At 42.6% G+C, this 116,017-nt stretch overlaps 1 protein-coding gene, 1 long non-coding RNA gene and 1 pseudogene across 9 annotated transcripts; 2 read left to right on the top strand and 1 right to left on the bottom strand.

Annotated features, from left to right (window-relative positions):
- Window positions 1-9,397: 9,397 nt before the first annotated feature.
- On the bottom strand, window positions 9,398-96,802 carry SPATA13 (spermatogenesis associated 13). 8 transcript variants are annotated; one of them, XR_015949688.1, is made up of 13 exons: window positions 87,316-87,558; window positions 52,217-54,019; window positions 39,872-40,225; window positions 35,411-35,555; window positions 24,207-24,343; window positions 23,714-23,893; window positions 20,882-21,067; window positions 20,034-20,213; window positions 18,459-18,691; window positions 15,530-15,659; window positions 14,076-14,448; window positions 11,164-11,376; window positions 9,398-10,931 (listed from the first exon to the last, which is right to left on the bottom strand). XR_015949688.1 is itself a non-coding variant. In XM_088668272.1 (13 exons), exons 2-13 carry the CDS (start codon window positions 53,855-53,857, stop codon window positions 10,750-10,752), a joined length of 3,816 nt encoding a protein of 1,271 aa, XP_088524398.1. In that variant the 5' UTR covers window positions 53,858-54,019; window positions 96,689-96,802; the 3' UTR covers window positions 9,398-10,749. The 8 variants fall into 8 exon arrangements, 7 of the variants coding, with proteins under 7 accessions (XP_088524398.1, XP_034970164.3, XP_034970166.3 ...); XM_088668272.1 differs by lacking the exon at window positions 87,316-87,558 and adding an exon at window positions 96,689-96,802 and having other exon boundaries at window positions 11,302-11,376; XM_035114273.3 differs by having other exon boundaries at window positions 11,302-11,376.
- LOC132592012 (cytochrome c oxidase subunit 5B, mitochondrial-like) lies at window positions 47,501-47,978 on the top strand (annotated as a pseudogene).
- Window positions 90,201-93,713, top strand: LOC132591961 (uncharacterized). The gene is made up of 3 exons (XR_009557418.2): window positions 90,201-90,261; window positions 91,006-91,079; window positions 93,654-93,713. It is a non-coding gene; the product is annotated as an uncharacterized LOC132591961 (long non-coding RNA).
- Window positions 96,803-116,017: the final 19,215 nt, after the last annotated feature.

The following is a 116,017-nucleotide window of genomic DNA, read 5'->3' as shown; positions in this document are numbered from 1 at the left end:
TGTACTGGCAGGGGATGGACACCAATGCTTTTTAAAAAAAATTACATTTGTTCAGTTTGACACTGCTCATCTCATTCACATATGACTCAGAGCACCTTTCTTACTGTTCTCAGTTGTTTTTCCATTCAGAGAGCTGGTAGGGCCAGGCTACCTTTGCTCCAGAGGCAGAACTTGGATCCTGTTCTCCAGGTGACCAGAGGGAGCCTTCTCAGTGGTGGCACCCCTGTATAGAAATCCATCCTCAGGGAGGCCTACCTTGTCATGCTTTGGGCATCAGCCAAATACCTTTTTATTTTCAGAAATTTTACTGTCTCTCATTTAATGTGTTGTGGTTATGTCTTAATAGTTTTTTTTACTTGTTTTATACTGAAAACCGCCCTGTGAGGCTCAGATGAAAGCCACACCACTTAGAGCTGGGAAAACCTCCCCCCCCATTTGAAAAGCCACTGCTTAGTCCATAGACAATTCCTGAATTGGGGGGACCAACAGTCTCACTCAGTATAAGACAGCCCCCTTTGTCCCTAACATACATGGCAGATTTTTTTCTAAAAGGAGACTTTATGTTCAACCTCTACATATTTGCTCATCTCCCCAGGCATAGTTTGCATCCAAGTCTTACCTTTTCCGCCACTGCCTATCAGGATATGTTTTTTGGTATCTTGTGCTTAACACTCAGGCACTGTATGTGAAGCTAAAGCAAGGGCAGCTGGGGCGTAGGTTACTAAGTTCTAAAAGCTGTTATCCAGTTTTCAGATACGCTCAATGATTAATATGGAGGCAGGTGCCAAGATATTTATGTGGAATGATTCCAGCACTTAAATATTAATCACCAGTGTACAGTGTTTTGTCAGTTTTCCACTTGAACCCCCAAAGTCCGTCTTTGTTAACTGCACACAGCTTTACCATGGTGTCAACTGCACTATGCATTTAAAGCAGTATTGCATCACTTTAAACAGTCATGACTCCCCCGCCAAAGAATTCTGGGAACTGTAGTATGCTGAGGGTGCTGATAGTTGTTAGGAGACCAGACCACTATTCACCTTAACAGAGCTCCAATTCCCAGAATTTCCTCTGAAGGATTAGTGTTAAACCACTCTGAGAACTGTAGCACTGTGAGGGGAACGGTGTCTTCCAACAACTCTCAGCAGCTTTAATAAACTACGATTCCCAGGATTCTTTGAGGGAAGTTTTTTTTAAAGGATCTTATTTTAAGATTGAAAAATCCCTGCCCCACTTTCAAATAATGCACCCCCTCAACTTTTCCCATTAATAATGTCACCTTACTGTATTTTACTCATCCCATGAATAGTTTGCTTATAACAATGGAACCTTTGTCCAGAAACCTTTGGACAGTAAGCGGTTTAATAATTTTTGGAAGCTTCATAGAATCAGAGGATCGTAGAGTTGGAAGGGACCACAAGGGTCATCTAGTCCAATGGATTTAAAATCTACACCCACACAAAGTACTCTATCTAATCCTCCACGTGGCTTTTACAGATGTGGTCATTGTACTTCCTGTAAATACGCACTGCAGGTAAAAGAATTTACCAACAAAGAAGGTTTTAAGTTTGGTTTACAGGCATTTGCTACATGTGCAACTCCACGTGTAATTTATGTGATTAGATGTCCTTGTGGATTGTTATATGTAGGTCATACTCTTAGACCTATTAATGTAAGAATATCAGAGCATCAGTCTAGGATTTGGAACAATGTAATTGATGCTCCTTTAGTACAGCATTTTATTCAAGCGTCCCATTCGGATGAAGATAATGACATTTTTAGTAATTTGGGTACCGTATATCTTGGTCCTGTAGAATGAACAAAGAAAATTATTATGCAGAAAGAAACTAGATTTATTTTTCTAATTGACTCTTTGCATCCCTCAGGTTTGAATGCTGAAATTGATTATAGTTGCTTCTATGAATCATTACTAATGCTTGTATGTAACACCTGTGTGTGGATAAAGTTAGTTTTACATTTGTTGTTTTAAAGGGGTCACTTTAAGAAGAAAACCTTACAGCTGCAGATTGCTGTCACCTGTAACTAAAATCTATGCCGTGCCTGTCTACATAATCTTACATTGTAACAGTTGTTGTTCACTGCAGAAACTACTATGCTATAAGTTCTATTATCTTGATACTTCATATATGGTATGTACTTCTATAGCACAATTGTTTATATAATTTCAATTTGTTAAAATAGGTTGAATTATGACATTATATTCATTTATATTACTTAGAATATGTACAACATGATGAAGCCCAGGAGGGCGAGTTCCATGACTTTGATATACTACTTATGAACATGTACCACTGATGAATCCCATGAAAGCGAAACAAGGCATTATTCTGGAAATCCTTGTCAACTCTATGAGACTGTAGTAGGCTCCAATTTGGACTTTATGAACATATGTGGAACAGAAACTAGCAGATATTTGGTCTTTATGAATGAACTGATTTATTGGGACTTCAGTCTATATTATTGCACTTTGTGTGTTGTTTATGTGCCAGATAAACATTTGATATTGTGATAAGAATATATAGAAGAGTATTGTTTATGTGAATGCACAGCCAGTGGCTAAAGGCTTCAGGAAGCATCAAATGCCTTTTTGCAATTGGAATAATTTAGGGGATTGAGGCGATTACTTTTAGAATCATAGAATTGTAGAGTTGGAAGAAACCCTAGGGGTCATTAGTCAAACACCTGCCATGCAGGAATCTAAACTAAAGCATCATGACAGATGGCTGTCTAAACTTTGCTTAAAAACCTCTAATGAAGAAGAGATTTGGATATTTATGGTCTGTATCTATTTATGGTCTGACTACAGGGCTGTCAAGAGAATTCTGGTGGAAACAGGAGTGGGAAATGCTGGTGTTCACTGATTTGTCCCACATCCGGAACTGCAATCAAGTCTCACGAATGTGATCAGTATTCACTGTTTTCAGCCCAGAAACTATGAGTAATGGTACATAATTGATCAAGGTTTCCAATTTGCATTGCATTTACTCTTCATTAAAATAATTTGTGTGGGAATAAAGTAATGATTACGCAATTGTGTAACATTTCACCATAGTGGCTGGCAAATTATGTAGTTTTTGTCAGAAGCCAAACTGCAGCAGAGAAGAAGCAGCGACGTAGGTGACCAACACAGATTGGAACAGAAATCAGTGTATTCTTGCATCCCTATCTGTAGACCAAATAAACTGAACTATCGCTATATTGAGGTCATTTTCAGTCTTACAGGGAACTCTGCAAACAAAACTCCCTCCAGCATGAAGTTTCACACAGCATTTCTTGCAGAATGGAATTCTCTTCCAGGTTTGCCTTACTGGCCAGCTCTGGGACAAACTAAATGATACGTTAAATAAATGTTCACATTTGCATTTCTCCAATCTTACACGTTTTTCTATATTAGCCTCGGGTAAGCCCTGATATAGATCAGAACTGCAGCATCAAAACATTTTCCAGGTGACTTAACCTCCCTGCATCCCTGACTGTTATTTGCCCTGGGAGGGAAACTACTATGGACATAAACACTTCATTATGAAGTATGTATGAACTGGGTGTGCGGGTAAAGCTTTTTGGTTAGAAAAATGGCATGGGGACTGCCTGTCCCTTCCATCCATCCATCCGCTCACAATATAATCCTGGTCTTTGGGGGAAGGGGGATGAAATGTTATCATGTTTTTGACTTATATTCTAATATGGACCGTTTATAGTTGCTTTCTTGGAAATTCAAATTTACTTGTTTCTGCAGTACCAAACCCTTCTAGCTATCATAATGCACAGCAAAGTGGGCCATGTGTTCTTTCTGAATGTATCTTTAGCCAGCAGTTGTGTCTACTTACTTTTGCATGAGACATTCAGGCAGCTGTACCCACCTGCAGATAGACATAGGCATGTTTTTGGCTTGTGCACAAACATCTCACACAGTGACTGATAAAGAAGCCAACCTTTCCACCTCTCTCAATTTGCTCTCTCTTACAAAACGAGAAAAAGATGCAATCCTATTTACAGAAGCGGCAGCAGCAACAGCTGTTGGTATCTGTCTTGGGTCCAAATTGATCTTATGTATGTTTAGTTTTTTAAAGCTGTATTTACCAGTTTATTTAAAAAAATTGTTAGATGTGCAATAAATGTTATTGTAAATTTCTTTGGGATAACTCGTGCAAAATGAGAAGTTATGCAAGCTAAATGTTAACTAGATGTTGCGGGGGGAGGGGAGCCTTAGGTTCGTAGAGCAAGATTATAAATAGACAAAATAAACAAAACAGATGATATTTTGCTGTCAGATAATGTTCAAATATTTAAAGCTCACATACAATATTTTATATGCTATGAAAAATCACAAACATTGAAACTGTACAGTTGAAATTATGTAAGACACAGCTGAGAAATGTTAAGTTATGCACATTCTTAATCAAAACATATAAAGTTAGAGCAAGGTACAAGGAATGTACGTTTGTAGAGTCATTCCCAGAAGATATTTTTTAAAAAGATATAAAACATACAGAATGCAAATAAATCTGGCAACAAATGATACAGCAAACAACATATGAAGGTAAAGAGATCCTATACATTATACCTTTAGCTGTCAACAGCCAAGTAATTTTTTTTCTGAAGCCAGGAATTCTGGCTTGAAACATATGTAGCAGCACAGAGCTGTTAAGATGCATAAGAACATATACAGAAGGGGGGAATTGTTAGAGAACACTTGTCAAAATATACAAGCAAGTTGAACAAGCAGGCCTAATATCAACAATGTTAAATCACAGAATCATTCAGAAGGTGTCTTCAATATGCAAATGCCATACACACTGAGAAAGAAAAGGCAGTCAACAGAAATATACCATTAATTATGGCTAAGGTCCTTTGGCTCAAACTCCAAGCTAAAATCTACAATATATTTAAAAAGTAAAAAGAATGCCCCACGCAAAAAATGTTTCAGTTAAGCTCCTTCACTTTTGTATATTGAAATGCAAGCCACTGTAAAACCTAGATATTTATTTGCTAAAAGATGCTAGCAGCAAGCCAGATAATTAAGGAGTTTGGCGCTAGTTTAGTCCAGTAGAAACAAGGAAAAGTGTGCTTTGAGGGTTATTTGCACCAACTCTCTTGCTAAGCTGTGCTTTAGCATTGTGAGGAACCTCATAATCAGTCGAAACAAAATAAAAAGATTCCTTCCAGTAGCACCTTAGAGATCAACTAAGTTTGTCATTGGTATGAGCTTTCGTGTGCATGCACGCTGCTCATACCAATGACAAACTTAGTTGGGCTCTAAGGTGCTACTGGAAGGAATCTTTATTTTGTTTTGACTACGGCAGACCAACACGGCTACCTACCTGTAACTCATAATCAGTGGTCATACGAGAACATGACAAAAAACAACAACTTACAAGCATTGCAGTAGAAATTAACAGCAGTTTGGTTTAGATTGGGGGTGGGGGTGTTATGCAAATTTAAACTCAACAATGTTATTTAAAGGGACATTAATTTGATGAAGCTCAAGGTCAGCTTATGGTGACCTGCAAACACAATACTGCATTATTAAAGCCCACTTCCCTACAGACCCAGGCCACAAACTAAAGGCAATGATGGGGGAGCCTGTGGTCTTCCAAACATTGTTAGACCCCAAGTTCCATCAGCCTCAACTAGCATGGCCAATGGGCAGGGAAGATGGAGAGTTTGGAGTCCAGCAACAGGTGGAGGGTGAGAGATTCCCCACCTCTGATCTATTTTGGTCCTGTATTTCATAAATAGCAGGTCACTAGGGTGAAATTGGAAAAACAACTTTTGACACAGTTGCAGATGTCTCTGCTGTGATAAACCAGTTCTTAAAAGAAATAGTGTAAAAACGGGGGGGGGGGAGCCCACTAGAGTGAGATCAAGCCTTTGGACTGGTCTGAAATGGCTCTTTGGATTTTGGGCTGCACAATTATATAAGGTCTGATTTAGCAAACCCATTCTGCTAGCAGTAGCCAGTGTGAAGACTCCCACTAGCACAATGAGGACTCCCTACTCTCCTTCCCCAAATCTGCTCTGGAGGGTCAGGAAACACCCCTGCCAACAGTGTTGAGCGGGAGGGGATATTGTTCCATTGGGCAAGCAAAGCTGTTTGCTGTGACAGAACAATCTCCTTGGTGCTCCACTGAATTCCACCCACTGAATTTCCAGGATAATTTGAGAACATGTTTAATCACAACCCCAGAGTCGTTCGCAACTGGACTTAATTGTCAGGGGTCCCTTTACCATTACCTTAAGTCCAATCTATTCTTCCAGCCTTCATATTTTTCAAAGTCAAAACATTCTAAACCAAATTATTAATATTAAAGCAGCCCCACAGCCTTAATATGCTGCAACCACTACCACCTTCATGCAAAGCAAAATTTGGCTGCAAAAAGGGGTCAAGGTGAAGAAGTTCATTAAATAAAGCGGCTTTGGTGTGCAAGGTACTGTACATAACATTGTTCCTGAGTAACCTGAAAAATGATAAACATTTCCCTCTCTTTGTAATGTTTTGCGTTTCCTGAAGGGAGTAACATCAGTGCATCTACAAGTAAATCCAAAGCATTCCAGTGGTAAAACAGCAGTGTTCCCTGGGCACAATTCTGCAGGTATCAGGGCACTGAGTGTCAGCTATAGCAGTCCATTCTAATCCTTCTGTCTCCTATCAAGCTGCCATAATGAAGGTACACTCGTCAGCCAGGCAATTTGTGTCAGTGGGAGGGTCAAACGTATCTAGCAACACCTGGAGAATCTCCTGGGCTTCTACTCCCTGTTGTAGAAACTAGGGTGATTCAATGCTGTGAAATAAGGGGAGAGTCAAGTCAGGCAAGAGGAAATGCTTCTTCACAGTGCATTCTCAAGCTGGGGAATTCCCTTCCACCAGCAGTACTGAGGGCCGCCAACATGGATGACTTAAAAAGGGGGATTAGACACATTAGTGGAGGATAAAGCTATCAGTGGCTGCTAGCTGCAATGGCTACAATACATCCAGTATCAGAGGTGGTATGCCTCTGGGAAAGATGGAGGGCACTAGGAGAAGGGGACGACAGAGGATGAGATGGTTGGACAGTGTTCTTGAAGCTACGAACATGAGTCTGACCAAACTGCGGGAGGCAGTGGAAGACAGGAGTGCCTGGCGTGCTCTGGTCCATGGGGTCACGAAGAGTCGGACACGATTAAACGACAACAATGCCTCTGGGCACCAGTTGCTATTGCATTTATGTCCTGCTTGTGAGCTTCCCGTAGTCATCTGGTTGACCATTGTGAAAAGCAAGATGCCTGACTAGCGAATACTTTTAGCCTAGTACAGCAAAGTTCTTTTTATGCTCCATGGACCAGGAAAGGGGGCTTGGGGGCAGTGGGAGAAGCATTGATGCAAATTGCCTGGTTCTGGCAGAGAGCAGACAACATAGCAGCAGCTGGAGCACTTCAACAGGAGCAGAGAATAGACCTTGGCGACCACTGTTTTATTTACCCTGCTTTTTATACCCACAGGGTCACAGGACTACAACACTGATCAATGGTCTGTTAATCATGTAGGACTAGCACATATTCTACAAATTATCACGGCATAGGCACCTAGACTATGACAGACACAGCCATGTGAGTGGGTCCATCCAGCTTTCTCAAGTTTTGTGGTCGTGCAATGATAAATGTGAAAAGGTTTTAAAACTGTAATCAACCCTGGTCCAAGCACAGTGCCCGAAACAGGACCACTGAAAAACTAGAGAGAGGTGGCAGCATGCTTGGGGAGGCTCTGGGGTATGGAGAAGTACCCAAAAGAGATTTTTAAAACTCATAAACCTAAGGGGACAACACGGCTCAGAAACAGCCCATTGAGGACTGAGCAGTAGCTGCAGAGTGCTATCTATCAGTTGGAAAGGAAAAATGGAAAACGAGGTTGGGAGGTAATGGAAGGTCTTGCTGCATGGCTGGCTGGTGAATGCATTGCAATGTTTTGCTGCATGTTCCAGTTGTTGAAAATAATTTTATGCTATGTTTTTAGAGTGAATGGAATAATATAATATAATATAATGATAGTAATAATTTATTATACCCCACCCATCTGGGGAAGGGAGGCTGTGCCTTCAAAAATCAACTTTTGTACTTGCAAAGCAGGTGACTACAAATCAGGTGGGCTATCACAACAGTTGTTTTTGTCTGTTGAAATGATTTTTAAAAATACTTTAACAACTGCTATGACTAAAATGCCAGTCTGTAATTCCATATATCCAGTTCTCAACTATTTCATTTGGGGACAGGAAAAGAATATTATTGAAAAGCAAGCAATGAGGTTCACAGCATGCTGGGCAATCCAGTTTAGCATCAGTGTCTTTTTACAATCATTGCTGAGCTATGTACAGGAGGCATATCTAATACGACAGTCTTCAATGTGCTACTTCCACTTGCCTGTTAATAAAAGATCCATTTTCAAAAAGGTGGAAAATGCAGGTAGAAGAACTTAATTTACCTACTGCCACGCCAAAAATTTATCCAGTATCAAAGGCAGATCTAAGGAAGTATGACTGGTATGGCTGCCCTGGGCACAGAGCTTCTGGACCACTGCAGCAGGTGCAGCAACTCAACTATAAAGTCCATCAGAAGGCAAGAGGCAGGGGGTGCAGGATTTTGGACTCACACAGGGTGCCACTAAAATTTGAGATGCCCAGGTCCGCCTGCCTGACAGTTTCTGTAGTGCTTATCTTACTTTTGAACTAATCAAGGGGTGTTTGCAAGTGCCCTTTCATTCATCCTACAGATCATCCCTCCAATGGTTTGCACTCTGCAGCCCTCCCAGATGCCTGGGCTTCAATTAAACAATCTTTTTTTTAACAACATACACCCTGCTAAACACCTGAGTCTCACTGAAATCAATGTGTGTGTTTTAAGCATTCCCATTGAAATCAATGGGGTTTAAAGGTGACACACTTTTGCCAGAGTCTATATCCTCTCTGTGCTGGTGGCGGGGAGCAAGTGAGAGAAAATCGGAAGTTAATAAATCGCCCACTCCTAACCATATCTACCGAGAGGTAAGGTCAACTGTGATTTACTTTCTAGTAAATATGCTTAGGATGTCAGCCAAAGGCTTTATATTTCACCCTGTAGTTAAATAACCTTGGCTGTAGCCCATTGTCCTTCATATAGTTTAACAGATTTACCCCCTTTCTCCCCCCCCCCAAATAAGTTGTATTCACAGTAAAAATAAATAACTTTTAAAAATCCTGAATCAACCTTCATTATCAGATAAAGTTCTGGACATCAACATAACTGGCAATTGGCTAGACTGGATATCTTTTGGAAAACAAGCTTTGAAATAGAACTGTCCCACTCCACTGTGTTGATAACACTTAGGCTAATGTTGCATTAATATAGAACTACTGAGATAGGGAAATAGTAGTGCGCGCCATAAACTTTAATTCATAACAGCTTTCTCGGGGTAGAATATTCTGTAAATGCTGCATTAAAAACAGCTTCATGTTCACAGAACAAAGCAAAGCAAAACAAGAAAACATCGTTTTAATAAGCCATAAACCGGCCACATTTGACCTGAGTTTTGATCAAAGTTCATTTCTGATGCCACCAAATGTGTGGGATCATTGTGATTGCAAAGAAACAATCCCTGAACAATCCTCTTGGCTTGGCTGATGTAGGCAAGTATAATGAAATCAACAGCCTTCTGGAGATATTCTGAAGGTTTGTCTAGGAGTCACAGAAACCAGCTGGAATGATTCTATATTTACTGCAGGGGTGTGGGAACCTGTGGCCCTCCAGATGTTATTAGACTCCCAACGTCCACCAGCCCCAGCCAGAATGGCCAATGGTCAGGGATTGTGGAAGCTGAAGTCCAGCAACCACTCAAGGACTAGAGATACTTCAGAGAGCACTTCAGCTTCTCATAGTATAAAAAGCAGGCATACTGGAAAGCACAGAGGCAATTTTCACAGGCTAAAACAGCAGCAGGTTACAAAATAAAACGAAACCAGTTTCTTGAAGTGCATTCAATGCATGCAGCAAAGTACCGTTTTTCATAAGGATCCACCCAAGATGCACTGGGCCCTTCCTTCGTCATTTGCAACAGCACGTAAAAATGCATGTTTATCTATTTATGTCACCAAGTGAACGTTTTCTCCCATTTTTGCCAGGAAGATGCTAAGGCCTTGCAGGAAGTCCTACTCCTACTTGGTTAAATTAACAAGAAATAAGGACAGTGAACTAAGACAAATAGGAAGGACGGAGGCTCAGCAGTTCTTGCGGTGGCAAGCTAACCTGATCCCAGAGATCCACACGCCTGCTTGGTGCTCACAGAGAAGATGGTACCTCTTTTTTTCTGCCAACATGCTGTGCCAGTGGGAGGTGTTGGACACTATCCTTCCTATTTCTAAATTTGGCCACGAATTTATTATTAAGACAGGCAAAATGACCTCAGATATTTAAACCATTCCTTTGGTGCAAGTACAACAACCCTGCGCCACCGTTCAAGAGTAGCAGCAATTCTGCCCTTGCGACCAAGTGGTGGGTTTCTCATTCAGCAATGTTTATTGACACAAGTCAACATTTGCTTCAGATCAAGCCGCAGCCTTCTCCACTAAACCGCCGGCAAGTCCTTCTCACTGAAGCAGAGGAAGATCAGGACTCCTTCCCTCCAGAATTCAGAGTTTCCCGGCTGGACCAACCAATTCTTTGACGGCAAGTGGCTCTTCCTTCGCCTTGTACCCTTCTATAGTCCAGGGATCTTCCAGCCACTCATTTCTTGAATGGGGTCAGCTTGTTAAAAGTGTGCCAAAAAATAGAGGGCTTCCGTTTCGGTTCTGCCAGGGCAAAGACCTGCTGTTGTGGGATGCTAGTGGGCACGGTGATGTGACGCTGGTGGATAGGATGTAAACTCTGGTGAGGGGGCGGCATCGGGCACCCACTGTATCCGACACCTGTAGAAAGAAAGTATTGACACCAGGTGTGAGACTTTTGTGGGGACAAAGACTGGGTTGGTGTAAAGTTTGCACAAAGACGTTTGTTTCTGCACTCAAGCTACTGCAAATGTCCACAGTCATACACACAGTCATAAACACAGGTAGATAAATGGTACATGCAGAACGCCACAGTTACAGCCAGCAGCAGCATTGCCATTCCAGGCACAGAAAGCATGGGAACTGCTGTCACCTGAATCTATAATTGTCTGGTCCATGGGCTACCACCTTCCCCACCATGCCCAAGGACAGGCAGGACTCCTCATGAGAAGGAGAAAAGCTTCTTGTGTGAATTAGCCTTTGGTCGGGGTGGGGGTAGCGAAAGAGTCACCTTTCATCTTTCCGTGTCTTGACTTCCGTGCATTTTGCATGGCTTGTTTCTTTTGGTTTTCTGAGATCTCCATTCCTACAATGGAAAAACAAGCCATGTACATTTAAACACATCTCGGGTTTTTGACTGTAGGGAAAATAATTTCCGGTTAAAATGTCACACAGGAACGGCTCAGTTTAATGGTGCAATTCAAAGGAGAACCTCAGTATTACAGCACAGGCTCTGTATAAAGAAGATCCGAAGTTCAACCCCTGCCATCTCCAGGAGGGGCTGGAACAGATACCTGCCTGAAAACTGGGTGAGCCACTGGCAGTCAGCTGAGAGCCAACCTTTCTGACCTTTGGATCCCAAGATGTTGTTAAACTACAATTCCCATTGTCCACTGGCCATGCTGACTGAGGACAATGGGAGTTGTAATCTACCGATTATCTATGTGGCACCAGTTTGGATGTAGAATCGTAGAAGGTGGCTTTAGAGGAATTTTAGAGCCTGAGACAATACTGAGGTAGCCAGACCAATTGTCTGAGTAAGTAAAAGGTCTCTTCCATTCTTCATATGCAGAAGATCTCAGGTTCAATTCCCATCACCAATTTTTAATAAGAGATATGGCAGGATATGGCTGGAAATCACAGTCCGGTTATCTTAGTGTCTGTCCTGGGAAAACTGGTGGGAAATATTGTTGAAATAAAATAACCAAGCATATAGAAGGACAAGCCTTGTTGAAGCAGAACCGGCATGGCTTCTGCAAGGGGAAGTCCTTGTTAGGAGATTCATTCCCCATCTGCACTCATACGGTTATTGTGTATCATATGACTGTATGTGTTTTCATTCCCACAGAGTGGAAGTGACGTAGACAGGATGTTTGTCTTACTGTCCTGTTCCTACGTGGGACTGTTGTTCCTTTGTTCTTTCTCTTTACTGGCTGTGATGCCAGAGAGAGGGAGCCATGATGTAGAGCTCCCAGTTTGTTTATATGTAAATAAAGCAGTTAAGCCTTATTTACTGACTTGTGTGTTGTTCATTACGTTTGTGAGAGCAATCACATATTTGGCCTGTGGGACCAGTCTGACAACTGGCCCCCGGGACGGCCAAATTACTGACAGTCCTTTCTTATTAGCTATTAAGAGGGTTTTTTTTAAAAGAGTGTTAAAAAGCATAAGATAAAGGTGATCCAGCTGATATATTGCATTGGACTTTCAAAAAGCTTTGGACAAAGTGAGTTCCCCGAGACTGCAGTCAGCTTTGTAAGCTGCAGGTTGGATGTGGAGCTTAACCGGAAAACTGAAAATGTACCTTGTAAAAGTATCTCAATGTAAAATAAGACTACTGATATAATAATTCCGTTATACAAATTTATCGTTCAACCACATTCAGAATATTGCAGAGCTGGAAAAGGTGGTGGTAGTGGGTTTTTTCGGGGGGTGGGGGTGGAGGTGGAGGGAGAGCAAGTAGTATTTAGAGTCCAAACTTTTAGTTGGGAATGAGGTTTAATAATAATAATAATAATAATAATAATAATAATAATAATAATAATAATAATTTATTATTTATACCCCGCCCATCTGGCTGGGTTTCCCTAGCCACTCTGGGCGGCTTCCAACAGAAAAATGAAATAAAATAATCTATTAAACATTAAAAGCCTCCATCTTTTATTTAGCCTCCCTACTGCATTGTGACGTATCCAAACCCCACGAATGAGAGACAGGTTAAAAGCTGTGTCATGTGCTCAAAAATCCTATACAAGGTGTGGAATTGTGAATGGCAGCTGCATGCAGAGAATGTTGTAGAAGCAGCCATGACTGTAGGGGGAGGTGCTATTTTTCAGCACACCATCCATCAGTGTGGCTGAAAATGCAAATGACTGTTGGAAAGCAACACCTATTTGCTAATTCATGTGCTGCTTTGTGTTTTTTGTCTACAACAGGCATCCCCAAACTGTGGCCCTCCAGATGTTTTGGCCTACAACTCCCATGATTCCTAGCTAACAGGACCAGTGGTCAGGGATGATGGGAATTGAAGTCCAAAACATCTGGAGGGCCGAAGTTTGGGGATGCCTGGTCTACAACTTCAGAGTTTGTTAAATGGCACTGCTAGTTTGTTAGCTTGTTGAGATAACCCACCAGAACTCAAAAGCTTCTATTTTGCAGAAAATTCCATTTGGGAGGGTGGCAGTTGGTTTTGTGGGACCCACCTCTTTTGCTGAATTTACACTGTTCTGTTTAGAACCATGTTATTCATTCTTGTAACAGTTTTAATGTTGTAACTCATAATGGGACCTTATGCTGAAGGGAGAGTAAGAAATCTTGTACATCAATCAATCCATCCCTACCCACCCCTCACTCCCCCAAGCCAGCTTCCCACTGCTCAGTTCCAATAGTAATTGTTAATCAATAAACTTGCTTATACAGCTAAACCAGGGTTTCCCAAATTTGGGTCTCCAGCTGTTTTTGGACTACAATTCCAATCATCCCTGACCACTGGTCCTGCTAGCTGGGTATGGAGTTGTAGTCCAAAACCAGCTGGAGACCCAAGTTTGGGACACCCTGAGCCAAACCTTCAGTCTGGCATGGTAAACAGGGAATCCAGCTTTAAAATCCTAATCCCAGTCTGCATCTGCCTTTGCTTTTAATTATTTTAATAGTTGAAGGTTTTACTGTGAAATTGTTTCAAAATATTTTATATGGGAAGTGATTTATAACTACAATCAAATAAATGAAAGCCAGGGGACCCACAACACACAAAAATAAGAGAAGTCAACAGAAGACAATACTTGCCCATTTCTTTGTCTTCTTGCACTCGCCTCCTCTCATTTGCAAAGGCCTCCAGCCACCTCTTCTTGTCCCCCGGCTTTTTCCCACAAAATAGATGGACTTCTTCTGTGGCACTATTTACAATTTTGAAAGCATTTTTGACATTGATATTGAAGTCCTTTTCTCTGCCGTCCTCAATGTCCAGCACTTCAAACTCATCCATGTCCACCCGGCCCTTGTAGTACAGCATGTCCCTTCTCAAGAGATCTTTCTTACAGAACACAAGCTGGTGGTCAAAGAGAAAGAAAGTCCTTTGCTGGCTCTTGCCTTGCTTGGAGATTTTGGTCAGCTCTCCTGAGTGGATTAGTTCTGAGCTTCTGCCTAAAATGTCTTGCCCCTGAAAACGTTTGCAGCAAAAAAGAGGAAAAAAAGAAAAAAAAAGAGCAGGCCCAAGATTATTTACTTGCATGACTATCATTAGCTTAGTCAGCAGTATAAACTTTATTTTATTTGCAGGTTTACAAACCATTTCAAAACCAAAAGCTACCAAAGCAGTGTACTGTACAACAAAATAAAATGCAAAAAGTTACAAACTCAATAAACTAAAAGCAACAAAACAATTGCTACAATTGTATAATTAATATTCCATAACATGACTGGGTCACTTCAGGGAAAGCCTTCTTAAAAATGTCCTCAAAAGCCACCTAAATATCAAGAGGCTTACACGATTGTCTAATTTCAGTTGGTAACTAATTGGAGCTTCAACACTAAAAGCCCAGTTTCTAAAGCATATTGCTGGGGTTGTGGTATTTTTCAGCAGGATCACAGTTGCTGGACAGAGATATATTGGCATTTTTTGCATATGGATATCTCAGGACTCTTTGGTCACAACAGAATTAAGCATGCCTATGTTCCCTGACAACTAGGTTTAAGCAAACTCAGATCCAGACCTCATGTCTTCTCAGTTTCGTGCATAGGATTTAATGACTACAAAATAATTGACACCTAACATTATGGAGCAATGTATTTTCAGTAGTTGCCCCATTGATGTAGAATTGCCCTCTCCCTAGAGACTAGTTCAGCCCCATCAAATGTCCCCTTTTGAAGAAATGGTATAGAAAAACTTTTCTATACCACTGGGCATTTTTGATTGTGACAGTTGTGTTCACTGAGATGCTGCTTTGAGAATCCATAAACTGTTGTTCGTTTGTGATTCCTTTTAGTGTGTTGATTGGCCAACTGGGTTTATATGTTATACCTTTTGTTCCTATTAGTTCTGTTTTGTGCTGTAAACCACTTTTTGACCAATTGTTAAAGAGACAAGCATAAAAAACCCCAACATTATCTGGAGGGTCACAGGTTAGCCACCCCTGTCTGTCTTAAGTCCCATTGATTATAATGGATGTATTCTAATCCCAAGACTGGATCTAACCGCCTGTGACTTTTGAGATGAAAACCTCCTGGAAGTGCACCCTTACCTCCCAGTTGACAATGGACACTTGCCAGCGGGCCATCTTGTCTATGCTTTCTAGCCTTCGCTTGCGCTCATTGATCAGGCAGGCTACGTTCTTCATGGCTTCATATGCTGCCTTTATATCATTATAGTCACTGCAAAATGAAGGCAGGCATGGGTCAGTCTTTTCATCCTCTTCGAACTCGGCTTGTGAGAGCCATGCAGCTAGACACCAGCGGAAATGAGAGCGCCAGGCCACAAGGGTTTGGGTACAATTCAGAAAAGCAGTGCTCGTGTCATGATACAGTGAACATTAAGGTGCATGGAATTCAAACCCAGTATAAATAGCATCATTTACTTCTGACTTTTCCCAACCACAGTACAGGCTTATGCTGGCATGGCCCTTAAGCGTAGTTATACTAACCAAAGTTTGCTGATAAACCAGGATTTCAAATGCCATGTGTGCCCTAGCTCTATTTCTCTAAGCCTTAAGAGGATAAAAAACATCTGTTAACCTTTGGGCTTGAGCATACCCCTCGTCTGAGTTAATAATGCAATCATTACCCTAGGTTTAAGCTTTGTATGATATAAAGGTTGAGGCCATAAGAAACTGTCTGACAACATTTCTATTAAATGAAAGTTTACACACAGAGAGAGAGAGGGGGGAGGGAGGGAGAGAAGCATGTGGGGAATGATAGGGGGTGACGAGCAGGAGGGGGGTATACTTTGCATTAACAACTAGGGTTAGTAGGAACTGTAGCACTGGGAGAGCACCAGGCTGGTGAAAGCCTATATATATATATATATATATATATATATATATATATATATATTCAGAGAGTATGCAAATGAACCACTCCATTGGGGGGAGAGAGAGAGAGTGCCCTGGCCTTTTTTCTTCGTGATGCTAGGATCAACCTTTTTGTGGAGATTTCTAAGACATTAATGAATAAATACTGGAGAAGGAGAAGAAGGAGAAAGTTGAGGACGGAAGCAGACAACAAAGGGGCTCCCACCCCCACAGGAGTCCTGTTCAGCTGAATCAGGAGCAGGCTGGGAGGAAAAATAGAGCTAATGAAAGGGATTACTTTACTGAAAGAGAGTGTGGCATCAGCAGTGTGACTTCCTGGACTGATTGCACATAAACCAAAACTTTATGGGATCACATGCTTGATTGCCTCAGTGTCCAGACCCCTCCACGTTAATTTTAGGTTTCAGAGCAGGTTTTTGCTGACCGTCTCCCCTTGCTGGCCACCACACATCAACATCAATTGAAGGCAAATGTGATACACAGTCTTACAGCTGAGGCAGTGCAGTACTCTCACTGGACTTTTATCATATCTGCATGCACAGAGGGTATCATTAGTCTGAAAGTGCTAAAAGCAGTTCTAGCTGTCATGTTAGGTTTCCATATGCAGACAGACAGAGATGTGGAATCTCTCAAGCACACAATCAGCCTCCTGGGTTCCTGGAAGAGGACTGTACCACCTCAGCAAATGTCGTCCTGCACTTACGTTTCAGTTCCACCCACACCCACGCAGTGCACAGATGGGAAAACCACAACATGACCATTACAATCACTATCTGTAAGCCCAGACAACAGCCAACAGACAATGCACAGTTTGCATTTCCCCCTCATTTGTTTCAGAAAGCTAATATGTGCCCAGTCAGATTATTTGGACATCCAGCGCAGTGTTGTCTACTCTGATTGGCAGCCCCACTGAGCTACCGTCACCCCATATATGTAGTGCCTGACCTTTTAAACTCACAAGGGTTCAGCTGTCCTCATATTATCCAGACTCACAGAAGCACTTTTGTTGTGAAAATGTTAAACTAAAAGCACACAAAAATCCTGCCCAAGACAGTGACGAATAAACCCTACCCTAAAGGAAATGCATGCGGATACTGGCCATAAATATGTAACTGAAGGCCATAATTAACTACATGAGTGTTTGTCTACTACATTTAATCTTATGCCCTTGCAATACTGTAAAATCATGTTCCTCTTTATTTGACTACTTATATATTCTTCTACATTAAGAATAGGGGAACTTGTACTAGACATACAGTGCAAAAAACATATCGCAACCGATAAGGTTATGAGTCATAAACTACTTAAAACAGAAAAGTTGCACTTAAAAATAGCCAAATCCATTGACTTCTTGTGGGCTAAGAAAAACTGAAGTGATTTGTGGTTGAAGGATGCTGTGTCAGGGAATTATGTTGAATAAAGTAGACATGGCCAGTTAATATGCTGAAGCTACTCATCAACACAATTTAACCACTTCTGTCCACTCGTCAGGTGCAGAAGCAGTATTGGCCTCCTTCCAATGTCACTGATAGCTCATATTTGAAAAGGATATACAAATCTGAGCTAGCGTTTGTGGAAACAGAGTAACAGAACTGGAAGGAACCTCAAAATTCATCTATTTAGTCCAAGGAAATACAACTATTACATTACTAAAGGTAGCAATAAAGGTAGCTTTAAAAACATCTAATTAAGGAGAGTCTACCACCTAGCAAGGCGGTCTGTTCTTCCCTTGGAACAGCTTGTGTTGGCAGAACTAGTTCTTCCATAGTTTAGCCTAAAGCAGGGACCACCAATGTGGTACACCTTCCAGATGTTGTAGACTACAACTTTCATCATCCTTGACTACTGTATATGCTGCCTGGGGCTGATGGAAGTTGTAGTCCACAACATCTAGGACACCTCATTTGCTATCCCTGATCTAAATCCTTCTTGTAATTTCAGCCCATTGGTTTTGGTCCTCCTCTCTGGAGCAAAAACAACCACCTCAAAATTAGTTCACCATCTATGTGAAAGCCTTTTAATAATCTCTTTTCTAGGCTAAGGAGAATGAGCTAAGCAGAATGAGAGGGCGGTAGTTGCTGTAAGTGAGTTTGGAATTGAGTTTGGGGAGGTCCCCTTGGCAAAAACATAATGTTCGCATTACCTATGTTCCTGAGTGGTGTACTTGAGTAATTCTGCAAGCTGCAGGGGATATTTACAGATTTTCTGAACAGGCGTGAGAAGGAAACCATCAATGGCGATGTCAATCATTTGCTGAAGCAGGCGACAAGCCTCAAAGAAGTGGCGGTACTTGCCCTGCTTCATCAGGTTAGACATCTCAATGCAGGCACTGGGATGATTGTTGCAGTACTCAGAGTAGATAGCAAAACCTTCTTGCTAAAATGGGGTGGGGGGTGGGGGAGAGAATAAAAGCAAAACTGTGGTTAAAATATCAAGGAAGGGACTGGCACACCCACTCCTGTAGCCATCCCCTTTTCCAATTGCTCCCTTCCACATGCCTTGAAACTGCTCAGAGTTGCTTGCATTAAGTGCTGAATTTAAATAGCTGCAAATACAAACCTTATTGCCAAGAAACAATCGAGAGCCCTTGTCTTAGGAGGGCACTCCCAGTTGTTCCTTTGCAACATAATTTACATTCAGTGCAATTCAAATTCAGCACCAAAAGCAAGCCCAGATACAACTGATGTCACATGACAGCAGGTGATTGACAGGCGAGTGGACTCTGTCACCTTGTCAAGAGTGGCCTGCAGAAGGGTAGCCACTTTATGATCCAGCTTGCCAGACAAAAGTGGTTCCACACGCCTGACCTAAACCATCACAAAGATTTCTCAGTGAATGTAGGAACAAGACGGGGCCCATTCTCGTGGTCTTTAGGGCAGATTCAGTGGCAGATTTCTCAGACTTCTGCAGCAACAGTGTCTCCCAAATATGCCACAGAGTGCACCTGCATACCACTGATTCACATTACACATTTCCCAATGCCATCAGGCATCTGGGGTGGTTCATATGAGGATGTGGGAGTGGGGTAGAATAAAAAAAATGGCCAGACCACAAAAAGAGCTGAGAATTTAACATATTTCCATATCACTTATTTGAGGTGATAGGAGGCCGAAAGCCTCATCCGTTTGGTGTTCTCATCCATTTGCCAATCACAGCCCCTTCCTCTGTAAAGATCTTACATGGGAACAGAAAACTAACTTTGAGACTTCTCCTAGCTGCTGCAGAAAGAACTATCATGTGCGATGTTGACATCTGTGACAGTATACCGATATGTGAAGGAATCAACAGTGCCGGTTTGGATGGCAGTATTGTAAAACTGAGGGTCTGCCTCACGGTAGAGGCAGGGAATCTCTCTCTCTGCTATGAAGGGCAACTGTGAATGGAAGGTGATGCAGCTGATGGAGGGTTGATACGGGGTCAGTGGTGGGCATAACCAAAGCATAAAGGGGATGGAGTTTGCAGCACTGCAGGTTTGTAGAATATGTTCTCTCACTCTCTTATGCTACCCTATCTCTCCCCCCACCCCACCCCACCCCACCCCATATCTGTGTGTATAATTGGGCTAAGGGTGCATGCAATCTATGGGCTTTAAAGGATTATCCTAGCATTTAATTCTGTAGTGTTATCACACTGTTAGCTGCCCTGGCTCACATGACTGCATTTCTGGCATAACATTCACTAGCTAATCAACTTAATACATTAGAATTACCCAACTTACATGCTGAAGAAAGCAGGATCCTATTTCACTCAAATGGGGCTCTTCTTTGTTGTATTGCTTCTCTAGATCCTTCAAGAACTTTCTTTGGAATTTGTAAATGTCTTCAATATTTCCAAATATGGTGCTCAGCTGGGCCCCAGTGAACATTCCTGTATGTTTCCGACATTGCCGAATGTACCCCTGTAAAGGACAGAGCAGGACTCTTTGGTTGGTCAAAGATGAAGAGATTGAAAATAAAATGTTGCATCGAATAATCAAGCTCGGTAGTCAACAAAGGAAAGTTTCATCTTAAGGCTTCCTTGTCTCTCCCTTTCAATCCTTATTCATGAGGAGCAATAACCATACAAGTTTTCCAAAAACCCAAGTTGCATGGTCCAAATTCCAGCACATAGTAGAACCAATCTGACAGTGAGACCAGAGCACCCACTCACAGAGAAATCCTATATATAAGCCATAATTTTGCCATTCAGACAAAGCAAATAACAAGTGCCCCAAGAAAGCAGCTAAACAGCAAACAACACCCAGCTGCCAGGGAGCTGCACAAAATTTCCCAGGCCAAGAAAGTGAAGTACTGCAGCAACCCAAGAAATGCAGCATATGCCCACCTTGAGTTTTCTGAAGACAAAGTTTGGCACCATGCCCCAAAGGTAGAGTGTCTGCTTTGCAGAAAGGGTTAGGACAGTTCCCTGCCTGAATCCCTGGACATCCACTGCTAGTCAGAACAGACAATACTGAGCTAGATTGACCAGGAGCCTAGCCCAGTATAAGGTAGCAAACTATGGTGCCTGATAAACACAGGTGTTTCCTCCCCCCCCAAAGGAACTCCTCTCCAGCATTTTCCAGCTTACATCACAGATGTCCTTGAGATGTTTGATATAGATCCGCTCCGTGTTCATTATTTCCTGAATCACATTTGTTCTCATCTGATCCTTGTTTTCAGCAATTTTTTGGCGGTGCTTCACAGGGTCTGCATTTGGTTCTTCGTCTTGGAGGCTGCCACCGTTTTCTGCAAGTTCTTCCTGGTTGACCCGCAGCTGGAATTGTAAGAGAGGAGAAAGCAACTGAGTTGAGGAAGCACAGCTTAGTTGAAGAGCAATCCAGAAGGTTGTGGGACCTCCAGAACAGATGCTGTGGATGGGGGTGGGCACCCAGCCCTCCTGGCACAACCCTGGAGATAACCCTTTGTGCCTATGTTACATCGTATGGTTCAAAGTTCCATACAGTTGGAGAGGGGCCACAGTTCAGTGGCAGAGTCCATGCTGTGCATGAAGAAGGTCATAGAATCATAGAGTTGGAAGAGACCACAAGGGCCATCCAGTCCAACCCCCTGCCGAGCAGGAAACACCATCAAAGCATTCTTGACATATGCCTGTCAAACCTCTGCTTAAAGACCTCCAAAGAAGGAGACTCCACCACACTCCTTGGTAGCAAATTCCACTGCCGAACAGCTCTTACTGTCAGGAAGTTCTTCCTAATGTTTAGGCAAGCTCCCTGGCATTCTGCTTTTAAAAAGACAGCAGGTGATAGAAATATTCCTGATATTCTGCAGACCAACCACTGCCTCTCAGGTGAGACAATATCAGGCTAGATGGGCAAATAATCTGATCTGGCACAAGGCAGCCACCTATATATTCTGCGGAAAAGCCCCACTGAAATTAACTGGGATTTCTCAGCGTTCAGCTTGCCCATAATATGTAGTCAAGTGAGTCCTAAGAACCAATTTAGAAGAGTCTTATGCAACACAGATTAACTTGGCGAGTTACCGTTTACAAGCCTGGCTCTGCTCAGCTTGGTGTAGTTGTTATTACAGTGAACAGGGTCCCCTGAGAAGAATTCCATCATTTAAACCAGTGGAGGAAATAAGGCTCTCCAGATGTTCCAGGACTATAACTCCCGTCAGTTCCTGATCCTTGGCCATGCTGGCTGGGGATGACGGGAGTTGGAATCCTACCACATCTGGAGGGACACATGTTTCCCCTCCCTGGTGTAAGCTCCAGGCAAGGAAGTCCTTTATTTTATGTGCAGCACACTCCTCTTATAGCAAATGCATCGGATTGGACTTCCTCCAGTGTAATAGGAGGGGAAATAGGTAGAGGTTTTTAATCACAGCCATCTAAAAACGAGCATTAAGAGGTTGCGTGGGAATGGGCAATATCAAACAAATGATCCAAAGAGCGGTTTCCAATTAATATCAACCTATCATTTATAGAGAAACCCTTTCAACCTTTATACCAACTCTGCTGGTCTTTACAATAGGCTTTTTAAAGTGATAAATTATTTATGCCTTAAGTTAAAAAGGAAATAGCCCCAAGAATAGGAAGCGTGGAATGCTGAGTGGCTGCGTATTGAGCTGGCACAGAAGAAACTGTGTTGCCCGTTTCAAAAGATTACCCTGGGGGAAGACAGAAGTTTGTTTCGGCCTTTGTCTGATTGAAATCATGGTTAACTCTTACTGCGGTTGTTGTAAGAAGAGAGCGATGCACTCAGGTGTGTGCAAACGTGTAACACTTTGTGGATTTGAACCACATAGTTATCAATACAGAGAGACTGGCGTGTGTTTCTCACACTGGCAAAAACTGGGCAATTCAGTAAAGGTTTTTTTACAGGCCACATGGAGGAAGGGCGATACCAGTCTGAAAACACTGACTCATGGCCCTTTCTTCTTCTTTTACCCATTTATATCATTACAGAAACAGAAGTACAATGCAGGCTCACACATCTCAGTACCAGACATGCAGCCGGATCCCATGCTGCCTTCTAGGGATTTGAAGCATGGTGTTATCAATATGTGGATAACACTCAGCTCCCCCTCTCGCTCCAGTTCATCTGAATCAGGAGAGGCAGTTCAGGTGCTGAACCAGGGTCTGGAGGCAGCAATGGGCAGGATGAAGGCCAATGAACAAAGCTAAATCCTGACAAGACAGAGGTCCAGTGGGTCAATGGTGCTTAGAATCAGGAACTGGGACGTTGGGCCTGTTCTAGACAGGGTAACACTCCCCCTGAGAGAGCAAGTACATAGCTTAGGGGTAATCCTTAATTCTATGCTGTTTCTAGAGGCTCAGGTGGCCTTCTTTTTAATTGAAACTGAATATGTATGTTGCATTTCATTGTAGCAAAGAACACGTGACCTGAAAAGTGGAATATAAATCTCTCCTTAAAACAGGAATCAGATTGTGGCAAGAGTTCCTATATTCTTATAATCACTTTTAAGGACAGAGAAATAAAATGCTCTATGTGAATTTCTTCCTCCAGCTTTTGCTGGATTCACTGAGTTGATTCCTTCTCCTCCACAAAATACTTGGTTGTGGGTGCAAACAACAATGGCAACTAAAGGATAGCCTACTGTAAGAAGCGAGCCTTGCAGATAATGCACCTGCTGGGTCCCCCTGTAGTCACAGTGCAGTTTGTATAGCAAAAGCAATGACTGTAACCTACAAGAAAAAGGAAGGAGAGGAGGAGGGCATTCTGGACAGCAGTGATTCTAACAGTTTGACGTAGATGAAGCCGGAAAATTAGGACTGAAAAGAATCACTGCAATCTACGTGTTGCAGTGGGAAAGGAAGCAGTACTAGTAAACTTGAGCAATGCACCAGCCGCCCAAGACCACAATATTGCGTAAAGAGGTGGTTCAGTAGTTTCCGGAAGAAAACTAAAATAACTTGAGTTCTCGCTTTACTCACCCTGACGAAGCTTGCCGGAAACCAGGCTTCCTTCTCCTCATTTCTGCCCCACCACCAATCCTTGTTGGAAGCCTCAAGGACTTGGATGACGTCCCCAGCTTTGAAGGCCAATTCCTGGTCGTCCATGGTCACGTGATCCCAGAGTGCCTCTGCATAGACCATGCTCCCATCACTTATCAGCTGAAACAGAAACATTTTGTGAAGGGCAAGGATTCGGTGGGGATCGCCAAAGACAAATTTAAGTAACTACGTGTAGATGTGAGCAGCACCTGCAGCAACAGAGATATCAAGCCACTTTTCTGAAGCTTCTAGGTATTATCCATGGAGACGGTTGCTTTTCAAAATGGTGGAAGATAAACAGTTTGTAATTTGGAAGTCCTCCAAAAAGAAGAAAAGCAGGTTATGGGCCCACAGATCTGATTCTTTGTCCAAGAAACGCAAAACAGTGGACCGTCGGAAAAAATTCGTGCACCAAAGTCATTGCCTCATTTACCTCGTTAATGGCTAGCTGCTCCCCTCCGGGCTGCAAGTACCTAGGGCTGGCTTGGCAGAGGTCCTCATAGCTGTAATCCTCCTCGCTACCATTATCATCCACTAAGGCAGAAGATTCAGTACCTCCATCAGTAGCACCTGGCAGGGACAGTGAAATATTGAGAAATTATGTACTGTCAAAGCCCATCTCTGTGACTTTTTAAATAAATAAAAAAATCATACTAATAAAAAGACATGGAGCCTGATTTACAGCTTCTCATATCCACTTGAATAAACCATAAAGTATCATCTGTCTGAAGGGAAATGTTAGAGAAATGTTAGCAGAGAAAAATCTGAACATACGGTAAGAGAAAATCTACGTATTATACAGAGCCAATGAGGCTTGCAGTTGAAAGTCTGGAGTGCTCCTTGTTTAGTGTTCCAGCCAGCCATGCCTTCTGTCATGATACTCCATTCCATTCCATTCCACTTCCCTCTCTGTTTTCCAGTCCTCTCTCCAAACAGCTGGTCAACATCCCATGGCTACTGGGCATACTTAGTCCTCATTGTGCTATTTCTGAATCCCCTTCCCCCTGACTTAGGGTCATGTTCCCCCTCAACCTAAATATTTTTGTACTTCTGCAAACCTTGGGAAGCCTGCTAATACCTCTCTCTTTGTGTGTGGACGGTGCTATTTTACCTATCTACACTTGAATAATGAGTTCTATGTTACTATTGTAGGACAAGCTGGTGGAATTGCCCCTACCTAAAGTGTGATACAGTCCAGAATTTTACCTGCTCTGTCTACCATGTCATTTTTGTACCACTCAGAAACGGCAACTGGGTTGAATCCCTTTATATCATGCAGACTGACAAATAAAAAAACTCCACCATTTCCCCCTCCTAAACAGAAGTGTGTCTCTGTTTAATTTGTGTATTTAAAGCTTTTGTGGATGACTTTTCTACCCAACACAGCACGGAACATTTAGAATGGGCATCAAATGTAACTGACTTGTAAATAGCTCTATGAACTGAAAACAAGAGTTGTTATATTTACCTTTGTTATTCATGAAAACCATTCAAGAAAAGCAATTAAATGTATATGTCTTCCACCTAAAAGCCAACTACAGCTAAAACAATCAGTTATCAAAAGCAGCCATGGCATTATATGAAAAAGCCAAAACTAATGAAACCTGAAAACTAACACCCTTCCAGGGTAATTATTGACAGACACCTGCCCATGCAGGAAGTTGGGAAGATAATATGCTTTGAACCAGACCATTGCCATAGTGCTGTGATAGAGAAGGTAGAACTTGTTTATTTTCATTTATTATTTTATTTATATCCCACTTCTCCTCCAAGGAGCTTAAGGTGGTGATAACCTGGTTCTCCTCATCCCTATTTTTTCCTCACAACAACATTGTGATGTAGGTTAGGCTGAGAGACTTATAACTGTCCAAGGTCAACCCTGAGCTCCGTGGCTGAATGGGGAATTGAACTCTGTCCTCCCAGGTCCTAGTTCAACACTCTAACCACTACACCACACTTGCTTTTGCGGGACCAACAGAGCTGTACAGAGGTGTAAGCACTGTAAAGGCTTCCAGCTGGGAAAGGGTGATGGTTAACTCAACTGTAGAAATACATAGACATACCAAGCAGAGATATGGATATGGGTGACAGCAAGTAGCTTAGAGAACTCTACTCCCTTTTCCTCAAGGGATGGAGGAATGTGACTTTTTAAATCACATTATCATACTATATAGGATTTTGGTAATCCCAATAAGAAGAGTTCTTGCCTTCTACTAGCATGCAATTGTGCAAATCCTAGCAGACAACTGTGCAATGAATGAGTACAATCTGACTTGCTAGATCATGGATGGACACAACCTGTAGCACAGGTACAACAAGAAGCACAGGTAGCTGGACTTCAAGGAAAGCTAAGGCCAGGAGCAGAGGGACTGAGAGCCAGGCCTGTATTACCTGCTTTGCTATAACTATATGGTTGCTGGCTCCCAGACTCAATAGTCTAAGACCAGCCTTTACCAAGCAGTGTCCTCCATATGCTTGGACTACAACTTCCATTGTCCCTGACCATTGGCTGTTCTGGGGCTAATGGGAGTTGTAGTCCATAACATCTGGAGGTTGGCAAAGGCTGGTGTAGAGGCAAAACCACACCAAACCAAAGAAGAGCTTAGTACTGACTATGTTAGAGTGGCAGTTATATGGGTATGCCAAAAAGTTGGCCACTAGGTTCTCATGATGACACAGCATTAGAAAAAAAGGGTGTTCTATGCACCCATATTATCCACATCCTGGTTTTAGAACTTGAAAAATGTGAACTTTTTTTTTTAAGGGAGACCTCTAATTTTTGAAATTAAACAGTGAGCTGATTTACCTTCTAGACCTCATTGCTTAGGAAGGCAAGTCTGTCTATTCTGATCAACACTATTTCTTAATTTCAAACTTTATTTAAAATGCACTATCTAAATCTCCAACTATATCATAACAGCATTCCTAAATTTCCCTTTTAGGAAATATTCCCAAAATACAGTATTGCAGACATAAATGAGTTGAACAACTTATACAAGAATGCACATTTTTACACTGGAAAACCACTCTCATAAATATCTATGAAGAACACACAGCCTAAGGCTGAATTTGGAAAGCTTCATCCCCCACTTTCTTTTTTAAAGCCACAGTAAATTGTGAATACTTATATGCAGATATTTTAAAAGGAAGCACCTATTAAAAACAACCATCAGGGAGTTGAGTCTTCCTTTGCAATATGTAAGCTTGGATTCTGTATAGCTAGTTTATAATCTCTTGTTCTTTGTAGCCATTTCTCTATTGTTTACTGCCTGGAGTAAGCAATGCAGACATGAATGAGCAATTCTTATCTCTCTAATGGAATGTCAAAAATCCAAAAGTCGATGTAGTACTTAATCTTATTCTTCCTGTGCTGGTCCAACTGCTAGTCTTGCTAGTATAAGCATTATTTTATAACCAAGTCAAGCCCCATGATTATAAGAGTTTAAAACATAAAATGCCATAGAAAATAAATGGAGCTTATCTCCTACTCAAACATACCCATCTGAAGGCTCTCCAGGCTCCAAAACCGGGCCATTTCCCCTCTGGCTACCATCCTGCCATCCAAAAAAACAAACAAAAACCATACACAATGCACAGCTTGGTTTTTAATATGTAAGGCTTAGTCCTTAAAAAAGCAAAAACACGGAGGACCAGGGAGAGGCTGCAATCGACTGGAAATGCAGAAACAGCTTATTCATCGCTTTGAGCTTCTGTTTCTGCAGTTCAGGACAGAGAGAGAGCTACTTGGAAACTGACAGCTCATTCCCTGTTCAGCGTAGCTGTGAGTTTGTTGACATCATGGGGTACCCTTAGGGAGGAAGTTATAAAAAAGAGACACCTGCCCCAAGCAGACACACTGCTCTCATGCACAGCCAGCTCAGGACTTAAGTGCTTATAGTGCAGATTTATTCTTGTTATTCTGAATTAGGCTTCTGCTGTGCATTCAAATATAACCCTCCTGCTCTTTGTTTGTTTGTTTTTTAACTCCAAGGTTCCTTTGCAAATTGCTGGAGTCTTCTCTCTCTCCCCCTCCCATGTAAAAATAAATAAAATAAAATGCATCACATGGTGCAAATCGTACAGCCAGAACATTATGTCAGAATGTAAATGGCAAATGCTAAATTCGCAGGTATTCCCTGTAGGTGATTATAGGGCACTGTGCTTGCTCTGTGTGCATGCTCTCTCTCAAGGCTCCAGACCCTTTCCTCTTGCTTCCTTGGGATGCCTGACAAGCTGAGTGCTGTGGGTGAAAGATGTCATCAAATCTGCAGTACCAGCTGGCAGAATATTATCAGCAGACCCCACAGGCCAAACCCTCTCCAGTTTTTTAAGCCCTTTTCTGCTTACTCTCCTGCTCCCTTTTCTGATCCGCTATTTCAATATTCGAGGTTGCTTCCTTATATTGTGGCGTAAGTACAGCAGCTGGGACGTGGGTGGCGCTGTGGGTTAAACCACAGAGCCTAGGGCTTGCTGATCAGAAGGTCGGCAGTTCGAATCCCCGCGACAGGGTGAACTCCCGTTGTTCGGTCCCAGCTCCTGCCAACCTAGCAGTTCGAAACACGTCAAAGTGCAAGTAGATAAATAGGTACCGCTCCGGCAGGAAGGTAAACAGCGTTTCCGTGCGCTGCTCTGGTTCGCCAGAAGCGGCTTTGTCATGCTGGCCACATGACCTGGAAGCTGTACGCCTGCTCCCTCGGCCAGTAAAGCGAGATGAGCGCCGCAACCGCAGAGTCGGTCACGACTGGACCTAATGGTCAGGGGTCCCTTTACCTTTACCTTTAAGTACAGCAGCTAGACATGTACCAGGGAGAAGGCATCTCCCGAGTAGGTCTCCTGGTTAGTCTCCAGGCAGGTCTAGTCAGAGCCAGGCCCAGGAGCTAGAGCTATAATCCAACATGAGCTAAGACCAGATGCTGCAAGCATAGCTACCCCACAAAAGAGAGAAACACCAATTGGGAGGCAGCTTTTGTACCAGCAAAGGTCTCTTCCACCCACCCAGATTATAGACAGATTATCTGATAATAGTGTACTCAGGTCATTTTATTTTTATTTATTTAATAAGATTTATATACCACTTTAAAAAACAACAACCCTATGCTGTTTAGATAAAATAGTATGAAATGAGTGACAAGAACATATTTAGAATATTTAGTGACAAGAACATATATTTAAAAGAGCATATGCATATATATTTATATATAAAACAATCAACACTTTAAAAAAGAAATATACTTAACTAGTGTCATTCAGCCTGTTTAATAAACGGGCGCTAGAACATGCCACTTCGTCGGGGCGCTCCGCTGAGCCCAGCTGGCCAGCGGGTGCCCAGGAGAAGGCCGCGATTCTTCTGAGGACTGCGAGGGAAACGGTAGGCAGAGGGGTGGGGTGGGTGGGGAGAGCACACGTGCGAGTGTGCGTTCCAAGTCTCTGCGTCCAATCCCTGTGTCCGTGGGGCACATGCGCAGTAGCGCAAACCCAGGGACACAGGGAATACTGGACGCAGAGACACTTGCACTTTATTATACTTAATGACATGTCTGAATAGGCTTGCCTAAACTTGTGGTAGTTGTCCAAAACAGTACAATGAAGGCGCCTAATAAGCCACACTAAAATAGACAGCTTGATGGAAATGTCAGAAAAAGAACCATTAAACGGGCGCATATAAAGTAGCAGCTAACACAGCAGCATATGGTATAGTTGGAGATAAGGAAAATTCAGGAGCTGAATAACAGCATTACAGGAGTTTAAAATGTTGGGCAGAAAGTGTTTGCACCAAAATCACGTAGGTAAGCACCAGGCAAGCTCCCTTAGCAGAGAATCCGAAGGCAAGGCACTATAAGGAAGAGGCTTTTTCCACCTTGGCTTACTTCAGATAGCGTTCATCATTCATCTTGTTAAAAAAAACCTTCCCCCTTAAATCAGTTGCATAAGAGAGTTGCATGGCTCCAGGAAGAAACCACAAGAACTGAAGTGCTAAATGAGCCTTGCTGGTTCTTCTGAAAGGAGGAGCTGAGGTTTTCTCAGTTCCAGCTTGAGGGGTGCCAAAAGCCTACAAAACCAATTTAAGCACAGACTACAGCAGGGCAGGTGGGAAACGTGCATATGCTGTGGGCAAGTGGGGCTATAACAAAACCACCTCAACCACTTCAACAATGTTACGTCTGCCATACACCAACAAGCACAGGAAGTAATTCTGCATCCTGTTGACTTACATCTTAGCTACAGCGTAGCTGTTCTGTGGCATACGAGAGATGGGGTCCCAGAGAGAGAAATAGGACTCTATACCACCCCCAGAGCTGAAATGTCAGCTTTCACACAGCTGAATGTGGCACATTTCTGTAAAGAGCTGTTCCTCAGCATGGGGAATAGCAACACCAGTGCAGCATGCAGGGTCTTGACTTGTATCTTTCCAGTGCTTGTACTGTGCCCATCCGGCATAAAAACCTCAGAATGAAGAAGAGCCACAGTTTGTCCTGTTTTCCAAGAAATCAATGCAATTACAGGCAACCATGATATACCCTCCCCCCAACTTGCCCTTCTGAACATGCTACAGCAGAGGGCCTTCTCGGTGGTGGCACCCTCCCATCATATGTCAAGAAAATAAACAAGTATCTGACTTTTAGAAGACATCTGAAGGCAGCCCTGTTTAGGGAAGTTTTTAATGTTTGATCTTTTATTGCTTTTATTATTAATAATAATATTCTGTTGGGAGCCGCCAAGAGTGGCTGGGGAAACCCAGCCAGATGGGTGGGGTATAAATGAATTATTATTATTATTATTATTATTATTATTATTATTATTACCTGTTTCTGGAGGGACCTTGCTGGGGCAGATATCCTATGCTGGTACAATAAGGTTATAAGAAACAGCCCTTTTAGAGAAATTAATGTATAAATTATGGGTTTCTTGAGGTCTGAGTAAAAAGAAGCAGTTCATCTCAGTGTGGTTTAACTTTACAATCATACCTCATGTTACGTCTGCTGCAGGTTGCGTCTTTTCAGGTTACGGACGCACCAAACCCAGAAGTCCCGGGACGGGTTACTTCCAGGCTTGGTGCGTCCGTAACGTGCGCGCATGCGCAGAAGTGCCGCATTGCATCATGCACGTGCGCAGATGCAGCACTTCAGGATGCGGCCTTTTCATGTTGTGAACAGGCCTCTGGAACGGATCCCGTTCGCAACAAAAGGTACCATGTAAACAAGACAGATCATGGTCAAACCCCACCTTCTGCATTTAAATGGATTTCGTTAATACAATAAGACTTGTATATAGTCTTGCTGATCCCTTCCCTAACGCAATAAGGGAACAGTTAAAGCTGACGGTTTTATAATAGTGCACTGGTACACATATAAATTCTCTGTTTATGTAACGGATAATTGTATGATTTATAGATTTGTTCCTACTTTCTCCAACTATTACTGTAGTATTTTCTTAGTCTGTTTTTGTTACAGGCACAGATATGTATAAGTTATGTCTGAGCACATAATCTCTGTAATGTGTTTAAAACAATTTGATGTTTGTGACTATATATTAAAATCCAATAAAAAGCATTTAAAAAGAAGAAGAGTCATAGATCAGTAGTAGAGCATCTGCTTTGCATGCAGAATGTCCCAGGTCCAATCTCCAGGGGGCTGGGAGAGACTCCTGTTTGAAATTCTGGAGAGCTGCTGCCAGTCAGTGCAGACAATACTGAGCTACCGTGTTTCTCCTAAAATAAGACACGTCTTATATTTATTTTTCCTCCAAAAAAACACACCACGGCTTATTTTCGGGGGATGTCTTATTTTTTTGAGCGGGAGCTGGCAACAGCATGCTGCGCCGAGCCCCGACCTGTTGAGAGCTGGTAGCAGCGCACCGCGCGGGACCCGTTGAGAGCCGGGGAGCAGAAAATAAAAATGGCAAGGCTGCCCTTGTAACAAAGCACAATAATACCGTAATACTGCGGAGCTGCGGAGCTCAGCGGGGTTCCAGCCCTCCCATTTGCGTGCTGCTGGGGAGCAGAAGAAACGCCGTGATCCAAGGATCCAAACGCGTCGGCGGAGCAGGAAGCAGCCGCAGAGGCGGCTGTGAGAGAAGCGGCAGCGGAGGAACCGGCAAGAGGCAGCTGCACGGGAGCCGCTTCGGGGAGCGCAGCGCAGCACGAAGAGCCTGGTGAGAGGCAGCTGCGGATGCAGATGAAGCCCGGGATCTGTGTGGGCGACTGGGGCGAGCGCCCTGAGCGCTGTGGCGGTGGCGAAGAGGCGCCCGATCAGCTGAGAAGCGGGCTGATCGGGCGCCTCTTCGCTACCGCCGCAGCGCTCAGGGCACTCATCCCCAGTCGCCCACGCAGATCCCGGGCTTCACCTGCAGCCGCAGCTGCCTCTCACCAGGCTCTTCGCGCTGCGCTGCACTCCCCGAAGCGGCTCCCACCCCCGCAAAACACAGTGAGGCGGCCGCGGGGGAAGTGCCGAGAGCGCCCAGGTGCGCGGCTGCAGCGACAGTAATCCCAGGGGCTGTGGAGGTGGCTGTGGGCGCGCGCCAAGCCCCAAAGCACGGCGGCGGCGCTGGAGACAGCCACTGCGAGTGGCATGAAAAGAAGAAGATCGCCAGCAAGCGCACTGTTGCCTCTTGCCGGCTCTTCCGAAGGCGCTTAAATGCCTTCCTTTCCTTGCCAGACCTGGTCCCCCCCGGCTTATTTTCGGGGGATGTCTTATATTTATTCTACTTTTATGAAAAGCCTGACATGGCTTATTTTTGAGGACCGTCTTATTTTAGGAGAAACACTATAGATGGACCAGTGGTCTGACTCAGTATAAGGCAGCTTCCTATATTCCTAATATGTGTGGCTTGCCCTTTTTATCTTCCTGCATTTGGGATTGCCTATTAAAAAATAAATACCGGTAATATCTGGTACTGAAAGAACGTTCCACTCATCCATAAAGCGCATTCAACACCAGTCTGACGCATTTCTATGACTGGCAAAACTCTGGTCTTGTTTCTTTTTCAGAGACAATGCAGCTTAGTTATGTCGGTCATTTAGCTGAGACATTTCCAGCCTCCACATCCTTACACTATTGACCAGCTCAAAAGACCCAGACCCTGGAGGCCCCTGCTGCACACAAAACAGCACCGAACAGCCACAGAAGTCACGTGGCTTCCTGAAAGCCGCTGGCTGTAACGGAAAACAAGAAGCCAGGCATTAAATGAAAGTCTCTACCTATCCTGCAGACATCATGAGAGAGACCACTTTGTTGTTGTTGTTGTTTAGTCGTTTAGTCGTGTCCGACTCTTCGTGACCCCATGGACCATAGCACGCCAGGCACTCCTGTCTTCCACTGCCTCCCGCAGTTTGGTCAAACTCATGTTCGTAGCTTCGAGAACACTGTCCAACCATCTTGTTCTCTGTCGTCCCCTTCTCCTAGTGCCCTCAATCTTTCCCAACATCAGGGTCTTTTCCAAGGATTCTTCTCTTCTCATGAGGTGGCCAAAGTATTGGAGCCTCAGCTTCACGATCCGTCCTTCCAGGGAGCACTCAGGGCTGATTTCCTTAAGAATTGATAAGTTTGATCTTCTTGCAGTCCATGGGACTCTCAAGAGTCTCCTCCAGCACCATAATTCAAAGGCATCAGTTCTTCGGCGATCAGCCTTCTTTATGGTCCAGCTCTCACTTCCATACATCACTACTGGGAAAACCATAGCTTTAACTATACGGACCTTTGTCGGCAAGGTGATGTCTCTGCTTTTTAAGATGCTGTCTAGGTTTGTCATTGCTTTTCTCCCAAGAAGCAGGCGTCTTTTAATTTCGTGACTGCTGTCACCATCTGCAGTGATCAAGGAGCCCAAGAAAGTAAAATCTCTCACTGCCTCCATTTCTTCCCCTTCTATTTGCCAGGAGGTGATGGGACCAGTGGCCATGATCTTGGTTTTTTTGATGTTGAGCTTCAGACCATATTTTGCGCTCTCCTCTTTCACCCTCATTAAAAGGTTCTTTAATTCCTCCTCGCTTTCTGCCATCAAGGTTGTGTCATTTGCATATCTGAGGTTGTTGATATTTCTTCCGGCAATCTTAATTCCGGCTTGGGATTCATCTAGTCCAGCCTTTCGCATGATGAATTCTGCATATAAGTTAAATAAGCAGGGAGACAATATACAACCTTGTCGTACTCCTTTCCCAATTTTGAACCAATCAGTTGTTCCATATCCAGTTCTAACTGTAGCTTCTTGTCCCACATAGAGATTTCTCAGGAGACAGATGAGGTGATCAGGCACTCCCATTTCTTTAAGAACTTGCCATAGTTTGCTGTGGTCGACACAGTCAAAGGCTTTTGCATAGTCAATGAAGCAGAAGTAGACGTTTTTCTGGAACTCTCTAGCTTTCTCCATAATCCAGCGCATGTTTGCTATTTGGTCTCTGGTTCCTCTGCCCTTTCGAAATCCAGCTTGCACTTCTGGGAGTTCTCGGTCCGCATACTGCCTAAGCCTGCCTTGTAGAATTTTAAGCATAACCTTGCTAGCGTGTGAAATGAGCGCAATTGTGCGGTAGCTGGAGCATTCTTTGGCACTGCCCTTCTTTGGAATTGGGATGTAGACTGATCTTCTCCAATCCTCTGGCCATTGCTGAGTTTTCCAAACTTGCTGATAAGAATCTGCATTTCTCTGTTATTTGAAAGTGGCTGCCCAGCCATGAAGATATCTCCATTTGTCCTTCTGTATCAGCAGACATGAGCACAAAGAAAGAGCCCTGCTGGACCAGACTGGGAATTCACCCAGTATCCTGATCCCAACAGTGGCTAGTCAAATGCCTCTAGGAAGCAGGGAAGAGAGGAAACAGCCCTCTTCAAGTTGCTTGCATCCCCAGAATCTGGTATTCAGAGGGATACTGCTACTGAAATATGTTTCACTTAACTATCATGGCTGTTGAGAAGCTTCTCCGTGAGTTTGTCTAAAAGCAGCCATCCCCAACCCTGTGCCCTCCTGATACTATCAGACTCAGAATATTCATTGGTCCCAACCAGGCAAGGATGATGGGTGATGTGGTACAAAAGCAAGTGGAATACAATACAGTGGTACCTCGGTTTCTGAGTGTCTCGGAAGCCGACATTCTGGTTTTCAAATGCCAAAAACCCGGAAGTAAATGCTTCTGTTTTCGAACATGCCTCGGAAGTCGAACAGCTTCTGCTGCGTCCCCCCCCCCCAATTTTCTCCATTGACTTTGCAGGCCTCCCTTTGCGCCTCAGTTGTCAAACGTTTTGGAAGCTGAATGGTCTTCCAGAATGAATTACATTCAACAACCGAGGTACCACTGTACAGTGGTACCTCTACTTACGAATTTAATGCATTCCAAACGCACATTTATAAGTCAAAAAAATGTGTAAGTTGAATCCCATAGGAATGCATTGGGAGAAAAAATTCGTAAGTCGAAGCAACCCTATCTAAAAATTCGTAAGTAGAAAAAAAATCCTATCCAAACAGCATCCAAGATGGCGGATGGAGCTCCATTCGTAAGTAGAAACATTTGTAAGTCGAGTCATTCGTAAGTAGAGGTACCACTGTACTAGGTTAGGAAAGCCATCCTTATCCCAAGAAAGGGCTTGCTTGCTTGATAAACACAGCTGGAGAACAAAAATCCTATCTTATTCAAACATCTGTGAAACTCACCATTGGATGCTCTCATTTGCCGCTTACATCCAACTCTATCCAGACCGATGGGTGTACTTTGAGAAAAGGTAAAGGGGCGGAATCTGGCTGAGACAGCTTTATAAGGAGGAACCTGATGTGCTGGTACCGGAGGGCGTGCAACTGGCTAAAAAAAGAAAGCGAACAAAGAAAGCTTGTTACCAAAGAAATCTACCTGGAAGTCCAACCAAGCTGTGCAGAAAACACTGTTTAGAAATGAAGTAGTTTACATAGGCAAAAGAAAAGTGTTCCCAGCACTATACTGCAGTAAATCAACATTAGCGTTCCATGTAATTGTAAACGTCCATCATTCCTTCTATTTCTGATGTTTGGAGGGGAGTGTTGTTGCTTATGCAAAGCAGTGGCGGAGGCAATCCAGTCAGATGGGTGGGGTAAAAATAAAATTAATATCATCACCATAATCTGTCTCAGCAGGCTTTGGGGAAACCACAAGGTTTGCAGAAGCAATGCCTTCTCGCCCCTCCGCCCCAGCAAAAAACAACAACCCATTTTAGGGGAAATAAACCTTAAGGGGGTGGAGAAACAGCCCAATGTGTGCTGTTGTTGGGAAGAACAGTTGTTGGGAAGAACAAAAAAACCAGGGGGAAGGCGAATGGAATGGAATGGCGTATTACAGAGGAAGGCATTACAACGGAAAAAGCTCTTTCCCTGGTGACCACCTGGTGAAACTTGAACAAGCTGCCTTTAGAGGTTTAGCAAAGTTGGAAGGAAAAAGGTCTCTGGGTTCTTATTATGGGCCCCTCTATCTTCCTCCTTATATAAAAAAGAACTGATTAGGTTTATAGATGCACTTTTAAGTAACACATTTCTTGCAACTGATTCTCTTAAGTGTTTAATGTAAGCACTTTGATTATTTTCTTATATTATAATATAATAAAATATATACTGTTCTTTGCCTTTCCCCCTTACTTGATTGCATTTTCTAAAGTGTTTGCTCCCAGTCACACTTCGCATTAAAAACCTCCAAACTAAACTCTATTTGCTACTCTCTTCTTCACATTTTCACAGCCTTTCAAGCACATATTCCTTCCCAGAAGGCTATACTAGTTATCAAAACTTAAATGCTGCCTTTCTGGAAACCTTTAGTTGACCCTCTAACACGAAACAAGGATTCTTATAGGACAGAGCATTCCCTGCACCGAATAACCAAGCAAATAAAATATAGATCAACAAGGGCTTTGCTTGGGGTTTTCTGACAGTCTGCTAGAGCTGGAGCTGGTGTGTTTCCTCCTCTGATTTCTCATAAATAAAAATATCATCTTAACAAAAATCTCCCTCAAGCAATTCTTTGATTGCTCTGTTTTATTACAGTATTGTTGTTTAAATGCATCATATATAGTGATTCATAGAATCTCTTTCAATTCTCTTATCTAACCGAACAATTCAATTAAAAAAACAACTAATACCAGTTTTCAGTGGTTCTTACTTTCAAGAAAAAGCTATTTTATTGCTTGTTGTGAATTTGTTTGTACTTAGGATATTAGCAAGTGTTTCACTTCAACTCTTCTTTAAGTAATTAATACATTTGTGCTGAACAAAATCCAAGCCTTGAGAATTGATTCCTGTTCCTAGCATCAGTAATAATAAGAATATACCTACCTTCAAAGTGGTCCAGTACCTTTGAATTTGTCTCCAGAATTTCAGCAAAGTAGAATTTTACAAGAAGAATGAGTTTTAAAATTGCCAGTACAACTGGCAGACTTTCTGAATGCTATCCAATGAGAACAAAATATGGGTGATACTTATATAATAGGGTTTATCCACACTTACCTTTTGCCCCACTCTTTCCAGGCACGGGGGTCCATGCTTTAATACTCTGATTTATTTTACCTTGACCTGCAAAAACCTGCTCTTGAAAGCTGATTCGTAGCAAATGTCAATTCGGGTTTACCAATTGAGCTCCAATTGAGCTTTAAAGGGGGGCGTTGCAGGAAAAGCTCTGGGGTGGGGTGCTCAGATATAGAGCTTTAAATCACTGACCACGCCTGGAAAGAGCAGGGAAAGTTAAGTGTGGATATGCCCAGAGTCAGACTCAGAATAGACTACACTGTCAGGAACAGTAACTCTGGATAGCATCCTATGTGGAGGAGAAATCACAAGTATGAAGAATTTCCCCCTTAAATACACTGCAGAAAATCTGGATTAGGGAGGAAAACAAATATCTCGCCTTGCTGGAAAGCTTATTAAACAAAAAACAAAAAAACAGTGAAACAACATTCCCGGCACATCCATAGTAAGAAGGCTCCATTTCTGGTAACCTTTTCATGACAATCTGGTGATGAGAGTTATTGTAAAGTATGAAGCCAAAGACCCATCACAAGAGAATTAATAAATGCCAAAGTGAAAATTTCTGGATGCCATGCAAAGGCCCTTCCAAAGCAAAACTTTTTTTCATGAAGGAAGAACAAGACAATTTTTTTTTTAAGAATATTTAAAGGCACATCTGAAGCTCTACGCATTTATAAGATGTCTGTTAGAAACCCATTCATTTTCACATAAGAAACAATACAGCTCTCTATCGTGGTTTAAATTAGTGAGATGGCTGTATCTTTGTATGAATGTTTCCTTTTCCCACTGTTAAAGAGCTTCCCAGCAGGAGGCGTTATTCTAAAAGGAAATGGAAATGTCTGTATGTCAGAACACTTGAAAAATAAAAATAGGGAACATTCTTTTTAAAAGTTTTCAGAATGTTAGAAAATGAAATTTCAGTTAATTCTGTTCAAAATTCATTACTGTAATTTACAAATTATACTTTGTATAACTTGAACCAAAGTCAGTACAGCAAAAAAGGCTCCTAGTTAAAGAGTCACAACCCAACTATTTACAGACCATCTTTTAAGAGAAGTATTAAATTCCTAGCTTTAAAAGATGGATCAAAATACACACTTATACTGTGGTAGTGATGGACTATCTATTCATTTTCCAGGAAGAAAGGGCAAATTTAGATGTTGCTTTTTTCCAAGATAGAGGCAGATGTGGGACTTGTGCTTCTGTACAACCTCTAAAAATGTTACAGTATTCAAATTTAGCTAGGTCAATGTCACTTTGATTAGCGTGTAACGTTCTTTGCTGGTATGCAGAGATATAATTGCAGCCATATCTGGCGAGAAATAACCTAGGAGCTCATTCATGTCTCAGGCCCAGTTCACACAACCATCCCAGCCTGTGCATGAAAAAGCTAGCCCACACTGAATTCCTGTCCACTTCTGATTGTGCCATGGGATGAACTTTTTGGCATACTTCTGCAAGCTATCCTAAGTGTTGGTTAGTGATAAGAGTTTGAAAAGCTGAATCAGGACAGAGCTAAGCCCACAATGGTATATGAACACAACTGGACCAGAAGTCAACATGAGTCAAATTTCACATATGTTACCGGTTCTTTCTCCAACATGTCACCTAGTACTAACTCCAGAGACATGTAGTCATGTTAGCTTGCTGTAGCAAAAATAACGAAGGTATTTAAGGTATTTGGCACCTTGAAGATCAATACATTTGTTGTGGCATATGTTTTTATAGAGTCCACTTCATCAGATACATGCATCTTCAGCTGATCGGTCAGGACTCACTAGTGGGTCCTGGCATGATCTAAGGTGGACTCTACAAATATACCATAACAAAATGAAGAAATGGGTCCCTGGGTACATGTATGGTGGATCTGGGTCTGTAAATGTGGATTTGGGTCTGTAAATGTTGAAGTCTGCTACATACAGTAATATTCTTAGGATTGTTTTTTAGATTTTACTATTGTGTTGTCTGTCAGTTTGGTTTTTCTTCTGAATGAATAGCAGGAAAATAAATTAATTGGTAGGTTGTTAGTACTCAGGGGTGATATATGCCTGCATGGTTATAGGATCTTTTTATGTATCATTCTGTTCGCAAAAGTTTATACCATAATAAATGTGTTAAGTCTTTAAGGTGCCACAAGCCTTGTAGTCACTAGTCCTAGATACAAGGCACTATCTCTAACAGTATGGTTTATAGGAGAGTGTCTTAATAACTCTATTGCACATTTCCCTAAGGTTGTTGGGCAAATGCCAGAATTAGTGCCCATAAATATTTCTAAACTAATAAACACTTTCAAAGGCCTAAGAAACACAATTAATACATGTTAATACTGAAATTTATATGCAACAACAACCTGTATTGCTGATTACATAGGTCATATTTAGATATACACAGAGATATAAATATTTCTAAGCCTCAAGTATCAGCATCCAGAAAGGGGGAACGTTAGTGTACACCACAAAGGAACAATCATCCATTGAGAAGTATTAGTCTGATGTCATGCTTTTTAGAAGAATGATGGTGATTTGGGATAAGCAGAAGGAAGGAAAAGGAGGTGTCCACTAATTTCTAACTTGAAGGCTACAGGCAAGGAAGGAGGAGGAGGAGGATCTTTTGATTGTGCATTTTGTGTCTTACTTGTGTAAGGAGGTCTGTTATTTCTTCTGTTTGGTTCTCATAGAAATTGGCCCCACCAATGACAGAGATGGGTCTTCTTTTGCGTGCTCTTTGACTGGCTACCATACAGGTTCCCGGCTCAGCAGAAGGAGATCCGGGCTCAATGTCAGCATCCACACAATCCATTTTCTGAGACTCCATAGCAACGGAATCTTCTGGTATTGAGAAACTCCTAATTGCCAACTGGCCGTAATCTGAGAGGGGCCGAGGGCGGGATCTTTTTCCAGAGCCCCATCTTCTGGGTGTGACCTTTTGAGTGTCTGTTCTTTCTTCATCCTGGTATGGGGCCTTCTTCCAGTGATCATCAGTAACAACCTTATTTAAACAGGTCAAATAAACCAAAAGCACTTAAAAGACGTAATAAGCTACCGTATATCCTTCACATGGCACAACACAGCCTTCCCCAATCTGGTGCCCTCCAGACATTTGGAGCTTATTTATTTGTTCAAGTTATTAGCTGCCCTTCATCCCATACAGTGGCTAGAGCGGGCACCCCCAAACTTGGCCCTCCACATGTTTTGGGACTACTACTCCCATCATCCCTAGCTAAAACGACCAATGGTCAGGGATGATGGGAATTGTAGTCCCAAAACATCTGGAGGGCCACGTTTGGGGATGCCAGGGCTAGAGCAATACATATAATGGAACCACATAAACAACAATTGGAAAGTTAAAATCCTACACAAAGAATTGTTCATAAGCGAGAAACATAGGAATCTGCTGTAAAGCAACTCAGACCATTGGTCTGTCTGTAGTCCACCAGTTTGCACAAAAGACTAAGCCAAACCATGGTTTATTGCAAATAAACAAATATGGGGCTCCCAGACAGATCACAGTTGCTCTGCTCCTCCTCTGTTGCTTTACTGCTGTGAGCTAAGCCATTGTTTGGCTTTGTGTTATGCCCCAACTCATCGTTTATCCCACTCTAGACAAACCATGAACTGTTGCCAAGGGAGCATCACCTGTTGGACAGTGCCTTCAGAGAGTTCCGTCTCCTGGGAAAGGGTGGCTGCCTGCATCTCCATAATGGATGCAGTTGCCAGAGGTGCTATCATTGCTTGCAATAGGCAACAAGGTGGAAGTTAACTCACGACTATGATGCTGTGAGCAGAAAGCAAAGGGCTGCTACGTTGCCCTCTAGTCCAGAACTGCAGCAGAGCTGCCCGCAATGAAACCTAAGCACAAGGTTAAATCTTAAACGGTTTGAAGGTGATTTCCTTCAGAGAAAGAGAGATCAGATACAGCTCCCATTGTTTGTTTCCACAATGAAAGTGGGTCAAACATACACATAAAATTCCAATGTAAATGAAGGCGGAGGCATTACTGTCCAGATCGTGACAAAAGAAAGAAGTGCATACATACAAATGAATCAGTAAATTGATAGAAGTAAAAGTGTTGATGCACCCCAGTGTCTGAAGTTACTATTATTTTGCAATTACTATTTAACACTGACATTTGTCACTTTGAAGGGTGCCATTACAGAAAATGAGAAGTAGACTCCCACTCCTTTCACAGTTTTGCAGATAATTTACTTCTCCTTCACAGAGCATTAAAACCTTGATCTTCCATAACGTCTTCTAATCTATACTATGGAGCCTTTCTCTTTTTTCTTTTTGTACTAACCACACCAGATCCACTGGATTGCAACCCTCAGTATTACCGTAGTTACAAAATAAATAGTTTTTCATGTTATCCTAAAAGTATAGCAATTAAAAAACAGGAAGCTGCTCCTCTCTCAAGACAGCAATGCTTGCAGCAGTCTATATGGCAGAAGCGGGATGGAGGCCAGGAGAAGACAGCTCTCATCTTCACTATATTGGGCAATGGAATAAAAAACCCTGGTACAAGATATCAGGCAACATTCTGACCCTACAGGCTGGCTGGCCCGGCCCCAAAGTACTATACTTTACTTGGCCATTTCATCAAATCTTTATATGCTTATGAACTATCCATTTCTGCAAGGTGTGACATCTTACAACCTCTGTGATGAACAACAATCTCCCTACTTTGTAGCCCTGATATTGGTATGCTAGAAAGATTTGTTAAATTCTGGCTTAATTCACTTTGTCTTATTTTTGACTTGCAACATGCTGGGATTGGAAGACTGAGTAAAACGTGGGAGCCCTATCAATGATCCACAGCTCCCATTCTGTGTTGAAATGAGTTTTAAATTAAGATTCTATACAAACCGTAATGGGAAAAGATTTAATTTTGGTCAATCACCTGAGCTTCCTGCACCTCCCCATAGCATCTTATTATGCCATATATTCCATCAACAATATTTTCATGGACTAAATCGGCCTCACCCAACCTGAGGCTCTCCAAATTTTTCGAACTACAATTTCCATCATCCCTTCCAACTGGCCATGCTGACTGAAGGTGACAGGCATAGTCCAAAAACATCTGGTTATGAAAGAGTGGCATAAATATTTAGAAGATCAGAAACAAAGTGAAACACTCTGCACTAAACAATACAGTAAACAGCGACAGTGAGTAGCCTCACATATAGCAACTAAAGGTGTGTTTTTTTAAATCACAACTACCAAAGCTGCAATCATAAGCACACTTACAAAAGAGTAAGCCCTACTGAATACAGTGGGACGTACTTCTGAGTAAACATATGCTATACGCTGCCTAAGCCTGTGCATGTTTACATAGAAGCAAGCCTATGTTCAATACGGTTTACTCTCAGGTAAGTGTGCACAAAACTGCAGGCAAGCATGATTACTCAGACGTAAGTCCTTCATTCCAGAGTGTTAGATCATTCAAGATAGTGAAAAGCTGACTGGTGACTTTCTTGTACCATCTTTATTTCATTTCATAAAGAAGTCACTCAAACTCAAAATTGTTATCATATAAATCCATATTGCTGTCTAAAATCAGAGTAACCTACTGAATTTAAACAGATTTGCACATTGCTTTACACCAGTTAAGGGCTTGCCATTAGAATTATACACCCAGGCAGGAAAATCATATACGAAACAATCAACTTACTTTCTCATTGGACACAGACATAAGAGCCCCCCCCGCACACACACTGGGACATCAAAGAGTTGACTAAAGTCATTCTTCTGTCATTCCCATTTAATTTCAGAAATGAGCCGGAAAGACAAGCACAACTCGCAGCATAGCTTAGCCAGGCAAAGTGTTAATTTCCATGACCTTGTACCTTAAAACCAGGGAAAGGACACGTCACATGTCCTCTTTTTGTGTGCTATTTATTATTGCCCTGTCTTAAGCAATAAAACTTGGTGAACAATCAGAAGAGATTATGACCTGCCTACTCTGCCCAAATCACAGAAGTAGAGAACAGCTTGTTTTGAGTTGGCTGCACAGAAATCCAGCTTTCTTTGATTTCTGTAGTTTACTTAGAAACATTTGTATATTGCTTAGTGCTGGGACATGGAATCCTGTGCCCTTCAGATATTGTTGGACTACAACTCCCATTGCCATGCTGGCTGGCGCTGATAGAAACTGTAGCCCAGATCTGGACAGCACAAGGGTTCCGTATCCCTGCACTAAACTTAGTGGCTACAAAACTGAGTTAAGAAATAAGGGAACCCCCTGTCTGAATTTTGCCTCTGCCATGAACTCACTAGGTGGTCTCAGGCAAGCCACTCTCAACAGCTGCCAGCCACAATGGTTGTGTTCTACTACCACTGTTGGAGGTGGTATGTCTCTGAATGCCACTCACTGGGAATCACAAGATACTTATTCACGCATGTTGTGTTTTTTTCAAAAGAAGAAAGTGTACATTGGCTAGGACTCCATTTGTGCTAAAGCTCCCCTGACAAAAAGGCCTATAAGATACATTCGCCACCAAAGTCCTACAATATAGGAGAGGAATTGTCTGAGAGCATGTGCAAAGTGCATTTCAATCACTACTAAAAGCTTATCCACCTTTCCCCCAAAATTTACAGCTAAAGAAGCAGACTTACAGGGCATACAGCATGACTCTCACACAGACCTGAATTCTACCACCTCTCTTTATAAGAGATTAAAGACCCACTCAACCTTCTTTGCCAGCCAAAATGTAGAATCAGAGAACATGCCCATGTGCAGAAAAATCCACTTTCGGTTTCTCCACATCTCCTTTCAAGGGGCCCCTCACAAAAGCGCTTCCTCCAGCAGGCAATTTCTTCATTCATTTCCCCCCATCCATTTTCTCCATGTCATTCATAATTTTATAAAATGCTATCATGTCACCCCCTCATTTGCCTTTTCTCTAGAATAAAAAGCTCCAAATGGTGCGACCATTCCTCATCGGGGAGTTGATACGATTCCCTCGATCACTTTGGTTACCATATTCTCAACCTTTCCCCAACTCTACAATAGCTTTATGAAGTGAGCCACCCAGAACCGCACACAGCATTCCAAATGCAGTCGCACCACAGATGTTGGTATTTTGATTACTGTTAGTTTTATTTTCAATTCCTTTCCTAACGATCCCTAGCATGGGTTTTGCCTTTCACAGCTGCCACACCCTGGGTTGACAGCTAAAGGGAGTTGGGAGCCCAGCACATCTGGAGGCCACAGGTTAAGATAAGATGTTGGACTACAATTCCCATCACCCTTGACCACGGGTCTCTGCTAGCTAGGAATGATGGGGACCCAAGGTTGAGAAAGGCTGTCATGGAGGATAAAGCTACCAGTGGCTACTAGTATACTCCACCTGGCAACAGCATTCTGAGGGTATTGCCACCTGAGATACTTTTACGTGGAGATGCCAGGGATTTAAAAATGGACCTTTTGCATGATCTGAGAGAGTTCTATCTGTGGCAATGCCACTGCCAGTTGCTGCAGGCATTTAGCAGTAAACATGTGTTGAGTCAACCAGTCCCGAGTGCTGAACAAGGGAGTGACAGGTATAGATGTGTGATCCAAAGATCCTGCAAGGAGTTTAAAGTTTGAAAGTCCTGAAGAACTGAAAGATAATAGATGTGAAGTGACAGGATGCAGTCTGGCCACAGCTGGCTTTCTAGCTTCTCAGAAGTCACTTAAGACCATCACCAAAAATTGCGCAAGAAAACTTAAAATACCACTTTCCTTTTAATACCTACCCACAAGAGAGAGAGAAAGGAATACTCAGTGTACATGCAGAGTTCTAATGTGTACCATTCATATGTGTACAAAAGCAAATTGGAAAATGAAACACGTCCCTCAATGCTAGATTGCCTAACCTTTCGCATATACTTCCCTCCATTGTGCAAAAAGAACCGGCAACTTACACAGAGCTTCATTTTAAAAGGAAATTCCTGCTGAAAGGGTCCAAAAGTAGAGAAAAAGAACAGCAAGAGGTAGGATATTTGGAAATGATTTTTTTTTAAATAAAGAAATTAAGATTGAATGTATATGCAATTATGCATAACCTGAAAATAACTCTATAGAACCACAGCCTATGATCAAAGCAAACTGGCTCCCACCCACCTTCCCAGTGCCAAGCTTAGGATATTTTCACACCTGAAGTGAAAGAACAAAATTATCCATGCATCTCCCCAACCCATTGTCCACCTGCTGTAGAGCTAATATACACATAGAAAGAGATGAGAATCAGGTAGCAAGAAAATAGCACTCTCCCTATGGAGCCAAAGTCTGCTCCACCTGCTTGAGATTTTATATAACTGCCAAAATTCTGCTTGCCTAAGTAACTAGGAAGAACAAATCAATGAACACTTGCTTAATTCCAGTTATGCACTACCTGCTATGATGAAACAGAATACCATTGCTAATTCTGTGCCTGTAGCTGGTCAAGACAAGAACAATGTTTTGCAGGTATAGCCTACTCTGACATACATCAAAGATATTATTTCTAAGATAAGCCTTACAGACCCATCATCCTTATCTTAAGCAATTCAACCCCACCAGGACCCTTAAATCTTAACTCATCTTATTAGGGAAAATAGTCAACTGACATCTTGTGGCCATTACCTTGACAAGTTTTTGTGGCCAAATCCACTCGGCTCCAACTTCTGCCTCCAAACTATTAATGCTAAATTCTTGCTGCTGGTATTGAGCTGAATTAAAAGTGTTTCATTGTTATACACCAGGACGTAAGTGGCCTCTTCTCCATCTGACTGCGTCTAGGTGGTCATCAGAGTCCTTTAGGTGATTTTCTTCTTAAAGCCAGGATCACATCCACCAGCGTCTTTCACGGCACAGCAATGTGTCAACATATTATGCATTCTTAGAAAAGGCTAAGTCCCAGGCTAGGTCCAAATTACCTGCACATGGCCTCTATAGGCTCTTCCAAAACAGGACTTTTATGCTTTGGGATACTAGCTGCAGGTGGGGAAGAGCTCAGGTCCTGCTTGTGGGCTTCCCACAAGCATCTGGTTGGCCACTGTGGGAACAGAGTGCTGGACTAGATGGGTCTTTGGTCTTTTCCAATTTCAGGGCTCTGCTCTTCTTATGACTTCCCATATCATCATCTCCCTTGATTGGCTACTTCTCTGGGTTCTCCTGCTCAAATAAGCTTGTCACTGACCACTTCCCTTTTCAGCTCGCACTCAATCCAGTTCCCATGCCCATTTCGTTGTCGTTTCTTGGTTGACAGTTGTGCCAAGGAATGCAAAGTTCTTAACATCCAAGCTGGCAAAGGCAGTTTGCGAGAAAAGAACAATGCTATCATTAATGGCCCAAAGAAGGTTTCCCACCCTCCTTTGCTTTGGATACTTCTCTAATCTCCTGAGACTGGAACTCCGTTATTACATCAATGCCTTTAATGTTTCATTTCAGTTTGATGAGAACAAAGAATTGATAGAATGATTCCTAACCCAAGTTGCAGCAGTGGCCTTGCCTCCCAATCTCAAGTTGTTGCTATGAGAACAGTTGCTTATTATGCCTTTAAAAAGGCTTTTTGGATAGCAGGCAAATTATTTGATGATCGCTGTTGAAATCTTTCCCACTTTACTAAAATATTCAAAGCTGTTTCCCCACCCCCACCCCCAGCCAACATAATCTAAGGTTGCAATCTTGAGAACAGGTACTGCGGGATATGAAACCCTTTTTGAAATCAGTCATTTTATTTCTATATGGATATGGTTTTTAGTTTTTAGACTGTTGCTTACAGTAGTGTTAAGTGCTCACACGGGTATGCCAACTACATACAGTGGTGCCTCGCAAGATGAAATTAATTCGTTCCGCGAGACGTTTTGGATTGCGAAAATTTCCTCTTGCGATTTTCCAATGTAAACAAAGCAAAGCAAAAAAAAATGCAAAAAAATTCGTCTTGTGAAGTACGGCCATAGAAAAATTCGTCTTGCGAGTCAACAAAAAGATTGCAAAACGCTTTCGTCTTGCGAGTTTTTCGTTGCGCGAAGCATTCGTCTTGTGAGGTACCACTGTATTGTTCAAAACGTATGATCGGTCTAAAAAAGATACAATTGTCCACATCATGTAACAGCATAGTAACGGGAACAGGAATAGTATAGCAGTTATATAAATACGTTATGTTTCATAAGTTCATAAGCATGACAATTGGGGCAGGGGGCGGAGATTTTCCATCTCCTGGAAACACAGGGGCAACTTTCTGGAAAACATAACTGTTGGGTTTTCTAGTGGTTCAGAAACCAAAATAAATGGAGGGTTGCCATGGCATCAAGGTTACTGCGGGTGTGTGGTGCCCTGCGAAGCCTCAGCGCGGGCTGGAGTTCCCTAGTCGGGGGCTGCAGCACCTGATGGGGGCCGCCCGCTCCATGGGGGCTAGAGGTATCCCCAGTGATGAAGAGCAGGCTACAGGAATGGAGAGGAAAACCATGAAAGCTTTAGAGAAGGGGCTGGATCCTTACAACATGCTACCAGCCAAACGATATGCTGGGACAAAGGAAGACCCCCAATGTAGTCCCTTCAATTACAGACAAGAGGCTTGTGGGCTGCATCTGTGAAGAGGACAACAGCACTGTGATCTGGTTGTAGCTACACAAGGGAAATCCCCAGCGCTGCCCCTCCTGTGGAGCCCATTACAAGTTGGTTGGCTACCAGTTGCCCTGATTTGGCTTCACAGCTTTGCTGAGCTCTCCATTTATGATTTCTGGATACAGAGCTGAGCTACGTAGCTGTTTATGTCATGACGTATCACATTCCTTGAAATCTAATAAAGTCTTTGACTCACTGTGTGGGGAAAAAGAAAAAAGAAAACAAAATAATAAACCCAAATAAGCCAATACGCTATTTGAAATTCTCAAAATGAAATAGGAAGATTCAAGACCTATTCTATTATTTATTTTATTTTAACTATGTATATTGTACCTTTTAGGACAAAGTCCTAGCCAGTTACACATTCATTTACAAATTACATTCTAGAAAGGTAAACGTTTCCTGTGTAAATTTTTACTTCTCTTTTTGTAGACATAAACACCCAATTGTGGGGTGATAAAAAAAACAGAAGCATGGTGGCCATAAAGAAGGTTATGTTCTTGCTACCATATCACAATAGTACCTGGATTTTTTGCTGCTGATGTTGCGAGCTTGCAATCCTGCAACCCATGAAAGGAGAACAGAATGAAGTTGGATTGTCACTCTCTGAACTGATAACCATGAATTCTGCCCCCTAAATACCAGACCCCAGATTCATCCAATGAAACTGTATGGTGGGGGGTGGGGGGTTCAAGACAAACAATATGAAGTACTTCTTCACATAGCACACAATCAAATGATGGAATTTGCTTCCAGACAATATAGCAAAATTCTGCACTGGAGTCTCAAATTACAAAAGCAAAGCATGATGTTGCGCATATCTAAGGGAGTTTTCAGGATGGCTGATAAAACTCTGAACTGAAAACCAAACCTGTCAAATATGCATGGCAAGTTCTGCTTTAAAGTATCTCACCACTAGATGGCAGGTTGAGAACACAAACAGACTGTTTCGAAGGACCCTGGTACAGCACATGGAAGAAAAGGTGCAGTGTTGTTTTCATTTATCTTGGTTTTCCTATCTGTTTCAAAGCATGACTTCACACCTTCACCAAGTATGAGAACTGCATAATAATCCAGCAGCCTCAAAAGGCTGCAACTCAAGCCTTCTGTGTTTTCCTGTGCCAACATAGGTACAGTACTTTGCTTCAGAATCAGGAGACAAGACTTACAAGCTTTCATTCAGACGTTTCTACAGTAGCTCTCAGGAAGGCAGAACATGCAAACTCTCTTCCAGCCAATTAAGCAACCATATCAGTAATGATGCAAAGACTTACAACCCAAATATTTGGTACAGAGCAGGTTCTGGGTCACAGCAAAGCACTTTTTTTGGGGGGGGGGACGGACGACGGATGTGAAGTGCATTTCTATCTACTTTATTTGCTAGCCAAGTCTTGTACAGAGCCCAATCCTGACCCTGCTACTTGCTATCCTTTTTGTGGTTGTAATGCCCGGGACTGAAATTTGGACCTACTGGGTGCAAACTGAGATTCCTGCATTGCAGGGGGTTGGACAAGATGACCCTTGGGGTACCTTCCAACTCTATAATTCTATGATTCTACCACTGTGCAATGTCAAGCAAAACGCCCTTCCGCTGCCCTCATGATAACCTCCTTCCCAGGTCTCCCTCCCTGCTCCCACCATTGCACCCATGCAGCTGTGAGGAAAGGGTCAGATCCACAGCCTGAAGCAAATGGCTTCACCTTGCCTAATGCATGGGCCTCCCCTGTGCCCAAGGGACTATATTTACATACTTAGTTCTTATTTATTCATTTTATTATCACATTTATTTCCCTTGCTTCCTCAAGGAGCTCAAGGTGACGTATGTACATAGATCTCTCCTTATTTATCTTTACAACAACCCTGGGCTACGTAGGTTAGGCTAAAAGGCAGTGACGTAACCCAATATTGCCTGCTGGGCTTCATGGCTGAGTGGGGACTTGTAACCCTGGTGTCCCAAGTAATGCTCCACACCACACTGGCTCTCTTCACATAAATGTTCTAATGCACATCTCTACAGTTTATTTCAATGACAGAATCTGTGTAGGATTTGCAGTGCATTTTGAAGCTTTATTACCGTACTTAACAACTAGAACTATTCTGAAGCCCTGACATTCTTTCATCCTTCCACACAGTGGAGCTGTTTGCAAGAGGTGAAATATGGACTGTTTTTATTCCTCTTTGCCTGTCACCATATGATTCAGCTATCGTGCTAGAGGTGGCTCTTCCCTTCGCACATCTGCAATATAACATTTTAGATACATGTTGTTCCAAAAGAATAAAAGTATCTAACCAGTTACAGGTAAGTATTACAAAATACAGGAAGTCTAAGCGATGGAAAACATTGGGTGGTACAGTATTAGACTTGCTGTATTTTCCTGCGTATAAGACTACTTTTTAACCCAGGAAAATCCTCTCAAAAGTCGGGGGTCATCTTATACGCCCAGAAAATACGTAAGTTTTACTCACAGCAGACACATTGAAATTAATGGACCTAATTTAGTTATGTTCATTAATTTCAGTGGGGCATCTCTGAGTAAAGCTGAGTTGAATACCACCTTTCAGATTCTACAAAAGTGGCCACAGAATGGAATGTGATTTGTAGCATTAATGAAGTTATGCAAAACTACAACATAGCAAATTAAGCAAATAGAAGTAGCCTGAGAAAGTGAAACGCACACACGCACACACACACTCCTTGGTTTTATTGACTGCTACTTACAGCAAGTAGGTCAGTCTTGCTGAGCCACAACATTTCTGCATTATTTTTACACCATTCCATTCACTCATAGGAAGTTTTAGCCTAAATTGCATTTTGAAGTATGTATCATAGATGCACTGGAAAGGTTTGACATAGACCTTCAGAACACCAACAGCTGCTTTATATTTACACCAGAAAGAGATATAGGAGTGTTACCTAATTAACCTCCTTGCACTATTGCAATGATGTTGTGTTGCAAGTTAAGAAACAGGAAGCAAAATAAGAAAAAGCATGGAACCTGAGTGCAGCAGAAAGCCACACAGAAGTGGTTCCTTCCCTGCTGCTCCACAAATTCTGTTCTCAGCTTTTGCTAAAGATATAGCACTTCTGTGCCTCAATATCTCACACAATTACAGGTATATTTGTGCTATTGGGATGCGCTGGGAATTTAACACACTGATGTATTTACTTAACATAGTTCTGCTCCCAAGATTTACTTCTTTAAAATGCTTTCAAAATTCCAGGAATGGTACCAGTATATAACAGGGTGGGTGTTGGGGGAGAATACCTTTGGCCCTCCAGATGTTGTGGGGCTACAACTTCCATCATCCCTATTGGCCATGCTGGGTGGGGTGATGGGAGTTAGATTCCAACATCTGGATGGCGACAGGTTAGCCACTCCTGGTATACAGTGTCAAAGACCAATGAGCATATGAAAAGAGAGATAGGGATTGGTGGACAAGATAAACGGAACAATGTTCTATTGCAGGACACTTAAATCCTTTCTGTATCGAAATTCTGACCGACCCACCATAAGTTTTGAACTTTCTTATAAGTTATTCTCTCCAAACCAACAGGACTAGACGCCTGCATGTTATGTGCATATCTTAACAACTATAATAATGACTGCTATGACATTCAAGCGCTATACAGAACAGGGCTGTTGAGACCAGGATTACAGATGAGGAATACACCTGAAATGGTTAATAAAGTGGAAATCAATCCATGGGATCACTCTTAATTATTGGAATCATATGTTACCCACAGCTGCCATTTTATAAACACAGCTCAGTAAAAAAAATGGATTCTTTTTGAAATATGCCCCTAACTGCGCATTTAAATAATGTGCCAGCACATACCACCATTCAAACACAGTAAAACTGCAACAAACTGTTAAGATCTGTGAATGCAGCTCCTGTCATCATGAAGCCTTCTGTATGATTTTAGCATGTTTGGGAGCGACTTCAAGGTCCCTTAACTGTTTAGCACCACGGCCACTACCATGTGGCTTACACTAAGTGTCTTTTGTCAGGGCTCCAGCCATGGGCTCACCTAGCTGGACCCTGCTTGGTCTTGATCCTGTCACAAGGTGGCAAGGTTGAAAACTGCAACAGCGCTGCCCTCGGAAATGTACACAAGCCATTTCCCTTCCATGGCTTTCTTTATTAATGTGCACAGGAGGGCAAACTACTCCAGTTTCACCTTCGGAATGGAATTGTTTACACACTTCTTCGCACACTTACTTACTTCTGAGTAAAATATGCAGAGAATATAACTGCAAGAGTGGTTAAAACACACACACACAAGTTATCTAAGCCACCTGACATTACATGAGTAGTAGTCAATACTTAGTTAACCCCAGAAGTGGAGTACTACTCCTTCCTTACAGGCCCAGGGCTTGCTTTCCTCCTTACCTCCTCCTTCTTTTCATCAACACTCGCAGCTAAATTGAGACTCAGCTGAGAGTGGCTGCTGATGCCACTGTCTTCATTTGTGTCATCAAAGAACACAGCTTGCACTGAATCCTGGAAGCAAACAGGGCTCTTCCCTAGCTTGGCAGAAGGCCCATCCCCTCTTCCCTCGCTTCCCACAGAGCTGAGTGACAAGGTGCTGTTCCTGTCAGGACAACGGAGATCCATATTGCACTCGAGGTTTTCGGCACAAGGGCTCTGAGGCTTGGGGATGACGGGTCTGGCAGGGGTGGCAGGATGCTCAGTGCTGCTGCATGTAAACTGGCGAGAACTTCTTGGCTCATCAGAGTCTTCGTAAAACACTTCGTTCGCGATTGTCCCAGCGTCCTGAAGTGGAGGCGGCGAAGACACCGAATCTGGAAGGTCACAGGACGACATCCTGAGGCTGCTGCCTTCGATGGTTAATGTATTAGCCCCAGCATTGTCATCCTCAGAACTCTGGACACTCGATGCGGAAACGGTAGAGTCTGGGCTGCTCCTGGGGGGCGCACACCTCCGCCTGTCTTTCTCAGTGTTGCTGGAAACCCGACGTGAGTAATCATCATGCAACCGACTGTTTGATCTAGTCCTCTGGTTCGGCTCATTAGAGGATGGGATTTCGTTCTTGGGACTGTCTTTCTTCAACGCAACATCAGCAACGTTGCTGACAAGTTTCAAAACTCTGTCGAAATCCTTCGCCCTGATTGGGCTCTTCCAGCGTTTCGACTGGCGCTCTGAGTTCCTGCTGGCTTTGTCAGAGTCCGCTGAAGAAATACTTGTTGTTCTCTGTGGAGTTTGCTTTTCGTTCACTACTTTGAGGTCGGTGAGGTTTGAGGTCGACTTCCTTTTGAATGAGCTCTTTTTCAGGAAGTTCAGGTTATCTGTGCTTTTGCTCCTCCGGTAGATGACTTTGCTGCTTTCGGAATCTTTCACTACGATTTCGCAAATCTGGGCCTCCTGTATGACAGGGGATACCGTCCTGGTAGTGTCCTGATGGCCCTGAATTTTATCAGTGTCTAATAAATTTATACGGCCAATCCCATAGGCACGCCTGATGCTGCGTGACCTGTGAGTGTTCCTCAGGAAGGAATCGTCGCCTTCCTCCCCGTCAGAATGATCAGATGCAAAAGCATTATCTGTTGTGCTCGGCAAGTCATGTAGTGGCCCTGAATAAGAATACCTGTTTGTTTCAACTCTCACCAACGTATTGTTTGGGACACGCTTTCTGATATTATTCTCCAACACGCTACCATTTAAGGTGTCAGAGTCTTCGTTGGCTGGCATTCCTTGGAGAACGGAGGATTTTAACTTCTTGAAAGATCCTATTTTCCTAATGGAAGACAGAGCATTCCATGTTGAGGGGTTCCCCATGACTATCAGAGAACGAGGCCTTTCCACATTGGACCCAGATCTTTTCCGAGGAGTGGAGAAAAAGTGCATGAGTTTGGAAGGGCTGACTTTATCATCCTGGCCTTCATTTTCATAGCTGTGGCTTGTGTCACCACTCTGACCTAAGGAGGTATTGCAGTGCTTCGATTCCTTATTATCCATCACTATACAGGTAACGGAGGTGCCGTTTCCACAGCCATTCTGATATGTTGTCATATTTTCTGTATAAGCATCAGGATATATGGGGTTATATCTCACATCCGAAACCTTGTCTCCTTCATTCTCACCAAACCAAAGCTTTTCTTCAGTGGTGCATCTTTTGGGGTTGTTGTTTTCACATCTGTGGTGTGGATTTAGTTCTCCAGTAGTCTGCACTGCCTGCACCAAGAAAACAAAGCCAGCATTTAGTATTTTTTTTCTCCACAGAAAAAAAGGGATTCTTTTGTGTAAAATGCAAGGATTTCTTAAACAAGGCTCTCTCGTAGAATTGAGAAATACTTTTTGAGAAGTACACAAACATTATCTGAGTTATTAATTATATCTATTATATTATAAGGGGGACATTTGCTCTGCAGGCTTGGGATACTGATATTAGAAAGAATCCAAAGGGCCAAAAGAGGGTCCATCAATGTAATTTTTTCATGGCTCAGGATCCAGCTCAAGCTCCCACTGGATTTCCTTCATGCTGCTGTATCAATGGGGCCTAATTCTGTAGTCAGTTTTTCCTAGAAGATCTATTTCTCAAGATTCCTATCTTTGCCCCACAGCACTCCTTGCGGTATTTCCCCAAAAGCACCTGCTGAAGGGACCTGTGCCCGCCAAAAAGATGTTTGGGACTCTGACCACTGGGACTTGTTGAAAGGATAAGGTAAAGAATCCTAAAATCAAAATAATAAAATAAATTTAACTAACACATTCAGAATTCAGAGCTTAATAAATATTAAAGAGAGTGAAAAATATGAAACATGCCTCAGCCTACATACACAAACAACCAATTCAGCTTCTGTGTGGATTACTGGAAATTCAAAACACCCAATAAGTTTTTCAGTCTACTTTTAATTTCTCCCTTAGAAGAAAAATACATTGCATAAGCATTATCTAGTACACGCTTCATAAGGTAACCTGGAAATTCCTGGAACCCTCCTCCTCAAACTTATCCCTGCCTTGTTAAGTCCATCTTTTCCTTATGTAGGAGTTTTATTTTCCTTTATTTAAATCTTGTCACAGTAGGAGTAGTGGGAGTTTAAGTGTGGGCTCCCAGGAGATGTTTTAACAACTCTTGCAATTCCATCTTTCCCTGTTACCCTATTCCCATATTCACAGCTTAACTGATCATACTGCATAAAGGGTAATTTACATGCTTGAACATAAATATTTACAAAGAGCTGCTTTAAAAGGGGTTGGAACAATTTTTCAAATAACTTTAGAGGGAGTTCAGAACAAGGATTCCCTTCTCAGCATCCTTCTAGTTCTTATATTTAAAAATAAAAATTGGGGGGGGGTTGGGGGGCTGGATTAAGTCAAGGACTCTCACAGCAAAACATGACAATTGTTTTTAAATGTGCAGTCCTAGACACCCTAGGCCCTAGGGAGTAAGCTCCATTGAAAACAGTGGGGCTGACTTCTGAATAAACATGTCTAAAGTTGTGCTGCAAAGTCATATTTTCTTTTTCTTTTTTTAAAAAGAAACACTATGAGAAGAAAATGCAGAGAAAAAACAAATGCACATAACAATTGCCACTGAAGAGGATGGTTTTTAAAAAAATGCTTTCAAGGAATCGCTTCCCTCACTGGCCTGCAAAAGATAACGAGTCCGCCTACTCTTTCCCCCTCTTCCTCTTAGCTTTCCGAAGTTTCAGATTTCCAGTTCCTATAGCTGTGGCAGGGGCACCTGCTAGGCTCTCCTTTTCTTTCTAATCCGAGGAAAGGAAGAAAAAAGAGAACCCCCAACAGAGCAGATGGGCTCCTATCGCTAAGGAAGCTGGGGAAAGCCATGCGCTCGCCGTCCCTCCATCCCCTCCCTCCGGCAGCTGCTGTTACCTGGCAAGGAGGACCGGACTAAACTTTTCCGCCGGCGCTGCACCCCGGACAGCAGATCACAGCCAGGATCGAGAGGCGGGGGAGCTGGATCACCTCTGATCCTCTAAGGTGGCCTCTCCCCACCCCCCTTACACCGGAGGGAAGAAGAGGACGGAAAAATGAATGTGGAGCAGCGACAGAAACCTCCCCCATAAACACGCCTCCTAGTCGCTGTGGTGGCGGCGGCTGCCTCCCCACCCCCACCCCTGGTATAGGCGGCTAATCTGCTCCCAAGCATCACTATGGCAGCAACCGGAACAGAGAGCGAGAGACGGAGAGGGAGAGGAAAGACCTTAGCAGCAAGATCAGGACAGGGACCTGACCAGTATTGGCAGGCTGGGGGTGCCCGGCTAGCCTAAGCGCACGGGCTGGGGCGCCAGGGGGGCGCAAAATAACAAACAACTATCACTACCTCCGGTGTATTTATACGGATAGCTGCCGAGAAGATCAATGAAAGGCCAACTGCACCAAAAGGAATTGGTGTGAAAATAAATGTCCGCAGAATTTTGTCCTCGCTCAAGGAGCCACGTTACCAAAGTGGCCCCTGGGGACCCTCTCCCCCAGGGATGTGCGGATAGTCCCTTAGCGGGCTGTTTTTGTTCTACTAGGTTTTGGAAATCTACCGACGACCCTGAGTCTGGTGCAAAAGGATTCTTAAGCGAAGAGCTTGTTTTTAGCAGCAGGGCTTGAACGGAGCTCGCGCCCCTTCAGCACCAAAGTCCACTCCGAGTTACCCTAGCAGCAGCAGCTGTAAAAACAACTTTGCAATTTTATACTACCCATATAACCGACGACTCTGGCCGGTTTGCAGACTATTAAGCGCAGCACGCATGGTGCGATCCTATACGAGTCACCTTAGAAGTCCAGTCCCGTGGACTTGAATGGGACTTAAAACTCCCCGACATAGGATGTCAACCTTAAAACGGTATCTTAAAGGCCACCACTAAAACCAATGTTAAATCAATCAAGTGGAGTGGTGTCAGAAAACCTTGCCCGATCTGCCCAATGCTCGTCGCATCTCTATTCTTTCCCATCAATTTCCCCCCCTCTTGGTGAGAGAAATTATCCTTGTCTCCTCAGTGAAAGAGGAGCCGATGCCCGTCCAGTGGCCCCTTCACCCTGGAGGCACAGTCCATGCCCCTTTATCTATAACGATACAACGAAAGTTGACCCGGAGGGGAGGGCTGGGGGCACGGGATAAAATAATCACGCATCTGACTTAAAACAAGATGATTTACATTTGGGCCAAAACTTATTAAGTGCCCCTTCCCCCCACCCACCCCGCCTTTCTTCCGACTCTGCCAGAGACAAAGGGAGGCTGTTTGGCTCTCCGTTTGGATTTCATTATCAATTGAACAGCCGATAACAAGAGTAGCAGCCCAGCCAATATAAATGACAAAAAGTGAACCAGGACAGCCAGGTTTTTCCCTGGTGGGGGTCGGGGAACGGTGCTTTGTTTCGTTTTTAAGATACCCTCAGAATCTAGCAACATTACAAGGTTTTATTTTAAATCATCTCGAAAATGAATTTTGCGAAGCTTCTTTAAAAATAAAACAAACAACTCAAGAGTGTTGAGTGGTTCATATTATCAAGTTTCCCCCTGCAAAATCGCTAGACCTATTTAAAAAAAAATTCTTTTGAAAAAGCAGCAGCCTAAGAGTGCAATCCTATACCCACTTACCTAAGAGTAAGCTTCACTAAAATTAACGAAATTTACTTCTGTGGAGACTTTTATACGATTGCACTTTGAAAAAATAATCCCCCTGTAAAATCTTGCCCTTATCATCGCAGTTCCTGCTGAGTCAATTCAAGCTGGTTGTTTGTGGCTTAAGAAAGAGCTGGAGGAAGAGGAAACTGAAGATATTTTAACATATAAATTACCTGCTGTTAATTGCCCATGTACTGTCAGCTGCACAATTGAGAACTTTGTATTCTCATTTGCAGAAATGAAAAACCTGAAAATTAAATAGCCTGTTCTGAGTTATAAAATTTCACATGTTCTAATGCAGGCTCTCATATCCCCACCCCAACCAACCACTTGATAATTGCAAAGGAGCCTATCTAATGGCAGGCAACTGATGGGTTTCCCTACCTGTTTTAGCAATTGTCATATTATAGTATTTTCTGCATCACAATCTGAATTCTATGGAATAAAATGTAAAAAATAAAAGAACCAATAACGTACTGTTCAAAACCATTATGTGTATTTAATGCAGCTGATGTGTTGTGTTCAATGACAAATCCACAGACATGCTGCAGGACAAGCTGAATGAAGTTCATGGACCACTGGTGGTCCACAGACCACAGTTTGAAAACCCGTGTTCTAAAGGGTAGTCAAGACATTGGTGAATATGCAAAGTTTCTATACATGTACATGGTGGGGAGTCTTGCTCATGCATGTTGAAACCGCCCTCTCTTTGCACACATTCAGGGTAACTTCAGAAACAATATATATTGTATATATACCGGTACCTATATCATACATACAATCAATTCGTGCAGACTAGCTCAGTTGGTTAGAGAGTGGTGCTGATAACACCGAGGTTGCAGGTTCAAGGTAAGGGACAGCGGCATAGTCCTGCATTGCAGGGGATTTGGACTAGATTATCCTCAGGATCCCTTCTCTTCTATGATTCAGGCTCTGCACATGCTATTGGGAACCTGTAATATACCATGGCTTGGGAATCAGCACTCTGAAACCCTGTCTCTTTCCTCACTAGTGTTAACTACAGTGCCAGATTACACATGCATTAACATAATCGTTTACTGTACAGTAGTTTGCTTTCAAACCAGAGATTGAAACCAATTTCTGATCCTGGTTTCAGTCTCTGATTTTAGAAGCAAACTATGGTTAGTGGTAACCATGGTTATAATGGTTCAAATTTAAGTTGAAGCTAACCGGGGGGTGGGGAGGAAAAGACATGAGAAGCAGAGGAAGGTGTGAGTCTAGGAGCACTCGCCATCACCAAACCATGGTTTGGCAACTGGACACAGGTTGCAGGACTGCACATTCCCTTCTTCCACCTCTCCCTTCTGGAATGGGAATTTCTGTTAGCCACTGTTTAACTGAGGCTAGGCATCTCCTTAAGCAGGAGGCAGGGAAAGAATGTGTGATACCCCAGACAGTTCACAACTATTTAAGCATGGTTAAGTAATGTCAGGAGGGTTATGCTAGCATTGTGCCTAACCAATGGAGGTACAAGAACCTGAGCAATCACTTTTTGTATGTTGTTCTAAAAAGCTGCAGTTCATTCTTATTATTTGAAACCTGTTCATTTGTCCCCAGCTGAACAATAACATATGTAATTCAATAAACCCTTCTGCAAACATCATAAAGTGTGGGAGAATCAAGCGTAGACATTAAAAAACAGAACACGTTTGGAGAACAAAATCCTGATTGGTAAAGGGCAAAAGAGCTGTTAGTGTGTGTTGATGATGGTCTCTGGTATTTATAGCAACAAAATGAAAGGCATGTTTTAAATTTTTAAATCTCCGATTTAAAGAAGGTTTAATATGCATGTGACAAGGAGTGAAGAGGATTACAAACTGAAGCAGTGTGTGAAATGATTACAGAAAGGTGACAGGAAACAAGTTATACTGAGGGGGATTCTCTCTAAAAGAAAAAAATAATTTTAAAAATGCAAATGTGTTTGGATATTAGCAATTAATATTAATCCCTAGCACCGTAAATACTTTATATAGCACTTCTAATTTGCAATGTACTGTTTAGCTTTTATTGTGTTCGCCTTTCAAAACCCTGTTGCAATAAATCTTTATTATTCCCATTTCACAGCGAGAGACCAGAGTCTGGCAGGCCATAATTTACCAAAAGGCTATATATCTGTGGTAGAGCAGAACTATACATAAATCTGCTTGAACTGGCTCAATAATCCCAGTCTTGCACATTATTCCACTCTGACAGTAAACTGCCTCCCCTCCCTACAGCTAATATGCTTTCTTACCACTTCTTCATCTTTTCTTCCATTTGCGTATTTGCTTTTGCTCTAGGCACTTTCATCTAAGTTCCTTCAACAAAGTTCAGTATTAGTCTTCTCTCTTTGGGAGCCCATGTGTGACGGAGAAAAAATGGGATACCAAACTGACAGTAGGTATGCTAAGAATCACAACCTCTGAATGAATATAATTGATTTAGGGTTTGATACAGTCCTCAAGCTCCAGACGTTTGCAGAAAAATAGGTTTGGGGTCAGAAAATGCCCACTCGGGGAGAAAACTTCAGGACTTTCCCTCAGCACCACAGCTGAGAATGTCCAGGCCCACTCCCAACATTCTTGAAACAGGTAACAGAGGCCATTCTCACATCTCCAAGGAGGATGGAATAAAAACAACCCCAGCTGGTGAGATTCTTCTGGAGTTGATCTGCCACAAAGCTGATTTATGCCTTCCTCACTTCTGCATTTACTTGCAAGAAAGCTACCTAGCCTGCTGTGAAGATCAACAGCTTGGAGTCTGTCCCATAAAGTGAAATGAGATGACACTGATGGGTTGGGGATGAGAAACAGAATGAAGATGTTTGGATAGGAGAGAAGATGGAAAAGGAGACAGGTGGTAAAGTATACTGAACTAGGCAAAATGGAGTGTGGGAACATGACTGTGGGCAAGACAATTCCTGTGAAAGTGCCTCCTCACATATGGTTTATTAAAGCAAGCTAGCTTCATGAACCACAGTACAAAAACGTCTCCTTTCAGATTTGGAACCCAAGGCCCTTCAGATATTGACTTCAGCTCCTTGCATCCACTTTTCCCATCCTTGCACTAAGCCATAGTTAAGACTAATCACAGTTTGTCTGGGTTGGCACATAAACCTAAGCAGCAGATAGTTAAAAACAGAAATGAAGGCTTCTGATCTCCTTGTCTATGCTTTTTTTGCGATTAAAACATTTTTTTGCTATGTCCAAATGCAGTCATTAAAAGCAGATATTTTTCATAAACCCATCTCTTAATGGGCCACCTGTTCAATTCCTGAGGAACGGGAAATGTGAAAAATGATCAGCCTATATGAAATTGCCTGATTGCCCTTTGAATTTGAAAGAAGCGTGTAAAAATAACTTACTAACTCTTTGCTAAAGTTCCCCAAATGTTCTCTCAATTAACTACATACATGAACTCAAGGTTAGAAACTAACTTGTCCCCGAGAACTAATGGTTGAAGTACTATAGAGATTTCATCCTTTATCAGTGCCATCCTTCTTCACATTTGCCAAGAGCTTATTGCACCCCACTCCATTTGGCACAGAGTTGCAATTTAGGTTGGGGAACAAAGGCCTTGTGGAGTGACGCAATCTGAGAAACAGGACCTCTGTGTACCAGGTTACCATTATATTCTGTCGGAGCTGCTCTTACCCACCACCTTCACCCGTGCAGCTGCATGCAACTTAATGGTGGATTCAGCCTTTCAGTCTGGAAGAAAGCTATTTATACCCTCATTGAGCTTGCTTGTGACAATATTATTGTTCTCCCATCCTCAACAGGCATTATTCAGCCGGCATGACATGAAGAAACGGTCCATACTACAGAAGAGCAGTTTCTAATAAATAGATCATTGTGTCTCAAATATAAAGAAAACTTCCTGTTTCTAATTAAGCAGGCTGCAACTCTACCTTCATTTTTGTCTCAACTAATGACTTAATGTTTAAAAAACAGGGAAGAGAAACCATGCATGTAAAAGAAGAAAAGAATCAGATAAATGGAAGTGGTCAAGTTTCTTCAATTTTTAATCTCTCAGATTGGTTTTCCGTAACCGGGCTTTAAAAGCAATAAGGCTAATAGGTTTCATGCTAAACGAAAAGCATTTTCAGATTATGGGGAATCATGTTACAGATGGAAAGATATATAAAGAACAATAGTAACTGCCTCTTTCTGATTTACATGGAGTTTTGGTCTAATCTAGCAAAGTTATATTTCTAAGTATTTGTTTTAGTTTAAAACTTGTCCGATCCCAGGATTGGAAACAATGTTCCAGGTGAAGGAAGAGGGGGCATATAAGGCAGATTCCTATCTTGAACGCCCACAGCCTTCCATTCTAAGTGTTCATCCATGCCAGCCTTTGCCAACCTGGTGCTCTCCAGATGTCTGGGACTTCACAAATATTGTTGTAATCCAAAACATCTTGGGGCACCAGACTGGCAAAAGTTGCACTATACTATGTATGTGTGGAATCATTTGTAAAGTCCCCACATTTTGAAGGTGGTTATCTTTTGTCCAGCAAACACATTTCTTAGGTTGTATACACACTATATACAATCAGCATGGTCTGGTTGGTCATTATGAGAACAGGATGGTGGACTAGATGAGCCATTGGCCTGATCCAGTAGGCTTTTCTTATGTCCTTACCTTTACAACACATTTGAAACATATTCATTCCCTCAATGAATTCTGGGCACTATAGTTTATCCCTCCAGAGGTATGATTCCCAGAAACCCTTAGCAAACTGCAGCCCATCATTCTTTTGAGGGAAAGAATGTTTCAAATGTGCTTTAAAGGTACAGCATGTATGTAGCCTTAATGAGCCATTCTTATGCTTAACTAACAAATTATTCTATAACTCAGTCTTTCCCAACCTGACATACTCCAGGTGCTGTTGCACTACAGCTCCTATCATCCCTGACCTTTAGTTATAATGGTTGGAGCTGATGAGAGTTGCAGTCTGAAAGGCTGCTCAAAATTGCATACAATGAGTGCTTGCTGAAAGATTTGCAGAGTTTCTTTTCTTGCAATATTGCAGCAAGAGAAGAACATTGCAGCAACACAAGCATTTTGCAACATCATAACTGCTCTTGTTGCATGATGCAACAAAAATGCCCCAATGAATTTGGTAAGAAGCTGGTTACCTTAGCTGCCTCTGCGGTTGCTATGTTGAAAGGCTCTGGACAATTAGATGTGTACGAAAAGACACAGCAAAGGTTAAATACCACCAAAATCAAGTGCTTAACTGTGCACTTTGAGTTCCATTTACAGATGCAGGGATATTTTCAAAGGGGGGTTATATTTCATCTGTTTTCCTTGACCTGAGCTTTGTCACTGGATGGAGCAGCCTTTGTAGGTGGGGTAGCTCTAGTCATGCATAGTAGCTCCTACCACGTTCATCATCTCTCCTTCTAAGCCTCTTTGGCTTTTGCAAAGGGAACAGGAAATGTAAGAGCTTCACAGGGCTTGTTGCCCTGTATCTCCATCTGGTGTGAAACAGCTTTTACAGTGCAATCCTAGGCATGGGCTAAATCCCACAAGTTCAATGAGACTTACTTCCTGGTCAGTGAGCATGGGACTGCAACCTAACAGACAGGTGGACAAGCTGTCCCTGCATCAGGATCATGTGCAGTCCCCTCAACATGGAATATGAAAAACAACTGTTTTTGCCCAAGATGGAAATGCAGAGGAACAGGAAGTGTGACACAGTCACACTAAAGTGTGACAAAGGGAACATTTCCTGTTCCCTTTGCCCCACTATAACATCCAAAGCCATTCACAAGGAAGACTTGAAAAATTCAGCCAGTAGTCTCTCTCCTCTATTATGGAAGTTTCCAAACTTTCAAGTTTCAAGGAATCTTTCCTACCTTGACTTGTCTGTTGAGAAACCCCTTCATGAGAATAGTGGTGCAATGGGGTAATGTTACACTCTTTGAGTCTTTCCCAATCTTGGGTCCCCATAAGTTGATTCACTACAATTCCAATGAGTTCCAGACGTATGACGCAATGATCAGGGATTATGGGGATTGTAGTCCAACATTATCTGGGAACCCAAGGTTGGGAAAGACTACTCTAGTCTTAAAGTATTACCAGAACACACACATTGGATTTAATGGTCTTAAGGGTGGCACTTTAGATGGTAATCAATATGTGTTACTTCACTTAATATGGTTTTACAGAGGGAGGGATTTTTCAGATAGTAATGTGTAATGTGACTTAAAAATAAGGTAAGCTAGCATTCTTGCTCATTCTACACACTTGGGGTGGTATTCAATTAAGTTTTACTCAGAGCAGAGCCATGGAAAATAATGAACTTAGCCATATTCATTAATTTCAGTGGGTCTACACCAAGTAAAACTTAGTTGAATACCACCCCAAGTTCGTAGAATATAGTCCGACCTCCCACAAGGTCTGAAGGACAGTGGACTGGCCCCCTGCTGAAAAAGTTTGCTGCCCCCTGGTCTAGGGAGTGCACTCAGTTCATGGAAGGCCCAGATCAGGCCCGTTTGACCTCACCATGGCTATGTACATATTGAGCTTGCACCGTATGTGAATCTACATATCAGGGGAAGATACATCTCCAGCAAGCTTGTCCACCACTCCTTCTCACTGAGGAATCTCTCATGAGCTTCCAAGGAACCTGGTGTTTCCCAGAACAGTGCTGGAAAACCATTATTCCATTCTATGTTCATTAACTATTGGTTTCTTTAAAAAGAAAAGAAAAGACTAAAATCTCTTTTGTACAATGATCTGAAATGGTTTAAATGTCAATCTCATTAAAACTCTCTTTGATGTCCAAATGACTAATTCAGCACATATTTCTCAAGCATTCAATGTTGTGAGATTAATCCCACACTTGCATTTTTTAAAGGCTCCTCTGCTTAGCTTCTCTAGCTTTGCAGATGGCTCCATCTCACGCCTCTGATTTCTCACAGACTCTACATGGCCAGCCACTGTGCCATGGCTATGCCAATGTTGCGTTGCCATAGTACGTGTTACAACCGTATGCACTCCAAGCAGCAAAGAAGAAAGCAAGACAATGCCAATGTGATGAAGAAACAATGCAGCAATACTTCCCACCAATCCACACTACGACTAGTGACTCTACCATTGTCCACCACTCATGACATTGCCCTCTACTCACACCAAGCAGGGAAGGCAGAAATACCTAGGTGACACCTAGGTGGCACCATGGTTAAGTATGACACTTGGTGTCACAGAACCCATTCTACAGTTCCTCCCATACCCATGGGATGCCCTCAGGAGAAAAAAGCCAATAAGGGCTCACCTTACCACAAGACTCCTGTGTCCTAGGCATTAGGAGAAAACCAACCACAGGTTCCAGGGCTCTCCTCTGATGGGGGTTCAAATTCCTTGGTATCCCCTGGGATACCCCTTTAAATGCAGGTGTGCAGAATCTTAGACTCAGGGGTCAAGTGTGCCTCTGCAAGCCTCTCTATCAGGCCCTCAAGAGTCTCCTCAGGCTCCACCCCTGATCTGTGTCCTCCTTGATTGTTTTTGCCTGACTGGTATATGTCATTGAACTCTGGTGCTGCCTCTAGCTTGTCTGGATTTATTTATTTTATACCCCACCCTTCTCTCAGTGCAGGGCAGCTCACAGCATAAATTAAGGCAGATGCAAACCACACACACACACACACACACACACACACACACACACAGAGAGAGAGAGAGAGAGAGAGAGAGAGAGAGAGAGAGAGAGAGAGAGAGAGACAGTGAGACAGTATAAATATTAAAACAAATGGTAACCCTATTATAAACAACACTGAAAACACATTAAACCATTTAGAAGCACATGCGCGCGCACACGAAGTACAACATCCTCAGAAGACCCTGCTGCAACAGCCAGTTGGTGGCCAAAGGCCTGTTGGAACAGAAATGTATTTGCCTCCTGGCAAAGGGAAAGCAGAGAGGTGGAAGGGAGTTCCACAATCTGGGAGCAGCCACTGAAAAAGTCCTCTCAGATGGAGAGAGGTATATGTATATGTAACGCAGTGTAGAAAGGTAAGCATCACCTACATTGCATCACTCATTTTTACACCTGGCCCCACCCTCCACTGGCATGTGGCGCTGTGGACATTTCTGCAACAGAATGTAACCCTTGGGCTGAAAAATATGGACCACCCCTGCTTTGGTCAGGAAAATAGCTAGGACCAAAGGAAGGAGTGCCAATTTATTCACAACAAGGTCCCAGGTTGTGCTGCAACATCAAGAATGCACAGAGGGAGCCCACAACAGTTCAGTACCCGAAGTGAAATGCCCCACGGGGCGCAAACTCCATAAGGAGACTTCCCCAACGGGCAGTGGTGGGGAGATTTATTCCCAATCCCCCCCTCCCCTCTTACCTCCCAGTGGAGCTTTGTTTGAGCTCCTCCATTCAGGCGGGGGATTGGTTGGAGACCTCCTGCCTAGTGGCAAAGCCGAGTGGCTCCCCTCTCACCGACTCGGCAGGAGGGGAGGCATTCCGCATAGCTTTGTCACCAGTCCCTCTCTGCCCCCAAAGGCCGGGGGAACCAGTGGTAACTCTGGGCAGCGAAACAGGATGCCACTGCTCCTGGAGGGTGACACCTGCAGCGGTCACCTCACCCAGCCTCAGGGGTGGGCCAGCTCTGAGAATGTGCACAAATATTTTTTGTAACATTTCACACAAGAAGTGTATGTTGCTGTCTATGTTTAGGAAACAACCATTTTGCAAGGGGGAGTGGGAGAGAGCCACTTGGATAGGGAAGCGTACACATTACAAAAGCAAGCTCACAGAAGGAAACACATCCAGCCACTTAGCAATGCAGTAGCACAGAGCAGTGCAGTGTAAAAGGAGAGGTGTGGATCTGATTCCCGCACAGCCAGCCAGCCTAGAAGGGCTGTGATGATGGAAAGCCCAGTGCCCTCCTCCTCCTATTGCGAGGTTCCCACAGTGAAGATGCTGGACAGCCATCAACAGGACAAAAACACAGCAGACACTGGCACAAGCTTTTATTGAACAGTTTCAGTGTTGAAGGGACAGCATCCTAGCAACGTGAGGTTGCTACTGGCTATAGGATTCCTGCCACTCTGTGGGTGACACGACGGGCAGCCAAGCAACAAGTGCAGCTCAGTGCATTTGTTGCACTGCTGCTCCTGCTGCATTTCTGTCTGTCATGTGCTTCTGAGAGGCACAGAAGCCCAGGGATATTTAAAAGGCAGCAACCCCACATAGGAACACAGGCTTCCCACTGGTTGCTGCTGCTGGAGGCCTGGTGTTCTGCACTGGTAGCGGTAAGAAACATCCTTTCCCCTGTGCATGTTCAGTCCCCTGTGGCTACTTGGTGGCCTGTGAAGAGACAAGACAAGACAGACATGGGCAGAGGAACGAATAGCTATTGCAACAGATGAATGAGTGGGTGCTCATTTGGCAAATGCATCTTCAAGAAGGAGTGTGATATCTCTGTGCTCTTCTGCTCCACATTCCCCAGCCCCCATTCTCCTAGTGGCACCCCCAACACCACCACAGCTATCAGTGGGCTGCATGGAATACTAATCCTGCTGAGAGCAGACTCACTAAAATTAATGGGCATGACTCACTCAGTTCCATTAATTTCAATGGGTCTACAGAGTAGGACTTCATTGGCTACACCTCAGATTTTGGAAATTCAGCCTGCTGGGAGACACAATATAGCAACTGAGCCAATACTCACCCATGCAATATAATGAGCTGCACTGGTACCCCCTTCTCCAGTGAAAGCTTTTTCTGCTTCATGTGCCCTGGCTCTGATCCTGTAAGGAAGAAAGAGTCGTGAGTGACTGGCCAACAATTCCATTAAGAAGAAGGGAATGCATGGAGTTCACTACCAATGTGTTCCCCACAACCCACCCTAACACATGTAAGTTGTATTCCCTGAGTTGTGGCTAGCAGCCCCCTCTCCCATGTCCACACAGCACTTATATGCCTTGCGTCCCTTTGAGCAAGAAAGGCTTGTTAAACCAGTGCAGTTTCCCCACACTGCAAGGCAAAGGGTATGGGACGAGACACTCTGATACATATTTGAGTGCTCGGCATACTTTGAAGCAAGGAGAGGGAGATGGAAGAAGTTCAGGAAACTGGCCAAGACCCTCTTGCTTACCTGTATGGAGTAGCCGGTCCTTGCAGTCACTGTTGTAGTAGCATTGCAATTCCATAGGATATCTGCATCGTGTCCTGCAGCAGTACACCTGTAAGGGTCCTGAGATGTGACAAACATTATCCATCTACCCCATGGCTGTTTGCACAATTAGCAAAGTGTTCCTTCTTGCAGAGTACTCCCTTCCGCTGGAGTTCCCCATCCAAAGAATTCCTCCTTGTGCACTTTAATAACTGCAGTTCTGCAGACATGGGGCTTTCTGCTGCCACAGAGTGATACACAGGCTGATCTGTGATGTTTTTGCTGGGAATTATATGTAAACTCCCGGTGCTGTACTTGGCTCCTGAGATGGTTGGAATATTATCCTTTATTGACTGTGATGCAAAAACAGTATGGGTGGGAGTCACCTAACCAGGCCCATCAGTAGGAGCTTTGATGTGCACAGGCGCTAAGCATGCATGTGTGCATGTGAGCACACCCACCCACCCACCCATTCTCTACATTGGCAATAAAAGGCAATTAGCTATGTTTTAACAGCACAACTGGCACTGTAACCTTTGTTAGAACCTTAATGGCAAGTACTTGTAAAACCTGTTTTCAGACAGAAAGGAAATCCTGATTCATCTCATTCTAAAGGTACAGGTGCTCCCACCCCACCTTTTTAGCTCTATGTGCTACAGCAGGCATGTCCAACAGGTAGATCGTGATCTACCGGTAGATCACTGGACGTCTGCGGTAGATCACTGGTAGATCATTGGCCCCCTCCAAAGAAGCTGAACAACTGTGGCTCCCCTAAAAAAAGCTATTTTACCTCGTCCCTGAAAAAACTCAACAACTTTGACCCAAACCCCCTCAAAATGGGCCTTCCTCCTTCCTAAAAAAAAGCTCAACAACTTTGACCTTAACCCCCAAAAGGGGGGTAGATCAGTGCCAGTTTTTAACTCTGTGAGTAGATCACAGTCTCTTGGGAGTTGGCCACCCCTGTGCTACAGGAATGCCTTACATACGGTGGATCCCACGTTTGCTCCAAAGAAATGAACCAGATCCGTTGAGAAGCAATGCTTGGCAGATTGTGCCTCTTGTCAGATCTGGGTAACTTTTCATAGCACAGACGAGGCTTGTATAAAAAGGCTTTCATTATAAAACAGTGGGAAAAATCTTTTTTCACAGACCGTATTGGAAGCATTGCTGCTTTTCCCACAAAAGAGCAGAAGTCCAGCAAACAGGAGAGTAAAAAGTGGACCATTGTAACAAGCGGCCCCAGATGACAGAGACAATATTCCAAAAGCATCAAACCAAGAAAAATATGCTTAATATGTTCAAAAGCCCTTTGCAATTTAGAGGATTAGGTATTACAATCGAGTAGTCAGTCTGGGTGGCAGATCAACACTTCCCATCACTTATATTGCAGCTCAACAAGTCACACTAAATAGTCGCCTCAGCAGTCTATGTTCATAACGCTCTGATGTTTGGAATTATGAATGCTACTGAGGAACAGTATGTCTGTAGTCCTAGTAAATTTATGATTTGGGAAATAATTACATTTCAGCACCATGCTGTAGTCTTTCCAAATGCCTGCTGTACCGAAGTCTAAAGGTAAATGGAACTAGGGAAATTTTATGTACCCTCCAGTATATAACACTGTGTTAATTTGCTCTTAGGGTTGTCAGGAAACTACCATATAGATTTACTAATTCCCAGATGCGGGTATTTGCAGCTTTCTTTGCTTGGATGCAGGTAGTTTTAGCTTTCTGGGTCGCAAACCGGTAATCCTAAAAACAAGTTTCCCCCCTGTAACATGTTGCAACCTAGAAATCCAACATGTTCCATATAGGTAGCATGGGATAAATAGAGCAAGACTGATAATGCCACACAGAGTAGTCACTCACATTAGGATATGTCACAAGTTAAAAAAAATTAATGACTTTGCATGATATGCATTCCCTACGACGCACAATCAGGATGAAGGGCTGTATATAAATTTAATAAATAATAACGATAATAATAGGCAATTTAGCAGCTGGGTTTTTATTCCGCTATGGCAGATTCATGCAGAGAAATGTCCAATCGGCTACATTTCTGCTTGTCATTGTTACAAACTTTTTTACGGTATAGAACCGTGGTTCCCAACCTTTTTTTGGCCATGCCCCACCTAAGCATCTCTAAAATCCTGATCCCCACCCTCCACCCCCAGTGACATATAATTCTTATTATTCAAAAAGTGAACTCCTATTCACATGGAGAAAGCCTAAAAGGCCATTAACTGTTAATAACTCATTTTCAAATTGCCCCCCTGTGGTGTGTGCCCCATGTTGGGAACTGGATTCCATTAGCTACTGCCATCCCAAATAGATTCTTGGCTAATAGGGAAAAGTTGTTTCCTACATACTCATGTATGGAAACTACGTAGTGTTTGCTCTAATCTTACAGTAAAAATATTGTGACATGCCTTTCTTTGTTACTAAGAGCCTCCGCTGTTTATACGAACTTCCACCTATATCCTTGGCTTCTTTTAAGCCACAGCCCAGCAAATCTAACTTCCTATGGATAAAAAGGACTACAGTTGCTAGACTAGCCAACTGAAGCTTTAGCCACCTTTTAATTTTCTCTCATTTTCAGCTCCCATCCCTAACCATGCTACACTGAACGCACCTTTTCAATGAAGATTCCATCATTTGACATGGCTCATTCCAAACTGTACTCTATTTTCATAATTCATAAGTGGATCCTACAAACATAACTGTGCATAATTTCACATTCCTACAACAGGTAAGTCTTGATTCATTTATTTTATCACATTTGTATGCCACCAATCTACTGAGAGCATGGAGATAAACCAATTATCTATTTTACGCTCGTAAAAATCCAGTGCAACATTAAGTGAAAACATCATCTAAATACCTAAACTCACCCAATTCACATCCACCTGCCTCACCATCACCTAAAAGCTATTCTCTATTCCTGGTTTACATGAAGGAGGTTTACAAAATTTGTGCAGAGTGTGGAGAAAGTGGATTAAGAGAGGCTTTTCTCCCTCTTATATAGCTCTAATATTGCTGGTTACAGGTACAGCTCTAATATTGCTGCAACACCGAGCAGCAAAACAATCTTCTAGAGGAGCTTCAGAATAGAAGGAGCACATTAACACCCCACTACCACTTCTGGACCGATTAAAGTAAGTGGGGTGGTTGAAATTCACTTTACTGCTTTGTTTTCCTGCAAGTGAAACAGTGCATCTGTTTTTTTAAGAACTATTTCGTAATGCTGACCTTTTAAACATTCCAATTTCCAACTTTCAAATGTGGAATAAGGGAGCAAATTGTGGCAGTACCCAAGTTCCCTTGACTTACGGTAAGTTGGGCACAAAACTGAGAGAACTTTGTGTGGTAATCGCGCTTGTTTCCTGCAGCAAATATCCAAACATCATAGGGAAATATATGCACTTGTTAAATACTCATGGCCAGACATCAGGGACCCTAAACCAAGTAAGAAATTCAAGCATTTGAGGCAGAGTTGGGAAACCTTTTTCAGCTCAAGGACCACACTCCCTTTTGGGGGCCAGATTCCAGCAGTAGGTGGGGCTAGGGGCAAAAGTGGATGGAGGAGTGAATATAATATTTACCTTTTGACCAGTAGGCTAGTTCTTACACACACACACACACACCTCTATCCTCCATCCAGACAAGCAACAGTCATCATCATCAGAGTTCAAGGACATATTCCAACCAGGCTAAAGCACTCACAGGGTATGTGACACAAGGCCAGAGAGCGGTGTGGCCTGGGAAGAGTCGCTAGGGACAGATAGAGAATGCTAGAGGACCACATTTGAGCCACTAAACTGAGGTCCCCCTTCCGCTGATTTAAGGACGGTCCTTCACACTCTACATGTGCATTGTAAGAAATACCACACTGGTATTTATTCCTGTAGCAGATACTACCACTGCATGAAATAAGTTGATTTGTTTCTTGTTTGTTTTTTTAAGGAGAGCGGCCTGAAGCCGCTCAACAGCTGACAGCCGCAGTAGAGGCTGAGCGAAGCTCCCGAGGCGTGCGTGAGCCTGGGGCTGCCTCCTCCGTGAGCAGCTTCAGGCCGCTATCCCGAGGCGTGTGCATGCCTCCGGAGAGCGGCCTGAAGCCGCTCAACAGCTGACAGCCGCGGTGGAGGCGGCCCCAGGCTTGCGCTCCCCGCGCAAAGCTCCAGAGGCGCGCAGGGAGCGCGAGCCTGGGGCCATCTCGCCGCTCCTCTCAGCTGTTTCTTATTTTATTTTTTATCTTATTTTTATTTTTTCTATTTTTTATTTTTATTTATTTATTATTATTATTTCTATTTTTTATTAATGGGGGGGGGGCGCCAGAAGGGTGCAAAAAACCCTACCACCGGCCCTGACTGCAGGTTGTAGCATGGGGAGAGGGAGCTTGGCCTGGAAAGCAGTGTGACCTGGGAAGGGTCCCAAGGGCCAGACAGCCCTAGAGGGCCACAATTGACTCTGAGCCTGGGGTTCTCCACATGTACGAGTGCATGTACGTGATCCAACAATATCATGTACAATATATAATTGCTCACCTGGTACAGAGAAGGCTCTTTTGCCTTTTGACAGCAGCATGATAATTCCTACTGATGAACCTTTCCCCCAGCATGGGTATGCAGTGATGGGGAGAGCTTCTGCTAAATGATGCCCAGCTAGGTATGCACACGCGCCTCAGGATAGTGGCCTGAAGCCGCTCAACAGGTGACAGGCGCAGTGGAGGCGGCCCCAGGCAGCACCGGGGGCGGTGGGCAGGCTGGTCAGCGCCCCCTCCATTTTGGCGCCCTAGGCACCTGCCTAGTTCGCCTAAATAGACGCGCCGGCCCTGCCTGCAGTGGCCCAGCACTACAATCCCCCTTGAGTGCTTTTGCCAGCTGGAATATGTCTTTGCACTGTGATTCTGCCTCTTGCTTGGCTGGCTGGAGGACAGAGAGATGTGTATGGGCAGTAACAGTGTATGCAGGAACCTCTGACTTTTGTACAACACAACCAGAGCATCCAGGAACTTGCCTGAAACTTGGCATATATGAAGCCGTTCTGCACACATAGCCCAAGAGACGCCTATTGCCAGGAAAGCCTGAAAGGGAGATATTTGCAACCCTCTCCCTAGAAACAGGGCAAGAATGGGAACTCCAAAGCACGTCCCTCCGAAAGCAGAACTTTGGCACATACATAGCTAAAAAACAAAACCCAAAACCCAAACCACACACAGCTAGAAAAAGTAAAAGAAAGAAAGAAATTAAAACAGAACAACTGAGAAGAAAATAGTAAAGCTCTGAAAGTCATTAAGTTATGCTCTACATAACATTTTTTAAATCTTCAAGACAGCATTGGAGTGAAAGTACTGATTTCCTCAGGACATGGAAGTATCTCACAGCTGCAAAACGAACCCTTCTCCACTGGGAGCACAAATTTTGTTTTGTTTGTCTTCTGATCATTAAATGCCCACCGTTGCCTGGGTATTCACTGGCTGAAACTTACAAGGTGATGAGGACACAGGAGTCGAGAGCCTGTCGTTTCTAGCAGTAGCCCTGCGTAGAGGTGAAGCCTGAGTTAATGCGTAACACATTAGTTCAAACCGGTGTATTAGATCACCAAGTTAAATATATACTTACAAAATCGCGACATCCAAAACAAAGAAAGGCGAAGGACAGCATAATTTAGGATTCTATTTCATAAATTATTATTTTTACGCTAGTATCACATACAAGAGGGCAGAACACATTGTTGTACACATTAAATTAAATCCACAGGAAAGGAGGGGGTGAACCAACCAATTCATTTAATTAAAGGGATTTGTTGCCTCCAGATGCCTAGTTAAATATTATGCAAGTTGTGAGTGAGTGGCTCAGGCAGGGATGGGATTATATACTAATTATGAAGAGCTACATAGAGAATATAAGAAGCTGCCTTCTAGACAACTTGTCCACCTAGCCCAGTAAAGCCTACTCAGACTGGGAATGGCTTTCTGGGATCTTAGGCAGAAAAGTATTTCCCACAACTTGCTACCGTATCCTTTTATCTGGAAATACGAGAGATTGAACCTTGGACCTTCTCCACTTGCGCTCTGGCATTGTCACTGCAGGAGTGTGAATGAGCAGGTAAAATTACTTAGTTGGATAGGAATTACAAGATATCCTAGCTGGGTTCATTTTCAGTCAACCCTTCCAAAAGAACTCCAGACACCTGAGAATTAAGACCACACAACTACTAGACCAGTTTGAATGGGCAAATCAGTCTCTTAAGTGATGATGGGGTAAACAGTAGTACCCAAACAAACTCAGGAGACATTGCCTTGCCTCTTGCTACCTTTTCTCATGGTCGTGTGACAAATCACCCTAGTGAAGATTCTAACTGGGGAGAATGTTTTAGCATGAGACCACTAGAGATTTTGTTGCTGTTGCTTTGATGGGTTGTCTTCTATCTACAGTGGGAACAAAGTACTGTACTAATTCTACCATTAACAGACCAAGGAGCCAGAATGTCAAAGGCCAACTCGGATGTTGAAGTGGTTGGTTTCCTCTACAAAGGGTTGACTTCTCCCTGAGACATGCAGATTAAGAAGGTGAAACAATGCAATATATATCCTAAAGCAGATGGGAATCGGTACCACAAACTCATTCATTTGATGAAGAAATAAATAAATATAGAAGTTTAACTTCTAAGTGGAGAAGTAGCCTTTGTTAGGATTTCATTAGATAATGAAATGGCATCAAGATAACACTCCAAGCATTGATTAAATAGTAACATTTACTGAATCCAGGAATTTAGGGTGTCTAGCATCCACAAACTCATGACACTATGTTCTACTTCCACACACAAAGCCAATACACTTCTGAATATCGGTTCCTGAAAACCCCAGGGCGGGAAAGTGCTGTTATGCTCAGATGCTGAATTAGATGGGACCTGACGCAGCAGGGTCTTCTTGTGTTCCTATATGGTATCTGCATCGTTCACCCTGACAAACAAGTCTTCTTTGAGGGCAATGATTTTATATGGTCTTTTTATTTCAACAATACACCTTTCCTACAGTTTCAGTTCTCAATATTAGAACACTTACTTCCTAACAGAATCAGAGACTTTGGTTTTCTTGTGCTACATGATAGTATGGTTTATGGAATGGTAGCATGGCTAGGGAATCGAAAAATGAAGTTTCTTCTTATAGGTTTGGACCTGTTACGGCTCATGGTTTTGACAAATTAATACTTACAAAAGGAATGGGACCTGACAATCCTTGTTCTCCAATATTCCAGCACCTGTTTGCTCCTCTCTACCTGGCTTGCAACTGCTTACATGTGCTATTTCCATTTTTCCTAGATACATCTGATTATGTGCAATGTGCTGCTCTCCCATTTTTAATAACATCCTTTATCTACTCATCTTAGCAGCTGTGGAACTTAACTGCTGAGACAGATGAAAGATAAACACTTGGGGGATGCTGCAGAAATATTTAGGCAAGGCAGCAAAGTACTGCCCCTCCAAGGACTTTAAAGGAAGGCTAAAATCCTAATTGGAATAGCTTTAACTATGAAACCTTCTACTCCTCAAATTTACTGGGAATTTTTTTTAAATTAAGGCAACAACTTGTAATAACAACAAATGTTCTTGTCACTTATTCTGTATCACAACAAGCAGTTGTGGGGAGCTAAGCCTAGCCTTCCTTTTTATAAACAGAGTAGTCTGCGGTATCTGATAGCACTACTTAGATGACTGAGTGAGGAAGGCAAGACTTTGGCCCACTGTTGTGGAGCCTTGTCTTAACAAAAGGCTCTCTATCTATTACATGCCACCAAGAGACCAATTTGAGGCTCTCTGTGGACAAAGTAGTGTCTGATAACAGCCTACAAAAAGAATGTTTCTTCTCAGAAGTACCTGCAAACACGGTACAGACAGAATCCTCTTTGGGAGCTAGCCCAGGTTGGGGTGTGTCCAAAAGAGTCTTGGACACTGGTTTGAACAAAAAAGGTTTGTCTGGTTTAAAAAGACATATATGCAAAGAACATGGGAACGCTAATTTACTTCTCAAAGGTACAATTCCCAGCACCTTTAGCAAACTACAGCTACCACATTTCTGGGGGGGAGGAGAAATAATGTGCTTTAAATGTATGGTGTGTAAGTACTCTGGTGCAGTGCTTTTTTTTACTAGTATGGTTTTAATAGATTTTATATATGTATGTGCAGTAGTTTTAATTCTATCAATGCTTAATTGTTTTTAATGAATTTTTTCTAGGTTTTTAGCGGTTCTTATTTTTATCTCCACCTTGAGTCCCATCTGAGAAAAAAGGTGGATAATAATAATAATAGGTAAAGGTAAAGGGACCCCTGACCATTAGATCCAGTCATGACTGACTGTGGTTTAACCCACAGAGCCACCTGGGTCCCTATATAATAGCAGCCTAATACTAAACTCTGAAAAGGAAGTATTGTAGTAACTTTAATCATAAACTGTTTACGAGTACTTGTCACAACAAATGAGCAAAGTTCAGTAGATGTTGCAAACGTTTGTATGTCTGTATTCTAGAGGTAAAAAATATTCCTTCTTTGCTGTGTGCAAACATTTTTTGGGACTTAGAGTTTTCTCACAAAGTCACAACGGTAGCCTCAGGAATAAGATCTGAAAGTTTTCTCAATAGAGTTCACAACATTGCATATTGCTGTCAAACATCATATTCTATTAGTAAGGTTGGCACCCTCTTATAACCCTTCATTAGTATGCACCTTAAAATCCATAGAAACGTTTCCCCTTTAATTAACAGCACCATTACTCTGGAAGCTAGAATGTGGCTCAATGGAAAGAACTAATGCTTCATGTTATTGGGTTTCTCATTGGTAGCCCTTGGCCCTCTGAGGCCAATTTAACTAATAGCCTAATAATTATTTACTCAAGGAAGCATTAACCACCTTATGTCATGGCGCTTCTAAACAGCAAGAAAGTAAGCATTCTTTCTATCCACTCTCTTTTCTATGCTGGGAAAGATGACCAGTTGCTATTTCTATCACAGCATGGAGTAAGCTTGCAGATTCTGCATAACTCAATTACACAGAGACAGAGGACAGAGACCCTCCTAGACTCTGGTGAGGAAATGTGTCACACACACACACCCCAGGTGTTTGCTCCTGGACTCCAACTCCCACCATCCATGACAATTCACCATGTTGGCTGGGACTGATGCAAGCTGGAGTCCAGTAATACCTGGAGGGTCATATGTTTCCCATCCCTGACCCAAACTACTCTTTGATCTCACTCCTATATCTGAAATTCGCTGGTACTGCTTGCCATGTCATCCAAGGCCACTTCTCAGGCAGTTTTGTGTCTGATGGGTCACTACTACCATTCTCTGTTGGCAGTTGAAGCACCAGACACCAGTTTCTACAGCTTCTTGACAGGTCTTTGCAAATAAAAGGCAATCTGCACATGCTCAGAGGCACTTTTGTCTTTCTGAAAGCTTGTTTATCTATTGCAAAGGAATTTTACACTTGCTCTGAGGCATTCCATGTTAGATGCCAATATTTTTGTAAACAAAAGATGGCAATTCCATGCAGGTCACAAGTTTCCAGAAGTCAAGATGACTCTTTTGTCAATAGTGTGTGCTGTTGGGAGAAGAAGGGGCTCACAAATCATATCTGGCATGCTTCTAGAAAGGACTGGATTCTGGAGTTTTCTGGGAGACCGTAGTAATTAGCATGATTAACACTGCTCTTTATTACTTCTCTAATAAAGTAGTGAGTGCTTCAAATACCTGAACAATATTGGTGTAGTTTCCTGTATCCTATATTCCTATATAGTTTCAGTAAGCTCTAGAAACCTGTGGGGCTAAACTGAAAATGGAAGATACCTGCTGCAGAATTTGGGTCATCATATACAATGTGAAACTCCACTTATGCAAAACTGCAGAAAATCTGTTTATGCATCAGTTCCAGGAAAATTATGCTTACCTTGAGGTCGCACTGCAAGATTTGCAGAAGCTATTGTTTTTCCTCCCTAGTCAAAACAGAACTTTCAAGGCAATACTGTACCCTCATCAAGCGAGGCATGTAATACTTGGTAATGATGCACATATTTTCCTCCCTAAACTGGTGCTGCTTGCCAGCAAGAACAACTTCGTGCAGATAAGGTGGCACTTTTTGTATTGCACAGACCATCTGTTCCAATCTGCCTTTCATTAACACTCATACTCACTTGTAAGCGGCATATCAGTCAGTGATAGACAATCTTTCTTAACTACAATGGAACTCATTAAGGGAGCTCTGGCTAATGCAAACACCTTTCGGGAAGTATACATGTGCAGAAGAGTAGTATTTTTGTACATTAAGCAGTGTCAAACTCCTGCACGTCCCTAACACAAACCTATTATCTTCATCTTTTAGCATTTAAAAATAAAGCTGTCAATCAAAGAAAGATCATTTAGTTGTTCAGCCATCCAGGGCCGGCTTTAGGTAGAGCCCCGGTGGCGCGGTGTGTCAGGGCGCTGGGCCGGTAGGCAGGGCGCTGCGCGGCAAAGCCGCGCGGAAACCATGCTGCACCCTGCGAGGGCGCCCAACCTGCTCGAGACTTCCTTTTTTTCAAACACACTTTTCTGAGAGTAAGCTCCATTTCATCACAGTGCTGCGTCAATATGCATAGGCTTGTACTGTTAATCAAGGTTTGAAGCCCTAATTTAAATACATTCACACTTTAAAAGTCCTCACTTGGACACAATTCAATGACTACTAGCCATGATGGTTATGTTTTACCTTTTTGGAGAAAAGTACTAAGATGCATGAATACTGTTTTTTGGGGGAAATATAAAATATTTTCAGAGAATAACATTGTTTTAAACTATATATCAACTATACGGGGTTTGACCACAGTTCAACGTAGATAGACTCTCTGTGCCCTTACTTCTGCTAAAAGACTGATATTAATTCAATTGAAAGATAATACCATGTTCCCCTTCAATTAATGAATAGAAGACATGACAACTCTGGCAACATACAACAGATTGCTTTTAGACACAGATTATGTAGGGATAAGTATAATTATATTTGGAATCTATTTATAAAAAGTATAATGTCTTGTTAATAATTTTACATTTAATAGAAAACTGCTGATTATACCCATATACAGTGGGACCTCGACTTACGAAGTACTCGACATCCGACATCCGACGTTTTCGACTTACGAGCAGAAAAAGTGGCCGTGAGCTTACGATTTTTTCAACATCCAAACGAAAAACCAGTTCGCGGCTAGATGCGGTTTCCTCGACTTACGAATTTTTCCGTTTCCAATGCATTCCTATGGGAAACTCGACTTACGAAGTTTTCGACCTACGAGTGTGCATTCGGAACGGATTAAATTCGTAAGTCGAGGTTCCACTGTACTCTATTTTATCACAATTTCAATTCTTTGTTTCTACTTTCTTTTCTTTCCCATTACTCTATCACTGAATGAATATACACATACCCCTCCACTGTCAGAGGAAATATGCCTCTGAATACCAGTTTCTGGGAATCACAGGTAGGTAAAGTGCTATTTATTTCACATAGGTGCTGCTTGTAGGCTTCTCATGGGCAACTGGTTGGCCAAGAACAAGATGATCTTGGAGTAGATAGGCCTTTGGTCTGACCTCCTTATGTTCCCCTAATGTCAATGCAAACAGCCTTTCAGCATTAAATCTGTAAATATGTTGTCAACATTGTACTAAACACCCAAAGCAGTACTAAAACAACATAATTTCAATGATTCACACTGAAAATTTGAGTTAGCTTTATCTACGTTTTTGTAAATCACAATGCTTCTCATTGCATGTTGCATTGTACAGATTGTGACAGCAAGATCCCTTTAATAATAATAATAATAATAATAATAATAATAATAATTTTTATTTATACCCCACCCATCTGGCTGGGTTTCCCCAGCCACTCTGGGCAGCTTCCAACAGAAAAATAAAATAAAATAATCTATTAAACATTAACTGGGGAGGCCAGCATTTGAACAGCTAGCGATTATGCACACTACTATTACACAGCATTAAAGTGGGCAAAGAGAAAAGGTAAAGAGCTGGAAACAATTCATTCACATGACATCTTCCCCAGCTCTGTTGGTGGGACTCTCCGTGACTGACATATAGAAAATTTGTCTGCATTAGCTGTTTTGCATTTGGTTTGCACCTGAATGTACTGTTGATAACTGTTAATAGTCCATACCATGCTGTGTCCTTTCTACTGTATCAAAACTTTCTCTATAGAAGAAAAGTTATCCCCTATCAGATACCCTCATACAATGTTTCTCATGCATGCTTGGGCCTACATCTTAGAGCAGGAGTCCCCCACAAGGTGCCCAAGAAGTGTGAGTGTGTGTATCACCAGATTTAATTCTGTGAAATGGGTACTTTATGGTGCCCACAAGCGTTTATTAGCTGTACTCAAGGCCCAAACGATTGGGGATTCCTGTTCTTTCCTTCCTAAATTTATCATTATCCAACCATTCTTTCTCCACTTTTTCTTTTTTTTAACTCTACATGGACAAGTCAGCCCATACAACATTTCCTACTAGAAGACACCTAACTCCTTATAGTGGGGTAAACTAGAGTTCCCCAGGATTCTTTGGGGCAAGTCATATGCCTAAAATGAGCTTTAAATGTATGCTGTAGGACGGAATGTTAAGAACTGATCTTCATATATAGTACAGTGGAACCTCGGTTTACGAACGCAATCTGTTCCACGGAGGTGTTCGTAAACAGAGGCATTCGCTCCCCGAAGGCACGCGTCTGCGCATCCAATGCCGCAGAACCCGGATGTAAACACTTCCGGGACCGCGGCATTAGTAAACGAAGGCGTTCGTAAACGGGACTGTTTGTAAACCGAGGTACCACTGTATATACATATGGGAAAAATTTTCGTGCTTGTTTGTTTAAATCATAGCTTTATGGAGCTGAAGTGGTTCATACCTTCCCAACTTAGTAATTAATTGAACCACAGCCCTGAAGGACAGGAAATCTTGTGAACGTGCTGTCTGTATCTGACATGAGATGTAGGAGGACGCCTACTTCTCAGATGGGCTTGGCATGTTTCTGCTGCTGCACATGAATGATATTTCAGGCTGTACTGGGCAGCAAATGACAAAGTTGTTATCTATATTTTTCAGGGTTCTTCTCTTTTCTCTGATCAGTGAAAATGGGTAGAACAGTAAAAAAAATTACTTAGCAGAGGTATAGGCCATAGGGAGGATTGTAGCTCAGTTGAAAAGCATCTGTTGAGTCGGTAGACCATGAGACGCTTAATCTCAGGGTCATGGATTCGAGCCTCACAGTGGGCCAAAGATTCATGCACTGCAGGGGGTTGGACTAATGATGCTTCCAACTCTACAATTCTATATCTTTGTCTATGCTTTGAATGTAGAGGGTCCCAGGTTCACTCCCCAGCATCTTCAGGTGAGCATGAGAGAGAACTCTGTCAAATCCTGGAGAGCCAACTGCCAGTCAGTGCAGGCAGTACTGAGCTAGTTTAACCAATGGTCTGTCACCATACAAGGCAGCTTTATATGTTCCTATGATAGTTCCCATAGGATAAAGGAGAAAAGGTGACCTGTGAATCTCTGGGTATTTTTAAAACTGCACCGCACATGGGAAAGTATAGGCAAAATGTTGGTGCTCTTTTTAAAATAGATATACATTACTACATTTTCTTTATAATTATTGCCAGAGTATAATGAAGTCTGAAGTGTAGAAAAGACACCAGAAGCTCATTTTTATTTTAGGGAAACCAGTGTGAATTCTGCAATAGCCTTTTTAAAAAAGAGTTGAAAACACACACCCACACCCACACCCACAAGCTTTTGTTTTATAAGACGAAGCATTCATTCAAAGCAAGGTGGGGACCTTTTAAAAACACTACAAGGAGCCGGATATACACGGCTTGAGCCATTAAAATGTTATTAAAGGCAGCAGGGTCCAATTTAGTTCTCAACAAAATGCCTGACACAGCTGGGCAGTGGCGGTTCAGTGGAGTCAAGCAAAAAAGGTAGGGAAAAGTGATCTCTTATTACTGCACTGTGTGCTGATTCGAGTGTTTCTCGTAGGTGTGACAGGTTGATTAATCTTACAAAATTGGACTTTTGTCACCATGCTGACAAATCAACGATTAGAATATTTTTGTGTATGGATAACCACATAGATTGCTAAGATCAATTAAACCTCATCACCACAGCATTTAAGAGTTTGTCTGTACCAGTGCTTTTTTAAAAATGTACAGCACAATCCTGTGCATATTTGTTCGAGAATTTTTTTAACCAATAAGCAGTTGATCATTTTTATTTATTTTAAAATTTAATTTAAAAGCAAGTCACACTCTGTCAAATGGGACTTACTATCCAGTGTGTATGTTTACAATTGTAGGCCTAATTCCCCTTTTCCTCGTGTTTCTAAGGTGGGTCTGCACCAATGTTTAGCATTGCATTTTGTCCCAGTAGAATCATAGAAACATAGTGTTGGAAGGGACCCTGTGGATCATCTAGTCCAACACCCTGTAATGCAGGAATATGCACCCATATGGGGATCAAACCCGTGACCTTGGCATTGTCAGCACTATGCTCTAACCAGCTGAGCTAACCAGCAAGTCAATTGTAAGCATTGCAGTCCTGGTCTCTACACATTTTCCTTACCGGTATAATGGCAGGCCACCTCTTGGCCAAGAGCTATTTTTTTGAGATGTTATTTCTTTGGAAAATAAAACTGTACATCTAATGTTAGCACAAAGGGTTGTATCTGATTATTCCTATGGAGGAAAGTCAAGTGTTGAGAACAATGTTGTGATAGCCATGAGCATCAACAGGATTATCCTAAGGGAGAGCAACAATGCCCCTCTTCCTGTACTCAAGGGACACAGTGACATTTTTCTGAGACACAAGTCGGATTCATAGGGGAGGAGTGGGAACACAGCTTCTTGGTTAGGAGGAGAGAAAGCTTCCTCACCTTGAGGCCATGTTCGTGTTTAGAGAAACAGGGGTTGAGGCGATTTGAAAAGCAGGCCTGATTTGTAAGTAGGGCCTCTCCCCTCCCAGTTATTAAATAATGATCAGTAATGAACTTCATCTCTTCATCTCATAAAGGTGTGGTAATCTCTAACTAACTTATCACCCATCCATCGCTTACTAGAACTGTTGTATGTGAAGACTAGCCCTGAGTCTATCTGATCTTAGATTTACAAGGCAGGTGTTGTTTGGATAGGGATAAACCTGAATTAGAATATTAGAGCTTCCAAAGCACAGCCTGCATTTCCAAGCACTCTGATTTCACTTTGAATATTTCCCTGCGAAAACCTGCCTGAACCCGACCTGCCATTTGTTGCAGTTTGAAGAGGGGATTTTTAGTGGGGGGAAAGCTCTGGGGTTAAAAGAAAGTGTGCTAAGGCACAAAGCTTTACAGTGTGGACCTGTGCCTGGGATAACTGAAGGAATGTACAAGTTGGGTACTTATTGGAACATATTCTTTTTTCTTTTTCTTATTAAGGGTTTTCTTGGTTTACAAAGATAGGTGCAATGTCTCTTAACATTTTTATAAATCAGTTTCATTTGTTGAGACATTGGTGAGGAGAGGGGAAGGAAAGTAATGGGGGGAGGGTGTGGGGTTGGGGTCGGTGACAATGTTTCTATTTTGCTTAATAAGTGTGGTTTTTTTGTCAGCATCGCTTGTGTAGGTTCTCTGCTGTTCACTTGTGTTCCTTTGATGGTGAGAGATGTTGGGGTTGGCCTAGGATATAGTTGTTCCTTTGTGGTTGGCTGTGGTGGTCTTTGTTTTGTGTGTGAGTGGGGTGGGTGAGTGTTTTGGGTCAGGTTAACCATATTGATTTGTATGCTGTTGGTGGATTTTTGTCTTGTTGGGCTGTGTATGTGATAAAGGGGAACCATACTGGGGTGAAGCCGTCTTCTTCTATTTGTCCCCATGTCAGTTTCAACTTATTGGTTAATTTTTCTAGTAAGGCTGTTTCCCATACTGTTTGGTACCATTGGTCCATGCTTACTCCTGACAGGTCTTTCCAGTGTCTGGTTATGGTGCTTCTGGTTGTCTTGGAACATATTCTATAGCAAGTAGAGGCAAGTCATATCTATGCTACTGGAGAAAGTTCTAACTACACCACATTTAGCCAACCCCCAAGACCAGGGGTCCCTAAACTAAGGCCCGGGGGCCGGATGCGTCCCAACCGCCTTCTCAATCCAGCCCACGTACAGTCCGGGAACCAGCATGTTTTTACATGAGTAGAATGTGTCCTTTTATTTAAAATGCACCTCTGGGTTATTTGTTGGGCATAGGAATTCATTCATATTTTTTTTCAAAATATAGTCTGGCCCCCCACAAGGTCTGAGGGATAGTGGACCAGCCCCCTGCTGAAAAAGTTTGCTGACCCCTGCCCAAGACTCTTCATGCCCGCCTTTCACAGAGGCTGATACTGGGAATTTCTGTTCTTCACTGGAAATGAAGAGGCCTTTGTGGTAACATGTAGGCTGCCTCACCCCTCACTCCCCCCCCCAAACTAATACCTAATTCGTGTCAACCAGGGATGGGGAATTTGTGGCCCTCCAGATGTTGTTAAGACTACAATCTCTGACCATTTGCCATAATGGCAGTGGCTGATGGGAACTCAAATCCAACAACATCTGAAGAACCATAAGTTTCCCACCCCTGATCTAAATGAATACTGCTGGCAAAATAATTACAGTAGTATCCTAATTATTTCAGTGAGGCAAATCGATTCAAGCCAAATATAAATCAATAGATAAGGTCTTAAACACAGTAATGTGTCTTCTCAGCAGCACATTCCTCCAGCCTCTGATAAAGTGAAAAGGTAGTATATTATGGAGCATAAGGAGCATAAGCACACAGCTTTGGTTGTTGATACGGTACCTATAGTCCAGGGAAAAGGAACTGAGCCCAAGTAGAAAGCTACATTGCTCACAGGATTTCTGAAATCCTGAATAAATTGGATGCAAGAATTACAGTAGACCCAAACAGCCTAACATTGTATAGCCTGCCAACAATTGCACAGGAGATCACCTAAGGTCTAACTGGCCTTGGCAGGTTTGCTGGAGTTATACTTTCACATGGATAAACTGTTCCTGAACAATTCCTACAAAGCAAGCTTTCATTTACCATCATGCCTTATGCCAACTAACATATGCGAAACCACTAAAACCACAAACATGAGTTTGACCAAACTGCGGGAGGCAGTGGAAGACAGGAGTGCCTGGCGTGCTATGGTCCATGGGGTCACGAAGAGTCGGACACGACTAAACAACAACAACAACAAAGTGGTCTCTCTCATGATGTCTGCAGGAAAGGTGCGAAGTAATCTGGAGGTCGAGTTCCCTCTTCAAGAGGCCCAGTTGTTATGACTGGTTGAAGACAGGAAGAGAAAGGCGAGGGAACATCACCTGCCAATTTCACCAGGCCTCTATTTTGTTTATTTAATTAGTTGTATACTGCAATTTCATTTTTAAAAGATCAAAGTGGTTTACAAAAACTATACACGCACACACACTAAAAGCCACATAAAATTTAAAATCTAGGATTTGTGGAAATAGAGGCAAGGAGCCACTGTGTCCTTGTCCTGTTCATCAACTTGAGAATTCACAAGAGAACTACCCAAAAGCACATGAGAACTGTCTGCCCCATCACTCAATTCCTCTTATGTGGGGAGCTTGAACATGAAGAAATAATATTGCAATTTGTAGAATTAGCTGGGAACATTTACCAGTGTTGCCCTGCTAGCTGTTCTGTTTTACAGTGGTACCTCTGGTTAAGAACTTAATTCGTTCCGGAGGTCCGTTCTTAACCTGAAATTGTTTTTAACTTTAGCTAATGGGGGCTCCTGCTGCCGCCGCACCACTGGAGCACAATTTCTGTTCTCATCCTGAAGCAAAGTTCTTAACCCGAGGTACTATTTCTGGGTTAGCGGAGTCTGTAACCTGAAGCGTTTGTAACCTGAAGCGTTGGTAACCCGAGGTACCACTGTATTGGAAACACCACCAGTTAAAAATCATGAGGGCCTTGCACCAAAATGTATTCTGGCACCCCTTACCTCCAACATGCCATACACTTGAGAGAAACAGGGTCAAATACCAGTACATTATCCCTGCTCCCAACTTGCATATGTTCATGTTAGTGTCTGCAAGGGCTATACAAATTAAACTGTATATACAGCGCACAAGTGCCTGGAAAAGCAGGATACCTGGTTGCATGGATTGCATCTCAAGCTTTTAATAAATATTTTCAGTTATTTCTTGGGACACATGAGCCCTGCTTGATGGTACAGAGGCTGCGTATGCACTCTACATTTAAAGTACATTCCCACTCCCTCCCACCCCCACAGAATCCTGGAAACTGTAGTTTACCCCTCACAGAGCTACAGTGACAACCCTTAACAAACTACAGTCCCAGAGCAGGGTGTCCCTTAAATGTATGGTGTGTAGCCCTCCTGGTCTAAACAGAAAGCTCAGCTAAGGGCTGTGAAGTTAACTCCAGGAGGGAGGGAGGAGCAGACAGGTGGGTGGGAGGAGTAAGAGGGATAGAAGGGAGACTATTGAATGGATCTGCCCTGTTTTAAAACTCAGCGACATGTTTAAGCAGCGTTCTTATGTTCCCCTACACCTTGTTGTTCATCAGCCAATCCATTCTCCCACTTCACTAATTTAACACCACATGAAACATGAATGTCAAAGGAGAAGTGGGAATACTGGGCATGTACATTATCAGTGCTTGCCTAACACACAGGCGGTGTGTTCAGTTTTTATCAAGTAGGTACAGTACATACAGATGAGATAATCCACATCATAAATATTCAGTCATCCATGATAAAATTTGCACAAATCGCTTTCCGCCCATTCATCCTATAGCCATGAAATCAAGGTAATAATCTTGAGTAAATAACACTCTCCTCATGTCATTGAACATGCCATCGAGTTATTTTAGAAGTTACTAGAGACATTGCACCCTAATCCTGAATACATTAACTAAACACCCTGACTGCCTCGGATTCATTAACACCGGAGAAGGAGTGTGTGTGTGTGTATCAAATTGTTACTCCCAAATAAGTGAGTACTGTACTGTAATGGCATTGTAGCCACAGGCACCCAGACATACATACAAATCCACAAATCCATATTCCTTGTATATCCATAAATTCCGAGCTTTTGGAAGATTTCAAACTGCATCAATGATCAAAATTAAGTATCTGGACCCGAATACAGTACACCATTGCAAGCTAAGCCTGATTCAGCCCTTTAAAGCCTCTTTCCAGTTTTCGGTTTGTTTGTTGGTTGGTTTTTTAAATAAAACTTGTATTTGTTGTAAAGATTCAGCACCCGCACCACACACCTTCCCTCGAGCCCTGCTAACCGAGGACACGAAGACTTGCTTTCCACTGAGCGCCCTCGGGGTTTCAGTTTTAATCCATCTCCGCTGTAGATGCAGCAGCAGCAGCGGCACAAGCGCACTATTGCAACAGAACTTTTAAAAAGCTCTACGCGTTTGGGTGGGAAAGCACCCGGCTGATGCAGCTTGATCGCCACACTTAAACCACGACTCGTGCCACCGTGAGCCCACTACGCCTTTAAACGGCCGCAACACACTTCCAGAGAATAGGAGAAAAGCAGCAGCAGCAGCAGCAGCAGCAGCAGCAGCAACAACAACAACAACAACAACAACAACAACAACAACAACAACAACAACAACAACAAAGTTAGAGGTGGGCAAACATCACAATCCTCTCTTACCTGTCTGTGGAGAAGGCAGGAAAAAACCCAGGCATCTGCAAAGTTCCTCACAGGAACACGGAACGGCTCCCAAATTATTTCCTCCCCAGCAGCGTATCAATAAAAGTTACTGTTTCAGCCTCTCCTCTCCCCCGCAAGCCCTAAACCACCACCTAAGCTTTCGGGTCCTGTGGCTAATATTTACTCTTCCTAAGCCTGGGCGAAGTGCAGTCGGTATCTCGAGCTTTTTAAATGGATTCTGAGTACGGAGTGCACCTCGCTGTTTCCAGCAGCCCGTTTCCTCCGCCAATCAGCGGCCTCGGAGCCGACCTCTCCTCCCTCTTTCGCTCCCAGTCCTGCCTCCCTCGCCTCGCTCCTCTGTAGGCGGCGGCAGGACTGGGAACGGAGCGTGAAAGCACGAACTGAGCACGCTTCTCAATTTTGTTGTCCTCCCTCTGCCATCTTAAGACTTGCAGCCTTCTTTCCTTCAGGAATCATAGACCCAGTTCCCGCAATTTGTTGGCATAGTAACCACCCCTGGGTTGTTTTGGTTCCCCTCCCCTTCCTTTTTTGTATGAACACGATGGAAAGGAAGAACGCCTCTCAGCCTGTAGCAGTCTGTAGTTGCATGCAAAACATAGTGAAATAAAAGGCACATTTCTGAGAACTACGGGAGACTAGGCCATGCCAACCCTCCCAATTATTTTCTGTGGGGACAAGGGATCCTGAGGTGTCTTCACATTCTCCTTCGCCCCAGCCTAATGAGGGGGCAGAGGAGACTTGACATAGAGAACCCCACATCCCTATCCGGGAATCGGAGAGGCCGTTACTTCCCCAAATTCCAGAATCATGCCAAATATTTAATTTTAATTATTTTTGCCTTTCTTTACAGGCACACCTTCCCAGAATCGTGCCAAATATTTTATTTTCAGATTCCAGAATCAAATTTCCAGATTTCAAATGCCAGAATCATGCCAAATATTTTATTTTAATTATTTTTGCCTTTCTTTACAGGCACACCTTCCCACTTCAGAATACCAATACCAATTGTATTGTTTATAGGCCACCACAACCCAAAACTCAGAAGTTGGCAGAACATCCAGTACAATTATAACAACGTCAATACTCCCCTTACCAATTTTAATTTTTCTCATGAGGGGAAGGGTAGGTTCTAAGAAATAATAACAATCCTCCCCATAGGGAAACTTTGGGGTCCCAAATTTCAGCGGCCCCCTGTGCAACGCTAAAATTCAGCACCCCCACCTCTCGCTTTGTTTTACATAATTGTTGTGGTGCCTCCTGTGGCGACGGCACCCAGTGCGGCAGAACTGGTCACACTACCCCAAAATCGCTTCTGCTCCCCACTCTCTGCAAGAGTTGTATTTTAAACTAAGAAACACTGGGTCATATCTAGTGGTGGCTTTGTCTTACTGCAAAGTGCTTCCACTCATGCACTTTTTGCTCATCCTTCCTGCCTACTGAAGCCCTCTGCACCATATCCCATATTGTTTCAGTGGGTCTCCCTGCCCTCAGGAGGAGCTCTTCATGGAGCGGGGTTCAATACCGTAGGTAAGAAGTATCAGTGAAAATTGGGTGCCTACATGTCGAGAGTAGAAGTGCTTTCTGTGAAGGCAAAGCCACCATTGAACACAGTATAAACTTTAGAAACAGACTACAAAAGAAAACAGAATAAGCACCAGCAGATAAAACCAAGTTCATCAGCCAAATTCATCTGATTTGGAGAAGAATACATGTTAACTCTTAAAATGTCATGCTCAAATAAGTTTTAATCATGAAAATCAAGGTTGTGCGAAATGAAATTTGGAACCCATTTATACCAAATACAGCAGGTTAACATTTGTAATTGTTAACTGTTAACAATTGTTATTGTGATGGAATATACCCCTTTTTCTTTTTCCCCCTTCACTTTAAGACACTTTTTGTTGTATTTGAATTTAAAAGAGAAAGTCAAATTTGCTGCCTGTGCTTTTCCAAAATCACATACTTAGCAACAGTTAAGTATGATCACTTGCTGCTTAATACCCTTTAGCCACCATTATACTCACAGTCAAGATGAAAAGTGGGTTTATCCTGTTTCCCCACACAGGTTCCTCCTGAGGGTGGCTTGATTTATTCCCCATAGAGTGGTATTTTTTCCTAATCCGCGCTGGCGAATGTAAGTATGAAAGCGGATATGTGTGCATGTGTGCGACTGTTCTTCTCAACTAGTTAACGTGAAGATCAGAATGTGATCTTAAACATAATTTTTTAGCTGCTTAGGAAGACTGTGTCCCTAACCACTTTACATTCATCCTCAGAATTTAGTCATCTTTGGCCCAAGTGCAATATAATTTGCAAATCTAAATAGGGTAATCTCCTGCACCTATTGAGGGGTGGTGCCCACAAAGTTCTGTGATGATGCTGGATGCTAAAAACAGTCAATTCAGTTTTGGAATAGTGCCACATGAGCTCAGTCATTCGGGGTAATATTCTTAAACCCTATTTTATTTAACAGATTTCTGCCAATCTCCACAAATGACTTCAAGCATGTAACAAACCTTGTGGATGCAGAGAGAGGGCAGGTCTCAAAAATGGACAACGCAAAAATATGTGCCATATTTTCTTATGTATAATGGGACCTTTTTGTCCTTGACTAAAAAAAGTAAACGGATTAGTTTCTTTTCAATGGCAGGATGTCTGGTGGGTTCAACAGCATTTACAACAACAACAATAACATTTTACTGGATTAAAATGGGCAGCATACTCTTATGCCCACTATAGACCTGTTCTCACCTTCCCTCCAGGTGTTGACTTAAGACATGAGGGAGGGGGAAAGGAGTGGTGTTTGCTAGCCTGCATATTCTCATATCCAGAACTTTTTTTCAGCTGGAACTCACCAGAACTCAGTTCCAGCGCATCTCAGGTGGGCACTATTGCCATTATAAGGGAACAACGGAGGCATTCATGGTGAGTTCCGGCACCTCTTTTTCTAGAAAAATAGCACTGCTCATATATCTTTTGCTGGGACCCATCTTCCCTGCTGCCTTCCCTCCATTTAAACTTATTTTTTAAATATAGTTTACTTTGCTTACAATAGCTTTTGTCAACCTTGGTCTCCCCATTTTGGCAAAGGCTGCCTTATAAGGTGATTGGACACACCACTAAGTGTACTGTTGGCACAACCCCATCCTCCAGCCATCTTAAGTGACCAAGAGGCATCTATTCATATAAACTATGCAAATGTGTGCCATAAGAACTTTATGGCACCTAGCAACACCCCTGCTTCTGGGTTTTTCTAGTTACTTGGGCTGGGGCTTGGCTGAACGTGAAGAATCCTGGCATATTCATATGGGATGATGTTTCAGCCCATATATGGGCAGACTGCAGCCTCCACGCTGCACAGGATTTTCCTGGCATGTATTGAGGCACCTTGTGGGCATAGAATCCACTTGCATTACAATGTGCAGTCACCTATAAAGATGATTCAAATACGAAGAGTATTATTTTTTGCGTGACATACATCCGGCACTTGTGCGGCACACCCTCAGGAAACACTGGGGTACAGGAAGGGTGCCATCAGAGGCATAAAGGCACAAATGATACAAATCTATGCAGTTCATTCTGGATACTCTTGTGCTTCTACGTATCTCAGCTAGTCAGAACATTCTGTCCACCCTGCAATAACAATTTCCTTTTTCTCTCTCAATTAAGCCTTCCTCTCACCAAATGTATTTGAAGAAAAGTTGCCAGCTCCTGTTTGAAGCACCCATCTGTCATGCAGATATGTGAGTGCTTCCAAGGAATGAAGGGCTAAAATTATACTGCTTCTAGATCACTTTCAGATTCAGATTAAAGCCATTTGCCTCTGTAAAGGGTGTCAAGTGTGTTTGCGAATGGGTGTAATTACATGCTGGTGGTCACTGCAGGTCGAATCAGTTGTTGAATGTTGGTGCAGTTGGTGGAAGTGTGAGCTGTGAGTCTGGAATCCCTCTTTATTATGTGGGCATTTTAGACAGTGATAGGAAGGCCACTATCTCTCAGACCCTATCTACCCCTTCCATCCACATTATGGGGATTATATAGGCCCACCTTGCAGAGTTGTAACAATAATTATTAAGATAATGTATGTAAAGCTCTTTAAATATTCCAAGTGCTTTGCTAGTATCATTATAACAACTTCATAATCTTCCTTTAGTCCACCATTTATTAGGTGGGCATGATCAAGCAGTTAAACAGTTTTGAGTTCCATTGAGGTCAAGGAAAAAGATTAGGAACTGGTGTAGCTACCGGTAGTGGCTAAAAGATCAACTTATGAATCAGGAGCTTCTCCTTTGCAACTCACCCTGTTCCATGAATTTACTAGATGGACTTAGGTGAGTGAGTGTTTCACAGCCTCAATCCCCCATTTAACTCTGGCTGGGTTGTTCCAATTTATATTATGATTTCAACAAAATCCATATTTAACTTTCTTACCAAGACTGTGTACACAATTACTGTTTATTCTTGGTCTGTTGTGCTCCCCAGCTGCTGGTATTTGACGCTGAGTCCACCTGAGATTAGCCACAATTCATAGTTATCCTGTAGTTTATTGAAAATCACTTCTGTTTGATACACTTTCCCTTAAGCAAGCTTCCATCAGATTAGAAAACAGAAGCCGTGGTTAAACTGAGGTATTTTAGGCAGTCATTGCGCAGGTACAAATTACAGCACATGCGCAGATTAGAGCTTCAGTGAATTGGAGTTTGGTGTAGGGAAACAAATTAGGTTTCAAGTGAATATATCCCCACCCTCTCCCTGGTTTGCACAGTAATACAAGAATGTGAGTTGAAATGCAGCAGGTGAGAGAGGGCAACCTCACTGCGTTTTGAGCCGCTAAAGTGTACATAGCCCAAGTGAGACAACAAATGCAATTCCTCTGACTTGTATTTTATAAGATACTACTAGGTCTGCTTAACATACCATTCCTAGTGAAAAATACATACCGGGAATGCGCTCAATGTTAGTTTTGCTTATCTAGAGCAGGTTTCAACCAAAATATTGTACTTATGGATGTTTACTTTCTTCTTATGAGCACCCATGGGCGTAGCCAAAGGGGGGCAAGGAGGGGCAGCTGCCTCCCCATCAATAAAAATCAATAAAAATACATAGCTAACTGAGGTTTTGCCTCCATCCTAACAAAAGGCCTACCCCCCTAACAAAAGGTCTACCCCCCCCCCAACAAAAATCTTGGCTTCACTCATGTGAGCACTAAAGAATATGCATCTTGCAAATGACTCAGTGAAGCAATTTCATGCTCTATCCCTAGTACTATGATGAAAACCATAAAATATCAGTAAGAATCTACTGACCAGTTGTGGAAACCTTTCATGAAATCTGGTGAGGAAAGATGTTTGCATATACGTACCAGTATATATTTTCTAAAATTTACAGCTTGCAGGACTGAATCAAATTCCTTTTTAAATAGAAAAAACTTTATCCTATGAACATATTGCAATAAATTAGAATACACTTAGTATTTAAATATAAGATTTAACATATCTTGAGTGCAGGACTGAATCAATTCTTATAAAATCCCAAGAGGCCAAAAAATATTGCAAGCGCCATCCTTCCATGTCGTTCTTATTGAATATTGGTCATTACTTTGGGGGCCTTTGGGCCAAAAAGCATAGTAAATACAAACAACAACATTCATAGTCCTACCACGTCAAACTTTCCCCACTTTCACATTTTGCCTAGTTTCTAGAAGGACGGTACAAAATTGAACTGCAACACATGCCTATATGCTGTATGGTTCTGTGCCACTGCCAATTAAAAAACATGCTTGTGGGGTTGCTAAATTCAGGTCAGGGGAGTTGATGACACTCAGGCAATTAAGTTATTACTTTCTGATTAAAATATCGTTACTGTGTTTAGATTCACTGCCAGGCTCAAACACTTTTATGGAGGTTCAAACGACTGATGGCCAGAATGATGGTCTGTCCTACAATTTCTTGTTGTTTTATATTACGTTTTGTGCCAAGTTGTTAATGTTTCTTGAGAGTTTAAACCTTTTCGGTTGACTAATAAACTAAACTAAACCAAGACTGAAAATTGTATATGTCATGAGTAAAACACTTTTATGTGCTTAATCCTAGCACTGAAATTAATGGGACTTTGCTTTAATAGAACTCCTAAACATTTTTTTAAAAATACACTAGCTAGTGCTTCTAAGCAGCTGCCCAAAGAAGCATGTCCAAATAGGAAAGGTAGACCTAAATGGACAGTCTTATTTGCATTGTCATGAATTCAAGCAAGCAACCTATTTGGTCAAAGCTCACAGAACATGGCTGACGGTGTTTCTTGGGCTCTTTTGCATTAAGGAACAAAACAAGTGGAAGATTTCCTGGCTACTCCAGGAAGAAAAGAATGATGTATGGACAGCCAGACCAAGACAATACTAGCAGTGAGTATGAAAAAAGAGTGGGGATATATGAATGCAATTTAAAAGGTAATGGCTGCTATCCAGATCCCCATATGCTTCCATGGCTGGCTTTCCCAAATGGTGCTCTGGGAGCCCCCAGGGCTCTTTCCCATTCTGTTGCCAGCAAAGAGGAAGTCTGTCTTGCAGGCATGGGGATGCTTATCTGGATTGTGGCCAATGCCTTTAATATCTGAACAATGGTTTCATCAATCCAAACTGTACACTTAGAACTGGATTAATCAAAAACATTTTACCATGTAGTTTGAAGTGGATGGAATTTAAATATATGCTAAGTGCTTGGTGAATCACAGATATAGAAATTAATGGGAATATTTATCAGACACAAACCCACATAAAGTCTTGGGAATGTATGAATTCTGCCTTATAAATCTTCTAAATAATGTTGCCTTATAGACTTTATGCAGGCTGCATAAAGTCCAAATATATGTATCCCTCTGCAATGGGCTGGGGAAACCCAGCCAGATGGGTGGGGTATAAATAAATTGTTGTTGTTGTTGTTGTTAACACGTCCCAATATGTAGGTAATTGGTCCACTGGTATCCCAGCTGGTCCCAGATAAGGAAGGCACATGTCAGATAGTCAACTCTTTATTGGCAAGAGAAACACTTACAGCAGCTTCCACAGTGCTTCAGATAAATAAAGTGCTTCTAACCTCTAATCATTTATCCACAGGTCTGGGCCCTATGGAGCAGTAGCAGCAGCAGGGGGGTCCCTCACCTCCTCTGGCTTTTATACCATCCTCAGATGTGTTGCGTACCCACAACTTAAGACTTCCCTTTTCAAGCCCCTCCTGGTTCTAGGAGACAGTGGGGCAGTGGCTCCTGCATCAAACCCCATAAATTACTGGACCCTTCTCCTGGATCACTCCCCAGGTCCCTTCCCTCCGCCACACACACGTCAAAGCCCTGCCGGTCCCTGACAACTGGCATTCAAAGCCCAATCCTACATTTATGAGGGTTCTCAGCATGAGAACCAGGAAGCTTCATGCCAGGAAGCTCCTCGCTGCAGTGGTCAACAGGTGGACACATGTCCTCTCTTGTCCTTCTGCACCTGCATCTTATAAAAGTCTGCTATTGGCACATGGGTGGGTAGGTGAGACCTCACACACAGAGCAGGGAGAGAGGCAGGAGGAGACACCCATGTCCCCTGTGTGGAAATGGAAGCAGTGTTGTGGCTGGAGGAGTGGGCAGCAGTGAGGTGGTATTGTGCCCGTGGCAACTGTTCTACCGTGACTTTAAATCTACTTGAAATCTACTTGGTATCTGAAGAAGTGTGCATGCACATGAAAGCTCATACCAATGACAAACTTAGTTGTCTCTAAGGTGCTACTGGAAGGATTTTTTATTTTATTTTATTGTTTCGTTTAAATCTACAAATACGTACGAAATACAGCAATAAAACTCAGAAGATTAAACTATTCAACTAGGTAAAAGAATCCTGTAATTGAAAGTGTCTGGGCAAATTTTTTAAGAGTTTTAACCTGGAACCAGAAATAATACAATATCGGTGCCCGGAATATCTCTCATAGGAGGACATTTCACATTTAGATGTGGGGAAAAAATGGAACATTGCAGGAACCTGCAGCTCAAATCACATGTGTCTGAGTAGAAACCCTCCAATTTCTGCTTTTGGAGGCTTGAGGCATGTGCACTCTGTTTTAGTTTGTGATTTATTTAACTTAATGTGCTAACACTCCCTTTTCCATGGCATGAATCCTATGAAGAAGGCAATTGCCTACAAAAGTTCACACACCTCAAGAACAAACAAGCTCCCTTTAAAGTGTGTTGTCCCCTCACTGTGGCTCACTTCCTCCTATTATGGCTTAACACCAGCTCTTCTGGATCACATCCCTTGAAAGAGTTAACTGCTATAAGGGCACAACTTGCCACTCAGCAACCAACTGTGAAATGGCTTCAGGCCACAGTTCTGCAAATGAGAACATATTCTGATGATGTAATGCTTGTAACTTGATAACCTGCCACCAGGAAGGTTTGCTCCTAGCAGTTTCTGGGCAACAAAGGGAGCCAAACCTGTTTCTCCCTGACTTCTTTGTGCAGCTTCATGTAAGTTTGGTTGCATCAGTATTTGAAGAAAAACAGTTATTTGCCCCAGGAATCTTAAATTTCTTAAGTACAAGCACAATTACTTTTATTTTATTTTATTTTGTGTGTGTGCCACCAACAAAGCAACATTGTCATTATTATACCTGTCAGTAATTAAGTGCCAACAGAGAATACTTCAGCAAATGTCAAATGTCAAATGTCAAAATGTCAAAATGAAAATGCGAACATTACAGATGTTCAGCTCTTTCATCTCACACTTTCCACTTTCATGGGCGGAGCTGGCCTCATCCTAAATTTCTTATTCCTGTCAATAAATTTAGTGCTGAAATAAATAATTTTAATGACCTTTCACAGTCATTCTAGTCTTAGGTATTTAGGGGTGGTTGTTATTTTCATTTTAAGGAAAGCATTGTTACTCATGTGATTTAAATGGCACAATACACCATGCTCTCTTCTATTAATTGCAACTTCTATTAATTTTAATGATGCTTGCGCAGAACATTGCAATGGACTGTGCCCTTCATAAATAACAATTAATTTTACTTGCTACTTCTGCTGTTTTACTCTTCTAATGTTTTACACATTTACTTGTTTCCACTGTATTGTTTTACGCCAACCTGAGAGTTTCTACTGAAGGGTAGCATGGGAACGTCCTAAATAAATAAACAACACGGGATAAAAGAGTTAATTACACTTTACATTGTTCTTGAAAGTAGCAAATGGGCCTTCATACCTAATTTAGCACCGTTCTGTAAAATCACTGAACACTCTAAACTTTCTAAAGTCAACATGAGACTGCTGATCTTGTTCACGTTTACTCGGATGTTCTACCATGTTTAACAGGGCTTACCTCCAAGTAAATGTGTGTAAAATTGCCATCCGAGTTAAATATGTAGTAGCTGAGGCATTCAGAAAACGTCTGCCTTCCATGCCACTTGCCAATGCAGGCAAGCAGCACAGGAAGATCTCTGCGGAATCAGACCAAAGGACCATTTCATCCAACATCCTGTTCACACAGTGACCAACTTCATGTCTATCAGAAGTATGCAAGCAGGACCAGAGCGCAACAGTGCTCTCTCTCCACTTGTGATTCCCAGCAACTGGTGTTCAGAGATACACGGAAGGACACGTGTTCCCGGGGACTCCGTGGTGGTGAGAGAAAAGATAGAATGCATTAGCACTGCTAGTGAGCACAGTCATCAAACAGGACCTGATGATAGCATCCAAACAGCAGAACCTGTGTTTACTTTGGCTTGCTGAAGGCTTAAGGGCAAAGTCTGAAGGGTGCTTTAAAAAACACCTCTGCAACCCCCACTCTAGCAATGCAACTGTGTTAATAATTAAATAACTGTACCCAAGAACTGCTTTGGGAAGCATCTATTTTATTTTATTTTGCTGCCTTTTTAAATGGTATATGGAATTGTTGAACAAGCGGCTGCTTTTCACTTCTAAATAGACCCTGCAAAATACCTGTTTTGGCGGGGGTGTTGTGGGAGAAATTCTATAATGTAAGAGGTTCCCTGGAGTGTGTGTTTCTGACCACGGGCTGCTTCTCTGCATGATGTGTGCAGAGGCACTCATTGTAGCCTCCCTGTGCCCTTGCAGGAACCCTTTTGATGAAAATTAAGCCGCCTAATGCAAGACTTGGCCTTGCCGCTGCAGTATCCCCACGTGGAGCAAGGAGAGCGGCCACAGCACTAGAGTACAAAGCTGCATATAGATAAAGGGTTTGCAATCCCTGGAATCTCCTGTTAAAAAATATTCAGCAGGCGATGTGAAAGACCTCTCTCTTTGTCTGAGATCCTGAGGAGCCTCTGCCCATCAGGTACTGGGATAGACGGAAAAGCAGGTACTGGGCAAGAGCCTGGTAGGATGTCGGATGTGAGATAGCCTTTAGGATTGCACCTGAAAATACTACATGCATAAGGGCCATCTTGAAAACAATGAAAGGATTTAAACTTTTAAAGAAATGTAAGTCACCCAAATCCTGGAAATTACCTAGCTGCTCCATTTGACTTGGTTTGCTTGTGAAAGTCATGCTTTAGCTAAGAATTATATGTAGGTTTCATCCTAGATATTCAATTTGCTAATGGAATGTGAGAGTTGTCTGGACTCTTCGCAAAGAGAAAATCCCCTTTTATTCTTCTGGAACATTCATGCTCCGGGACTCTTGCCCAGTTGGCCTTAGAAGTGGTAGGACCTGTTTGTGTTTAGTTTTGCTGGTGGGTTGTAATGTCTTCTTTTGCCAGTAAGTCCGTACTGTGACTGAAACCAGCCACCGCAAAGCTGCTTTTTCTCAGATTGTGCGGTTTGCCAGGCAGATCCTGCTGTGATCCATTATTACCTTATGAGGGCCGTATCATTTGTTTAAAAATGTTCTTCCTTGCTAGAATCCTTCCTAAACTGGGGTCAAACCGTAGGGCCTTTCAAATGGCTCAAGCAGAAGATTCAAGCATTTGTGTGATGGAAGCTAAAAAAAATGGGGGGGGGGGAGGTGGTCTCCTTCTCAGTGAGAAGGGCCCATCTTCAGTATGCACAAAAGAAGGACTTCCCCAAGTGAGTTGAGATACATCCCAAACTGAGACACGCGTCAATCAGGATGCGCTCCCAGGCGAGTCCCGTGACCTGCACTTCACTCTTGTCCCCCCCCCCAGTGATTTTTTTTTGGGTCTAGATCCTGCATGGCCTTGAAAAAGCACAGTTCTCAGGGCAAGAGTGCAGCATAGGCTGGCAGTGGCAACTTCTGCGTAATCTCAATAGTGCTGAAAAGCAGAGGCAATACTGTGGAGGAAGGAACAAGCAAAGTGGCACAGCGACAGAAAGCAGGAGCTAATGTAGACATGGATCTACTGGATCAGATGTGCTATGTTGTAGTGGGCTTCATTGCAAAGGGTCATTGCACAGAGATTTTGAGCCAATGCAGAACATATATTTGCAAGACTGAGGTTGAACAAATTGTATGAATGTACATGTGTCTGGGAGGTTAGACTTATACAAACAGTAATGTAAATATGCTATTCCCTGCCCCACAATAAGAGTCATGTTCAAGAATGTGTCACTACTACAGGTCCCTATCACTTTAAGAGGGCTGACACCAGTAGAGAATTTTAAATGGGGAGCAAATAATCATTTCCTACAAATTCCAAACAGTTTTTTATTCCCTTTTTAGCTTTCTTTGTATTCAATTTTTTTAAAAAAATTACCCCATTCATTTGAAATACGTCTATGCTCCTTTCCAATGCATGTTTACAAAGCAGTGTACAAAAATAATAAAAATTCAACTAAATGATTTTTAAATATAAATACTACTGTCTGATTCAACTAATACTGTATTACAATTGCCCTTCAGTGGAGCTTCCAGGGCAGTTTACAGAATCAAGATAGAATATTCTAATGAATATCACCACTGAAATATTTATTTTGCAGAATTATTTCAACACCCTCACTTCACCAAGCACTAGCAGAAGATATATTGATATGACCATAGCATTGAAGTAGCAGAAGTACTTTGCATAATTCACATTCCATGTTTCGCAAATACGTATTTGATAGCAAGGTAGTCAGCTGGGGACATGGCATTCTCTGTGGAGAGCCCTCATCTTGGGAATTCAAAAGCCAACTTAGTCCATCAGAGATCTGTTCTGTGGATTCTTCAGCTGCCTACGTGGTGTACTTTTATGAGTGGTACAACAGCCTCGGGCTATGCAAGTGTCATAGACACATAAACTTTTGAGGAACTCCTAAAGTATCGGTTTAAATTACTCTTCTTGCTCAACCTTGAAGGATGGATTTGTCTTGAAGGTCAATGTGCAAAAAGGGAATGAAAACTCTACTCTTTGCTGATTAGGCGTCTATTGTATGCTGCACTTTGTGAATTTGAATTAAGAATGTAAGAGGAACCTGATGGATCAGGCCAATGGCCCACCTAGTCCAGCTCCCTCTTCTCACAGTGGCCAACCAGATGCCTGCAGGATTCGAGTGACAGATCACTCTCTCCTATTGAAAAGCAGTATAGAAATTATTGTAAAAATCAATGAATCAATACAAGAAATGGCTTTGGAATTTAACATGAAGAAAGCTGAGATACGATTCACAAGACTGCAGTCTAGTAGTGAGCAAACCCCATTGCACATTGTAAGATTTATGAGAAAACATTGATAGGAATGCAGTGTTAAAGGCTTCATTTCTCTAAAGACAAGTTCATCCAGTAGGGGTGGGGAACTTCAGATGTGAGGATCTCTGCCGGTCCTCAAAACTCTCCCCAGGCCCCACCCCTCACTGTTGCTGCTTCTCACCCCAAGTGTTTTTGCTTGGCTAGAATGGATACCGGTAGTTGAACTCGATTAATGCCTCTTGCATCTTTAAAGAATGTACACTCTTGAGCAAAACCAGAGTGTCAATAGTTTGGTCCTCCTGATTACAGCCATTGAGATTCCTCCCTTGAGCTCAGCCCTGCTTGGCACAGCCGTGGAAGGCAGCCAACAATATTAATCTTGCATGCCCTCCTTGCTTGTCAGCAGAGCATTCTAGCTATGTACATGCAGCACATTAGTAGCCTGACCATCTGGAAAGTCATGCCAGGAGCAGTGGAAGGCGGATGGGTAAGCACTAATACATGGCTAATAGCTCTGCACATGATACACGTTTTGCTGAGATATTGTGTGGGTGTTGATGCCCCATCAAGCATACCAAAATAACTGCAGACAAAGAGAATTGCAGAGACATTTTTCTCTCCAAACAGACAGCATGCATGCACTTTGATCAGGCTTTTCAGGGCACAAAAGCTGCTGCAGAAGTAAATATTCATTCAAAGAAATATTTTTGAGAAAGTGAAAGAAGGCTAAATGAAAAGCACAATTAATGTGAAGACTCACAGTGAACACTAAAAAGATACCTAATCAAAAGTAGGAAAGTTGCATTGACCACTGATTTCTCCTGAAACCTGCCTTTTTTGTGTTCCCCTGGAATTTGACTTTGGACCATGGCCTGGCCTGGCCTTTCTGATTGGCTCTGGGACAGCTGGCTTCAGTGTCACATGAAACAGGACAATATGCAGAGGGTCCCTGGTTTAATCCTTGACATTTCTAGTTAAATATCAAGCAATAAGTGATGTCAAACCCCTGAGCCATGGAGACAACCTATTGCCAGTCAAAACAGATAATTCTAGTAGATAGACAAATAGTTTGCATTACTGTATCTATTTAATTTACATATTTGAAGGGTTTTCCCTGTCCAGCCAAAAAGGCTCCCACAGCAACATACATTAAGATCATAACAAGAAGATGGTCCCTGCCTGCCAGGTTGCAACTTAGCTTCGTACTACTGTACTATATTTTAGCTCACTCTTTATCCTAAGAACCCAGAGAGGGGCAGAAGCAATTAAAATCTGAATAGTTCCAATACTATCAAAAGAACAAATTAAAAAAAAAAACCATGACAAATCCTCAAAATTACCATCTATAAAAATAGTTTGGAGCCACACATGGACTCATTTATGGGACTGATATCCAACAAAATCCTGAACTATTGTAAAACTTTAACTGGTGCTGAAATGGCAAAAAATAAAATAAAAATGACAACATACCGGTATATGAATGCCCAATATATTAAGCAGGCAAATATACTCCTGTATTTAAGTGTAATGTATATCATCATCTGTCAGCAATGTCCTTCTGTGTTGTACACAGGGGGGAAAGACCAATCTACCTGCTAAAGAACCAATGAATCCAAATTTGACATGAAAATGGCAATATTCATATTCATAGAACAACATTTTTCAATCTACCTAGGCACTCTGCTGCGGAACATGAAGTGGCCATACTCGAGCAAAAGAATTTCAAAGGGACGCTTCAGGGCGAGACTGCAAAATTACAATCAATCAAGAAGTTAAACTATTCATCTTGGCCTGAACAGAGAAGCAGGTTTTCCACTATAAATGTTAATTAAATCAGCAAAGCAATCACACTTTCTTAAGGGGTCACTTTCTGTGTTTTGCATGCGTTCTACCTCTGGTTCAATTCTCACTGTCTTTAATTCTTGCATTTCATTTTTCCCTGATCTCACTGCTTACCACTCCTGCTGCTGCTTGCCACCGTTTATATACTGTACAGTACTTCTGATTGATTGTGGATCTGATTGGCTGTGTCGTCTAGGGAAGTTTCTGCCAGAAAATTCAGCCTTTAAGGGGAGTCAAAAGACTCTTTATTGTTTTTAGTGCAACAGTCTAACGTGGCCCAGCCTCTGGATATTATTATGTTATCAGATTTCTGTTAATAGAACTACCACTGTGGGTTTGCCTTAAGGTAATGCCTGGCCATAATATTGGACTTGGCAATGGAATGTTAATAGCCTGAGATATTCAGGTGCTATCTCTCAATGGGAACTAATTGTTAGAAGATTGCTTCTTGATATGAACATAAGAGCTCGGAGGGATCAGACCAAAGCCTTATTTTAGTCCAGCATTCTGCTTCCACAATGGCCAACCAGATGCCCATGGGAAGCCCAAAAGCAAGAAATGAGTGCAACAGGGCTCTGCTGCTAAGTGTTCCCTAACAGAGGACCACTCTGCAGTGTGTGTGTGTGTGTGTGTGTGTGTGTGTGTGTGTGTGTGTGCAATCAAAGAAGGTAGAAGGGTAGCCATAGGAACACAGGAAGCTGCCTTATACAGAATTGAAATATTGGTCCACCTAGTCCCAGTATTGTTTATCTTAACTGGCAGTGGCTCTTCAGACTTTCAGTCATGGGCCTCTCTCAGCCCTATCTGTAGAGGCTATGGCACACTGGCCCCAGAAAAAGAGTAAACTGTGAGGCTAACCTAAGACACACTGTTTGTGAAATTCTGCAAGCTTCTGAGTTACACAGGGCTCTTCTGCAGGGAACACATGATATGAGTAAATTGTGGATATTTATTTAAGGGAAGACTACCTATTATTAATTAGTGTGATAAATGTGTATTGTGTAATATTGTATAACATAAGCAAAGGATAACTCCTGCCGTGAGGAGTATACAATCCAGCCTAAAGCCAGCCTAAACACAGTTCACACCCGCTGCTCATCATAGAAATGTATTGAACACATATTCACTCATGTTATAGTTTGCTCCGTGGTACTTCCCTGTTTACTTTCCATTTTATTATTTCCTTCTGAGGGGTACCCGATTACACTGTTTGCTTATGCAGTTCTTTTATCACCTTTAAATGACTAAAGGCGAGTCCGGACAACATGAGTTCAGTGTGAATGGCTCGTGCATGCTGTTTAATCCCTGATGTTTTTAGAAGCTGCCATTCGTCAGAATTTGTTAGTACACAGGCCACCAATCAGATGCCCAAGCCATACATGCAACACACTGTACGTATACCCAAGTAACCATAAGTCAATGTGCTTCTGGAAACTGTATACAGGACAGTCAGTGATCTCCTCACTGCTCTACCTAGAGACTATGACATCTTTAAGTTCCTGTGCTTAAGTGCAGGCAGGAGTTCCCACTGCTGCCGGACTACCCTGCTCAGCAGCTGTTGGGCAGAAAGCTGTATTGCAGTGGGCAAACTACAATCCCCACAATTTTTTTGTAGAAAGCCATGAAAATTAAATTGGTTTTAAAACTTACATAAAGTTACAGCAAGTGTGGTATTTGTAAGATGGGGCACTGCTGCTTTGCTGCTCTCTACTATGCTGCTCAGCTATGGCGGTAGTGGCAACTTTTAGTTTGAGCAACATAGACTTGCAATTTCAAGAGTATGCTATATTTTCTCTAATTCTTCTGTTTCTTTCAAATTTTCTATTTTGTTATACGTTTTTTAAAAATACTGCAAATCTCCAGATCTTCATGTGAGTTATTTTATTCTCACTACCCTGATCTAAAAGGCAGCATATATCTTACAGAGACAAACTCATTAAACAGTCCTGCTTTCTTAAGCACCATATTTCATTAGTAGGAAGCTTCAAACTTGTTTTACAAATATCTCTTGATGTTTGCATGAAAGGAACCATCTAACCTGCAGACTGAGTAAAATATAATTCATAGGAAGCCTGGGGCACTTTGCTAGGATGACTTTCCCCTCTGGAAGAATTATTAGTGCGAGATAACCTTGTTTGCTCTAGATCTGTTGAAATGTATATTTATGGCAATGAAGTCAGTTCAGATGGAGGCAGGGCCTGATCCTCATAGAGTGGTATAAATAATCTCCAGACATTGCCACATATTTATCTACCTGTACTCAGGTAGACCCAGGTGGCGCTGTGGGTTAAACCACAGAGTCTAGGGCTTGCTGATCAGAAAGTTGGCGGTTCGAATCCCTGCAACGGGGTGAGCTCCCATTGCTCGGTCCCAGCTCCTGCCAACCTAGCAGTTCGAAAGCACATCAAAGTGCAAGTAGATAAATAGAGAACGCTCCAGCGGGAAGGTAAACAGCGTTTCCGTGCGCTGCTCTGGTTCGCCAGAAGCAGCTTTGTCATGCTGGCCACATGACCCAGAAGCTGTTTGCGGACAAACGCCGGCTCCCTCGGCCTATAGAGCGAGATGAGCGCCGCAACCCCAGAGTCGGACACGACTGGACCTGATGGTCAGGGGCCCCTTTACCTTTACTCACCAACAGAGCAAAACTGAGTAGAAAGCCACTACACACAGCACAAAAAGAAAAACATTGTTTCCTTAGGGCAGAACCACACCATCCATTTAAAGCACATCCAACACACATTTAAAGATGGTTCTATGACTTTCCCCAAAGAATCACAGGAGCTGTTGTTTCCACTCACAACGCTACAATCCCAGCACCCTTAACAAACTCCAGTTCCCAGAATACTTTGGGGGGTAAGTTCTGTGTTTAAAATGTGCATTGGATGTGTCTCAAATGTATCCAGTGGATCTTTGGAGTCCCATCCTGCAGAACAAATTCTAAACTGCCACAGAAAATAATTCGAAACAACTGTTTTGTAAGACAAAGCGTTTCATTTTCCTGTGTGGGTTGCTTTAAAATATAAGCTGAGTGGGTAGCTGCTAAAGCAATGTATTGGGGCCAAAGTTAACTTTATCTTTATCAGCAAACATTACATACAGTATCGTGTACATGGTACATAATTTGTGATTAAGTCACATTCTGGTACAGAATTCCCCTCCCTGTGTAGAATTGACCGTAAGAGTATCAGCTAGAAAGTAAATATACCAACCCCAAGGCTAAATAATGCACTATATTTGGAAAGAGCATTGCCCTCAGTAGCATTTTTGCATCAGTGTTATTCATACGGTACACTGGGAATTTTAGAAATTTTATATCCATAAAATTGATATTTTGTAGTGCCCGAGACTGTATCTTAGAAATCCACATGTTCCTCAAAAGGTTGATGAACCGTTGTATTTAAAACAAACACAAAACATAAACACACCCATAAAATAATGTTAATGCATAGCACTCCCTTCTGAAAAATAAATCCCAGCTTCCTGCTACCCAATTGCCTATCTAGCTCTGCCCATGAACATAGCAGGAAAAAAATCTATTCCCTGAGATTCCTCTGGCTTGGCAATGAATGCACATGCCTCGAGGGGAAGTAATGAGGGCAGGATTTTGGTGGAGGGGATTGTAGGGTAGTAAACTGGGGAAGGAATAGTAATCCCTGCAGTTGCTTCTCCTCTGCAAATTACGACCTGACACTCCGGGATCAAATCAAAAGCTGGGATAGATTTTGTAATTCCGGGACTGTACCTGGAAAATGGGGCCCAGGTGGCGCTGTGGTTAAACCACTGAGCCTAGGGCTTGCTGATCAGAAGGTCGGCGGTTCGAATCCCTGTGACGGGGTGAGCTCCCGTTGCTTGGTCCCAGCTCCTGCCAACCTAGCAGTTCGAAAGCACGTTGAAATGCAAGTAGATAAATAGGAACCGCTACAGTGGGAAGGTAAACGGCGTTTCCGTGTGCTGCTCTGGTTTGCCAGAAGCGGCTTTGTCATGCTGGCCACATGACCTGGAAGCTATACGCCGGCTCCCTCGGCCAATAATGCGAGATGAGCGCGCAACCCCAGAGTCGGTCACGACTGGACCTAATGGTCAGGGGTCCCTTTACCTTTACCAGGAAAATAGGGACACTTGACTCACTCTGTCTAATGGTAGGAATAAAACCAGTAAAAATAAGTAAAAAATACAATAATTTGAATTGCCTGGACAAATAAAAAGAGTTTAACCAGGTGCCAAAATGTTGTTGTTGTTCAGTTGTTTAGTCGTGTCCGACTCTTCATGACCCCATGGACCAGAGCACGCCAGACACTCCTGTTTTCCACTGCCTCCCGCAGTTTGGTCAGACTTATGTTGGTGGCTTCGAGAACACTGTCTAACGGTACCATCTCGTCCTCTGTCGTCCCCTTCTCCTTGTGCCCTCAATCTTTCCCAACATCAGGGTCTCTCCAGGGAGTCTTCTCTTCTCATGAGGTGGCCAAAGTATTGGAGCCTCAGCTTCAGGATCTGTCCTTCCAGTGAGCACTCAGGGCTGATTTCCTTCAGAATGGATAGGTTTGATCTTCTTGCAGTCCATGGGACTCTCAAGAGTCTCCTCCAGCACCATAATTCAAAAGCATCAATTCTTTGGCGACCAAGACGCTGTAGATCTTCCATACACAATTCCTCCACAGCAGAACACAACCTGAAAGTTATCCCTTTTGAGAAAGCTTCCACCCACACCACACAAGATAGGTGCAGAAGGAGTGATGAAAGAAACACTCATCATGCCCTTCGCTCTGAGGAATTTTTTTTTTAAGGGAACAGGCTAACGAAGTCTTTGCCCCTAGTGAGAATTCAGATAATTTTAGTACAGAAGAGCCTATTATATTATTCTATAGTATACTTGACATAATCAATTCATTCCTGCCTACTGCTTATTTCAGTAAAGGGCTTTATTGAATAGTGGCATACTGGGTGTTGTGAATAGAAAATTTGTTTTTTAAGATCCTCACCGCTAAAACAGGCACAGGAAAAGATCAAACATGGGAACAGAGGAATTAATGCGCCAGCGCTCTGAGGAAGAATCTAGTGGGCCCCTTTCATCCCACAAAGGACAGCACTTCCCACTTTGTACTTCAAATGCGGAATGACCTTCATGGCTTGCTTTCTTTTTCTTTCTGGAATTCTTCTAGTGAGAGAAATACTCCTCATCTTGGTAGATCTTATCTATACACACTCATTTCAATCACTGTCACCCATACCTTCAGATGCCAAATGCCGTACGCCAATCCCTCTATATCAAAAACCTTGTGCCTCTCACAAGTTTCTTAGGCCTGTTTATCCTTTGCAAAAAATACACTTTCTTTGTCAATGAAAAGTTTAATAAAGTATGTAATTTCAAGGTAAAGGTAAAGGACCCCTGACAGTTAAGTCCAGTCGCAGAAGACTCTGGGGTTGCGGCGCTCATCTCGCTTTACAGGCCAGGGAGCCTTTGTTTGTCCGCAGACAGTTTTTCCAGGTCATGTGGCCAGCATGACTAAGCCGTTTCTGGTGCAATGGAACACCAAAACCAGAGCAGCGCACGGAAACGCCGTTTCTACTTGCACTTTTTGGTGTGCTTTTGAACTACTAGGTTGGTAGGAGCTGGGGCCGAGCAATGGAAGCTCACCCCGTCGTGGGGAATCAAACCGCCGACCTTCTGATCGGCAAGCCCAAGAGGCTCAGTGGTTTAATTTACATTAATTCAAGGTAATTGAACATATTTTTTTTTAAAAAAAACTACAAAATGGCTTAATGGAAGGTAGAGATCAATTCATTGCCTTCAATAAGCATTTCCAGTAGCAGCTGGTATGGTGGAACAATGCCATGGAGCTGTCCTCCCCACACTGGCTTCACTGCACCTTACTTTGGTGGCGCTGAGGTGGGGCTGCATGGACATATTAGCGGAAGCGCGGCCCTGACCTTGCCACTGCCCTGCCTCGCCCACATGCTATCTAGGTGAGCAGTGGTGACACTGACATTGGGAGGGTGGCTCCACAGTGATGCCTCACCACATCAATCCCTACTGATTATTTCTAGGGAAGCTCACATGAAAGAAGGAAGCTTTCTTTCAAAGCTAAAGTAGTATAATCAGCTCAAAGTACTCTTGAATGAACCAGATTACTTATGTCCATTTCAATACGGCTTCTGGCTGGGGTTTAGGATGGAAGCTGCTTCAGATTGCAATCCAACCCCCTGATCATGCTGGACTATGGGGTTGTGTGTTGGACTGAGTGGAGGCAATCCTCTACTCACTTCTGCTGCAGAAATTGAATAAGGGTGGGTAGGAGACACCTTGATTTTCCAATGCTTCTGCTCTTGTTTCACAGGACACCTCCAGAATGTAGTACTGGGAAACTGCTCCTCCACATGGAAACTTTCATATGGGTGTGTTATTTCTTATCACATGGAGAGACTAGGTAGATTCTCCAGGTGATGACTATGCAGCACACTGCATTTGATCCCATGGTTGATCTTGCTCTTTAAAAGGAAAAGTTTCCATGCCAGTAGCTGTTGCTGCCAGCCAAAAGAGAATGTCATGGAAACTCTGGCATAGAAACTCTACCTAGCAAAGTCAGTTCCACCCATACACATTATAGCAGCACCATGAAGAAGTCATCACACAGATGCCGTTTCTCAGCTTCCCAAGCCTAACTGAGGAAATGTGAGAGCAAGGGCAATGAATCTCTTTCCCCAATGCAATAACTCCACACAACCATACCACACCGGCTGCACAATGTAAGCACTTCAAGGAGTTCCACTAAATTACTGAGCTTGAGGGCTTGTTGATATTTTCCACTTCAGAAAGCAGGCTTGATAGAGCAAAGTCAGACCACTTTATTGCCGGAAAATGTAGTTCGGCTTTCAAATGAGGCGTGTCAACTGCAGGTTCAGTTCAGGCTTATGAACTGAAAGAAAGCTTATGGCTTGAAGTATGTTATGTTTAGCATTCTATTAAATTCACCACTCCCTTTTTAATTCTTATAAAATAACATGTCATACCTGGGGAAAATCCATGGGCTGTTACACCTCAGGCCATTCAGTTCCATCCTTCCTTGCTTTCTCTGTCTACCTCCTTTATATCCTTTCTTCCCAGATCCTACACACTTCTTCCTCCCACAGTACTTCCTCTATAGTACTAAGAACAGATAAGCTCACCTAGCAGGGATGCAATTATGATGTCACCTGTAAATCATCAATGAACTCTGCTAGCGGTGATGTGGATATGGCATCCTTGGTCACCATTGTAAGTTAATATTGAGCATTCACTCTGTCATCTCCTCTGCTTTTGGACTGGAAGCTGCATTATACCTGCATTATACTGGCCCATCCAACTCAGTATTGATTCCTTACAGCTCTACCTGAAGATGTCAGAGAGGGAAACTAGGACCTTCTGCATGCAAAACTGATTGCTCTAGGTCTGAGCCACACCCCTTCCCACATGTTCAGCAGTTGACCACCACAGCACTGACTTGCATGTCTGAATCAGCCAACACAGATCAAACTCTGCAGAGATGATATGCGGATTATTTCAAGTACAGCACTCTTCTGTTGAATCTGTCCACACAGGGAGATGCAAAACACCAAATATGAACTTGAATGATGTATACACCTGTTAGAACACCTGACCCTAAAGCTCCATTTTTGCTGGATTCTAGGGTAGTTAAGGTAGAACTCCAATTAGTGCTGGATTTATGCATAAACTAAATAAACTACAGTTTTTAGGGCATCAGATTACTCAAGGCCTCTAAAGAATATCTTCAATTGTTACATGTTTCAGTTAGATTTAGTTTTTCGTTGCATCCTCACTTATTTGCACATATAAAACTTTATTATTTCTATTTTCTTTGTCCTTTCTGTTAGATTAATACACTTTTCTGTATTGCTTATGGGCCTCTTAAACTTGACATAGTTTGGAGCCTCAACATGTCTTAACTTGGCCCGGCTCTGGTGCATATCCATCCCCTATATATTACAAGCACTACAGTTTTGAAAATATTAGTCCCCTGCTGCATTTATGAAGGGGAGAGGCCAGAGGCTAGTGTAGTGGGGGCAATACATGCTTTTAGGGCAGATGTTTCCAGGCATTTCCAGCTAAAAGGGACTCCAGTACAAAGATTGGGCTTTGCAATGCATTTCTACATACAAGCCAGAAGGATCTCCTCCCCTTGCATGCTGTTCTGGGGGTTCTCCTGACCTCCTTCCAGAACCAGGTTGGGTGAGACATGATTCCTCCACCCTCACTGCAACTCTTTGACATAGGTCATAAAATACTAAATAGGCAACCAGCTTGAAGTTTGGTTGAGCAATTCAGACAAACCCATGTGCATTCACCAGTGTAACCTGGGTTGTAGGGTAAGCAGTTGATCACACATGCATGCACACGGTAGATGTAGCCTGGGAGATACTGTTAAATATTCTGATTTTGATTAAAGAATCTGAAAATTTGCAAAAGGCACCTAGGAAACACAGCACAGTTTTGAAACTCAGAATAATCCACATGCCCCCAGGTAGGTTTTTCAAAACCTTTTGAAGAAAGGCTGGCTCAGACACAGCAGTGAAAAGCCCAAAATGGAAATGTATTTGCACTTCATTTAAATTTGAAAAAAGGCAATTATGTTCCTTCCGCTGTGTGTCAGATTGTTAAGAATCTCGCTGTTCTACTTTGGAAGGAAGCCTACAAAAAAGAATGTTATTGACATTAATCCACATTTAATGAAGTAGTATGATGGTTATATAACCATTGCTGGTTTCATAAAGGTTCCAATTTAGAAGTGCACAGAACTTTATGATCATGTTCTGCTCCATCTTAATAGATAGTATCAATGGCAAGTGACAACTATTGCAAACAACTAGGCACTGCTATTTTTGTCTGTGCTACAACTGTAGCTAGATACACAAAGCTATGACAATTCAGTCCTTTCAAATTCTCCCTATTAAAAAGCAAGCTCCTTTTACACTGTGGGATTGTGCTTGCCAGATGCCAGGTACTCTGGGTCTACCATACAGCAATGTGAATCGGTTACAGAAGTTTGGGGGGGGGGTTAAACACAGCAGCAAGAATTGGTGTCTGAATGGTGCAGCAAGACTTTTAAAAGTCTTGTCTCTAGTGCCATTTGGACTCTTGTTTAAAGCAGCAAAACATCTATGGCCAATGCTGATTTCAGGAAGGGATTGACAAGTGTAATCACTTTCCAAAACCTACTACTGCCCTTGGTCATCCCCTCCCCAACATAAAAGAGAATTTTGGCTCAGCTTATGCCTTGGACAAGAAACTTGGCCAGCCTGTGGAAAAGAGTTAGAGATTTATTCTTTCAGAAGAAGCAAGTATAGTTCTGTCCAGCAGTAGCACAAGTCTCCTTCCCATTACTACGTACAGGCAAGTTACTAATCTTGTCTAAGTGTAAAGGGATGGTAGAGATCATTGGCAGACAACATATTTACATGCTTATCCTCCCAAGTTCAGTCCCTAGTTTCTTCTCCTACAAAGAGCTGAGACAGGAGGGTAGGAGGAGGGCCTGCATTAATCATGGTGTTGAAGGATGCAGATATAACATGAATGCACAACTAAAGTGGATAATAAATGGTGGAAATTTGCACCATAAGCAGAGCCATTTTGTGTCAAACCAAAAGCCTCTCTAGTCCAGCACTCTGTTCCTACACCAGATGCCTCTGGAAACCTCACAAGCAGAACATGTTCTCCAGGTACTGGTACACAGAGACATGATGTTGGCATTCAGAAGTATCCTGGAGGTAGCATACAGTCATCATCGTGACCAATAGCCATTGACAGCCTTATCCTCCATGAATTTGTCTGATTTCCTTTTAAAGCCATCTAAGTCGGCAACCATCACTACAGTTTGCGGTCACAAATTCCACAGTGTATACCCATTGTGAAGAAGAGCTTCCTTTTGTCTCTCCTGTACTTTCTTTTCTCAGCTTCCTTGAGTGGCCCTGGGCTCTAGTGTTAGAAGAGGGAGAAAATATTCTCTCCCGCAGACCACCAGAAAGGGGGAAAGGGAGGTGGCAGGAAATATGGGGCCCCCAGGGCTACCTTAACTCTCTTAACCATTAGATCAGCTGCATTACATTTGTACCACCCTTTGCTACAACAGCAAGAAAAGGACAGCAATACAATTATAAGAGTTTCAAAAGTTTAATGTGGTGCCTCTGGAGAATTTGCACAGGTAAGTGCATTTGACGGTGTAATGAGCACAATTAAATGATGGGATGGGAGTGGAGGAAGCTATTCTGTGGACAGCAGTCAATTCATCAGCTCTCACTCAGTTTCCTTGGCAAGCCATTTGAGGTGAGTGAGTCATTCCAGCAATGCATTCAAGAGACAACTGAAAACTCTTTGCAAATGAAAATACCATGCAGCCCCATGGCAGCTTGTTATTATTTCCACACTGGCGGAATCATGCTTCCAAAACTGTCATTTTTAAATAATAAAAAAATGCACATAAAAAAGCAGAATTAGGCATGTTGGGCCATAGGCAAAAAACCAACAACTCCCAAATCCACAGCTAAGCGATACCTACACTTTTATTAGGAGCAACAACCAAAATGTCACAAAAGTGTGGCATGATTTCAAGGTAAGGAAACATAAGGAAAATGGAATCTCCAAAGCAGATTAAAGCAAGCCAAGTCTCTCCTTCCCTTTCCCCTTGACCTTTCTTATTATTTGCTACATATTCAGCAAGGCGGGATAGATTTCTTCCATCACCTCCAGCATCAGGACCAAAGTGAGAACTGGGTATAATGAAATTTTCCAGACTCTTTTCTGTCCATATCCTATTCTATTCAAGTGAGCAGTTAACATGTTTGCATTACATTTAACATTGAAGCCTGCATTTATTTCAATGAAGCCCTGTCATGAAAACTGACATTCAGAGCTCCCATTATTTCCAGTGAGCATTCAGATAAAGTCCCATTGTTTCCAATGGGCATTATTGTGAAGTGTTTTAGTATGTGTGGGTTTCTGAACAATATGTTTTAGAGAGGGCAGTGTGAAAAGAGTAGGTGGGTGGGCTTCAGTTTATTGAGAAAGGACACAGGATGGGTCAGAGGAGCAAAGGAACCAGGTGATGCATGTACACCAGGAATACACTGCAACATTTTGTTGCAGAGCCCTGCTTCTTAAACATTGTTCCTTGTTTCCTTTGAAGTTGGTTTAATATCCTTGCTTGGGCTGAGGTTGGTAACCATAGTTTCCAAGTTTGCATGAAACAATCAATCAATGCATAATTGTCCAAGCCAGGCCAATGATTTACCAGGGGCAGGCACCAAAAAAACAGGGAACATCCCTGGTAAACAGGGGTGGTTAGAGCATATATAAGATAGAATCTGTGATATACTGTACCGGTATGCTCCAACTGCCTATTTACAGGGACATTTTTTTTAAAAAGCAACAAAACCGGGCCAGTACTGACACATTCCTACCAGGTTTAAGGCAAATATTGCTCCGCAAGATTAAAACTTAATACCTTTGAAATACCCAGCAAATCCCACAAAATCCATTGCTAGGCATAACAAGCATACTTTTGAGTCATTTCATAAATAATTCCCCCCCCTAAACCTGCTGTGAATTGAAGGACCTATACAACCACAATGTATACAACAGTGTATAAAACTCTTAAAAGCCAAGTAGATGTGTATACAATTCCCGCCTCTATCCTCTTTGGCATATGCACTCTGCCAAAAAAGCTTCAGTTGCCAGGACATAATGTAGGTGGGCTGCATTATCTCTCCTACCAAGGGAGGATAATTAACAAAGCGATGAAGAATGAACTATGAAAACTTTTTTTGGAACGCCTGTTAAAAGAGACTTGTCAGAATAGGGGAAGGTGTTTCATTTGGGCTCACTCGAATACTATCAAGGGCAAGAATTTTAATGGGATAAAGCCAGCAAGGGAAAAGCTTTGGCGAGGGAAATGAAGTTGTTGCTCACAGCAGATAAGCCTTGTAATATCTTGGGTAAGAACCCAAGAGTCTGAACTTTTATTGAAAGTCTATTCCTAGTTTTCTGAGTGGCTGGGGGTTTAGACTCTTTTTAATATTGTATCTGAAATTGTTGTAACCTGCCCTGGGATCTTGGGTTGAAAGGCAGGTGAAAATAATAATAATAATAATAATAATAATAATAATAATAATAATAATAATAATACCTCTGTCATAGTCCAAAGGACAAGATGAACTCCATCACGGTTAAGTGACTGTAACAGCTCCATTATGCTACCGTTGCTGGTACACCACTGACAGAACACAATTAATTCTCTCCAGTACAACATTCTGTGTCCTGGTTTGCAGCCTGTTATTTGGAAACTAATAAAAACTGAAAGCTCAGAATAGGAGATTCTATTCTCCCAGGCACTTAAATGTTTCAAATTAAGTTATCTCCCCCGCCACAAGTTCCCACACCATTCTTCAGCAGTTTCCTTAGCAATTAACTGTGGGATGTTTTGGGATGTGTTTGAAACAACATGGACACAGATTCCAAACTTAATCTGCCTCAGGTACCAAAACTAACAAACATCATTCGTATAAGAGGGAAGGTTTGTTTGTTTGTTCTTCAAACTGCTGAGCATGTTCTCAAGGGACTTTTAAGAAATCACAGCAACCTATATAAAGCAGAGTTTCTCAAATCCGACCACCAGGGATATTTATTTATTTTAAATACTTTTGAGGACATTTCATGTCTTCCAAACTTTAGAAGATGAAAACAGGATGTGTGCAACATCTTCATTCTTACAGCCTTCCCCTGCATTTTATTTATTTATTTATTACATGTATATACTACCTTTATCTTCCAAGGATCTCAAGGTGGTGCAGAGAGTTCTCCTCCCCATTTAATCCTCACAACAACCCTGTAAGGTAGGTTTGGCTAATTATGCATTACTGGAGCCTCCTCTTTCATTATTGAGTGGACTCTCCTTCCTTGGAGTTTTTAAGCAGAGGTTGGATGGCCATCTGTCATGGATGCTTTAGCTGAGATGCCTGCATTACAGGGGGTAGACTAGATGATCCTGGGGTCCCTTCCAATTCTTCAATGATTCTATGAGTTTGCCAGTTCATTTCCAGACCCAATTCAAGTTGCTCACATTAGTATTTAAAGCCCTGAATGACTTAGGCCCCAAATATCTCAAAAGCTACCTCCTTCCCTGCAGATTCTCTTGGACAGGGGCAAAACTGGGCTTTATTTCACCCAGATCAAAGACCCAGTTTGGCACACACAGACACAGACACAGACACACACACACACACACACACACACACACACTTGCGTACACACACAGAGGCTGGGAGCCTCAATGGTGCCCCTCTGGAGGCTTCACTCGGGGAAAATCCTGGCCAGCCCTCCCATAGCTATGGCTCTGTCTTGGATGCTAGGATGGGGAGAGAAGCCCCAGCTTCTACACAACTATTTAGCCTGCAAGAATCTAGAGCGTTTACCTGAATTAGCTGTCGCATAGAACATAAGAAGAGCTTGCTGGATCAGGCCAATGGATCCTTGTTCCCACAGTGGCCAACCAGATGCCTATGGGAAGCCCACAAAAAGGATCTGAGTCCAACAGCAACTGGAATTCAGAGGCATATTGCCTCCAATAGTGGAGGCAGAACATAGCCATTGTGGCTAGCAGCCACTGATAATCTCCATAAGCACCACCAATGCTGTCATTTCCATCGGGATGTTCTTACGTCAGGCAGGTCCAAAGTCCGTTTCAGGGGCCTAATCCGGCCCGCCGGTCAGTTTAATCCAGCCCCTGTGGCAGTTTATTTCCTAGGGTAAAATCCTAAAAATAAACTCAACAACTTCAATCCTAAAAAAAACCTCAGAAACTTTGGGGTAAAATCATAGAAAAAGGTCAACAACTTCACTCCTACAAAAAGGTCATCAACTCTGGTTGGCCCTCATGGTCCTTCATCTCATCAAATCTGGCCCTCTTTGAAAAAAGTTTGGACACCACTGCTATATCTTAAAATCAGGTGAAATTTTCCAAGCACTTTTTTTTTGGGGGGGGGGTTGAGTGTGTGAGTGAGACAGTGAGTGAGAGACAGAGAGCCCATGTCTGTGGCCCCATGTGAAGAAGGCAGTCAGATAGCTGAATTGCATTTTTTATTTTTATTTTTAAAACTAGAAAACAGCCTGTTTTCACTCCCCTCATGAATGAGTGCTGTTTGTCACAGTGCTAAAAGGTCAACACAGCCAATAAATAT

The sequence above is a fragment of the Zootoca vivipara genome, chromosome 4, assembly GCF_965207765.1.
Source record: "Zootoca vivipara chromosome 4, rZooViv2.hap1.1, whole genome shotgun sequence".
Classification (NCBI taxonomy): Eukaryota; Metazoa; Chordata; class Lepidosauria; order Squamata; family Lacertidae; genus Zootoca; species Zootoca vivipara.
Note: the sequence above shows the minus strand (reverse complement) of the source record. Positions and strands in the feature narration are given on the sequence as shown.

Coding starts and splice junctions, on each gene's coding strand:
- SPATA13 (XM_088668272.1), bottom strand. CDS start 53,857: ATGACAACATATCAGAATGGCTGTGGAAACGGCACCTCCGTTACCTGT. Junction 20,214..20,881: donor ATCTCAAGGACATCTGTGAT/GTAAGCTGGAAA, acceptor TGTCCTTTACAG/GGGTACATTCGGCAATGTCG. Junction 18,692..20,033: donor GATCCTGCTTTCTTCAGCAT/GTAAGTTGGGTA, acceptor ACCCCATTTTAG/CAAGAAGGTTTTGCTATCTA.